This window comes from Rhipicephalus microplus, chromosome 4, assembly GCF_043290135.1.
Source record: "Rhipicephalus microplus isolate Deutch F79 chromosome 4, USDA_Rmic, whole genome shotgun sequence".
Lineage (NCBI taxonomy): Eukaryota > Metazoa > Arthropoda > Arachnida > Ixodida > Ixodidae > Rhipicephalus > Rhipicephalus microplus.
In genome coordinates this window covers 50937074-51081252 of record NC_134703.1, presented here as the reverse complement: position 1 = coordinate 51081252, position 144179 = coordinate 50937074, and the positions used below count along the sequence as shown (strand labels likewise).

General features: G+C 45.2%; 2 protein-coding genes across 4 annotated transcripts; both read left to right on the top strand.

Annotated features, from left to right (window-relative positions):
- The first annotated feature begins 48944 nt into the window (after positions 1-48944).
- Positions 48945-109473, top strand: LOC119185818 (uncharacterized). Of its 2 annotated transcripts, XM_075892749.1 has the most exons (7): positions 48945-49153; positions 94399-94488; positions 102207-102309; positions 103028-103148; positions 104376-104469; positions 107702-107773; positions 109240-109473. In XM_075892749.1, exons 4-7 carry the CDS (start codon positions 103090-103092, stop codon positions 109366-109368), a joined length of 354 nt encoding a protein of 117 aa, XP_075748864.1. In that variant the 5' UTR covers positions 48945-49153; positions 94399-94488; positions 102207-102309; positions 103028-103089; the 3' UTR covers positions 109369-109473. The 2 variants fall into 2 exon arrangements, with proteins under 2 accessions (XP_075748864.1, XP_075748865.1); XM_075892750.1 differs by lacking the exon at positions 103028-103148 and having other exon boundaries at positions 49025-49153.
- Positions 53782-58490, top strand: LOC142814267 (uncharacterized). 2 transcript variants are annotated; one of them, XM_075892746.1, is made up of 4 exons: positions 53782-55234; positions 55890-55976; positions 56035-56437; positions 57869-58490. In XM_075892746.1, exons 1-2 carry the CDS (start codon positions 54965-54967, stop codon positions 55941-55943), a joined length of 324 nt encoding a protein of 107 aa, XP_075748861.1. In that variant the 5' UTR covers positions 53782-54964; the 3' UTR covers positions 55944-55976; positions 56035-56437; positions 57869-58490. The 2 variants fall into 2 exon arrangements, with proteins under 2 accessions (XP_075748861.1, XP_075748859.1); XM_075892744.1 differs by having other exon boundaries at positions 53784-55234; positions 55890-56437.
- Positions 109474-144179: the final 34706 nt, after the last annotated feature.

Genomic DNA, 144179 nt, shown 5'->3' with positions numbered 1-144179 from the left:
CTTCTTGACAAGGTGCACGGCGGGTTACACTTCACCCCAACGGCTTTGACCCTCCGCCCCCCCCTCCCAACCCATTTTCCTCTTTCACGACTGCCACATCACTGCAGACTTAGGCTCGAGGAACATAGATGCGGTTATTAAGCTGAAGCGAAGTGATATCGTTCCGGTTGTTGTTTAGGTTGACAGCCTTAATGCGGGCTCCTGATCGGCTTCCTTCTCCCTCCTGCGCACTGAATGTGGCCATTATTCTGCGACATTTACGGGAGCTGCGTCATAATAAAACCTACTTTCTCTCTTTGTTTTTCTCGTAATGCTTCCTGGCTCATGAAGAAACCGTGCCGAATGAAACATTTTTACAAAGCCTGGCCTCTGTGGTACGTGTAGAGAGGCTATAAAGACTCAGATGAAACTGGTTCTTAGATCATCAGTACGCGCGACGCGCTGGGAAGTACGTCGTATATTAAATGAACGAGGGCGACAGCGTTCCAGTTGGTAAAGAGGTGACAGCACGCGCCTGCACTTTCAAGGCATTGGTGGAGTATAGCATGACCATTCTGAGAAAAAAAAACAATAAAGACACTAGAGAAACACAGGTACCACGTACGGCATCCCACGAAGGGATACCACATGAAGTGGTAACGCTGGAACTGTGTAAAACAGGTTAATATCCGTATTGTGAGTGTAGCCGTGCTTACAAAATTTAATCTATTGATTTTCTAAAAGAATGAAATCAACCATTGAGCTACTTTATCGATCTCCAACAAAGTGCGTTGTACATTGCGCTTGCGTATGGCTACAGTTACTTTCGTGGGGCAGTAGCAATGGCACGCACAGCTGTGAGCTACAGTGACCATATAATATTGGCAAGACGACTTACTACTCACCGACAAAAAGAAAAAAAAATTGCGTTTCACCGCAGGGGCGAATAAATGGGATAACAACAAATTGCGATTTCATATAAAGTAAGGGTGGCAGGAACTTCTTTGTATTTGATCTCACATAACTCTTCAAAATACTGGTATAAGCGACTACGGCCGCTCAAAGGTGGCTGCCATATTGAGAGCTGTTAGGAATTTGCTGTGTCGCGATGGTAGCGGTGGCGAAGAGCGGTGAGCCGTCGAGCGGACTTCGCTGAAGCCTTTGCCGGAAGGCGAAGCAGGGAGGCAATCCGTTTTGAAAACAGCAACAAGAAGGAGCGTTTACTGTAGCAGGTTGTCGTTGGTACAGAGCCGGCCAGCACGACAACGTCGGCTCGGGCAAAATCCTCTAACATGGGGCCGGCACGGCCTTAAATAGCGTTTTGGGACTCTTCTGCGAGACCGGTTCCCCGGAACGGCACAGTGGCTCGGCTGAGGAGACGCAGCCATACCCGGAACTGCAAGGTGGTTCGGCGGAGGAAGCGACGTTATCCCCGGAACTGCACGGTTCTTCTGCACGGAAGACGGCGCTGGGAGGGGGGGAGACAGTTCGTCGGAACAGGGCTTGATCTCGTGAGACGTGCTCCCGAACGAGGAACATGTCTGTGGCACAACAGAGCACAGTACGTGGAAGGGTGTGCGAACCACGTGCTGATGCCTGCCGAGAAAGTGCGCGCCAGTAATCGCGACGCAACCTTTACGATCTAAGTTCACAGTGGCTTCTACAGCAACATCCCCCCCCCCCTCCACTCATTCCTTCATGCCCTTCGAAGACGGATAGGGCGTTTCATCTCTGCATTAGAAGTAATACGTGCAACAGATATGCGCCGGCTTGTACCATATTGCTCAAGCCGCGTACATTGCGCCACAAACTTTTGTCTGCAGTTAGAACATACGACGTGCGGGAAGATACTATCAATGTGGACTTTATGCAGAACATGACAGAGGCGCAAAAGCCCGTCGAGAGCGACCATGTAATCGCTATCATAACTGAAAAAAGGCTTGCTTAAAAGTACGCATTAAGCTGCGCCCGTGTTACATCGGAAGTGTATGTATGATACCTACTTAATTTCTACGTGTCACTGTCCATATGCAAAAATAAAGCTCCCACGCTCTCCAAGGAGCAGTGGAAATACTAATAAATTCGTTCTTCCACAGCTCCTCATAGACAATATCATAGTTTTTTCACTTTGGGCCACAAATACATGCTCAAATGTGTATTTGAAGGACGAGGAATGAACTGTTCTATGTCAACTTGCATGCCAAATAATATCCTCAGCAGAGGCGTAAAATACGTCCTTTTTTGCAATTGGAGCATTAAGCTAATAAAACCTTTGGTGTGGTCTGGGGAGTGGTGGAAGAACTAATTCAATAAATTGATAAAAACTGGTGAGTGCGTACTTTGAAACGTGAGCTGAGTTTGGGAGCTGCGTTGGGGTGGTAGTCCGTAGAAAGTATGAGGCCACCACGCATTGCGAGAACACCCGAGGCGAAGTGCGCTCATGAATGGCGACGACAGCAGGTGAGTTTGTACAACCGTCAGCTTCACTGAAAACTGAATAATATAATAGTCTCGCACATAGGAATTGTCTCGCGTTTGCCTTGTCTCTGTTTTGAGCCCAGCTCACGTTGAAATGACTGCACCATGTCAACTCAACAAATCGTTTCCGGCAACGGGTGCCCTGCACAGCTTCCAGTTGCGAGAGCCTGCACATGTATTTACTGCAGTGTGGTTTTAGATAAGAAAAAAACGGCAGCATATTCACGGGGTGAATGATGGAGAGTGGGGCAAAGCATGCGTCCGTCCATGCGTGCGTCTGTGTGACCGTCCGTGCGTCCATCCGCCCATCCGATCGTGTGTCTGTTCATGCGTCCTCACGTCCATCCATGCGTCCGTCCACGCATTCGCCCCTGCGTCCGTCCACACGTCCATCCGTCCGTGCATCCGTTCATGCGTCCATCCATGCATCTGTCTGTGTGTTTGTTCGTCCATCTATCCAACACCCCAAGTACCACCATCTCGTATTTTTTCATCATATATATATATGCACCGCCATCCAGCGGACATTCCAAGGACTAAACGAGAGGTGGCACACGCACACTTTCTTACGACTTGCGCTTCGGAACTACTTCCCACCTTTAACCACCTCGAGTTCATGGTATATACTAGTTCACTGTATTCATGGCACTGCGGCCCAACGCTCGCTAAACCTTTCTAAAACCAAGGAGGTTACGCCCAGCGAGTATAACGTAGCAACCTTTTCCTGTCAGATAGTGCTTAATGTACATGCCAATGGCTGCTAATAGACCTCTCCCTGTTTGTAAACATTGTGACGTCACTGCGGGCCCCCCGCCCCCTACACCCTCTCTCGGAGCAAGCTGCGGGTGCTGGTTGGAAAGAAAGTTCCTCCGGAGGCATCTTTATGCATAGCACAGCTGCGTGTCTGCATTCTTTCGACAGAAATTTCTACATTGCTATGTTCTAAAGTCAGATCTTTTGAAAGAAGGGGGTCGCAGAAGGGTTACTGCTCATAGTGTGGGAATTTGCTCGTCGTAGTTGGATGGATGGCGAAACTGTTTAGAGTACTGAGAGACACGACTAGCACGCAGTGGGCTTCACCCACGTAGATGGCATCAATTAAAAAAATCTGATCATTTTCGAAAGCGAACGTTTTGAATGTGCACAATTACTGGCGGTTTGAGAAATATTTGCATGGCATAGATGCAAACTTACTCAAGTTCCATCGTGGCATGTGCAATGCAGTTTTAAACGAGGTAGACCATTGGCGGCAGCATGGTTATGAGCTGCTGTGCGCGACGTCAAAGATAAGATTCTCACTCATTGCCCAAAAGTCTCATCGGTGATGAATGAAAAAAAAAACACTTCTTGCCTTGGGTTATAGGCTGAGGTTAACATATCGTCGTCAAAATCAAAGTGAAGTTCTGCCGCGTCGTTTTTTAATAACCCAGTGAAAATTCATGTGATTTAAAACCCAACATCTTAATAATATATAATATTATATGGCAGTTATATACCTTGCTGCATTTGACACCTATAACGTGTTTTCGTACCTATCGCTCCTTTTGGGCCTGATGCACAAACTTCTAACGCGCATTGTCACTTCATAAGGATCGAACCGTAAAAGTACAAAGTAGATGAGAAACCAAAATCTCCGCTGTTTCCATTAATACGTAACAGGTATCCGATATTACGAGTTATAGCCGTGGTGGAGCATATAAGCAGATTCGACAACGCTACAACATGCTTATAGCTAATGCGTAGTCGTATATATCACCAGGAGATCACGCACTTTTATTTTTCTGCAAGCCGAGCATACGTTGAGATGTACCCACTCGCAGATAATCGCGTCAAATGCATTTTTACCTTGACTAAAATGTGACATCGTAAAGTTCCATCGACAATCAGTTACTGAAACCGGCCCACAACGAATACCAGTGTTTTCGCAAACAGGACGCATCGCATTATTCACTCTGCACACACCACGCACAACATTCCCAATTTCACCGTCTGTAAAGATGAACCAATATTGTCGATGCCTTTTAACGCACACTACACGCCACCGTCAACACTGCACATTTTCAAAGAAGATGCCGCTGTTCCTCGCACAGGCTGCCACGTGTGTTCACTTCTCGTAGATAATCAGCCAGCCAGCGTGGCGAACAGTATTATATTATCATGCACTTTATCACACACCTAGATGTTCTCTGACACATGCCATAGCTAATGTTGCCACTGTAAGATGAAGATTACGCTTTCAAAAAGAAAAAAAAAGCGCCCCAAGCACCAAGTGACTGCACCCCACTCAGGCACCGGCGGGAATGTTTTGCCAACCACCACCTTGCACGTGCACCGATGACGTCACCCTGTGACGCACACCGGGAGAGGTCTATTGGGAATGAGATACGGGAGAATTCTACTTTTAGTTAACGTGCACGCTGCGAATTTTCTATTGTTCAACAACGCACAGGAGAAATCTCTCACCGGCACCACCTTGGAGGTCAAAATGTAAGACTAGTTACACACTACGACTACTACTACGACCACGAGGGACGAACGGGTGCCGCTGTAAGAAGCTTCGCCCCTAAAAAGGGTCGAAGTGCACTCTTCCCAGCACAACACATGATTATCGCCATGTTGCCACGGCGAATTCAACTTATATCTTTATGACAAAATGAAAGGTTCTAGAACTTATCATCCGTTAAGCGCAGAAGATTTAGACGAAAGGATGAAAACCCATTGACAGGTGCTAGTCCAAACTTTTCGAGCTTAATGGTGGTCTAGTATGGAGTACCAACTAGCTTCAACTCGCAATAGGCTCCAGCACGTAACGGCGCGAGCGCAATAAGACGTGCTAAAACCCTTCTCTTTATCGTCATGTACAAACTGGACCAGAAAATGGCGCTACTCAATAAACAATGCGACACCACGCGTTTGATACGGCACGTCATTTTCCTGTACCAAAACGCCGGCAAGTCTCTCATGAAAAAGCATTGGGCATAGGAACCACAAAATGATGAGCCAGCTGGTAGTCCTTCCAGACGCGTGAAATCCCCGGGCACAAGAAGAGGTAACCAAACGAAAAACACAACAGCGTTGATGTCGTTAAGAAAGGTGCGGAAAGAAGAACACCTGAGACGAGAAAGAGGCATTGCATGCGCCAGATATTGTGTTCAGTTCTCTGGCCATCAGCGTGTGTTTGCAGGAATTTCTTTATTTCAGGATGCATCAATTCAATCTTGAGAGCTGCTAAAGTGTAGAGGAATTTGTCAATGTGTTTGCAATGCTGTATAGTTTGAAGTGACATTAAAAACAAGTAAACACATCTTCGAAAAAGTTACCACTGACTGACGCGTGTGGTTTATATCAATCACACAAAACCCGCCAAGGCTATTTCATAGGTTAAAGAACAATAAGTCCTATAATGTATATAGTATTGTACATATTGCCTCTGATTAGTTTTTCTTCTTATTTTATTCTTAACTTACCTCTTTTGTGTTTATATATTGCAATACTATTATGATGTTGGGATAGCCGGCTCTAACGTAGCGTACCTTCCCATGTTCTGCCAAATATAAACAAAAAAAAACACGGCAGCCACCAGGGGAGAACAACTCCAGAAAGAGACGGCAAATATCTCTGTACTCTCACTTTACGAAAATATCACTATTTAGTTAGGTACTCTACCGCTGACTTGAAGGTCGTGGTTCGAATGCCGGCCGTCGTGGTCGCGCTTCGGTGGAGGCGCAACGGTAGAGGCCCGTGTACTTTGATATGTCAGTACACAATAAAGAACACCGGATCGCCGAAATTTCCGGAGCCCTCCACTACGGCATCCTTCATTATCATATTATAGTTGGGGTTGTAAAACTTCACATGTGTTTGTCGTCATTGTCATTGTTGTTGTTGTTGTTGTTTTGATATGTGGGGCTTAACGTCCCAAAACCACCATATGATTATGAGAAACGCCGTAGTGGAGGGCTTCGGAAATTTCGACCACCTGGGGTTCGTTAACGTGCACCCAAATCTGAGCACACGGGCCTACAAGATTTCCGCTTCCATCGGAAATGCAGCCACTGCAGCCGGGATTCGATCCCGCGACCTGCGGTTCAGCAGCCTAGTAGTAGCCACTAGACCACCGTGGCGGGGTATTGTTGTTGTTGTTGTTGTTGTTGGCGGCACAATCTGTACTTCATCGCTGATGCACTATTAATCTCAACTAGCCGTGTAAATTCGCTGCACTGATGTACTTCATATCGTGGTTAAGACACACGACGTTAAAGGTCTAGGTAAAATAAGAATGCTTATTGAATGTAAGTTCTTCTAAATCAAGCTTAATCTCCTGCCCCAATGCCATCAATCAAAAATCTCACCCCTTCCTTTTTTTCCAGTGCTAATTTACATATGCACTCACAAATCAAGCTTCGCTTTCGCTACGAGCAACCTGAGAGCGTTTTCAGTCATTGTGAGCGTTTTGCAACGAATACCTACGTGATTAGGCTTCCGTTGCCTAACGAGTACGCAGATCTCCATCGCTTCTGCTTCTGTTACAATTAAAAATGGCATTGCAATTCCACCTTGATTATTATGTGATAGAAACAGGTCACAGCCTGACTTTTTAAGTGTGAATACACTTTATAAGCGACCCCAAACCATCCACCGCCGTCGGCGGCGTCCGCAGTCTTCTCTCTATCTTTAAAAGAAAGAGGACTTGGCGGGCCGCAGCGCGACGCTCTACCGAATAAGCCACGGACGCGACGCTGATATCGGTGTCAGTAACGCACCTTATACCCCCTCCCCCTTCGCTCGCTCCTCAGCTCTCCTCGCTCGCTGCAGCTGCGCGCGCACCCCTCTCTCTCTTGCGCGCCCGCCTTCTCTCTCAGTCTCCTGTCGAGAGCGGGTCGTGAGGGGGAGTAAAGTTAAAATCCGTTGGCATTCGCCAGTGAGTTAACGTAAACTCCCCCGTGTGATCAAATTGCGATTCCCAGGAACCATTACACCATAAAGGCACCATAGTGTGATTAATAAATATAATAGTGCGAATTAATAAATACCCCTCATAGCATCACCCCGTGTATTCGCACTTAACCATGTTCACCCTCGGGAAAATGCTTGGGAGTTTTTTTCTTAATGACTCGTTTTGTTATCGATTTCCGATGGAGGCGGAAATGTCGTAGGCCCGTGTGCTCAGATTTGGGTGCACGTTAAAGAACCCCAGGTGGTCGAAATTTCCGGAGCCCTCCACTACGGCGTCTCTCATAATCATATGGTGATTTTGGGACGTTAAACCCCACAAATCAATCAATCGTTTTGTTATCGAGTATGTAAGTATTGTATTGGAAACTTACATGTAATGACGTTAGTACAGGCCACTAAGATAGGTGGACCTTTACGTCCTACTTATCTCGTTCGTTTCAAGTAGCTTCTTTAAAAAATACTTCTCAAAGCTAATTCAGCAGGGTACTGCTCTTGCGCAGGAAACAGAAGCGGTTGCTTTGTGAGTTGGCAGCCGTGAAAGGAACTTGCGCCGTGTTAGCACCATTTTTATGACGCGAGGACCCTTCACTCCCCCACCACCACGCGCCGTCTGCAGAAGGGAGGCGCATTTCTTACACGCGCGCAAGTGTTATTGATGCATATAACGTACGCTCGGCGTGTCATCGGCACGACAATGGCACGAGAGAAGACGCCTTAAAATGGCACCGACGTGTTCGCCCGCATTCGTCTCATCCTTTTCGACACTTTCAGTCAGCGCCTTCCATTTTGTACTCCTTTTCTTTTTTTTTTGTTCGCAAAAACTTTCTTTATGTGTGTGTACTTTTTTTTTTTTTGTTTCTTACGCCTTCTGGGGCCAAGACATTGCCAAAAGGAGGAGGTGCTCGGAAAAGAAAACGCAAACGCCAGCCTCAGTCTTGTCGCTTTTCGCGGCGAACCGCCCTTCTTTCGCGAAAACTGCAGCCAGGCCTGAGCGCATTGCTCCGAGAAGCAGGCGACGACGCGTCAATTGCTTAGAGACGCGCAGCAAAAAAAAAAAAAGACCCTGGTGTGTGTTGTGTGGGAGGAGAAGGGAGGCTAGGAGGAGGAGGAGGAGTTAAGGTGGTATGAGAAGTGTCGGAACGTGCCGGTGAACCCTGAATGTGTAATTCGGTGAGGCTAAGCGAACTTACGTGCGGCGTTTAAGCAAGAACGTGAGATGCGTCACCTCAAGGAGCAGGCAAGGCGAGGGTGACGAAAGCTTGGCTCTTTATCTTTCCCAGACAAAAAAAAAAAAAGGAAAATAAGGTACAAGAGAAGTTGGACGTGCGGTAATCAGCCAAGTGTCTCGGTTTTTCCTTTCGTGCGCGTACTGTGGCTAGGTTTTTTCTTTATTTCTCTTCGACATTGTTTTCATCTTCTGCTCCTGCATCTTAGCCGAATACAGCTTGTCGCGTCGTACGTCGTTTGGCGCGTTTGGTAGTTCGGAAATGATACGCCCCACTTTCGCCATGTCTTGAAACAAAACTGTTTCATGCGTGAGTTACGGCTGGCTGTGTTGCACTTTAGTGCTTTCTAAAGCATGAAATTTCGAAGAAAACAAAACAATACGCGAGCCGAGACGGCTGTAAAAAACAACTTCCGTGATTGTTGACTCTTGTGCGGCGAAGGACAGAACAGAAAAGAAATGTCGTCCTTGGCTTAAAAGCACAGGCGTTGAAATTGAAGCAACTTTTGTCTTGTTACGTGGGAATGAACGGGTTTTCGTGCACAGCATCTGTTCGTGACACTTGTTGCGAATTCTGAGAAGCGATAATACGAGCACAAAAGAAACCTACATTAAAATATGCCCAACGTGTTTTGCAGAGTTTACTCTATTTAAGATAATTGCATTCAGTGAACGTAACGTAGAGTGAGCAATTTTTTCGGAAGTAAATTTAACTTAGTTCATGGAGTGATTGTACCAAGTTATGAGAAATTCAATACTATATATAATCTGTCGCACACCATGGACAGGTCTCTGTCGTGGCGTGGCCGCCATGGCTATATTCATTGTAGGTATTTATTCGTTTCTTTTTGTACATTTTTTTCTGTTCACCTTGTATAACATGCTACACAAATATAGAATGCTAAGAGCACCAATGTACCTCAGCTTGTCCATAACAATCCATACACAAAATAAATAAAGAGATTGACAATAACTAACCTCGACAAAACCCAGAGCAATTCGCATCGGCAAAGGCAAGTGCTGCCCCAGCTACAAGCGCGATGGAACAAGACAGCTTACAGCATCAGTGTGTGAGAACGCGCTGTGTCATTAGCGCAGGTGATGTCGGCCTACTTACGCCCGCTTCACGTAGAGCCCCGCGTCCCTCTCAACATTTCCCGCAAGCACTCGGCAAAATGATGGCGTTTCATTGTTTTTAGGGGCGAAGCTCCTTATAGCGGCACCCGTTCGTCCTCCGTAGTATGTAACGAGTATAACATTTTGACCTCCAAGGTGGTGCCGGTGAGAGACTTCTTCTGTGCGTTGTTGAACAATAAAAAATAGTGCTCAATGTACATGCCAATGGCTGCTAATAGGGAATGAGAGACAGGAGCATTCGGCTTTTAGTTAACGCGCAGGCTGCGATCACCATTAGCAGCCATTGGCATGTACATTGAGCACTATCTGAGAAGAAAGGGTTGCTACGTTATACTCGCTGGGTGTAACCTCCTTAGCTTTAGAAAGGTTTAGCGAGCGTTGAGCCGCAGTGCCATGAATACAATGAACTTGTATATACCATGAATGAACTCGAGGTGGTTAAAAATGGGAAGTAGATACGAAGCGCAAGCCGTAAGAAAGTAAAAGCCGAATTCTCCGCCTCTCATTTCCCATTAGCAGCCATTGGCATGTACATTGAGCACTATCTGACTGAAAAAGTTTGCTACGTCATACTCGCTGGGCGTAACCTCCTTGGTTTTCGAAAGGTTTAGCGAGCGCTCGGCCGCAGTGCCATGAATACAGTGAACTAGTGTATACCATGAACTCGAGGTGGTTAAAGGTGGGAAGTGGACCCAAAGCGCAAGCCGTAAGAAAGTGTGCGTGTGCCACCTCTCGTTTAGTGCTTGGAATGTCCTCTGGATGGCGGTGCTTCTATATGGGGAATATATGATGAAAAGATGCGAGTTGGTGGTACTTGGAGTGTTGAATAGATGGACGAACGGACACACAGACAGATGCATGGATGGACGCATGAACGGACGCAGGGGCGGCTGCATGGACGAACGCAGGGACAGACACACGAACAGACGCACGCACGGACGGGCTGATGGACGCATGGACGGTCACACTGACGGACGCATGGACGGACGGAAGCAAGAACGAATGGACGGATGAATTCTTCGCCCCACTCTCCATCATTCACTCCGTGGATATGCTGCAATTTTTTTTTATCGGCCTGTTCCCAGTTCGCCATCACGGTTAATTTCCAATACTTGATCGAAGGCAACCATTTCGTTGATTCAGAAAACTGCACTAGGTTCATCACATTGAATATTGCCGTCGGAAATGTCGGGCTGAAGCAGATCTGTATTATGAAGCTCCGAAAAATTAATCTTTCCTGGTCTGCCCACGCATTAAGTTTTTGCATCTTCTCACTTCGAAACCAGCTTGGTGTCTTCCTGTATATAAGTAATATGCAAAATGTTACCAATAACGTTAGCAATACGTGCAATGCTGCTTTTTCGTCTCAAACTGCGCCCTGTTTTATAGCGATTGCAACAATTAGGATTACTGAAAGAGTTTTGACCACGAAGGATTTTTTTAAAGTTGATCACTGCACATCAGGGGAGCGTTTATTATTATTTTTTATTTTGCCCCGCTTTAGATGAGGCCACTGGGACTGCGATTACTACTGCGACTTGGACTTTAGCAAAAAAAAAAATACGCAAAAAGCACTGAATTAGTGCAGCAGATCATTTGTATAAAGTTGCGGCAATGACACCGGTTACACAAGAAAAAAAATTGCGAGAAATGGCCTCAGAAAGGTTGTACGAGAACTACCTTGGTCACATTAGTCCTTATGGTAGAGATACTGCTATTATTTTGTAAGTGAGTAGTACGTACGATTCCCCGGCATATTTTAACGCTGGTTAATGACCCAGAAACCATGAGTGGCTGCATTGCAGATGGACGTTGTAGCGAGTTTTTCGTGCTTAATGCTTCGTTACTTCCACGAACAGTCTGTTGCAATAGATAATATCAAGTTTGAGCAATGACGACTATATAGTACACGATCATGAGCTGTTGCTAATAAAAAATCAACAAATCTGTCCTCCTGAAGCCCTGCGTGCTTGGTAAATTGGTTACAGACCAGACACTCTGTGACAGTAAAAAATTGGGCATAGAACGGTGCATAGCCTTTATGTACTTATATGCCCCTGCGGAGAATTGCAACCACATACCACAGCCCTCGTTAGCTAATATGATGCATCTCAACTCAGCGCAACGCGAACAAGCACATTCGCCTTGTACAGCGTCATGGCGTTGTAAATGTACGAACAGCGAAGCTTTACTAGAAGCACTAAAGCTGAAATTGCTGAGAAAAACGTGAGCTATTCGTGGCAGCTGCGTGACGCAACACAGAGCGGGCTGCGAAGTGAGGACATCTTATGTCGTGACTCATTGCATTCTTTACCACACACACACAAAAATTAAGCTAGCAAGATTCTTTGATGGTAGCTTAAATACGCTTGGTACAAAAATGACGTCATATTGGCGAATTGCTATCTTTGACGTCTTTGTTTTACTTGAGCATCACGTTGCCGTAATATAAATGTGGAACACAACAACCTAAATGAAAACCAGACTTTGCTAACTTATCCAACCTGATCTTGTTTTATTTTGTGCGTTTGTATTACATCATTCATTTTCTGAATCTGCAGTATTGATAGATTGATATGTGGGGTTTAACGACCTAAAACCATCATATGATTATGACAGACGCCGTAGTGGAGGGCTCCGGAAATTTCGACCACCTGGGTAGGCACGTGTGCTCAGATTGCGCACCCAAAATCTGAGCACACGAGCCTACAGCATTTCCGCCTTCATCTGAAATGCAGCCGCCGCATCCGGGATTCGATCGCGCGACCTGCGGGTCAGCAGCCGAGTACCTTAGCCACTAGACCACCGTGGAGGGGTTCTGTAGTATTCGATTGAGGTTCAAATTCTGATTTAGGTCAAGTTTAGTTGAATTCTCCTAATTATGTAAAATGGGCGCATTAGGCTGTGTGCAGTGGTGTATTTGCTAGAGAAGTGCAAGTTGGCGAAAGAGTTCCCCTTCTACACAGGGCGTGGACTTCAGAGCTTGCTACAAAAGAGACAATGCCACTTGCTCTAAACTAAGGTTCTTGAACAATCGTGCTCGCGTTGCTCCTTGCTGAACGTCTCAAATTTGCACAATTTCAACCCACCAAAAAACGGTAACTGAAAGTTATAGTGAGTAGCTGCACTAAAGACCAGTGTGCTCGAATTTCACTGAGAAAGATGTCAGAATAATTGTTCTGTTCGTTAACCTGTCTACTCTAGATTTTATTTTTCCTTCGTGTATTGTGGCTGAATCGTTCGGGCTATTTCTTTCGTGTGACAAACCAGACGTGCTTCTTATTACCATCCCTGCCGTTACCTGCTTCCCTCTCTCTCTTCCTCGTGGTACGCAAGAGTCAGTGCAAAAAAAAGGCTTACGCCTGATATGAAAGGTCGTGCATCATAAACTCTTCTTCATTGTTTTTGTCATCTGTCTTCGAGTGTATGACCGAAAAAAAAACAGTGCTCTAAATAGTTAACAGCGTGCATAATGTGACTCTGATACGCAGTCCTCGTTAGCAGGATTGAACTACTCGCCCAATTACTCGCCAACAGAAAATTCAACAGCACCTATAAAACAGCTGAAACCAACCAGCATTTCTTGCCACCGTTATAAAATGACAGGTTTGAACCTCCATTATATAGATATATCTGTCTCATTTAGCAAGACCTATGTTCATAGCGTTGGAACGGCTTCAACGTGTAGACTCTCACTTAATTCAATTTCTTTGTTCGATATGGGTATGTCAACGATTATTCATGACAGAGTCAATGCAAATCCAACACTGTGTAACATGATAAGGTTAGACTTATAGTGATTAGGCGTAATGCACTCGTAAAACTTCTCGCATTCCACCTCCTTTGTGAGTTTTGTGAGTTTGAATATACTGCACAACACAGCATGCCTCATCCTTGCCAATATGTGATTATCGTAGCAACGGGACCACACGAGCTACAATTGCACCCCCTGTTGAGCAAAAAAAAAATTGCCCGCAGCTTCCCTCGGGGGAACACTGAGGAGGATGCGGACCATATAATTGGTTAACGGGGTGTTAAAGTGCGACTTACTTGGGTCGATGGCTAAATTGGTTAACGTGGTTGTGAAATGGGGTGTTAAATTGCGGCTTACTTGGGTCGATGGCTAAATTGGTTAACGTGGTTGTAGGAGGGGGTGTTAAATGAGTGAACACGTACACACGTATGCGAAAGGGCGGCGCTGGTCGAAGGGACGTCGATCATTGTGTTTGTGGATTCGTTGGAATTCATTTCACCGCGACCTTGGACGTCGACGCGCCGTACAAACCAACCGACGAGCGGCAACTGAGCGAGCGAGCGCCGACCTTGAGTATATATACAGTACGACGGCGCATGCACTGTCAGCTGTTGAATGTTCTCGAAGCGCGACGCCACATGCGCGTCCACTGGAGAATCAGGAGAATTGTAGATGTCGAACGCGGTGTGTAGAGGAGGAAGGGTGCACAGATGGTGGAGGAGTGAAGCGCGCGCGGTGTGTAGAGGAGGAAGGGATGCACAGATGGTGGAAGAGTGGGCGACGGCGCGACGGCGCATGCGCGCGCGTCAGCTGTCGAATGTTCGAGAAGCGGTGCGGACGGCGCGGACGGCGCGGACGGCGCACTACAAGGCGCGAGTATAAGATGCTCCGCATCTAAAAAAGCACGCGACAGAGTAGATCGCATTCAGGACTCGCACGATACCGCTTAGGCGCCTGCGGCACGGTCGCAAAGGTTACTGCGGGAAGCCGGACAACCCCGCGGGATTACTTTTGGCTGGAATACTATGCTTTCGTCTGAGCAAAAGCAATGAGCTGCCGGGGGACGCGCGGAGCTGAGGCTATCCGGCGTGGCCGGCAACACGTCGCCGTCGTAATTGGTCGAGGTTCTGGACATCACTAAAGCTGTTTCTGGACGCAGCGCAAGGGCAGAAGTGTTCAGAGGTCACGGAGTACGTTGTTATGAGGTGCGAAGAAGAACGAGAACCAGATGGGATAAAGTTCCAGGGTGCTTTATGCTTTCGCCTAAAACCACAGAATGAAGAAGGCCATCTTGGCCTTCGCTTTCTTCAAAGTCGATTGTATTGATCACCCTCCCTCCTGACTCCCTCAACCCGAAAGTTTTCTGCCCCTCACGTAGATATGCACTGCTTCCGATCCTAGAAGAAACGCAAATCTATCTATCTATCTATCTATCTATCTATCTATCTATCTATCTGTCTATCTATCTATCTATCTATCTATCTATCTATCTATCTATCTATCTATCTATCTATCTATCTATCTATCTATCTATCTATCTATCTATCTATCTATCTATCTATCTATCTATCTATCTATCTATCTATCTATCTATCTATCTATCTATCTATCTATCTATCTATCTATCCATCTATCTATCTATCTATCTATCTATCTATCTATTTCATTATTTATGAATAGTACGGTCTAACTCTGGCATTGGATAGTGGTGCGTGAAAATAATAAAGGTACTTTTGTGGGGAAAAAAAGAAAAACAAACCATGGCAGGTCACTGTGAACAGGCTACAAAACACTTCAGATTATATGTTATTCGAGATATAACAGACACTTCTTGGTACAGTTACGTTAGACAGGTAATTTCAAGTATTTACTTGTTGGGCAAAAATATTCGAAAGAACTTACTGTTTGCATTATAGGGTTGCCTATAATGTCGCATTCTAGTTGCGTAACCTGTACAAGAATCAAGATATGTGAGGTGTTAGTTTTGTAATGACCATTTACTACGTGATAAAAAAAATCAGTCTCTACACACGGTTTATTTCAGAAACACGTCCTAATTTACTAGTTTTTTATTAATTCGTTAATGAAGTTGCAACCATGGCAATTGCGAATTAATTTTGAGGCTATTCCTATAATGATGTTTGATGATGCATATTTACCGGCTGATGATTGATTAGCGCAATATATAATTTAGTTCAGACTAAATTTTCCACTGACTACCAGATACGCTTTCTAAAGCACAGAACCTAACGCACCTGAAGCCGCTTTTTAATGTTTATCATAGCTTTGTCTGTTTTTCTAAAGCATAAGAGAGACCCAGTGCAGATTATTTATTTTCTTGCAAATATTTGCAATCGCATCTCGGTTCTGCACATGAAACCTGCCAGATGAAGGAAATGCAGGAAGCTTTGAAGTTGTAATAAAGTTTATTTTAAGCATACCCAAAAAATGTAAATTCCTCGCTCCAAGAGATAAACTGCCAGCCTTCTTGTTGTATTAAAAAAAAGAGTTTTAAAAGAAAACTTTTTGTCAAGTAAGTAGCTAAAGCCACAGAGGATTTAATTCAACTACGTAAATATTTATACTGTCTCTGGGGCTGTTTTCATCTCGAGCTCAGACAACCCATTTTCCTGAAAGAAGGGTGTTCGCTAGCTGATACAGCGAAATGAAGTGAAATACTTAAGGGACCTTCTTCCTTGCAACATTTCGACTGACTTGATTCTAAAAGTTTCATCGGAAGATATTGCCGAAGGCCACGTTCTAAAAGATTGAGCCTGGCTGTAAAGGACACTGTTTTCATAAGCACTTCCAAGTGTTGTTTCAAGGAACGAAAGCAGTTACAAACCTTTATTTTCTTTATTTTCTATGCAGGCATGAGAAAAAGAAGGCTAGGAACGAGAAACAATCCTTTGAATGTATGTGCTGTGTTATATTTCTAGCGGTGTAATTATTGCAAGCAAGTTGTCGTATTGAATATTTTTTCTCCATTTCCCCATCAGAATCCCTCTTTTTGGCTACGTACTCATTATTTCAATCCCGTTTTCGTCTTCATTCCAGAAATTTGCAACAGGTTTAGGTAATGTTCAGTCTGTAACTGGTGTTGCTGAAATTCTCGACAGAGTGAATACAACCTTTACTATCCTCCCAATCAAAGGTTTTCCGCGAAATTGCAAAACGTTGGTGGCCAGCAACATCTTCTAGCGCTCAATAAGTGGCAAAACGACTGATGTATTGCCGAGCTAAATAACATTTTGATGAGCTTACTTTGAGCCCATTCACATGTCTTGAAAGAAAATATATTTTACTTGACTTGCTCCACGAGATTTCTATTTGAATCATCTAGTTTTTCATAGAAAAATGAGAACCTACAAGGTACCTTATTCAAGAAGCACGTGACAGAAGCTGCTGCGCTTTTCGCTCCCCAATGTAGCACATTTATCATTTTCATTTGTCGTGCAAAAGAACCGTCATTTTTTCTCTTTTGCAAAAAGTAATATCAGCACTGTAAAAGCCTGAAATCAAAAGGATTTCCCGCAAAAACAATACACTTCTTTCAACCAAACGCAACGAGAACCATAGTTTCATTTACCCAGAGATAACATTCGCAAGTTATCTCTAACCTATTGTTGAGTCGACTGGTGTATACAGATGCACACATCAAAAAGATCAACACGTGTTAACTAATCACAGGTAAAAGATTATTGCCTTTTCAAGAAGAAAATGCTTTCCGGGTATTCATTTCCAGCTTTAAATTTGCATATCATTTTTGTTCTGTGTTTTCATTCTCTGTTCTCATGTCAGGCTTTTTCCTTTATTTTATTTTTAGGGTTATTCTATTTATTTGAATTTATCGCAAAGTGTATAACCTCAAAACGTAATTCAATAAGTTCTAACGCCTCGGACAGAAACCAGAAGAAGATGAGAAGCTACAGTGAAAGCATGGGAACCTTATTCAGATTCCCTCGCTGAGTGTTGTACAAAAAATCACAATAAAGGGGGCACGGAAACCCGCGCTCACTCATGCTCAATCACTGCGAAGCACAGTCACGCCAGTGCAGTTTTCGGATGGTTTTTTCCCTCATACCTATAAAATATAAACGTGAACGTAAAGAGCTCAGTCACCTGATTCATTGATTGATATGTGGGGTTTAACGTCCCAAATTCACCATATGGTTATGATATGATACCATATTATATAATTAGCACTATATGATATGACTAGCACCATATGATATGATTAGCAGAAGAGCTGTCCCGTGTTCTCCTGCATTTGTTATTTATAGCGGAATTTTATTAAAGAAAAAATGCACCCACGGCGTTCTATCTAAAACGAGACGTCCAGTAGAACGTTCTCGGTCAATAAATGCTTCTTTAACAATAGAACTTCATTGAACGTATAGAAGTGACAGACCTTAGCCTTCAAAAGTCTGAACTAGGCATCTGTACACATAAGCAACAAAAAATGATTGTCGAGTATATTTGCTGTCTGAAAGAAATAAAAATATGAATTTTTCTTAAGTATTCGAAGTTCACTCCACGGACTTTGCTAGCAACTTACCAGGTGTAGTAAATGTTTCATGGGGTAGTTCTTTTCGTTGAAACAATGTCTTAGTAGACAAAGAAAAGGACGAACACAGCGCAGAACAGCGAATGTAAAAAAAATGTATTCAGAGTGTTTGGCAGACCTCACTAAAACTTGCCATCAGATCAATGCGAATGATATATATATATATATATATATATATATATATATATATATATATATATATATATATATATATATATATATATATATATGCCTTGCATTTGCCACTTGGAATTTCTTCTTACTGAAACGACTGAAGACAGACTGAACCGAGATGATGGAATCATCTCCCATAGATGTACCCGTCACCCACGTAACATTTTTAAGCATTCACGAATATCTTCTCGCACGTCTTCGTTTTTATTGGGAACAACTCTCCCGTCAGCAAAGATGAAACTTATTTTTCTCATTCTTTTTGAAGGTTCATGTTCCCCTTTTTTTCTTATAGGAAGAAAAAGAGGTAAACTTTACCATGTGGGCTTTAGCGGTGAGCTTTGGCTTCAGAGCCTTTCTTTTTTTTATTCGCCATAATCGGTAAACAAATTTGACACTTCTAAGTTAGTTCGACGGTGATGCATGTAGTAGCGTGCCATGCAGAACAAGTGTCACAAAGCCATTCTGTTCAATGACTTGTAGACGGCACTGAGATGTGGCTCGGAGTTTTCATGTAAGCTACGAGTAAGAAGCAGTGAACCTAAATTGTTTTTTGCCTCACTCAATACTATCATTTTCTCTCTCCATACGCTATTATCTATACGACTTTGGTTCGCGCGTGTGATCACTATGACTACAGGTGTTGGGAAAAACGAAAACGTGAAAGTTTTGTTTCCTCGCAAGTTTCTTCATTCTTTAGTCATATACAAAAGAGCAGCCTTCGATCATGATTCTCTTTGTTTCACCTGCAATTATTAAATAAATCTTTGGCGAAGACTATGGACGTCGGTATGATATTGTTCTGCAGGTGCAAACCTGTCTTGCATCGCTGCTGCGGGATGGGCGGAACATTGGTTTTGTCTCAAGGGGGGAGGGGTGGGTATGGCTTTAGGGTGCCAGGTCCCTCTTCGCACCCCTTGCCGATGCTAATAGCGGTTACTGTATACGACAATCTCGAGTTGTAAAAGCAAGTTCCTTTCAAATGTTATGCTAACGCTATAGCATGCTCCTATTCTTCCCGGTATAATGTGGAACGTCGTGCAGACGGTTCGTTTTGCACTTGATTCACTGCACTAAAACGTTTCACTCTCGTTCTTCTAGATAACTTGCCAGACACAAAAAGTTACCAGTTTCCGCCGTTTGCTGCTGATTGTGCGCAGCCGAAACGCTGCGCTCAAGCAGCTGCCTCTAACATCACCTTATCAATTTGCAGCTGCCTTCTCCGCATAACGATTGTGCTAATGGCAATGCACGCTTTACAGAAACAAATATTGGGAATTCTTTTCCCTCACCTTCGTTTTTTTTTTTTGCGTTAACAGAGCGTTTTCGTCTCAGAAATCATATGGCGGTGAATTAACAACAATGCACGCACAATTTATCTTACTGGGGCTTTATATCTCTCACTTCTTTTTTCGCGTACATTTTGTGCCCAAATGCACACTTTTATGCACAGCTTTTGCACAGCACCAAATGCACAGCTTTTATGCATACTGAAAAATGTCAAATGATTTTCGAGAAAACCACACTGATTGATTGATTTGTGGGGTTTAACGTCCGAAAACCACGCTATGATTATAAGAGACGCCGTAGTGGAGGGCTCCGGAAATTTCGACCACCTGGGGTTCTTTAACGTGCGCCCAAATCTGAGCACACTGGTCTACAACATTTCCGCCTCCATCGGAAATGCAGCCGCCGCAGCCGGGATTCGAACCCGCGACCTGTGGGTCAGCAGCCGAGTACCTTAGCCACTAGACCACCGCGGCGGGGCGAAAACCACACTGGTATTGAACTTACTACAGATGTAGACTACTTTTTGTACGTACCATAGCTATTTTAGAAAGACTTTCTTGATGTGTAACAAGTAAAGGTACTTGTGACGTTCGAAACTAATTTTGCACAGGTAAAGTGTAAAATGCCGAAAAGTCTGAAGCTGCTTTCAAAAATTTTATAGAAGCTCTCAGAACTACTTGTAATAACACCACGCTTGATAGCATACGTACTCAGCTGTAGCTCTCGAATGGCGTAAAAGTACGATTTCAGATTTGTAAGCATTTTATTCCGCAATATATTTCTGGCTCGAGGCATGTGATGCCTCTATTTGAATAACCATGTTTGTACATTTTTTAAAGCTGTTGAGTGAGAATGATGTCCCTCTCTCTGTATGTTACCTTCATTCTTCTATCCCATGGAAGGTAGCGAACTAGTAATTGCTATTTAGTTAACCTTCTTGGCACTTCTCCATCACCGAACTCCTCAATGTCCCATTTCTCTCGTATCACAGCGACCACGCCATTTTGGAAGTTCGCAAAGAGGTCGTCTGACAGTGCTCATGAGTTATTCCGCCGAAATGGGATGGAATTTAATAATTTGCTTTGCGCGTGTGTATGTATGTATGTATGTATGTATGTATGTATGTATGTATGTATGTATGTATGTATGTATGTATGTATGTATGTATGTACGTGCGTACGTATGTGGTGCATGTGTGTGTGTGTGTGTGTGCGCGTGTGTGTGTGCGCGTGTGTGTGTGCGTGTGTGTGTGTGCGCGCGTGTGTGTGTGTGTGTGTGTGTGTGTGTGTGCGTGTGTGTGTGTGTGTGTGTGTGCGCGTGTGTGCGTGTGTGCGTGTGTGTGTGTGTGTGTGTGTGTGTGTGTGTGTGTGTGTGTGTGTGTGCGTGTGTGTGTGTGTGTGTGTGTGTGTGTGTGTGTGTTCATGTAACGAAACATATTAATAAGTATGAACTTAGCGGTTTAAGGGCGCGCTAGGGGCCGCATTTCACTCTCGCGTTCAACTCTTTAAGGCGAAGTTTAAGGGTCCCCAATTTTTTTTTCATATTTTGCTCCCTTCTCTACACATTCTACTTTTACCTGCAACGAATCTCTCAGGCGGAAGACTGACAGAGATGGGAAAGCTGACGCAAGCTTCGTGAAAAAAAAAAGGAAGAGGAGGCCCAGTACTCGGCGCTTGACTACCTACTCAGATGCGCTGAGCCTTCTGGGCCTCTTTTTCTGCGGTCTCTCATTACGGTCATAATTCACCGGATACTACTCAAGGAAGAAAGTGGCGCACAAGTCATTCGCTCCAAATGAGCTCCGACAGAATGTTTTCCACCAATTTCTTTCGTTCCATCGTTCAGTGCAGTCGGCTCAAGATCTTGCGAAAGAAACCAACGAGGTTATTCGCAATGAGTTTCATGCTAAACTAGCCCTTCTTTCATAACGTTTCATAATTTTTATAACTTCTCTCATCTTTCCTAAAAGCTTCTTTTCAAGCAGGGGTTGATGTCTAAGCAGGGACGAAGATTTTTGTTTTTCTAGACCTTTCTCGTCTCATCACAGGTTGTTTGTGCTGTCTTTTTCCGCTTCTTTGGGATAAATTGGCAGCGGCGATAAGGCACCATTTCGAGGTTAGGACGCAGAATGCATCCTCTCTACCCGCAACCATGCTCAGCGCTCTTATTTGCTCAGCCCTGCTCTTCTTTCGATCGTAGTTCTTGTATCAGCAGCTTCTCCATTTTGACTCCTTTTTCTCGCAGGATGATAATCCGGGGCTTTTCCGTGAGCAGCAGCAGAAAATGTTTCGCGAATGCAAGAACAAGTGGCGCCGACTAGAGTGACTTCACTTCACAATGGCTTCAACTGTTGTATGGAGTAGAATGGTTTCACTCCACTCCATACCACAATGAACTGACCATCCATTTAGGTATTCTGGCGGCATCCTTTGCTCTCGATTGCACAATGGAAATTAGAAATTTAATGGCAGATTTACTCCGACAGGACTAAAAGAACATTAGGTGGGAGTAAATAAAATTAAGAATAGAAGTGGACCAAGTTTTGAAACCCGAGAAAATTGTGTCCCGCAAGAAAGCTGCTAAATGTAGCCAAAATACAATGGTTATTTGTCGTTGTGAGTTTATCAAAAAAGTAGTAGTTAGTTTTTGTTCCCTGTTAAACTATTTATTACGAATGACCGAAAATAAGAGAAAAATAAAAAAGAGTGCTTTTGCAAGGGACTCGTTGCTTAGAGCAGTATAAGAGACAGAAATGGGTCATCGAGGGGACTTACATGATAGGTGTAGCTGACAGTGAATATGGCCTGTATAAGGGAGCGCACAATTGCCTTGAAAGAAACGGACACTTGGCTTTCAATTTACCGCGGAACAGATACCAGGGAAGTTTAATTCGCATCTCTATTGTCTATGCATTCTTACACAAATAGCGAACGAGATGTCTCAAATTGTGTGGCACCTCGAAGCATTCAGGACGAGCTTCTCGAAAGAGCGGTAACAGTTCACCAAGTGCAATCACGCATAGAATACGCACGACATATCCACTGTCACCATGTAATGCGGCCACAGATTACCAATATATTCGCAAACCTGTAGAGCAGTATAATACCGTATTGTTATAGCGCAGCTCAGTTTGAGCGTATAGAAAAAAAGACAACAGAAAAGAAGAGAAACACAAGCAACAGGATAAGCTCCTCTGTTTTCTATCTTCGCTGTCGCCCTTTTTTTATGCTCAAACTGAGCATATAATATCGTTTAGTAATGACATATTATAATGCCCTGACTTGCCTTGTCTGCAGTACTGCTACCATATAGCAGACATTCACGTATTGAGGAACGTGCCGCGCACATGTACGATTTGTCCGGACTTTATTGGCTTATATGTTTATGTCAGACTGCTTCCAAACAAATCATGCTGTAACACTAACAGCTGGGTTCTGCACTATATCTAGACGTCTATTTGCTGAGATATAGACATCGTCATGCTGTAAGAGAACTACGTAAGCGACTTTCTTATACTTTTAAGTGATATGGCACAGTATACTAACAACATTTACTATGCAAGACATTTTTTTCCCATGCGGACCATAATGAGTACGATAAAGAAAAGCACGCATAGTTTAGAGACTCTCAAAGCTCGGCTACGCAGAGAAAAAAATTGCGAGGCTTCCTACTATTTGCAATCGAGTGCTTACATGCACACAAGGAGCAGGTGCACGCATGCACAGCCGCTTGTATATATTTCGACAAGAGGAAAAGTACGGATAGCTGCCGTGGCTGTCCTCTGAGAACCATGGCTAGAACGTGCCTTCTCTCTTAACGACAGGACTGTAAGAGAAAAAGAGAAGTCCAGTGGCTTCGCTTTTACATGCTTCTTCGTGCTTCTTTTGGCTTTTCAGTTCTCCCATGCTTTCTCGCTTCCTTTTAATTTTTATTTTTTTTTACTTCAGCCTACATGAGACCTTCAACGTCTTCTTGTTGCCTTCCCATACTTCGTGTGGTGCACGTACCGACGAGTTGCTCCATTTGTAGCATCGCCACGGAAAACGCGACACTCGCATAAAAAGAAGCAGGCCCCCGTGTCCCGGGAAACGACACGCCGCTTGTCAGCGGAGGAACAGCAGCCGTGATCCCTTTTTATTGCGGGTTCAGGGTTTCGCAGTGCCACCGGAGACAGCGCCGCGTTGTCTAAGCCCCCACGAGACACCAGTGAACTGTCTCCTTTTCGTCAGTGTGGGTTGGCAGCGGTGTGGAGTATAAAACGAAAGTGGGGCTAAACGAGAATGCGAGTGATACGTGAGGAAGGAATAAAAACTGCACAAAGTTGAAGGTTCGCATCGGTAAGCAAGGAAAATTGCAGAACGAGTTGGCTGCGCGGATTTGTGCCCAGGGACGCTGAAAACACACGCAGAACGATTGGCGGCTGGACCCCGTGGTTGCGCGCGTACCCCGTTAAGCAGGATCTCGTGAACGAGGGGAGGGGAAGGGTGAAAGTAACGGCAGGTCATGGGGAAAACTCCTGAATGCATTCCCCCGAGAAATAGGGAGGCTTTGTGCGAAAACGAAGGTTTTTTCGAGACACTCCGTCCTCGCTTGTGCTGTGTGTTTTAACTGCGGTTCTTTTCTTGCTCATTAGTTCGAGGGCGTCTCGTTTTGAGAAACAGCAGGAGATACGCGCTCAAGACGTACGGACGGACGGATTTCGTTCTTCTGCTTCTGCGAGCTTTTTTTTGAGTTGTTTTGCAAGCTAAGTAAGAAAAAAGAGGCAATAAGCCACGTCTTTTTCATGCGCCAATAGAAAAGGATTGAGCTCCGTGTCGTATCCCCGTTGTGTGCGCTGTGGCTGCCCGAGGAAGATTGCATGCAATCACGTGGATTGCGCGCACCGGCCGTCTTTGTTTGTCTTCTCCCGCTTCATGCCTCAATATGGCTTCCGCCCGCTTGCGGCCCATGAAACTCCCTTAGCGATCTCAGCCGCTTTCTTGCCTTTCTAGCTGCCGTCCAGGCGGGAACGCGCGCTACCGGATCGTTCAATCATTCGTCGAGTCTGCGCGACGGCTCATATTGTCCTCAGAAATCGCCCACCCTTATACTATGCATCTACTTTTATTTAGTTGCTTTTCCAGTCAAAACGGTATATCCTGTTTCGAGAGGTCGCCTTCGGGATACTTGCTGTCCAACAACGGCGAGCTTTTCGTGGACACTAAGCTTTCATTCGGAGTTTGTTTCCGAGTGCTGTTACTTTCTTTTTTTGTCAAATATCCTGTCTATGCTGGAATAGAGGGGAGTGTGGAAATACGCGCAGGTCAAAAATACTGAAATGGAATCGTTGTCGAAAAACTTCCATTTCCGTTTCGCTGGCCAGGAGCGTAGCTGTATTTGTAATACTGCCGTCCAGTCGGCAATGTCCGTAAAGAAGTACATCTGTGGTAGTCTCATTGATTGAACTTCAAAACAACAAGGTTCACAGAAAACAGTCCAGAAGCGAAGTGTCTGTCAGTTGGTGAGTACAATAAAAAACAGACGAAATACAGAAAATTGCAGTTAATATAAAGGTTTGACATTACGTACGCGCTTTTCGTAATTCACAAAATTTCACTCTTTGGAGTTTAGCAATCTTTGGAAGCTTGTATTATGCCAAGGCTGGTTCACTCTTGCAACTGAATAATCATGACATTGTCGGCAAGCTTTATTGTATGCAGAAAAGTATTGTTATCAAAGTCCGCGTATTTAAGTACAATCAGTTTACTAACACTGGTCTGCCGCTTGAAGTCACACCTGCGTTACAACCGCGGCTAGAACCAATATAATAGAGAACATAAAAAGGAGGACACAAGTGCCTGATCTTTTCAAGCTACACATGTTCTCTTGTTTTCCTAACTAGGGGATGTTACCTACTCGCTTGGTCTTTCTTTTCAATTTGGACTAATAGAACTGACGTTGTAAGAAATTGTATAAGCTCAGTTCAGCACGACCATCTTAAAGTGTGCTAAGTGCCAACGACAACATACTGAGGTGCGTCCCTTTTCAATTCCACCAATAAATTGCCCTATGCATTGCCTTCTCTAGCCCTATCAAAACATAACAGCTTCATGCACATGTTATCGTGCCAGCTCGCTTTTCCACACCCAAGCAACGTCCCTCGAATCAATTACTTGGGATAACAATTATTCACCAAACTAGCTCGAGAAAATAGTTATAAAGAGAGCTATTTTAGAAAGAGCTTCAGAAAGAGCTTTAGAAAGAACACAAGGAATGAGAGACCCCCGGAGAGAAATAAGTTTAAAGGCCATGGTAGCACTGCTTTTTGTCCGATAAATGCTGCCCAGTTGAAATACTGAGTAATAGTCGCTCGTTAATATTGGCTACTGTTGGCCCAGTATTTGCTAGCAATGGTCACCACACAGTTCGTTGTAGAGTTAACTAGAGCTCCAATGAATGGCGTGAGCGGCTAACGCTTCGCACAAACGACCACTTTCCTTCGGGATATTCACCGCAGCGTTTTAATGTATCTTTCACTCTGACATCGCAGGGGAGCACTATGTATGCTGATGTCATGCACGTTCGCAATACTGAATGTGACGAGCCTCGGGGCTGCCCACGGCGCTTCATAGAAATGCGTAATGTTAAAGTTCCATTTCGTTTATTGTATATCGCGCACTCGCTACTTTCTTTTATGTTTTCGAATCATTTTTTTTCCTTCGTGGAGATGTTGAGATGTCAGACAGCGGCAATATGAAGAATGCTTACAAGACAATACAATGCAAATGTCTTATTTCTTTGCGAACTACGTGTCACTCCCACACAATTCCGTATGTCTGCGTTCAGTAAATTACTCCAACTTTTGGTGGCACGACGAAAAATGTAGGAAACAGAAAGCGCATAAGCAGAAGATTTCAACTGAGTTCTTACATATTTTTAGCGTGAACTGACAGAGAGAGAGAGGGAGAGAGAGAGAGAGGTTTATTTACGGAAAGGCAGAGAGGTTGGCCTGAGCCATAGCTTGCTCTAGCCTGCTACTCTACATTGGGGGAGGGGAAATGGGAAAAGAAAGATTACTGGATGACGATGGTGAGACAGAGAGGTACGTAGTATTCTTTCTTGCTGAGAGAAACGTTATAGCTGCGCATATAGTCCAGTTGCTTTCAAAAAGATTATAACCACTCTTATGACCACAATTGCTCTGTTGGTGTCTGGCCAAGGGCCCAACACGGTCTCATCAGTTAATGACCTACTGCGATATTGTTCAGTAGAAGAAATCAGTGTTTGTCGTTCAGGTGCGTATGATGGGCAGACACAAAATATGTGCTCAAGTGTTTGTGCACATCACAGTGTTCACAATTGGGACTGGTGTCACTGCGACCGATGATATGTGCATAACGTCTGGTGTACGCCACACCAAGACAAATGCGGTGGAGCATACTTGTGAGTTGCCGTTTCAATTTAGGGGGCATGCGGAACCTCATTTCCGGGTCCCATTTGTCAAGTCGCCAGTGTCGCCGTTCCGGTTTGGTCCAGTGCTGAAGTGGGTAGCTGCGCATCACGCGGCGAAGCAGGGTGTTCGTGTCAGCTCGTGAAAACGCAATGCGTACTTCAGGGGCACTGCTTAAGGCATTTTTAGCTTCAGCATCTGTCTCTTCGTTTCCCATCACGCCGCACTGCGCGGGAACCCATTGGAAAATGATAAGATGGCCATTTGTTGAAGCAACCTGAATAAGTTCTGCGACTTCTATTGCCAAGCTGTAATGCGGACCTTGCTTCATGATGCAATTAATGGTTTGCAAAGCGGATTTGCCTTCACAGAAAATCGTCCAGGCACGAGGTCGTTCTCCGGAAATAAATCTTATTGCCTTCCGGATAGCGACAAGCTCTGCGGCAGTTGATGTGGTTTTATGGTCTACTTTGAATCGTCGAGCGATATCCATGTCTGGGATGACAAAGGCTGCGGCGGAGGTGTTTAGAGTGGTGGACCCGTCGGTGTACATGTGCAGAAAATCACCATGCGTTGTATAAATGTGAAATAGGGTCAGTTGTCTGAGGCCAACAGAAGAAACGAGTGACTTCTTCGTAATTCCAGGTATCGTAAAACAAACAGATGGTTTAGGCAAGAACCATGGAGGCACTGCAGGGATATTTGGCGGGAAAAACCTTGATGGTATAATATTCTCATGCCGCGATATTACTCTTGAGAAACTGCACTCTGGGTGAGTGGCGGGTAGTACTGATAGTGGGTGCTGTCTGTGTCGGCTCAGCAATCGAAGGTGAACTCTAAGTGGCTCGCAGAGCATGTCTACACTGATGGGGCAAGTCCGAGCCTCTGCGATTGTCCCATTTGTTGAAGTACAGCGCGGTACACCAAAGGATCTTCGTAAGCATTGAGCTTGAACACTCTCTAGCGTCTTCACACAACTAGGTCTCATATTGGAGAGCACCGGCATGCTGTATTGAATGTATCCCACAAATAGAGCATTGTACAATTGAAGTAGCGATGATTCTGATGGGCCCCATCTTGCTCCTGCCACGTGGCAGAGAACGAGATGAAGACTCTTCAATTTAGATTTAAGTACTGCGACATGTCTCGTCCACGATAGATCTCTGTGTACGACAACCCCAAGAAACTTGTGTGTTACAGCAGGTATCGCTGTCCCATTATTAAATATCGGGTATTGCGACATATGCTTGCGCTCGAATGCAAGCACTGCGCATTTGTCAATTGAAAGAGTGAGCTCCTGACGTCGTAGAGATTTGCATGTGATCGTCACTGCACGCTGTAGTCGAGCTCGCAATTGCGGACGAGTAGTTCCGGATGCCCATATGCATATGTCGTCAGCGTATGCACTGATCTTCACCGTGCTGGGAAGCGTGAACTGACGTGTACCGAATATGGTAATAAACGTATCTCAAACACTTGACAATGTGTTTTTTCTTTGGTCTGGTCAATAAAGCAGCTTTAGTACAATGTTAACTACGTTGTCCTAAAGATAAAATATGCATAGTAAAGTGTAAGGAACTACATGTAAGGCAGGAGTCACTACATACTGAGATATCGTAACTAAATGTTTGTCAATAGAGCCACTCCCAACAATAGAATGAGAGAATATGAATAGAAGGAAGCAAGGGACAAAATTTTGAAAGGCCCTATTGCTCAGATCATTTAATAAATGCAAGAATAGAATTCACCTAATCTCTAAAAGCTTCTAAATTGACTACGTAGAATAATATCTTAAGCTCGAGCCCCAATCGTTGCAAGAATTGTAGTAAGCCACTATCAAAAATCGCTGAAATGAAATACTTTTTCAAAAAACAGCTCATATTAAGACTTAAGGAAGAGAACATGAACTTGTCGTCAAAGAAAAAACGAAACAGTTCCTTCGTGACATGTTCACCAGAGCGTCGTCTTATATTGGACAGAAGTCCATGTATGAGTCCTATAGATCCGTCAACGTTTACAAGAGAAAGTGAAAAAGATAAAAGGGTTTCTCTTATTTTGAATTGTCAAGTACTTTTTCAATACACGAAACTTAAACTCCTTGTGAACGCTTACCCGCTGTACAGAAAAGAGAGTGCACTGTCCAGTACTTTCCGTGTACACCACACACAAAAAATAGATAAGAAATATAATACTCGAAACCGGCCCGCAGATTCTTCCTCCGAAGAAACTATTTGGTTCAGCAATGAGGAGAAAGGAAATCGGTTAAGCGAGCTTTCGGACGTATATGGCCGTCTATAGACTCGATTTTTCGCTTTCTGTTCAGCTAAACGGTCCGAGATTCGCTTCTTGCTTTTGTAAAGAGCCGCCGCATTACTACAAAAGAGTCCTTTTCGCTTCACTCGATTTCTTTCCAAATGGCCAATGTGCCTTTAGCGCAAGGGTCTTGTTCCTATTGAATTTCGATCGAGTGCGGTGCCACTAGACATCAAAAAAGAAACAATGTGAAGCAGCATTCACGTGCACAGGAGACACGAAAAGAATTTAGTGCTGCACAAATAGCGATAAGAGAAGTTCTGACGCATCTTTACTTGAATTGGCAGTTATTACCTGGGAGGTGCTTATGAGAATGAAACACAGGAGAATTTCGAAACATGTTTTGAAGACTATATCGAAAAGAGAAAGTCAGGAGCTAATATGAAATAGACCAAATTTGATTTCATCTTGAGATAAAAGACAGTGAGAATGTACGCATGATGGCAACAAGGGGACAGAAACGAAAACACGAGTGGAAGAAGTCATATTCAATTGCTTCTTTAACAAGCCGGAAATGAAGACTGACGTCTTCATTTGCACAGAGAACTATGTCGCTCATGGCTAGCCCGCCAAAGCATTGACTTGGAGATGACTTCTGGAAGTGGCACTACTCTTATTTGTCTATTTCCCTAGGCAATACGTAGAGCGACGACGCCACATGCCCTTCACCGTGAATGCAATTTCGTCTCGGCTATTGGTTCTCGCCTGACTTCAAAGGCATGTTTCCACGTTGTGCTGGCTACCTAACCGTTCTTCGAGACTGAGTTACGCACATCAGTTGCCGCTGGTAATGCATAATTTCTAGCTAGGCATAAGTTGTTTATACGAGCTGTCTGATTATGACGAATTCAAGCGAATGTACGGGAAAAATGAAGGTGTAAGTAATGGGCATGCTGCTGACTAAAAAAAAAAAACTGGAGAAGATTGAAGCATGTAAAGAAGGTGTTTCAGCTTCACTGACGTGAAACCTTGAGAGCAACGAAGCATGCATTCTTCTTCTTCTTCTTCTTCTTCTTCTTCTTTTTCTTCTTCTTCTTCTTCTTCTTCTTCTTCTTCTTCTTCTTCTTCTTCTTCTTCTTCTTCTTCTTCTTCTTCTTCTTCTTCTTCTTCTTCTTCTTCTTCTTCTTCTTCTTCTTCTTCTTCTTCTTCTTTTCTTTTCTTTTCTTTTCTTTTTCTTTTCCTTTTTCTTCTTCTTCTTTTTCTTTTCCTTTTTCTTTCTCTTTTTCTTCTTCTTCTTCTTCTTCTGCAATCCCGGTTTCAGTTTCCTACGGTATGTAGGGAAGAGTTTCACCTCGACTAACACCAACGACTACTTGTTGAACTATATAGCTGTTGCCTTCTTCCGTTTTAGTGGACTGGTGGCGAGTAGTCGGATTCACAATATTTTCGGGAGGCAGACCTTTATTTTTATGATGCACCATGACAACATGACAGACCGTGACGACCATAGGTCGGCGGGCTCACTCAGACACAGATCGAGCCGCGAGTCTGAGTGAGTCCGGGTGACTAATATTGTTGAGAGTATAAGTCCGGGTAAGTCCAGTTGTAGATACTTGTCGTGAGTGTGAGTGCGAGTGAGACCAACGTGAAATATTCATTTGGGGGGGGGGGGCGACTCTGAGTGAATTCCACTTTTTTTGCCCACCTAAGGTGCCATCTAGTCATCTTCAGCATTACTATCAACCTTATTCTGATACACGTTTATTCTCATGGCCACCGACCGGTATTCCAAAGCCATGTCGTTCATACGCCATTTCCAGATTTGTCGATTGCAAGCGTGAATTACGTAAAGGGGGAGGGGGTGTCCTGACCTCCCCACCAACTCATCCAGGAAAATTATTGATAAATATCCTTATGCTGTTATCTTTTTCACTAAAATGACCTTGCTGGTTTCCAAGCACTCAGAACATGTATTCGAAGATACAATGTCAGACAGCACCTAGAAGATCACCGATTACTTGACATATTGGTGTCAAAAAGCATTCGCACCATGGTCGAAAAAGCCATATTTAGACTAACAAATTCACTCAGACATAGATCGAGCTGTGAGGCTGAATTTAAGTGAGTCTAGGTGAGTAGTGTTTTGGTGAGCTTGAGTCTGAATGAGTATGGTTGAGGAAACGTCTCGTGAGTGTTAGTCCGAGTGAGTCCGGCTCAGGTAAATTGTCGTGATTCTGAGTCCGAGTGAGTCCGAAGCCCGAAACATATTTTATGAGTGACTCTGGGTGAGCTTCACATGTTTTGCCGACCTTGGGAGCCGACAAGCCCGTCAAGATTGCGTCACAAGTTCAGTTGACCTTGCGTCATCATGATGTCACTATAGAACAATGTTTTCGCGTGAAGGAAACTTTATGATTAACCATGACTACATCACACACCATAAAGACAGGAGATGCCGAGAAGCCGGTTTCTTGTGGTGCTCCGAGCCTAGAAAGATCTCTAACAAGCAGCTTCCGCTTGGTTGTAAAATAAGCGATTCTATCAGGCATAACATTACCGAGAGATTCCAGAAGTACTGTTATTCAAAATGTTGCGTGCACATCATGCCTCGTTTCCCTCGTGCAATCATGTATACTTAGGTTTCGCTGCACGAAAGTTCTTACGGAGGATGTCGTGACATGACTGTCCATTCACCCTAGAAGCAGGTCGCGGGTTCAAATCCCGGCTGCGGCGGCTGCATTTCCGATGGAGGCGGAAATGTCGTAGGCCCGTGTGCTCAGATTTGGGTGCACGTTAAAGAACCCCAGGTGGTCGAAATTTCCGGAGCCCTCCGCTACGGCGTCTCTCATAATCATATAGTGGTTTTGGACGTTACACCCCACATATCACTCAATCAATCAGGAGCGTAAGCGATAGAGAAGAGGGCTGCATGTGCACCACATGATTTATCGTAATGATCATTCCAAGCATCATTGCTGCGGCGCTTCTGAGTAACTTACAGCATTATACAGAAACAACTACAGCAGATGTTTTTAACCGTTAAAAATATGAAATTTCTAGAAATACTATAGCGCGGGAATGTATAAACGATATAACCTGTCAAGCACACCAACATACTTATAATCGATTCTTCAGAAACACTTAGAGCACGCCTTACGAGAACAATTTTTTCTAAATCACAATTTCTATTTTAGTATCGCCCAATAGAAAATCGCTAAGAGAGAGAAAAAAGTGACAAAGTTGTCGCAACTGCACAAGAAATGAGATATTACAAGTACCATTTTGTGTAATTTTCTGCTCGCCAAGGCAGCTACACGACTCAAGGACTACGGCAACACATGAAGCAAAATTAAGTCATCCATTTCCCAGACAGCGGTGAAGTAAATGGGTAGCAGCGTCGGTGTTCCGACGGACGCCTACGTGAAAGGAGTGCCCCTGGGAGTAGGGTTGAGCTTTTAAGACGATTCAGTGATTAGAGAGAGCCTGCCGAGCAAGAACCACAGGCTGACAGGCGTTCGCACGAGCCCGATGGAACGGAACGGTGCCCGATCTTTCGACCCTCGTTCCCGGAGGCAAGTTCTCGTGGGAACGTGCCTCCCTCCCCGTCGCTCGTGATCGCTTTTGTTTCTCTTCCAGTCCCTTGAATTATTCCCATCTTCCTGCCCTGCCTTTCCAACATCACTTTAACTTCTTTTTGTTTTTTTCTCTTTATTCTTTAACCTCTCTTTTTATCCCTTCGTACCTGTCCTTTTGTGGTTGTGCTATCATTCCTGATGTTCCTACAACGTGCGTGTTTCACATTCTGGCCATTACTTGTCCTTATTGATTTCAGTTCGGCTGCTCAGTTGTTACTAAGTTTATCTTATATCTCTTTCTACTTCGTTCAGACATGGAGAGAAGCCGTTGGTGGCATTCTGCGCAGGCCAGAACTCAGTATAGAAAACAACGCATACGTCAGTATCACTGGAGTGGCACGACGTATAAAAATGTTACATTTGTTATTCGCAGCATCATATACTATAGTTAACCGAAAATTGCGCGTATTTTTCTTAGCAACCCCATATATATAGAAAGATAGCTTCTAGTTGACCCAGTGCTTGTTAAGGCTACTAAAACTGCTTTAGAGGTACATGTGGTGGAACAGTATTTATAAAAGATGCTTGTGTACAGGCTACCCAACACCTGGGTGAACTCTCGTCGTGCGTTGCAGGGCGCTCCTAGTAGTTGTGAAATGCACTCTACGTCCCATCCAGCTGCAGTCAACCACGGCGTCCCCAAGCCTCGTCGTACCTTGTGCACTGCATCTCACGCAACCATAGGGACCGGCTGGTTCGGCCGCTCATCTTATGCTGTTGCTGCGTGTATTCCTGTGCCTTTGGCCGTCCATCGACGTACATTTGCACTACGAAGGGAACTCAGCACGGCCCAGCGCCACAGGGGCCGCAGCCATTGCGTGGCGACATTGATGGATGCCTTCTCATGCTTGCTATTTCTTTTTTTGTAGCTGCTGCCAACCTGCTGTGGTTCCTGCCTTTGCAAATGGGGTTCGCTATGCAGCCAGAGGCTGTGTCCCGGGTCTGACCTTACTTTGCGATGTGTCTTTGCTAGCTGCCTCTGGCGGCATGTTAAGCGTCCTGTGAGCCAGCACACTCACGCACAGCCCGGAACTGAATTCGGAGCGGCGGGCTAACTTGTAGCGCCGCGGGGTAAAAGTCAAAGATGCATAAGCAAGGGACCTATCTCATTACCCAGCTACACCGCGAGTCACAAATGTGCGATTATCAAAGTGTCCGCAACGTCAGCGGAAGTGATTTTTTCTGCAGCCGTGGAGCGTTGTACACGTTTTCCTCAGGGTCTATGCCATTTTGTGAGTGTATTGTTGTTATTGTCACTGTGCTCTTTCGTAGTCTGGGTTTGACGCTCAACAACACACGGACAAAATGAAAATAAACAAGCACGTGTGGAAACTCTATTCAAGGCCTATCCCAGCCTCGATCACATTCCTTTATTTTTGTTACCTCTCATCATTTATTTATGGCAGTGAGGAGTTCTGCTAGGTGAGCTTCTGGCGAGCAACAATGTTATTCGTCGTGCTGCTAAAAAACAAAAAACTAAAACAACTTTCAGTATATGAGCGGGCTGACTGACTCCCTTAGTATCATCTGCAAGCGCGAATTATGATGCAGTGTATATGTATGGGTTAAATTCAGATACCAAGATTTTAAAGCACTAAATATCATAAATCAAGAAAGAAAATGACGTATGTTTTTTTGTGGGTTGAAAGTAATTACTGTATATAGCACGCAATTAAATGCTTCATTATTTTGAAGTCAGCCATATTCCATTTTGCCATAAAGAAATGAAATCCTGGCGCACAAATCTGTGCGCAATGAATTTTTTTTTTCTGTAGCGATTTCGAGAAGAACAAAAGAAATACTTTTGACGTTAGTGCTGGAATGCATGACGTAGAGCGAACTATTAAATATAGTACTTTCTCCAAAGTGATCGCCAGCTGTGACGTGGCACACATTGAAGTTTAATCCAGACGTATTCACTAGGCCGCGTTTTCAATTCGTCTGGCGAGCAATGTACATTGCTCTCTTTTGGCCACAATTTGTAACAAGTTGCATAAAAAATGTTACTTATCCAAACGTAGGCATAACCGCAGAAGGGGAAATTATGAACATCGGCAGCGTTCATTTTAAGCGTTTTTTGAGAGGGCAGCCGCAAGCGGTGCCATTAACTCATCAGTAAAATATTTACCTTTCTTGGACAAGCTTAAGTGGAACACACTTTCATTTACACATGGTTTATGAGGCTAATGATAATACTGTTTTCTCTTTTTTTTGGGGTTTAGGCATCGGAAACCAGAACATGATTATGGGTCACACCATAGCGGAGTTTTTCGAATAATTTTGCCTATCTGGGGCTCTTTAACATACACTGAGATCGTCCAGCATGCGGGCCCCTTGCTCCTTGCCTCAAACAAAATGCGACTGCCACAGCCGGGGTCGAGCACGCTGCTTTCGGCTGAGCAGCCCAGCACTATAACAGTTGCGCTATACTGCGGTGGCTGTACGGCCAACGAGCAACTCTCTCAGTGAATGCACCCTGAGCCCAGACATTCAATTATTCTAGTAATCTAAGCGCGAGAGCCAATCCCTTAGCGTCGTTTCACCTCGTTCGAGACTCTATGAAAGTGACTGTTAAGCGTAATACAAACTGTACTTTCCGTCATAGACAAGCCTCGGTCTAGTAAAAAGTGCACCGTATGACACGTTCTATGTATTATTATTATTACTATTATCATTATTATTATTAATATTATTATTATTATTATTAATTGGTGATATTGGAGGGGAAAGGTAGGTAGACGGGTGTATTGATTTGTACGTGCGCATCGCTCCGCAGCCCCGTTGCTATATCCAGTCATAGACCCTTTCAACCACTTTTTGTGGTCGCTCTGGTCTCAACCGTTATATACTGTGAAGATATCCTCATGTAACAAAATAATCCGCTACTGAAACGTAACGTGGTCGACGGGGGGCGTTCCGTTCAGAGACGACGTGGTGTTGCTCGTGTGTGGAGTCCGAGGCGAGGAATAGGCGGTTAAGGATGGGAAGGAGGGGATGAGAAGGAAGGCTTCCTTGCCAGCACAGTGCGATCACAATACGCCCACTTAGACACGAAGTCGATGCCAGGAGGAAACAGGCTTTGGTGTGAGTCACGCGGGATTGTATACTCGGCACTCAGAATGCCTACGCCACCGTCCCCTTTACGCATTCACTTTGCCGAGCGCAAATCTATTCGTCTTCCAGCCTCGTCACTCTTGCTGCATCTCAGTCAGCTGTCCCTCAACGAAGTATTCATATTCAAAGCAACGCAGCACCTTTTTTGGTTGTTGTTAGCTTAATTTAAGCACAAGAAAGGAACCGTGACAGGCCTGGCGATATTTTGAAAGCTGAGCCATGGATAGTAATTAATATTTATAGTGAAATTGACGCACCGCATTGGAGAAGTCATTTTGGCGCCTCCCAAGTAATCGAGGTTGATAATACGACTGCGTTTTACCGTTAGTGGTATCAGAGAAAAACGTAAGTGTTTGCTTTACGACTGTATGCTGTATCTGTCTTTCCAATTTTTATTTATCACCAACTACGTTTGAAGTGAAACTCAGCAGGCATGCAGTCACGTAAGACTGCACAGCTTTCGCATAAAAAAAATTCTCTGTTTCCTTTTCTTTTCATGTCCTCATGTCGTATTGCAACACAACCATCGATCGATCCCGTAGTTACTCAAAAATATCAGTCGAATAACAGCACTATAACGTCTCGACTCTGATGTTCTGAAGATGAGGTTATGACGCTGCCAAGGAGAAAATAATGACTAAATAAGTTATTTCATAAGTTCAAGGAGGAGGAGAAATAAATGAGGAAGGACAGGGAGGTGAGCCAGTTCTCAGACCGGCTGGCTACCCTGTACTGGGGAAGGGGGTAAGGGGGATAAAGGATAAGAAAAAGAGACGTTGTAAAAAAAAAGAGAGAGAAGGTCATTAGACGATCTACGACGCTGTTTACAGTCTGTCTCTAAGACCACTTGCCCGCAGAAAACGCAACAACGCTCTCAATGCCTTGCGTGCAGAGGACGGTCTCGGCCAGTGTCCTAATACCCTTTCTACCGACAATTGGCGATTGTCTATTCTATCTAAAGCTTTTGACACTTCTTTTCTTGGCACGTTGAAGCGGGGACACTCGCAGAGAAGATGGGAGAAAATCTCTGCGCAGCCACAGTTGTCACATGTCGGGCTTCTGGCCATTCCGATTCGAAACGAATAAGCATTCGTAAAGGCCACCCCAATCCACAGACGGCACAAAAGTGTCTCCTCTGCTCTGGTTATTCCTGATGGAAGACGGAGCTGTAGGTGTGGGTCCAAATTATGAAGGCGGACGTTGGTGAATGCCGGTGAATTCCACTGAGCGAGTGTCAGTTCTCGTGCAAGTGATCGAAGCCTTGCAGCGGCGTCCGTTCTTGATAATGGTATAGCTACACAAGGGGCATCATCATGAGCAGTTCGGGCTGCTTCATCTGCACGGTCGTTTCCATCAATGCTGCATTGGCCTGGTATCCATTGATACGCTATGTCATGTTGTTTCTCTATAGCCCGGTGATGAAGTAGTCGTATTTCAGCAATTAGCTGTTCGTTTAGTCCATGACGATATGGCGAGGCAATGCCCTGGAGAGCTGCTTTGGAGTCGGAGAATATTGACCATGTCTGTTGCGGCTCTTCAACTAGGAACTCTAGAGCGGCACGAATGGCGGCGAGTGCTGCCGCCGTGGATGATGTCAGATGCGAGGTCCTGAACTTTATCGTGATGGATTTCTCCTGAATTACCACTGCGCCTTTTGAACTTGTTGTAGTGACCGACTCATCCGTGTAAATGTGAATGCGTCCACTGTGTTTCTCATGCAGAAACAGTAATGTTGTTTGTTTTAGGGCCAAATTTGACAAATTTTTCTTCTTTCGCATTCCAGGGATGGTTATCAGGGCTTCCAGTGGATGTAGTTACCACAATGGTAACGACGGTCTTGCTGTGGGCGTGAAGTTCGTGGGAATCACCGTGCGATGTGGGGCAATAATAGAGCAGAACGCAGAGCATGGCCTGGAAGTTGGAAGGAAGGCGAGGTGATGCGATTGAATCCGGGTGGCATGTCTTATGTGCGTTCTTAAAGCATCGACACGAATGTAGGCTGTGATAGGGTGTTCATGAGCGATTGCGACAGTCGCTGCTGAGTATGCGCATCTCGGCAGCCCGAGGCATATTCTCAGTGCTTGAGCTTGTAATGACTGGAGGACGTGTACGTTTGTTATGCGGGCCTTGCCAAGCACAGGTAGGCTGTAGCGCATGAAGCCAAGAAAAAGTGCAGCATACCGTTGAAGCATGGCTCGTACCGATGCACCCCATGATTTTCCCGCAAGAAACCTTAGGACGTGGGTGATCATAGTCAGTTTCTTCTTCATGTAAGCGATATGAGGGCTCCAAGACAAATCACGATCTATTATTACTCCCAGGAAACGGTGAGTCTTTTAATAGCTGATTGTGTGTCCATTAATTCTGATGCGGTATGGCGTCATTGTCTTGCGCGTAAACGCAACTAGTGAGCATTTCTCATATGACAGCTCCAGTCCTCGTCCTTGACGGTAGTTTCACGTCAGTGTAGCCACTGTCTGGAGCCTGGCTCATACGTGTAGACGCGTGACCCCTGATGCCCAGATGCAGATGTCGTCCGCGTATATCGACAGATGTACGGAGTGTGGCAGGACGTCAACGAGGCCGATGAACACAAGGTTGAAAAGTATGGGGCTTAGGACCCCACCTTGAGGTACGCCGTGATAAGTATGATGTTGCCTTGTTGCGCCATCTTCTGTCTGAACGAAGAAGGTTCTGTCCTTCAAATAGCTGTAGATCCATTGGTAAACGCGGCCTCCCTTTGCAATGCTGCCCAAGGCGTCCAGGATAGTTTCATGTAATACATTGTCGTATGCAGCCTTAATATCCAAGAAAAGTGCCGTTGATAATCTCTTTAGACTCTTCTGCTGTTGTACAGACGTGACAAGATCAACAACATCGTCTATGGAAGACCATCCACGTCGAAAGCCGGTCAAAGCATCGGAGTATACATTGTTATGTTCCAAGTACCACTCCAGGCGAGTCAGCACCATTCTTTCCATCACCTTTCCAAAACAGCTGGCAAGCGCGATGGGGCGATAGGAGGCCATCTCCAGAGGCGATTTGCCTGGTTTGAGCAGGGGCACAAGGCGGCTGCACTTCCACGAAGGAGGAATCAAACCGTTGCTCCACGAGTCATTGTATACAGCTAGAAGGGCACGCCGAGCTGTTCGTCCTAGGTTAGCAAGGGCCATGTAAGTGACTCCATCGGGTCCAGGCGATGACGAGCGCTTGCATGCTGCCAATGCTGCCAATGCTGCCTGAAGCTCCTCTAGAGAAAACATATTGTCCATTTGAGTGTCTCTGGACACCGGCGCGTTTCGTAGGTTACTCATGTTGATCCCAGACCCCTTGTTTGCAACCTTGGCACAGAAGTCTTCCGCTACATCGATTTCACGCCGGCCTTGGTGGAGAGCAAGGCATTTGAACGGACGATTCTGTTGTGGCAATGTTCGTAGGCCGCGGATTATTCTCCATATTTGCGAAAGAGGTTTGTGGGGATCGAGCGACTCGCATAGTGACTTCCATCGTTGCGACTGTAGTGCATTGATTCGACGTTGAATCTTCTTTTGTAGACGTCTCGCTTCCCTCAAATCGTAGATGGATTTCGTGCGCCTATAACGTCGTTCGGCGCGACGACGGATTGCGCGAAGGCGCTCCAACTCCACCTCATATTTGCAAAAATCTGGCAAAGGTCCACAATTAAACGTTGCTTCTTGAATAGCGGCCTTCATTATACCTTCTAGGCTTTCAAGAGAACTTTCTTGGTTTCTCTCGCATTGCTTCTCTGTGGATGATCTGTACTTTGACCAGTCTATCCGTGAAGTGGGCGGATTTCCGACTTGCTTAGCCCCTTGATTTTTATATAGGTGGGGATGTGGTCACTGCCATGCGTTTCATTGTCCGCAAACCACTGCACCTTGGTGTTTAGGCTACTTGACACAAAAGTTAGGTCGAGACAGCTACTATATGTCACACCCCGTAAAAACGTGGGAGCGCCGTCATTTAAACAATATAGTTGGTGGTCAGATGCAAAGGAGGACACATCTCTTCCCCGACAGTCCATCTTCTGGCTTCTCCACAGGGGGTGATGAGCGTTAAAATCACCGGTAATAATCCATGGCCCAGGTGTCGCTGATATAACGGCGCTTAATCTTGCTGGGTCGAAGCGGCCTGAAGGCGAAATATATACTGCCACTAGCGTGAAGTTCACGTTCTTACGCTTAACTGCCAGGCACATGTATTGGTTGCTGTCCTCCGGTGTTAATGGATGCTCAATATATGTGAGTTCACATATATTGGTCTTGGCAGAGGATGTCCCAGGAGTTTTCCTATGGCGCGAACGCCGACGTCGCACTTTGGTAGCAGCCTCCCTGTGGGTAGAACCGTCTCTGGCCATTTGCCTCAGCACTTGCATCTCCTTCTTCACATTTGGGCACTGCTTTGATGACGCCTCGTGAGGACCTTGGCAATTGCCGCATTTGCGATGTTCTGCCTGGCAGGCATCCGTGTTGTGCGACTCCGAGCCTCGGGAACTTGTGCAAACAGCACTCACGTGTCCTATTTTACAGCACTTCCGACACTGAAGAGGTTTCGGCACGAACGGCCGTACTGTGTGCCGAAAATGACCAACTCTTACTTGAGTTGGGAGGCTGTCACCCTTAAAAACTAGTTTCACGCATCGTGAGTTCCCGAGACGGCGGGCTTGCAAGATTATAGTAGCTTCCGTCACTGGTTTGATTAGAGTGGAAAAATCAATATCGCTGATAGAAGTGTCGACGTCGTAGATAGTGCCTGCCCTAGAGTCCTTGCCATCTGGTATGAAAGAACGTACGTTGATGTTCTCGAGCACATTCACCTTGGTCAATACGTCGAGAGCAGTACGTTGCGTAACGTCTATCGCCAGAACGTTCTTGCGGCCATTGATTCTCACGTCTGTTATTTGTCCCGGAACGAGTGCCTTAAGTGACATAGACGTGACCTGGCGATTAAGTCGGTTCATGCTGTCAGCGGCATTCAGCGGCATTCAGCGGGACAAACAAAATAGTGTGAACCGGTGGCTCTTGAATATTCGTGGTGGCCTTACTTTGGGAAGGAGATGTCGTAAGCAGCCTCCTACTCCCCCGGTGTCTTGCAACGGGCACAAAGTCACTTTCATCGGAGCTCTCATGACTGGCCGTAGAGTACATGAGCGTGTCCTCGCTGTCGACGTCACTTGGGTGGCCGGAGCGCTTTCTTAGAGTGGCCACAGACGACGCGGAACGTATGGGTGGAGGCCCTGGTGATTCTACGTCCATTTCCGCAGGCAGAAGAGCAGCGTCTTTGACTAGCACCAAAGAAAATGAGAAAAAATAACAGAGACTGAAACCAGCATTCCACTCAGGAAAAACTTCGTCTTCCTTCCTCATAAGTTCAAGAGTGACCGAATGGAAAGGGGGGGGGGTGAAAACTTGAGACGTGAAACCTGCATTGTAATATCAAAGCCCACAACTCGAAGGCGGTCATACGTACGCCCGCTTGAGGGCGCTCCTGATCGTCCGCCGTCGTCGTGTAGCACTTTCTATACTCGGCTGCCGACCCGATAGTCGCGGGTTCGATCCCGGCTGTGGCGGCGGATGGATGGATGATGGAGGTGAAATGCTAGAGACTTGTGTGCTAGGCCTTGTCAGGGCACGTCAACGAACACCAGATGGCCTGACCTTCAGAAGCGCTCCACTACGGCATGGCTCGTCATCATATCATGCTTATAGCACCCAAAGCCCCAGATAATATTATTATATCTGATTAGCTCGATATAGATTGAATGATGGGCAAGGCGCAAGAGACAAACAGGACATTCACATACGTACTCGTGTGACTGTTCTCGCCTGCGTGGGATGTTCGAACTGTTGGAGCGCAGATTGTTGTGTTGATTACGGTTCAAGCCTTATTTGTGAACGTACAGTACGGAACATACACTGTGGCTCAGGATGTAACACAAGATAGGAAATAAAATATCGACAAGGCGTGGCGAAATTCGGGAAATATAAGAAACAGTCTGAAATACGTGGCGCAAGGTTGACAAAGAGAAAAAAAGACGAGACAGAAAGAGCGCCAACTCACAACTAAGTTTATTTTCATGAAGCATTCACAGTATCTAGGCTCTTGGAAGACATGCGCAGACCATTTCATGCCTGCACGTGCAGTGATTGAAATGGTCTGCGCATGTCCTCCAAGAGCCTATATATTGTGAATGCTTCATAAAAATAAACTTAGTTGTGAATTGGCACTCTTTTTGTCTCGTCTTTTTTTCTCTTCGTCAACCTTGCGCCACGTATTTCAGCCTAATATGTACCAACTAGCCCAACATAACGTACTTGTACGCTTCATTTCTTCTACAAGGGGCTCTTTCCAGTCTGTTTTACCTTCTACTCAGGGACAGAATTACGTGCACTTGATCGCTTCTGCTTCTTGCCATGCTAGGTTTATTGGTTATTGCTTAAGAAAAGGTCTAATACCCAACGACGTCACATTGCTTTTTGGTCCTGTTCAACCCTCGTTTGGCCACGCTAAACGCATCTGCGAAATTTCTAAGTCGGAACTTTGGAGGCAGGTACGCCTATACCATGACCTGCTACGACTGTGGTGTTTCTCGAGTTTCCCGGGAATAATAGCTGAAGAACAACTGCGGTTCTTTCGTCGCTCAGCAAAAGACACAACAGAGTACTGGTGGCAGTGCGTCTTGGTTCGACTTCCCAAGCTCGAGACCAAGCAACCAATGCCGGACAATTGAAGAGTTTTTGGGAACGTGGTTCTTCCTGGGAAGGTTGCTTTGGTGCTCAAGAATGGACCAAAGTTCAGCGTTGTTCCTAAGGTATCAGCCCACGAATTGCTTGCCCTGAACCGAGGCATTTCCCGCAGTGTTGACGAGGAAAATCGCGAGTGCTGCCTGCTTGAGGGTGCGGACTCACTTTTGCGGAACTGTAGAAATGACCGTCCCATGTTGACCACAGGTGGAGTCGTCTCGTACTTCAAGGAGCATGAACTTTCCCTTCTTCAGGCAGACAAGGAAAGCAGATTTGTGGTGATGTCTACTTCCAGTTTCCAGGACAAAGCCAGTTCTGCTATTATGAAGAATTTTGAGTCTACAACTGTAAAAGCGTCAAAGGTTAGACATCGTGCTGTGGAATTATGCAAGAGTTTTAATTTAGCCAATCGGGCTAAATCAGTTTTTGAATGCAAGAAAACTTCCTTGGAAGTGTTTTTCAATGTAAAAAACGCACAAAGATGACATGTCGTTTAGGTCAATTGTGACAGAAAATGGTACTTGGCAGCTTTAAGTGAGTCGCTATCTGTTGAAAAATTTAAATACGTTAGCGTTTGTAGATACTTTTGCAACAAAAAGCTCTCATGACAGCATAGATTTCTTGAAAAGCACAAGTGACATGAGTTATCTTTTTTCAATTGACGTTGAGGATCTTTTTATTCAGTGCCTCATAATGAACTTTTATCTTGTGTAAGGGACTGTATCGAGGAACATGGGGGCACAACTTTTATCAATACCTCTGGCGTATCTGTTTCCGACTTCATGTCACTTTTAAAATTTTACCTTCGTAGCACCTTTGTCTCATTTAATAATGGGTTGTTTATTCCACGAAAGGGCATTTGTATTGGTTCCTGCGTTGCACCTGTCCTTTGTAGCATTTTTTGGCGTCTATTGATTGTGCTTTAGAAAATGCCGTTGATTCAAGAAAAGTCCCTAAGATTTTTAGATATGTGGATGATTTCCTCGTGGTGTTAACTTCTACTAACCCTGTAACGCACTGCAGCGAGGTAGATTTGGTTTTGAACCTGTTCCGACAACATGGAAAAGGCTTGATTTTTACGTATGAACTGCCCATGACAAAAGCTGCTAGTTTTTAGATATTAACCTGACTCTGGGCGAGGGTCATGTCTGTTGGAAGCTCAGCCCTAGAACGAGAAAAGGACTTCTTTCTTATGATTCTCTACATTCTAAGGTGGTGAAGAGGTCTATAGCTGCTATGCGTTTTCATTCTGCGCTGTCCAAGTCATGCCAGCGCACAGTGTTTGATAGTTTTTCCATTCAGGTATCGCGGCTTACTGCAGCCGGGTTTCCTTATTCGGTCTTTGTCAGTGTGTCTGAAACATTGCTGCAGAGGCTGAAGGGGGAACGCAAGAGGCCAGAGCCATTGCAAGGACAGAGGAAAAGACCGCATGTTGTACCATACATGCACAAATTCTCCCACAACCTGAAAAAGGTTGCAAATCGGCACCATGTGCCAGTGATTTTCTCTGCTCCAAATAAGCTTTCAAGGCTCTGTACCCGTATTTCTTCAAGAGGTGCCAAGGTGGTGTGCGATAAGAAGCACGTAAAGCTGTTCCTGCGTTGTGCTGTGGGCACTGTTTATGAAATTCCCCTTAGCTGTGCCAAGGTCTATATAGGCCAGACAGGGCGCTGTACAAATGTCCGTCTAAGGGAGCATTCCCTATCAATTAGGAGTGAAACAGGGTCTCATTTGCCTTTTCACTGTGCTTCGTGTGGCTGCACGCCGCAGTTTGATCGCACGCGAGTACTTGGAAGGTGCCGGAATGCGCTGGTGCGGGAGTTACTTGAAGCCTTTCACATAATGAAGAAAGGTGACTCGTGCGTCAGCTTGCCTTCAGTTGTGTTGCATAACAGTGAATTCCAACTGTTGGATCTAGATGTACTTTAGTTGGGTGCTACGAAGTGTCTGTCAGTCCTTTTTGGCTGGTTTTTCGTCGCATTTTTTTTTGCGCAGGCTTTGGTGTGATTGCTTTTTTTCGACGTCTAATACATTAGGCATATCGGTTTGTTACTGGTTTCCAGATATCATGATTACATTTATCGGTTATTACATCATAAAAATGTCATGCCTGCAAGTGCGGTGAATGAAATGGTCTACGCATGTCCTCCAAGAGCCTATATATTGTGAATGCTTCATGAAAATAAACGTAGTTGTGAGTTGGCGCTCTTTCTGTCTCGTCTTTTTTTCTCCTTGTCAACCTTGCGCCACGTATTTCAGCCGAATATGTACCAACTAGCCCAACACAACGTAATGATAAGAAACAGTGTCAGCGACTTTCTCTGTAGCAACTGACGGCCGTCGACAAGACTTCTTTCAACACATAAAGAGTTGAGTCAAGCCATGGTAAATGAGAGCTCAAACTCGGGAAGTGCTTCCGTTACTTTAAGCGTCCCATTTATTTTCTCCTATCGTGCAGGAAGTTTTTTAGTTCCTGGAAGTGTCTTCGATAATCAAACCATGCCGGACAGACTGCACTTCTGACCTGCGGTGCATCCTGCCTGCATTATGTGAATAATGAAGTTTTTCTATTACTACTACTACTACTACTTGAGAGAACTGTTTTTATTTTAATGCCTTCAATACTTTCGCTGAATTGTTTATAGATAAGTCCACATTTCACTTCATTGTTTGTACATGCCAGCGTTTTCCAGTGTCTAATATCGGTTTTAGGATGCGCATGTTTTCTTTAAAATATAGAGGAAAGGCTCAGATGTCTCTCCGCTCCTATTAAACTGGAAATCAGTTTAGACTTGTTATAAGAGTTCGAGCTTCTGAAATGTTTACTGTGGTGAAAGTTGGTGAAATGTTACTGTGGTGAAAAGTTGTGATAGGCTTTGACACTTACCAAAAGTATTCATAAGCTATAGATAAATAACGTAGCCGGCCAGAGTTTTTAAGCTTGTTTGTCACTAGAATTTAAGCTCTTTACTTCTAAGCGCATGCGCAAGCCTGTTTCCACATTAAATAAGGTAGGTGTGTGACCGTTGCACTTTAGTTTTTATCTTTTCTTCGCTTAAACAACACGAAAAGTACCACGATGTTGTTTTCTGCAAAAGAGACGTCAGTTCTTTTTTTTCTTCAAGTTTACTTAAGAGCTGCACACCGTGGTAGAGTCGTCAGTGTAAGATGTTTGCTCTAGCACATTATACCTCTTGAATAATGCATTCTGTGGCGACAAATTTGTAAGCGTCTGACTGATCGCGCCATCGCGTCAGATGTTTCGAAAGAATAAAAACACTGCGCAGTAGTAAAAGAATGATTTTGCAAGACACTTTAAAAAAAAAAAACGCTGATCTTGAATAGAAGCCAGAAACGCGTATTCGAGAGCTGAATCTTGAGAATGAATGGCAGTGCATATTACTATCAAGGCTCTGTCGGTGCTATATAGCTTTTCTCTGCAAAGTCAACACCCCTCAGTTCTCAGGTATTGATAACTGCACAGTCTTTGTTCGTTTGTTTGTTTGTTTGTTTTTCGTTTGCTTCATCCTTCATTCTGAATGGCCACGTGCTGTCCGAGCTTGGCGACGGGACAGTACCAACACGAAAGACTATGCAGCAACCACCCAGACGCTTTTGTTATTCAAATTCTCAGCAGTCAGCGATGCAAATCTTCAGCTCCTTCCATTTTATGAGTGACTGGTGCGCAGGAGTAGCGAAAAATAAACACACACATATAGAAAAAAAGCACATAATAACGAGCGAAAGAAAACCGCGTATTAATTTTTCGTTCCTCTTCTGCCGACCTTCTTTGTGCTAGGGCGTTGATCTTCCACTATTTTTTATTATTTCTACTTTACACATGCTTCCGGAGCTTCAACTCGAAATCTCTTAGTTCGGTCATGTTATTGCGAATCACTCCGGGCACACGATGCTGTCTTGTCCACGCGTCAGTGCATCCGTCACGACGTCCGCACTACTAATCCAAACCATTCTGAGGTTGCGTGTGGACGAGAGCACATTCCTACAGGGAAATAATGCCGCCCTGGGGACATCATACTTCGTAGCACCGGGAAAACAAATAACACATGCAAGGCACAAACTGTCACCGGGGTGCAGACTGAGGCAGGGCTACTCAATCGCCCTCGAGAGAATGACAATCCATCTTATTATTCCACGACTATGTTCAATAGCGATCACTTTCGTAGGGCCGGTGAATTATTTCTTTCTATACGTGTTCGAATAGTTCGTTATTGCTACACTAAACTAATGTTTCTTTCACGGTGCTCCGATCAGACACGCAGGACAGTACAGAAAAGTTTTTGGGTGCTTTTAGGGAGAGCTGATTTCAGTTTTAATCATTTTTCCGAAGTACGGCGTGGGATTGCGTGGTCACTGCCTTGGGGTCTGCGAAAGGTATTCCGTTCAAGCCATGCGATTGCAGTGATGGCAAGAAAGAGAACATTAATGAGTGCTCTGTGAAACAGCGCAGTCATGTACGTTCGATATGAAGTCCAGCTGCTCGGATACACCTTTGACCGCGCGTATTTTTTCTGATCAAGGCAAAACTTGTAAACAAGAAAAGATTCGTATACCTTTAAATTGTGTTGTGAATCTTGTTCAGCATAAACACCCGTTACGTGTTCGACATTTCCTTCTGAACCTGTTCATACGTTTTCCAGCGTGAGTAGCATACCATTCGTAACCTGGGTAAAGTCCTTGTCCCAAGGTTTTAAATGTTTCTCTCTGTCTTTGCATCACACAAGAAATAAAATAAAGTAAACGCGTCTTGCACATTGGACACGTGTAAAAAAATATACAGCCAAGAAGCCAAAATGTACCAGTGACTCGTCGCAGTCTACATATGTTTTAAACATCTAGCGCTGAATCGCCACAAGAACTATAATTGCAGTGCAAGCAACTGAGGCAAACGAACAGAAAAAAAAGCATCGCATTCTGTCTGATTTTTGTGATCAAACCCTTTGAGCTCAATAAAGTTTATCATACAATGACAAGAAATTATTCTTACCAATACTCTTTGCCGATCCGCTTTTACCGATGTCATGTGTTACTTGTACACGAAGAGAGACACGCGGTTTTGTAGTTCTAAACCGAGAAACTGTTGTGCCTTTGACCGTATGCACTCTGTCGTCTCCGCAAATCCTCGGGGTTCATTTTATGCATTTGTGCTTCTAGGCCATCTACCATGTTCACCGCTTTTTAAATATGATTAACAAAGCAAGTTAAGGCGATAATCTACAATCTCTAATTTTATAGAAGGCCCGTAAAATGCTTCACGCACAACGTTCTGAGCAGAATCGAACACGGCGCTGCTTCAGACAGTATCAGCCAAGCGAAGAACACGTGGGACTTTCTTCGTCAATAGAGAGACAGAAGGGGGTGAGAGAAAAGGCAAGTGATTGAAAACGAGAAGGAAAAGGAGCGAGACGGGAGGAGAGAAGGAAGGGAAAGAGAGGAGCGAGTGTCCAGACACTTCCTTCGTGGTTTAGATTCGTGAGCGTTGGCTGGCCGTTTGCGCCAACCCGTAGGTGAAGGAAGCAATGGGAAGGGGAAAACGCGGAGAGGCACAGGATGTGACGTCACTCAGCGGAAATAGAAAGGAGAAAACTCCCCCACCAGCCAGAGAAGAAAAATGAGAGCGTAAGACAAAAAGAGGCGTCGATAGAAATAGTGAGAGACATGTCAGTGTTGGGACAAGCGAGTAGGAAGAGAAGGTAAGAGAAATAGAGAATGCATCGAACTGCCATAAAAAAAAAGGGGAGGGGGGCAAGCACAGCTCCGAAGCAGGGAATAGAATCAGACTGAGGCCCCACCGTTGGCCGTGGGGAGAAAGAGGAAGGTTCGGAAGAAGTGCCTCCGCGGCTCGGACTCCGCACGCCCGGGGCATTGGCACACGCGCTGCCGCTCAGCGCAGACGCTCGCATCGCACCGACGACGCGCTCCCGGCGCCCGTGTTGCCGACGTGTGGGGGAAAAGCGCTGCTGCTGCTGCTTGTCTGCAATGACGAAGTAAAAGAGTGTGCGGAGAGGCAAGGAGGGCGCTAATCTCTTTGACCGGTCCCTGAGGCAACGAGGCTGCGCGATCTGCCCATCAAACACCACCGTTCGCTCCGCATGTTTGATCGGTGAATTAGCGAGCCGCTCGCTACACACGGCTGCGTTTTGTCTCCATTGCTCGGAACTCGCTGACGTGGACGGACTTCAACATGGGTTAGACTGCCGTGTGAAGATAGGAACTTCCCTTGATCCCGAAAATTCTTGAACTCACCGCCGCCGATGTTCGATAAACTGTTGATTCCTCTTTCCGTGGTCGTCCTCATTCTGCTGAGCGCCGTCGCTTCTGCCAAGTTCGAATGACTCTAAACAAGTAGTTCCGTGTCAGTCAGCCCTTTTCGATTTGTGGTAAGCACCTGCACAATTTTTCATACTGTCTGGTCTTTAGAATACACACCCGTATGACAGAATGCAATGATGAAAGTAAAATAAATGAGCTACTGAGCAAGCGCATATGCTGTGACATTCAATTTAAACACTTATTGTATTTTCTCTTTACCAAAATATGTATCAATTGCTGACAGGACCAGCCTTTTTTTATGGACAAGCTAGTGCACACTCAGATGCCTTATTTTTTTTAAACACACACATAAAAGGAAGACTAGCCGATGAATAACTATGCTTCTCGCGCAACGATTAGGTGTGAATAAAAAATAACTACCTACTAGAACGGATGTTAAGGTGATCGATTTCAATGCAGCTTCAGGATTTCAAGCTACAACGAGAGCCACCCCTTTGGAAAACGTGGTTAAAGAAGTGAAAGCACGTTCTGTGTAGAAAAAAAAAAACGAAACTTGTAATTTCGTGTCGTGTGCGTCTTTTGTTACGTCCAGTCTTCGCACTCTCATGCAGTGTACAGTATCATGTACTAACAGGCCATTCAACAAAGTTTACAGCTATCGCGATTACACTTGATTTGTTTTGCTTTTCTTAATGGGCGGCTATCTTACAGTGAGTTGAGATTTTATCGAAAACGCTGGCTCCTCTTACAAGAGCAACGACCCGTGTTTTTCGTGGGCGTTAAATATTTTAAGCTATGCAAGCATCGATATCCGCGGCCATTAGAGCTCATAATTTATAAGTACCTCATGCCCGCGTTCTCCAGCCTCAGAGATTCAACGAGGCGCTGAATGTGCGTAAAGGCTTGTATTTTCTTTACTCGTTATAGTTTCTCAACAACAGGTGATCTGAAGTGGTCAAAGCAGACCCGAGTATGAACACAAATTATATCGAAGTGGCTTGGGTTTTGTTTCTTTTTTTTGGGGGGGGGGGAAGGGAGGAAGAAGAGGGTGTTAGAAACCAGCCCCACTTTAAGCACTAATTCTGTTTACAGTGAAACCCACAACTCCACCTAGGGTTCAAAAATATTTTGCTGTGACAAGTAGAGTAAAGCATTTTGCGAGATAAAACTTTTATTTATAAATATAGTAAAGCAAAAGCAATTATTTTCGGTCAACAGTGTTCGTTTAGAAAAAGAGAGAGACGATAAAGACGAAAACGAGGACGGTCAACCAGGCTAGCTTTTGGCTTGGTGCCGTACGCTGGATGAGAGGGAATAAAAAGAGAACATTGAACAGACAGATTACGGCTTCATCACGATATTATTGATATCACGCTTACTCATTGGGGACTCGGCTGCAGATGCGCGATTGTGCGCTTGATCCATGTTTAACTCCTTCAGGTGCGAATTATGATCGGCTGTTTGGAAATGTGTCTAAGTTCCAAACGTAATCCTCGGGCAATCGACATTGCATTCAGAAAATCGAGATCACTATGTGATTATTAGGGACGCCGTAGTAAAGGGCTCTGGAAATTTCGACAGTTTAGTATTCTTCAATGTGAACTGGCATCGTAAACTACATGGACGCCCACCGCGTTTCGCCTCCCCCGAAATTCGACAGCGGTGGCAGTTATAAAGCCCGCGACGTGCGGGTCAGCATCCGAACACCATGACCACTGGTCCACCGCGGCGGTCCCTCAAGGTCTCACTGAACAAGAAGGGTAGGGAAATAAAGCTCAGTTAAGACAAAAGCGGACAGCATGTTCTGAGCGATAACTTCATTATTCTGTAGTACATGGGCCGTGCTTCGATGAAGTCTGTATTCCTTCGAGAACAATACCGCAAAATGACATGAACATTGAATTCATTAAGGCTTACGCCGAGTGACCTGTGCATGTCTAAAAGCGGATGGCGGCAATCGATCTTGTTGGGCATCATTAGGAAGCCGACCGGGCACCCGTGCATAACGAGGTTACGTGGAAATCAATAAACGGTTCGAGAGATAGAGCAGGAAAAGTACCGTGTTATTCGTTTTGAAACAGGATAATCGATAAATTGTTTGTTGTTTCGCTTTTTTTTTGTGCGCACGCAATCTGATTCAAGTCGTGGCAGAAAGAGTATATTCAAGTCATGGCGGAAGAGTAGAAAATCTATATATATATATTTTTTTTCATTTTGTACAAACAAACGCGTAATATTACATTTATTATCGAGAAAAGACCATTGCAGTTTCACATTCAAGTAACAAGATTACAGACAACATAGGCGTGGGCTCCCCCCTTCAGCCCCCCCCCCTAGTCGCAGCACTCCCTCCCTGCTATGCCAATGTGGGGGACTGACATTACGCCTCTTTTTAGGTGACTAGGGGGGAGAGTCACCCCCCTCCCCGTACGCACACGTATAACAGACAAAGAAGGTAACCAGGAAAACGTCTACTTGACAACCAAACGCCTTTGGGGAGGAGACGGTAAGAGCGAAAGAGGGCAATATATACATGGGTGTGCCGAATACGTGCATTCGATGCTTTTCTGTTTCTTTTTTTTAGCTAGAGCAATTAGTTTGGCAATAACCGCTCCAAAGCTTGTTTTTCATGTTGCTGTTACTGTGTGATGCTGAGCAGGTACCACCAAAAGCTTAATTTTACTCGAACGAAGGTTTGATTTCTTACTTCTATAAAATTGCGTTTAAAGTTTATATGGGAATCGCAAAGCTTTGCCGTTGTTCTCTTGGGTCACGGGTATAGCCTCTTGATACCTGGTATCAAAGCTCTTCGTGGTGTTTGGTGCATTGTGGTGCGCTTTTCTCCACAGTTCTTTTCTTTTTCTTTGTTTCTTTCTATCGTCTTTTGTTTGCATAACTTTGATGCTAAGCCTGGTAAATTTTTTAAGAGGCAATAGCTGGAACTTGTCTCATTCTTTTTTCTTTTTTTCTCGCCGAGTTTGAATCTTCAGAGTAATTTACACCCCATTCTGATATAAGGAACGAAATGAACATTTGCTAGAAAGGACAGTTTCATCTATCAATTCATAAAGTCGTGCACCCATGCTCAACCGTAGGTCATATGATTTAGGAGTAGAAAACCTGATAATGCCATCCCGTTTCACTTTTAAAGAAGTGTTTTCTGTTTTTTTAACGCAATACTATAACATATCGGCAAAAATATACCAGATTCCCGCATCTTCACGCCTTTTTCGATAGCGTTTCTACGTGGCATGATCAACAGAGCAGCGTTTATCACGCACACTCCGTATGCTGCAAGCACTGCATCCATTCTTTTTCTTCTCGAATATTGATGACAACGGAGTGAAGTTAGCATCACCAACATATGAGCATAACTGTATTTATTCCAATAACCAGCCTAAAAGAGTGCGAGAGTATCATAGCCCGTAGTTTACGACGTTCACTTCGTGCGGTTTTGTCATAACAGCAAAACGAAACAATGACCACCATCACAATACACAAGTCATCTCGAAAGATGGCTACTCTCAATAAAGTAACAGAATATTCGCAAGATACTTCGAAAGTTAGGTTCGGATATGCAATTTTAGGCAGCAATAGAGAGAAAAATAGAGAGAAACTAAGAGGAAAGGCAGTGAGATTAAGCTTTAGTACTGCACTTAAAAGGGGGAGGGGGAATAATGGAACGAGAACTGTTCATCCAGCAAAAGACAGTTCTACGTAAAGCATGTGGGTGCCAACACCTTGCGCTGGTAAACGAATTTTTTTTTTCTTACGTTGTGCATCCCAACGCGAACATATAAGGTAACATATAAGGTCAGGAACCATCGAATGCAATAAACCAACTATTTCCACACGTACCGTAGCACTGTTCGCTTAGTTGTTCTGCATACAAAATGGCAAAGTTTCTAATCATAAAACATTATTCGCAGTTTTATATCTCAAACTGATGACCTAATTATGAGGCACGCTGTAGGATAATGCTCTGCAAGTTTCGACTCTCCGGTGCTTTTTAACGAGCAATAACATCGTACAGTGCATGGACCTCTCGCATTTCGCCTGTATCGAAATGCGACTGCCACGGCCGGATTCGAACCTGTGACTTGTGGCGCTGTAGCCGAGCCCCATAACGGTACACCACGGCAGATCACAAGGCGGCCACGTTAGCACTCCAACACGGCGATCCTAAAACCAATTCGTAAACAATACGTTGTGCTTAGTGCGTACGAACGCCTACATCGCACCCATCCCTCCCTTTTTTGTTGCTAAACATGAGACTATACGTCAAAGCTCGGCACTACGAACATACATGCATTCTCTAATGAGTTCGGAGCTTTGCTTCTTTTACACTAGTGTTGAGGGCGGGAGAATCCACTTAACGGGAGTGAGCAGCAGGCTGCGCCGTTAGGCAAGGCCGCATAAAAGTGGAGTCTGCTTGGGGGATAACGGGATAGCAGCAAAGCAGAAACGTTGGCTGGCCCTGCCATCAACGCTCCTCTCACCCGGAGCGCGAGCGTTCATGCTTGCCTGGCTCATCAACCTGGCTCGGCCGGCTTAATGAGCACTTCGCACATGGGATTGCAGATCAGGAAAAGTGGTTGTGATGCGCGCCGTCGCTTCCACTTGCGCGCCGCAACCACCACCAACCAGCCCGTGCGCCCGCTGTTCGCATTGAACTTCAGTTAAAGATGATGGGTGAACAGGGGAAACACCACAGAGCAGACAGTTCCTGCGCAGACACACTCATTAGACGACACTTGTATACAACTTAAAGTTTGCGCAGTCCTCATTAGCTCACAAAATTGCGGCTCGTTCCAAGAGGGTTGCAAGAAACTTTCTTTTTAGAATGGGTGGAGGTAGCACACTTAGAATTATCGTTTTTCGCTTTGTATGCCACGACGAATAAAAATTTGGGGGAGAGAGGGTAGTTCGGGGCCCAGACCTGGTGTGCGACCCCCTGGCTACGGGCCTGGCTTGTTTGGCTCGTTGGCCATGAGTTTGAAGTTGGGGCAAAACGGCACAAAACCAGAAGGAACACATAGGACAGCGCTCGTCCTCTGCGATCACTCCTGTCTTGTGCATTCATTCCTTTGTACTGTGTTCACGCCTGTCCTTTGGGTTCATGTTGGGGCTGTGCGTTCCGTCGCTTGTGCTGCATCTCGTGTTGTGCTGTTTTTTTTTTTTTGTCATCGGTGGCGTTAAGGCATTGCTCAACACTCAAATATGCACGACTTGAGACAGTGCGGGTACACAAGCATAAAAAGTTTTCAACTGTACAGATAACGAAACACGTGGAAAAGTTATTTAAGTTGTGGAGATATCGAAACGTCTGGTATAGTGCCGTTTAGTGGCGCAATTATGTAAAAGTTCCAAATCCGGACAAAGGCGGTCTCTTCCATTGAGTCGCACGCGATTGGCCCATACAAGCTGTGACGAATGCTGTGACGTTATGAGTGACGTGAACTGGGGGTGTCACGTGACTTTTTTTTTCGGTTTTCGGAGAAAGGCGAAGGAACGGTCGGAGAGACTGTCCGAAAGCAACCGGATGGATTGAAATGGCTGCAAGGTGGCCTGGATTGGATTGAAATGGAAAAAATGCGCGACTTTCTGGCACCGGGGCACTTAGACAACATGGCGTTTCCCACTGACACGGTACATCGCCTTGCCTGTGCGGTAGCTTTAACCGAGCAGAGGCGACGACGCGAGGTAAAAGATGCATTTGAAGAGTTCAGCGAAGAAGAGTTCCGGCAATGTTTTCGTCTGTCCAAACGAACAGTGCGTAGCTTGTGCGACGAACTGACCCTATCATCGGATGCCAGCGAGCCAGTGGCCTTTCCACAGAGAGAAATGTGTTGTGCGCGTTGCGATTTTTTGCCACCGGTAGCTTCCAGAAGAGTATTGGTCGCGAGGAACACATCGGCATGTCTCAGCCGGCGGTGAGCAACACCATCCACGAGGTGACGGAGGCGATCATTACCGTGGCTGCTAGAAAAAGGGTGGCGGACTTCTTACTGACAACAGCTGCTAAGGATGAGGCAAAGGTGGAGTTTGTGCTACGCGGTTGCATCCCAGGGGTGCTGGCGTGTGCCGATGGCACGTTGGTCACCATTCGCAAGCCAGAGGGATTCAGACTGGTTGACACGGCGAGCTTCATGTCCAGAAGGGGCTATTATGTCCAGAACGTCATGATCGTAAGTACTGTTAGGATCGTTTATTACTCGCCCTTCGGAGCAATTGTTCAGTTGCGACGCCAAAGCTGGAAAAAGTAATAATGCAACGAATGACAAAGAACCTGCAGGGAATTGGGTGCGAGCTAGATGGTGGCTCGCAAGGCCTCGGTAATAATAAGTGGCAAGTGTTTTGTGCGTGAGCCAGTTGCCGTTTTTGTACTGGCATGCATACGCAATTGAATTGTGCATTTTAGAGGTAATCGGTAATGTGGGCAGCAGACGTAGCAGAAGTATATACACGACAGGGAAGTATTTCCAACACGAAAGTGCTTACAATCACAATTACACGAGCTGGCTTTGGTATTTACGAATTTTCTTTCCCAAGGGCAACGCCTAGCTTTTCACTTATCGATCATTCAGTGGAAGTCGTAGCCATGTGTACAGCAGAGGTGGGGTCGTTTCCCCCCCTCCCCCCTCCTTAGTGTACTACACCCTGTGTTTCCTTCTAAGTGAAGCTCCTTGTACCAATGACTGTACTAGTACGCATTGTTTCCTGCATATGCGAAGAAAAAAGGAATTTATTCTGAGTATAAATGCAGTACTATTTTATATCGCTCCTCATCGCAAATGTGCAAAGCATGGCTGCGCATAATTGTCATAGACCCATGATTCCCAGGTTCGTGCCACGACTCCTGGGTGTGGGAACACAACCCACTGCGTGCACGCCTAGCTGCACATCTGCAGCCTGGCGAATATCTGCTTGGTAAGTATTAATGTGTACTATCTGGGCAGAGCACTCAGCTTTTATGCTTACATTGCAGGAGACGCAGGCTATCCCCTCAAGCCATGGCTCCTAATTCCAGTCCTTGGCAGTCAACCGTGCAACACTTCTGAAGGCCGATACAACAAGGAGCACGCATCCATGCACAATGTTGTGTAAAGGTGTATCGCCGTGTTGAAAAGCAAGTTCCGCTGCTTGCAGCACTTTCGAACGATGCTCTACAACCCTGATCGGGCAGCGCAAATCATCTATGCTTGCTTTGCTCTCCACAACTTTGCTTTGCATGCAGGCGACTGGACCTTGGACGAGTATGTCGTGGACATGCCACCAGCTGAGGATGACGATGGAGAGCCAAGAGGGAGCCATATGCTCACACCACGCAACGTGCTGCTCAGAGACGGCAGCAGCGCTGTCTTGGACCTTTTTTGAAGTACACAGGAACGGTGAGTTTTCATGTTTTCATATCTCACACATAATTTATTTACACTGATTCTAGTGCATCTAGACATGAAAGGGCTGTGTTTGCCACATTTGAATACACAAAGTACTTACTTTTGCTTCAATATGAAGCAAGGTGGCAATGTCAAAATGCACCATTTTTTTTAAATGGCACATGAAATATGCAACAGAAACACCCTTTTCCATATTAGCGATCACAGTCACAACAGACTAGATTGGAGCAAGCATATATGAGCGGCACTCTGTGCTGAATGTTGCTATCACAAAATTGTGCGAACAATGCAGCAACGTCTCAAAATTCTTTTCACAAGAACGAATAAAAATCGAGATTCCATTAGTGACATGTTGTATGAACACATGATACATAAGTCCATATCTTCTCATAGTGACTGACTACAAGCATTCAATTGTGCATGCCAGGCTTGACGAGCAATTGTGCTCATCAAGTTGTGCTGTTTTTTTTGCTCATTGTCCTAAACATTGTGTGAATGTTAAAATAACATTTAATTTGAATTCACGACTGCAGTCATGCTGCAATGCTAAAAAATACGCAAATCAAGACGGCAAACAACAGGCGAGTTGTTTTGATAACATACAGCATGAATAATTCGCTCAGCCATCTCGCGGCTCCCAAACCATACCACGTTCGAAATTTATTCCCGCAAAGAGTCGTTTACAATGAAAACTAGATGAAATCAATCGCTGGCATGTTGCTGTGATGACCATTTTCCTTTGTGAAACTGTGCGAGATGACCACTTACTAGCTTAGCGCTCCCAAACAAGATTCAGAATGTAGTTGTTGCATCTTAGCCTCATTGTGCTGAAATGAAAATATCACAGTGAACTGCAAAACAGTGTGATGCAAAAAGATATCACATTACTACACTATGTGGTAATGCTGAATAAAAATCACAGTGAGCTAGAAAACACAGTGGGACAATACAAATATCAGAGAAACATTAACAGAAAATGTCAACTATACACTTGTGGTCTCCGTGTGAATGACTAGACACCTTTGAAATGTGGGTAAAAAACACTGCCACTAGAACAGCTCGAACATACATTTAGAAATGCATATATCGAACATAAAAAATGCTGCACTCCTTGTACAAAGTAAATGCTAACCTAAATCTAGTAATATGTACTAAATGCAAACAAAAAACGAATAAAATAGAACATGAACAGCAACACGTAAACATATCAAAAACACTAAACCAATTATGAATGATAAAAAGTTGAAAACATGGCAAAAAACAAACTAAACTATGTATATGTCTCCCGAAGCATATAAAATTGAACATGAACAGCAGCACCTAAACACATTGAAACCGACAAATCATTAATGAATGATGACAAGAAAAAACATTGAACACATGACGAAAAATTAAAATAAACTACGTATCCCTTTCTCGCAGAAAGCCCTCAGCCATGGCCAGTGCCCTCCTGTGCCGCTGCCGCCTTCTCCTGTGCCGCTGCCACACGCCGTGCTGCAGAAGCGATGCGGGTGTTTGATTTTTCATCTCCCACAGCACCTGCGATGAATCGTCATGGTGTAAATGTTTAAGTGAGCTGCCGGCAAACCCTTAACCATCTCGTGGCTGGAAGCTGCTCCTGCTGCCAAGAATTGCAATGGGCACAACAATTTCCCCTCAGTTGAAGATCAACTGGCCTGATGGCATACTTTGAAAGTGGGAAGCTTTGTGTACAAGCTATGCCCTCCTCGTGCGGACCTACAAACATTTGTTGAAACTGCTCTTTATTAATGTCCTCAAATGCATCTCTCACCATGAAAGAGCCCCAGGGCTAACCAACCTTTTGCCCGGCAGTTAATCATTGCAGATACCCGATACCATGCCCTCAATACAATGCATGGTTCTTGTTTACAGCCCAAGTTGGTTTCAGTCATCATAATAGAACATGGAGAATGCTTATGCCCCTTATGTAAAATGTAAACAAAGGGTCTACTCACCTTGAGCACCTTGTCGCCCTGCTCAAGGTTCCAGTCCTGCACTCAATAAAGCACTAAGTTCTCAGATGCTTGCGTGTTACTGTGTCACTGCCATCTACAGCCGCTTCAGTGGCCTCCACATTCATTTCCACTGCAGCAGTGGGGACATTCGCCTGCTGGAAAGTGTAGTAAGCATGATCTTTCAAAAAGTGGGTATTCGTTAGTCTGGCTATTCTGCAACCTTAAGTACTAAACATCTGCGGCAATGTTCTGCAGCTATTCAGTGGTCATTGATGTCATGTATTACCATTTTAGTGCATGCACTTGCCCGCAGTCATTGCGTGTTTTATGATAAATTAATACCCCTTGTACTGCAAGGGCTGCAAACTGAGATTTTAGTTAAACCTACCCACTTTTGATTATTTTCTCGTGCGCTTTATTCCCGTTTAACAAGGTTCCGCTAAAGGCACCCCTTCAGATATCAAACTCTGTCATGGTACCGCTCAGGAACCCGTGATACTGCGGCGGCAGAGTGCTTACCTATTGATAGGTGAGACCAAAAACGCCACTGAAGCGTGTCATTCCAGTCAACTGTAGAACCCGGCCGTGGAAGCCAGGCAGCCAACCCCCTCCAGTGCCCCTGAAAATATACACTAATGTCACAGAACAAATTGCCCGTGCCATTCGACGGTCACTCACGTTTGTGCGTCTCTGATGGCGGCGGTGTCACGGCGGGCCTCGTGCACCGGCCTGCGCCACCAAGCCTGCCATTTCTGCGCAGGCACTTCATGGTTCAGCGCGTCGCTGAGCTCTTGCCACAGCCGCCGCCGTTCGGCGACGGTGACGCCGTGCCGCAGCTCGATGGCATTCGCCACGAGCTGGGGATGTTCGTCCATAAAGGTGAGCACCAGCGCGCGCTGAGCCTCGGATAACGCCGATGAGCCGCCGTTGCTGTTGACTACTGGTACAGTTGACCTCCGCCACGATTGCGCTCGACTGAGCCAACAACTTCGAAAGTTGCGCCGTTTAGGTTTGTATAGTGAGGGAGATATGAAAACAGTAACTGCTTGAAACAATGTTGTACTTAGCGCCATCACGTACCGTCCCGCTAAATTTAGCGTTACTTCAAAACAATAATGAGAAAAATACGTTTATATTGTGCCGTATTCCTTAATAAACGTTTGAAAACTTGTGCCAACACAATTTGATAATGATCAATAGTAGTTAAACATTTTTCAACACGTTACAAACACTTTTCACTTTGCTATACGGTCCCCAAGGCCACGTCAAAATGATGACGCGAGGTTTCATTTCGCTCATTGGCTGTTCACTTCCCTTCGTCCTCGCGACCGCTGCGGACCGCCCATTTTTTGACGTCACCGACAGACCGCCTCCGTCCGGATTTGGAATTTGTATATAATTGCACCACTGAAGCGCATCCTTCACATACACCATAATAATAATAATTATAGTTGGGATATTCCGTCCGAAAACCACGTATACATATGAAGGACGCTGCAGTAGAGGACTTCGGGAGTTTTAACTACTTGGAGGTATTAAACGTCCGCCTAAATCTAAGTACACGCACCTCTACCATTTTCGTTTCCGAAAATGTGACCGCCATGGAGAGGATTTACTTCCACGACTTTCCAGTTATCAGCCTAGGTGCTATAAACACTATACCACCGAGGTGAGTCTGCGTGCATGATAGGTGGCGCGGGTTAATCAGGTTACGCTCAAAAAATTACTTATTATACACGGCCCTAACGTTGTTGATTAGCAAGAGCTCGTCTTCAAGTGGAAGTCAGCAAAACGTCGGTAGCCATTTATGTACGATCGCGCTCAGTAAATGTTTCTTCATTCTTCACTGAAACAGCATGAACTTCACTCTTACCGATTTTGTTCCCTTGCGGAAAGTATCCCCTGGAGAAGTTGAACAATTTGTTCTAGCATTACATTAATCCCGACGGGTTATAGTTAGAAGAAAATCAAAGGAGCAATCAACGTGTGTTTGTGATAAACGACTTCGAATTTGTTCCTAAATAGAGCTGTCATGAACCTTAGAAAGTATCTCAATAGATTTCTCGAAGACATGTGAAATCCTCGCAAGTCAAACTGCTAGAAGGTGCAAGGAGAAAGACGCTCTCACAGACACTAAAACAACTGCTCTAATATCAATAGCTAAACAGTTATAGTATAACAAGTTCTCCTTACTTATTTCTTTTATGTCACTTTAGCTGCGACAAATATTTCCATCTCGATACAAAGTTAGTGCGAAGAGGAAAGGAGCTTGACAGTCATCGCATTTTCAATGACAAGTCTGTATGTCTAAAGCACACACACGCGCCCTCTTATAGCTCATTATCTATTAATTCCAGTGCTTGTTCGTACATTTACTTTATTCCTCGGCCGTTCAGTGTGCGCTGAAATCATGCCAGAACTCACTTCTACAAACTCGCCCAGTAATCACCGCCCTTACTGTATATGCCTGTTTAACAACACAACTCTTATCGTTTGTGGATTACATTCACCTGCATGATTTTGCTACTTTACCACTATAAACAATCGGCGAAATAGTGCAAAATATGGGCATTCAGAACCGATGCTTGTTTCCTCACGACCGTCATCAGTAATGCTATTTGATTCTCTGTTACATGCTTGCACACCTTGACATTTTCTCGGCCGGTGTACATCAATACAACAAAGGCAACTGTCTCAGCCCTGAAAATTTTGACCAACGTTTACTGAATCGTCGTCGAGCCAAGAATCCGTAATTGGGACGTCAATTGAATATATACGCGACTACGCTGTGTCAGCGAAAGCCATAGCCCCTCGACTGTTCGTGGCATCTGTATATACAGAGCCAGGGCACGTGCTCTCTGCAGCACCGCAGCACTGCTCATTGAGGCTGCGACACGTGCACAGACACTGTGTGCAGTAAGTCTAGAGCTCACAAAACGCACACACTGACATCCACTTTAGAGCAACGCAAGAGTACTCATCTTACCGCTTGTGCATGCGTGGATGATTTCAGCTGTAATCTCCCTGTCTGTGTGTGTGTGTGTGTGTGTGTGTGTGTGTGTGTGTGTGTTTGTGTGTGTGTGTGTGTGTGTGTGTGAGAGAGAGAGAGGGAGAAGAGGAGCTCAGGCAGAGGCTCGAAATTGTTGTATTCAATCTTCTTACAGCTGTCCAAATAAAATATGGTTCTGGCATTACAATAAAAATTCGCTCCAACCGTTAATCGCAGTCAATAATATACAGGTACTCGAACAATAAGTATACAGACAGTGCTGATGAGAAATTAAGGCGTATAGCGTTGAATTTCCGAAATTTTTGTTTTCAGCCACAAAATTCAGCTCTGCACTTCACAAACTAACTGAGAAAAAGATAAAATGAATAGTGGCGTTGGCGGAGAGCAGAAAAGCCGTATAAAAAGCTAATATCAAGGCATAACATGCACAGGGACGCTCACATCTTCTCTACTCGCATGACGACCAATTAATTTTTTTTCGTGCCCTGAAACCACGCGTTCAAATGCGAACACTGCCTTCACCTCCCGGTCAATGTGTCAGAAAGGTACGGCACGTTTGCTCCGCGAGTGTTCCGGACAGCATCGCTTGTGCGGTAGCGTCGTATAATACCGCGACGGGTTTCTCTTATGCACAATTTACGACCCGCTGGGGATAGTGTGGCTCCCGGTTCTGCCTTTTCACAATAAGACGTGGGCGTGCGCAACCGGCTAGTTTTCATGCCGTGACAGCCGACTCTCCTAATGCTGGAATACCGACGTTCGGAAGCGGGTAGAGGGATGAAATGAATGTACAAGAAGCAAAGGAGAAGAATCGATTGAGAGATGAGACCGGCTTTGTTAGCGCGGGAAATGAATAGGCGCTGCCGGCAGGGACACGGAGGGCCGGTTCATGACTGCTCCCGAGCGTCGATTTACAGCTCCCCTGGGCGCACTCGATGCTACAAGGCGCTGTTCGCACGCGCTCCGCTCGCAGGGACGCTCTATCCCGGCTGAGCCATGGCGCGTGTCCAGGACCTACGGGCCCGCGGGCGCCTGTCCGGGGTTCCCCGCACTTTCAGTGACGGAAACGAAGAAACCACCCACTTTGGGAGACGGCAGACCGACCCGCCCGCAATACGTGTTCACTTTCAGAGTCGGTTATCGAACTCCTGTACCACGCTAGGGAGGGTAAGGAAATTATCGCTCACGCTGTCTGTAAAGATTACTTTTTTTTTTCAACGAGGATGTGTTCAATTTGGGATTCGTCTATTGAACCCGGGTGCCTTCTTTCCAGCATTAGTTTGAAAGTGACCATTCAATCACTCTCTATATATTTTTTCGCAAACGTGCAACCAGCTAGCGGTAACCCGTTTGCGAGAGTTACCGAAAATTTGAACCCTGCACTGAAATCCCCCGGTCAAGGATATGGACCCATTCGTAGGGCGTCGTTTGAAACAATCAGGTCATCTTATCGAGGAATTAAGTGGGATATTTAGTGCTCTGCATTCTGGCAAACAGGGGTAACTCGGTCCTTTGTTTGTTTGTGTGTTTTTTTGTTTGTTTGTTTGTTTCTCTCACTTCTTTAATAATATGGAGGGTTTGACGTCTCATAACCACCACATGATTGTGACAGACGCCGTAGTGGAGGGCTTTGGAAATTTCGACCACCTGAGGTTCCTAAAAGTGCACCCAAATCTGAGCACACGGGCCTCCAGCATTTTCGCCTCCACCGAAAATTCAGCCGCCACAGCCGGGATTCGATCCCGCAACCTGTGGCCCAGGGACTCAGGAGCCGAGTATCTTAGCCACTAGACCACCGCGGCAGCGTCTCGTTTCTTCAAGGCCATCGTCTAAACGCGGAACCGCAAATGCAGAACGGCACTTTCTTTCTTTTGATGCTTCCGTGCTTTGCACGTCACCTCCAACCGGTTCACGTCACCTACCATCGCTTTCCCTCGCCCCGCTTCAACTTTTGCTTACTATCTTTACTATTATAACTTCCAAGCTCACCCATCCTGTTACCCAGAGTAAAGTAACGTGCAGGATTTTCTAAACATGTAATCATCCTCACCTATCCTCTCTCCCTCTTCTTGTTTTACTTTCATCCTATTACTTTACCTGTGCCCTGCGCACACTTTTACCCATGCAACTATTATTCGATTCGGCAACCACAGTCCACGCCCTATGCCACACAGTGAGTTTCCAGGGTGCAGCTGCATCTGCTTGCGGCTATATCTGTACTGCCGTTAGGGATTTAGGCGCGCTACTTTAATTAACCCGGAAGCAATTACGTACAATTTAGTTTATCTCTCTTTCTGCCTCCATATACGATGTAAGTTTTGTCTTGGTTGATTCTTTATATTCCTTTGCAAAGCTACGCGCACTTATGCAAAGGGAGGGAATTGCGAATTCGTGTGGAAGATTTTTGTGACTTGCAGTGATCATGAGCCTATCTAAGGCATCGGTCTACCCTATAACAAAAAAAGACAACTATAAGCTATGACCTGCTACAACGTTGTGAAACCTGTATTCGCATGACAATGTATATTCAATGTGACGCATGACCTGAAAGGGCTTTTGAGACGGATGAGAAAAAAAAACAACTACAGAGAAACAGAGACACCAAAGCTTTAGAAAGGTAAGGCAGTTTAACTAGAAAAGCTGGTTTGCAATCATTCAACCATTGCGGTAAAAGGAAGATATACATGCATGGAGAAAAAAGAAAGAGTTCACACAATTTGTGGTCGCGTCCAGGCACTGCGTTGAACACTGTGCATGCACGAGATCTCAGCCATTTGTATCCTGCAATTATATGCAGTACTTTTATTTCTGCAAAGTCACAAGACGAAGGAGGTTACTATACAAACGCCTATTAAAACGTCATTATGTCCTTGCGTATACAGAGTGGCTGCAGTAGCGTCTTCTCCGACTTCCGTATGTTTCCTAATTTGTCGATATAAAACCACAAATCGAACTCACTACTCTTTTCTCGTCCTACAGTTTCGCTTCGGTAAAGCAATGTCGTTCACGATAGAGGCTTTGCAACTCATGGCGTTTTTTTTTTGTTTACAAGAATGGGCCTGGGCTGAAATGGTCCAATGCGTATTCACAAAGGTAATGCTGAATTCCAGGACAGCAAATACGACGAGTGAACCAGCGAGCGAGAAAATGCGGCTCGTGGAAGCCTGTTGGTGTCTTTAGTTACACGTTGTACTTAGCCATAGAAACTAAATCCAACCTTGCTTTGAATAAAGTTCAGTTTAGTGGCGACACCATACAAATAGGAACCGAAAGTATAGGAGAGAAAAGAAACTTGGTGCCTCTTGTCATCGCGACTACGTCTCGTCTCGCCAGAGAAAATGGGACGGCGAGTCTGAAGGGTGTTTACGAAGGACGGACTAATAAATAAATAGATAAATAAATAAATAAAGATGATGCATGTGTGGGGAGCGAAGTAAAATAAAAAGAAAAGAATGGAAGTTAGAAGAGAAAGAAGCTTGGAGGAAGGAGTCGAATAAAAGTAGCCCAAGCGACGAAAACAAATGGAACGGTGCGTTTCGCATGTCGCTGTGAACTCGGAACTAGGGCGAAGAAATACGGAACAGTGACATAGAAAGGAAAGAAGAGAGAGCATGGACGAATTAGAAAGCAAACATATATGGAAGATGACGTAGAACGAAGAAGTAAATGGGAGGAACCTAGCACAACACAGAAACGAAGAAAAAGAAGGGCGGTGCTTCGCTCGGTCTTATCTCTACCGCTGCCGACGACTATATTTCATTGCTAGCCTAGCAAGGATATTCCGCGGGCTCGCGCACTCGTACAGGAGCATTCGCGCTTTGAAAAAGACGCTTTTTTCGATTCCTTTCGTGCCTTATATATGAGGCACGCATTTCTGCTCTCTCTTTTTTTTGTGCTCTCTTTCACTCTCCTTTTACTTCCCTCGCATTTGTGTTATTCTCACTCCCCTTACACTACCCTTTTTTTACATGTCTTCGCCATGCATCGTCGCATATTTCCTATTTCCTTCGCATTCGTAGGTTCTCGCAGTCGCAAGAATACCACGCATTCATGGAGGCCCTGTGGTCTGTCATTTATAGCAGCCTGACGGGGTGTTTCCTGCGCCAAGATCGTGTCGACCTCCTTGTGGGCAAACAACTACGCATTTTCTCGCAGTGCTCGCATTTTTGTCTCTGTCTCGAAATTCTACGCTACCATTTTCTTCCTACTTTTGTTCCCTTCTTTTATGAGGGTCCCTTTCGGATTCCACGTCATCGAGGCAGCTCAGGAAACGGCCCTGCATGAAGGTTTTCGGCACAATGACTTATCGTTTTCGGCAGTACAAGACAAGTAACACTATGGATGAATATGTGAGAAAACCTCGATACGTTGGTTAATTGATTGGTATGTGAGGATTAACGTCCCAAAACCACCATATGATTATGAGAGACACCGTAGTGGAGGGCTCCAGAAATTTCGACCACCTGGGGTTCTTTAACGTGCATCCAAATCTGAACACACGGGCCTACAGCATTTTCGCCTCCATCGAAAATGCAGCCGCCGCAGCCGGAATTCAATCCCACGACCTGCAGGTCAGCAGCCGAATACCTTAGCCACTAGAACACCGCGGTGGTGCACCAGTAGCACTTTGGCAATAAGTTACCGTGTTGCACTGGCTGCGGCGGCTGCATTTTCGATGGAGGCGAAAGTGCTGTATGCCCGTGTGGTCAGATTTGGGTGCACGTTAAAGAACTACAGTGGTCCAAATTTCCGGAGCCTTCCACTACGGCGTCTCTCATAATCATTTGGTGGTTTTCGGACAGTAAACCCCACATATTAATCATAATTAACCATGCACCAACATTTCCCTAACAACCTCGACCGAGAGTCTTTTTTGTCCTATACTTCACCCGAGTCTCTGACTTCATTTCTTTTATGTTTATGGAACATCTATATTGATCCAATGGCATATCTCCAATGGTTCGCAACATGCAATTGTGACCAATCGAAATGTAAAAATGCTAGGCCTAAGTTGTCACACAGGTCCCGTTAATTCGGGAGGCAATCGCCGGGCTAATTCCAAGGGCCGAAGTATCGGCCCCCTGAACCGCACCACGAAAGCGTGGACAATTTAGAAGTGGTCCTTTTTGGCGCACCAGCGGACGCCGGCTGTGGCCCAAAGAACAAGTCAGAGCCGAGAGTTGATAAATAAACAAATTATATTCTCAATAATGGCAGATCGAAAACAATACACAAGAATGCACACTCCACAATAGTTGCATACAATATGTCACCAATCAAACCAATCAAACAACGTACTACACAGTACAATCAGCCACTCTCGAAACAACGGACACAGACAACAATACACACTGCAATGCAGTCGCATGCATTGAACAACCAATACACTTAAAGACTAAAGAGATAAAAAACCCATCCAGTCCAAAGTTCTTGGAACACAAGTCTGAATGATACTCTTCTGAGAATCACTCACTCAAACTCCAGCGTTGTTGTCGTTCCGCTGCCCCTTGAAGTTTCTCTTCCAGGAAACCTCGCCGAAGTTTCTCTTGCAGGAAACCTCGCGTATTCAATAGGCCACTCTCCAAGCTTCAAACTTCTTCGCCGGAAACACGTCGGCTTCCCACATGCAGCCGTTGCCACGCGTCTTCGCTCGATAGCGGTAAACACACGCTCTTGCCTGTAGCTCGAGTCGTCACCCCTCAGGTGGAAATGCTCTTCATCTCCTGCTTTGTCCCTACAGACAAAACCTTCGCCGACTACACGGCGGTATACCCTACGCGCACTGGCGCTAACTTCCGTCTTCTCCTGATCTCTCATCTCCGCTGCTCGGTTAAATAACTTCCGCGCGACATTCCAGAAAGTTCTCATCATTTCGTCGGCGCGATGCGCAGCGGAGGTTGGGGGAAGGTGCGAGACTGTACAAGGGCCGTCCCCGACAGATGACTCAACCCGGCATAACACGCCTCTTTCGTTCTAGAAATTTCGCGGGCTTGCTCGGCTGCCGATGTTGGGTGAGGAGGTTCGTAGGCGAAGCCACGCTTCCGAGGGGAAAGCGCGCGCGCCTTGGATGTTTGTTTTCTTTTTTTTCTTTTGACCTCCCGGCGTCTTTTCCGCGCGTTATCACAAGAATGTGGCGGCGCGCCCATCTTTAGCGCTCGTTCTGTGACACTGCCCTCCACTTTCAGAATATTATCTCATAATAATCAAAACCCCACAAACAAGCGTGAACAGTCACCACACACTCTGAAAGACTGTAACACAAACCGTCGCTCATGACACTTCACATTCGCAATAGATCGCTCAATACAATCGTACATTGAAGTTCAATACCACAACACATGAAATATAGCCACAGGTACATGACTACAACACTTCATCACACATTCCAAACAATACAAACGTACAAAGTTCTCTCATTTCAACAATTATACAACACTATACATCACATCACAGCACAGACACTTCGACACTTGTGACACAGGATAACACAACATTAACACAACATATGGCACTCAGCACTGCCAAACACATTCTGATTCAACTTCAGCACTTATCCTGTGTACTTTGAGCGGCGCTTGCGCCCTTTCTTGCGGTGCTCGCTCGATCTCTCCTTGTGTTTCCATGTTCTTTTTCGGCGAGCCCTTTCCAACGACGATATCTGAGGCGGCGTCTCAGCCATCGTTGTCACTTCCGACACCGTTAACGGGTCATAACGTTCAACGGGTCCTATCTGTTTATTTACCAGCTCGTTCATGTCATGGCATTGGGCTTGGCTGGCCAACTCCGTCACCATTACACTGTCGGTCGGTTGGGGTCGTGCCGGCGTACGTCCAGCTGCCCAGCACGTGAACTTATTCGACATGATCGTCTTCTCCTTCGCTGTCTCTTGCGCTGCGGCTTCACCTTGGGCTTTAGTGAGATCCGTCACGGGATGCTCCTCCACTGTATCTCGCGGTCGCTGGGTTGGCGATGGCTCTATCTTAGGGTCTTCTCCCAAACCTTCCGGATCATTCGGTCCTCGCGCCCCGGCGATGTTTTCGATGACAAGGTCGTAAAGAGGGGACGTCATGCATAAAGCAGTAACCTTCCCGCTGAAGTACCGGGTGTCAACCTCAATCTCTGCTTCGGGAAGCATTCGAACCGTACGGTCAATTAGGCAAACCGGTTTCGTTCTGCCTGTCAACTCACTTTCCCGTACCAAATTTCTCCGCACGATAACCGTGGAGCTACCAGTATCTCTTAGAACCGTAATCTTCTTGCCCGCAACCTTTCCAGGCAGCGTTGGCATTCCCTTCGTAACACCGGTTGGCTGTTTTAACATTACAGCTCCCACAATAGGAATTTTCTCCCCATTTTTTAACTCTACAAATCCGTCGGTAACGGCATTATCATCGGATTTCGGTGCTGCTAGCACACAGGATACCTGGTGAGTTTGACTCGCTCCGTTTCGACATGCGTCTGCTTTGTGCCCAGTCTGACCACAATTGAAACATTTTACAACCGTGGGGCTCGTGAAGTGAGTTCGGCAGTGGTTAGCACGGTGACCCACTCGGTTACACAGAAAACATCGCGGAATGCTCTCCGATGCACGCTTCTTTTGTTCGGGTGCCGAATTTTTAGAATCTTCGGGACACTCCTTCTTGACCTTGGCCAAATTAGTTCCACCTTGTGCTTCCAAGAATTGATCAGCCAATTCAAGCATGTCTTCAAGTGACTTAGCTCTCCTCTCTCCCAAGTACAGCGACAGGCTTGGGTGGCAACTAGTAAGAAACTGTTCTCTAATTAGGAGCTCTCTAAGCTCATCGTACTCCTGCGCTGTCCCTGAAAGTTCAATCCATCTGTCGAAATAGTGGCAAAGTCGGGCGGCATACTGCGTAGCCGTCTCACCATCAGCTGGTTTTCCTGTCCGAAATCTGTCCCGGAATCCTTCCACAGTAAATCTAAATCGCTTCAGCAAAGCAGCTTTCACCTTTGCATAGTTGGCTGCATCGGTCGGCGTCAGCCTACCGTACACACTGAGCGCTTCACCACTCAAGCAAGTACTCAAAGCAGTTGCCCATTGGTGTTCCGGCCAATTCTGGCTCCTCGCAATCGTCTCAAATCGGTGAAGGTACGCGTCGAGGTCGTCCTTCTTTTCATCAAACGCTACGAGCAGCTTGCTTGGGTTCAAGCGGAAGCCGTGGTCCTCCCGTTCGCTGCTTTCAACTCTAGCTTGGACGGGAGTTTCACTTCGCTGTTGCAAACGGAGCCGCTCGAGTTCCATCTCGTGCTGTCGCTGCCGTTCCCTTTCCTCTCTTTTTTCTTTCGCCCTCTCAGCTGCCAGTCTTTCTTTCTCCAGCTCCAACTTCAATTGCAGCTTTCTTTGTTCTTTCAGCTGTCGCTCCTTTGCCTCTCTTTCTTCTCTCGCCCTTTCGGCTGCCAACTTTTCTCTTTCCAACTCAGCTGCTTTTTCTTCCTTGGCTCTCTCAGCTGCCAACCTCTCTCGTTCCAACTCAGAATCTTTTTCCGCTTTGGCTCTTTCGACCGCCAGCCTTTCTTTTTCCAGCTCCGCTGCCTTTTCTTCTTTCGCCCTCTCAGCTGCCAGCCTCTCTCTCCACCGCCTCTTTCTCCTTCTGGCTTACCCACTTCCGTAGTTCGGCGCCAGAAAGACCTATCTTCTCACCAAGAGCTACTAACTTTTCGAGATCCATGGTGTCTCGCAAATAAAACCTTGCCGCGTGCAAAAAGTATCTGCCTAATCAGTCTATCGGAACACTCCCCTGCACTCGTTAACGAGAACACTGAACAACACACAAAATCGTTCCGATAGCACTCTCAACAACTCGAGGCTCTTTCTCACTACTTTGGACACACTGTGCACCAAAAGGTCCTGTCGCTGACGCCAGATGAATTGTCACACAGGTCCCGTTAATTCGGGAGGCAATCGCCGGGCTAATTCCAAGGGCCGAAGTATCGGCCACCCGAACCGCACCACGAAAGCGTGGACAATTTAGAAGTGGTCCTTTTTGGCGCACCAGCGGACGCCGGCTGTAGCCCAAAGAACAAGTCAGAGCCGAGAGTTGATAAACAAACAAATTATATTCTCAATAATGGCAGATCGAAAACAATACACAAGAATGCACACTCCACAATAGTTGCATACAATATGTCACCAATCAAACCAATCAAACAACGTACTACACAGTACAATCAGCCACTCTTGAAACAACGGACACAGGCAACAATACACACTACAATGCAGTCACATGCATTGAACAAGCAATACACTTAAAGACTAAAAAGATAGAAAACCTATCCAGTCCAAAGTTTTCGGAACACAAGTCTGAATGATACTCTTCTGAGAATCACTCACTCAAACTCCAGCGTTGTTGTTGTTCCCCTGCCCCTTGAAGTTTCTCTTCCAGGAAACCTCGCCGAAGTTTCTCTTCCAGGAAACCTCGCGTTTTCAATAGGCCACTCTCCAAGCTTCAAACTTCTTCGCCGGAAACACGTCGGCTTCACACACGCAGCCGTTGCCACGCGTCTTCGCTCGATATCGGTAAACACACACTCTTGCCTGTAGCTCGAGTCGTCACCCCTCAGGTGGAAATCCTCTTCATCTCCTGCTTTGTCCCTACAGACAAAACCTTCGCCGACTACACGGCGGTATACCCTACGCGCACTGGCGCTAACTTCCGTCTTCTCCTGATCTCTCATCTCCGCTGCTCGGTTAAATACCTTCCGCGCGACATTCCAGAAAGTTCTCATCATTTCGTCGGCGCGATGCGCAGCGGAGGCTGGGGGAAGGTGCGAGACTGTACGAGGGCCGTCCCCGACAGATGACTCAACTCGGCATAACACGCCTCTTTCGTTCTAAAAATTTTGCGGGCTTGCTCGGCCGCCGATGTGGGGTTAGGAGGTTCGTAGGCGAAGCCACGCTTCCGAGGGGAGAGCGCGCGCGCCTTGGATGTTTGTTTTCTTTTTTTTCTTTTGACCTCCTGGCGTCTCTTCCGCGCGTTATCACAAGAATTTGGCGGCGCGCCCATTTTTAGCGCTCGTTCTGTGACATAAGTATATATAACACGTTCTTTAGTGATATTTTCGTCGGTATGCTTAAAATAGCCATGATTTGCACCTAGACCCTCCACCTTAGCGCAAGCAATTTTTTGCAAGTGCATAAGATATGCAAGATTGTACGTTCGAGTTATCGCTTGAGGAAACTTTTGCATTTTATTCCTCATTGTGAACAAAGCCTCCACGAGTGCCGAAACGTGTTTTCATTTTATTAACGTTCTTTTTTTCTTTTTGGTCAGTGTCTTACTTCTACGTTTGACTACGAGCATTCACGAACAGGAGAGTTTTCTGTGAACGATTGATTTTATTTCTGTTTTACGTTTTTTTTGCTTTCGTGACTATAAATGACTATAGATTTTCATGCCTACAGAAGAAAAAAGTATGCAGAATGTGCCTTCTTTCGTTCGCTCTGCGTCTGATTTACTAGGTGTAGGATGCATACTAACTGGCCTATCACAAGTTTTACGTGTTACCTTAGAATGGGATGGGGAAAGAGGGAAGCAGAAAGAAAAGGGTTCAAAGAATGCTGGGCAAAATAACATAAAGTGACGAGGAACGTTGGGGATAATGAGCGTCACTGTGAAGCTACAGCCATTTCATATGACTATGCGACGTACTATGCCTTACTTAAATGGCGAGAAGGGCTTCGCACTCGTGTGCAAAGTTACATCATGCTATTGACATCACAGTGTCTTCCTAAAACAGCGTTCTTATCCATAGTTCTCTTACCACTTCGTACTTTTACCCTGATCCCGTCGCAACGCGATTCCTAAAGGTTTATTTTACGAAGGTGTGCTCATTTCTTATCGGAATGACCTATAGTCTTCGATAAGAAGGGTTCGAAGCAAAGGAACTATTGCGTTTCTTTTACACGAGCGTTGTAGTTTTGCAGAGCTAAGAACAGCGTTATTTGCAACGCTTGCAATATTGTACACAGCCTTCGTAAGTTAAACGAAACTCTCGGACCTTGTCCCCAACCAATATCTACACGAGTGGCTTTAAAGCTTGTGTTTTGCTGTTGTACTTGTTGTCGTTGTTCTTTGTTGTGTTTTTCTGCAGCAATACGGTTCTTTTTTTTCTTTTTTCTATTGCGTAGACTTTCTTTCCATTGTAAAACATACAAACCACTTATTTACTTCAGTTAAACAACTATCTTCGCTCTCTTCCTATACGGTCGGACAGGAAGATTTATTTTTGCCATGCATTTTTACGCTTTGTGAAAATCCGCGATATAATGCGCTGGCAAGCAGCGAGTGTCGCTTTTATTACACTCCCGAGGGCCACTGGAGAAAGCGCCCCGTGATGTGCCTCCAACAAATGCTTAGCTCAGGCTGTGGGTTCGCAGGAACAAAAACTCAGACGCAGCAGTGCGTGCCGGCAAAGACGCCTCCGTGCAACGTCAGGAATTTTTCGGCCTGTGTTGCACATGTGTGTATTTTTCGAGGTCTACTTTGCTTTGGCCCGTGGCGAGTGTTGTGCCCGAGAACGCCTAGGGTCTCTTGCGTCGTAGCGGGAGGCTGGGCATAACTTTCTATTGGTGTAGACTATTGAGTTTCTATATATTGTAGGTTTAAATGTATATTCTTTACTGCCCCCTCCTTTTTATTTACTATTTTGCACCTGAGGCACCAAATAGAAAATAGAAGTATTAAAGTTCAAAATTTTTTGACAAGTTCGCTGTCTTTTTATATATTTGTCTATTTAAGATATTGCTGCGTAGATTCTAGCTGTGCTAAGTAACTTTTGCCGAATTAAATGTTACGTTGAACGTGTTAAGCATTAAAACATATAAGTAAGCTGTTTCAGAGTTACAATGCACAAAGACGAAGTTACATTCGTCTCTTCCCATACTTACAAACTATATAATAATGTCGTTACATACATGCACTATATAGACTCAAACCTGACGCATAGGAAACAAGTTGTAACGAAAAATAGTTTTTTAGCCAAGTCAGGGTCTACTAAAGCGCATCGCTTAAAATAAATGGCCACATAGCACAATGTAGATCTTTGTGGTTATAATTTTTATATACTTCCCTTTTTCTCATTTGCCTTCTCTCAATGTCAAATGGTGCAGTGCTTATTATATCTTTATGGCATGCTGTTTTATTTGGCATGTTCATAGGGTCACTGTTATCCGAAACCATTCAGGTGCACTCAGGGGAATAAAAGTGAGACATGCAATGGTCGACACATTCTTTCCTTCATTTTACAGTCTATAAAGTCTTACTCTAACAGCCCGGGTCGATTGAAGCCGGGTTCTGCGAAACAGGACCCATAAACTTACAAAGCGACAAAAAAGAGCACAGGTGGAGCCTCAAAGTCTGAATCATGGCTGCGCCTGTGTACTGATTCCTGCGCAAACGCTATGCATTATCAATGAGCTTTCTTCTTTACGGCATCGTTAGAGAGTGATGAGCGTCTTAGCCGACGCGACAAGCGCCGAGGTGCCTTCGCCTTCTTATAGCAATACGCCTCCCTTTTTCCAGCATGTTGTGTTCTTTTCAGTGCGGGGCATTCCCCCTTGATAGCGTGAGTCGGTGTATTCTTTTTCCTCGCCAAAGTCACCCAAGAGCGAAGAAAAAAAAAACGCACGCGGTCGCGTTATTTTTCACGCACTCCATTTTTGTCTCTTGCTGTTAACACCGCCGAGCCTCGTTGAAACCAGGCTGTTACAGCACGAGAGGTCCGATCCAGCGGGCGTCCTCGGGCACGGAGAACAGCACGTCCGACGTGTAACCTTAGACGTGCTTCGTTAGCCCCGGTCTTGGAAGCTCGCGCCTCGGCAGTGGCCCGAACCCCTTGGTCGTACGTACGTATGTATGTATACTACGTGCTCCAGCAAATGCGCGCCCCGGGACACGGCCATGAGCGAGCGTTCTCTAAGCCATTGATAAAACATGCGGCACCGGACAAACGCGGAGGGTCGAGCAAAAGAACACATCGCCGAAGAAGCAGAAAGCGGAGAGCTATCGGCTCTGCTTTCTTAAGCTCCCAGTTCCTGAGTCTGTCCCCTTGTACTCCATTACTGCCCACTGTGGCTGGCCCGCCCAACAGTGACACGCTGTTAGAGAGACCTGCCCTTAGAGAGAAAGATACAGTGAAAGAGAGAATGAGAGAGAGAAAGTTGCGTAAGGTTGAGTTGTTCCTAAAGGACATGGACAGAAAAGGGTAGAGTGAAAGATGTTGGATATACGAACGACGTTAAAAAAATTCCTTTTAATTCTATAAGCGAACCCTTAGCGACGCGGAAATAGAAAAAGAAATGTGCTGAATGGCAAAAATGAGACAAGTGCGAAGGAGAGATACGAAGGTGGCGAAGCATGCGAAGAAAGTATATGCAGACGCTGCCAATGGTTAAAAGTAAAGAGGTAGGAAAGAGGAGGGGAGTTCTGGTTAGTTCAGGCACGCAATAAGCAAATAACATGAAGCTCTTCGCACTGACAAACAAAAAAAAAAGATTAATGAAAGCGGGCGGGGTTTCTCAGTTCGCTCACTGCGCTCGGCCATTTGCCACGAGATAATGCCGTCGACCAGACACGACTGACGTGCCTAAAGAAGATAGAGGGATCCGGCCGGGTCACTCGCTTCAATTTTTGCGTCTCGGTGCTTCGTTGCATCGTGTTTTCTAAGAAACCACGCCCACCACGGCTACCTATTTTTCTTTGCTCCTCTCGCGAACTCATGGGTGCGGTGATGAATATTTTCTTTTTCTCCTTCGCAGTTGCACAAAAGGAATTTAGTTTTTAGCTTACGCGTGTGCATGGGTAGGCGTTTTAGCCGTGCGCACAGAGGCATGAACGCGATTGTTTGATGGCTGTCCAGCCGCTACGTGCGAGAACATCTGTTCGCTGTCCGTTCCGCTTACCTATTAGCTTACTTTTTGGGAACTGACTGCGCTGTGACCTGCAGAAAAGAAGAAAGAAATACAGAAAAATAAAGGAAGTTGGCGGAGTAGTCATTTTTATATATACAGTGATGAAGAAGAAGGGATAAATTAACTATTGCAAACTTCACTCGATAATACAAACCTTACCAAATAAAGAAGCCTCAGTAACTAGTGTAAAGGTACAACAAAAAATCTTGTAATATTTCTGCTCGAAAGCAAGACTTCGATTCCTGCTGCACGTGAAGCTCAAAATATTTTCCTGTAGAAACAATTTGACGAGCAGTCGCCTGTAAGTTTTTTTCGACCTCTGCGACAAAAGAAATGTATATTCAAAAATTATTATTGTAACCACTGCGATGTCGCAGTCCTTTCCACTAATAATTCACATTTTTATAACGTATCCCCACCCCATCAACAGTAGGGCGCGGGAGTGACCTGACGGGAGATCTATCCGTCTATCCGTCTATCCGTCCATGCGTCCGTCTGTCCGTCCATCCATCCATCCATCCATCCATCCATCCATCCATCTATCCATCCACCCATCCGTCCGTCCGTCCGTCCGTCCGTCCATCCATCTACCCACCCACCCACCCACCCACCCACCCATCCATCCATCCATCCACCCACCCACCCACCCATCCATCCACCCATCCACCCATCCACCCATCCATCCATCCATCCATCCATCCATCCATCCATCCATCCATCCATCCATCCATCCATCCATCCATCCATCCGCCTCCTAGAACTCGTTCCACACTGCCAGTAGAGCGAGTAGTCATCGGGCGTTAAATGAGTGACACAAATGAAGGTAGTTAATTATCCTGGTCATTTTATGTGGCCCTAATATTTTTCCCCGGGGTCTCACAATGCGTTTTTTGTTGAATGCCGTGCAAGCGCTACGGGGCTTCTTGCGAACTACTGGCCTGTCTGAACGACTCGAAGTGGATCGTTTTCATGTGGGCTGTGTGTGTCCATGTTTTGTTCTTATACATTTTTTTACATCTCCTGGTCTCTCTTTCAACCTCCTATTCTGCAACCTCAGTGCAGGATAACATACCGGATCCTAGCATCTGGTTAACCTACCTGCCTTCCTCTTTTCTCATTTCTCTCTCTCTTTCATGTGGATGGGACGCATGGTGGAAGAAACGCAACACGGGCATCCAGTCCATTTGAGCATTGTAAATTTTCAACAAAAATGTACTATAAGCTGGCCTAACTATCAATATTGCTCACAGCATACCCCTCGTTAGACATTGGTGGTATTGGGATCACTTTCCATAAGCAGGCTCGTTGATTCGGAATACTCGGTTGGTCTATGCTCCTCTGGCCCACATACCACAACATCCCTCTCTTTACGCAGTCTGTTCGAAACCTATAAAGGAAAGCATTCATACTTTATTGCTAACCATGAATGATTCCCATAGGGAAAACGGCTACCTGCTCTTGAAAGTACTAGCGCATAGTGGTGGTGTTTGGGATTTACACATATTTCATCAATGTGCATGAACAAAAAGCAGTGTTATGTTCCGGCATCATCGCTCACGTATTACATGGGGGGAGTTTCCAGTGATTGTGTTTTTATGATATCCTCTCATTTTTACACAGCGTTAACTACCTGCTGGTTGAAGAACTTTCGCTTTGTGAAATTGGTGAGTGAGTAGAAAAATAAAGACAAATCAATTTTCAACATAAGGTGTTTTTATAGGATAGGACAAAAAGTGTTGCGCAGTAATATTACGCGACTTTTCCAGAAAAAAATAATACAGCAGCACTGCTTCTGTGGGGCCTTTTACTTTCAGGTTTGTAGGTTCATTTCCAAGCTCTCAAAGACAATCACGTACTACTGGCCTGTCTGAACTATTCTCCTTCAACATTTTCTCTTTTACGTTTCTGTTGGGCGAATCAGTAAAACGGCCCTGTCCTGTCTGACTAACTAAAATCGAACCCGTTCTCACGTACTTATCCCCCTTCCTTTTAACTACCTGCTTTTTTTACATGAAAACATCATCGAGCGTGCTTTCCGGAAAAATTATACAACTAGCTTTACTGCACACAAATAGTAAAAGAGGGGCAGTACATACAGAACGTAGAGATTCCGTGCGGTCTGTGGATGTCAGTACGTGAGTGAATGTCCACGTGACATCAAGCATGGAAAAGTTGTTCGCGTTATCACACGTTCGGGATACAGCTACGCTGATTGCTTAGCAGTACTAAAAGTAAAACAAGTCCATTTCCCTCCATTTCACTTCGGTTGCAGCGATCAATCTTCCGATGTCAGTGAAAAAAAAACAAAAACAAACAGAAACAAACTTGCTACATTTTTTTTACTTTTGTTTCGTTCCATATGCTAGGCACCATGATGTCCACACACGCTACGCGGCAGAAGTGACTACCGAGTTCTCCCGACTGTAACGAAGCTAGGTCGAGCCAAACACATAGCGCTCCGCGTGGATTGCAGAGAAACGTGCAGAGTGCTGGACGTTCAAGCGGATCGAGAAACGCCGAGAACGACGTGGTTGCAGTGCCATTATTTACGCTGACGCTGACGTCCACGTCAGCCCTGCTTCCATTTGTCACGACCCGGATTTTACTATGCGTCGGATTGCGTTCGCCGATAGCAGCCAAACATGATGAATGCACAAAGGCAAGTTATTGCTTCCGCTTTGCCGATATTCAGCTCTTTCGTTTTTTTTGTCATTTTGTTCCCAGCACAAAAGAGCGATATGCTATAACGAAACGCAATTCTGTTACGTGAGCAAGCTTTATAGTGCCAATAAAAGAAAAAGATAATCATGGGCGCCGACGCGGAAACGTTAACAATACCTTTGTTGAAACACAGATTCAAGAGCTCTTTTAATTTCAGTGGAGAAAGTGATTAATGATTTTGATTTGAAAAGGTGACAGCTGTACGACGTAAGTTGGGAAAAAAACTTCGAAGTTATCACTATGCGAGTGGTATAGCATTAAAAGAGCTTTCATGTGCTCCGCCATGCCTGTATTTCGTGCGCAGGAACACGTTTTTGACAAAGTGCAGATTGCTGAAAATCCGGACTCTGGTGATTGAGAAAGAGGACACCGTTGACATATTGCTTCGGAGGTGACTCAAGGAATGGAGAGAGTGAAGGCAGCTTGCAGACGAGGAAATGTTTCGTCTTGAAATGTGGATGTAACTAGGATGATAATAATTGTTTGGGTTTAACGTCCCCAAACCGCCATATGATTAGGAGAGGTGCCGTAGTAGAGGGACTCCGGAAATTCTGACCAACTGGGGTTATTTCACTCGCACATAAATCTAAGCGCTCGGGCCTGAAGCATTTTCGCCTTCATCGAAAAGGCTGCCGCTGCGGCCGGGATTCGACCCCGCGACATGCCGGACAGCAGCCGAGTGCCTTAGCCACTAGACCACCATGGCAGGCGATGTGTAAGCAGAACCATAACAAGGTTGAACAAAAGTACGTATACGACGTGCATACATGTATATTTCAGAACATAGGAAATGTGGCTTGTGCGTTGCACATACAGACACAAGTGGATGGGATCGCACTGCAACAGAAATGAATGTAGATGCGTAAATTACTGTATGCGTGTATCAATATTTGTCTATATTGCTTTTACACACAATTTAACATACTACTGAATGAGAGCCTTGGCGCATCATCATCATAATAATAATAACAATAATAATCACCATCATCATCAGCGTGACTACGCCCACTGCATGGCAAAGGCCTCTCTCATGATCCGCCAATCAACCCGGTCTTGTACTTTCCGTTACCACGTTATACCTGCAAACGTTTTGATGTCATCGGTCCACCTAATTTTAAATGTGAAGCATTTCTTAGCAAACTTCAGTGACTTCGGGCGTATCTATCTATCTATCTACCTATCTATCTATCTATCTATCTATCTATCTATCTATCTATCTATCTATCTATCTATCTATCTATCTATCTATCTATCTATCTATCTATCTATCTCGCCGCCTACAACCTTTAGCTCTCCTGGCCGTTTCAGTAATGGTATCAATACCAAACATGGTATGGCATAACATGACTCCATGAAGAACATTTTTTGACTAGTCAAAACATGAAAATCATGACATGTATGTCATGAATATCAAGATTTACATTTCATGGTTCTGCAGCTTTTGCGGTGGTTTCGAACACATTGCATGTTGCAAAACTGGTATGGTATGGCATGATTGCATGGTGAAGACAAGCGACAGACCCTAACATGAAAATTATGACATGCGTGTCATGTAACAGCATGACTACGTGCCATGCTCATCATTCACTCGTGGCCGTTTCGCTAGCTTCACATGTACCAAACTTGCTATTACACGACACGAACGGACGACATAGGTAAATGATACATCCAAACATGATAATCACGACATGCGTGTAATGTAACAACATGACTACATGCCACACTGATGATGCGCTCGCTGCCGTTTTGCGCTAGCTTGACATATGCCAAATTTGGTTTTACGTGACGCCAATGGATGACGAAGGTATGTGACTAGTGCAAATATGATAATCATGAGATGCGTGTCATGTGAGAACATGACTACATGCCACAGTCAAGAGAGATAGACTTTATTAATTTCCGGCAGATTTCTGGGATGGGCTCCCACCTAGGGGCCAACGGAGAGACCGTGTCTCCCGGCAGCTTCCTTGGCCTGCTGGATTGCCCAAAGTTGCTTGTCCAGACCCGAACTGAGCAGCGCAGTCCGCCAACGCGCCCGAAGGTCTTCATTGGAGGCCGCGACCCCAGAATTTCTGACTAATGCTGGACATTCGCATAGGATATATTCGAGAGTGGCTCTGGTGGTACAGTACTGGCATAGATTAGAACAATAGACGTCAGGATATATGTGGTGCATGATGACAGGGTTCGTGTATGTGCGTGTTTGTAGCTGTCGCCACTGAACGGACTGGCCCCGATTTAGCTTGGAGTGAGGCGGAGGGTACTCCCGCCTTTGCAGTCGATAGTGTTGAATTATGTCATTAAATTTAGTGAGCCGATCGTCCCATTCCCACACCGGCGCAGAAAGGTCCGTTTGGGTGGCCGCTTCGTCTGACGTGACTCGGAACGTAAGACCTCGAGCCACGTTGTGTGCCACTTCATTCGGATTGGCCTCCGCGTTACCTAGTGGTGTGTGGGCAGGGAACCACAAGATGTGTACGTATTTGTCCACCTCGTGAATTTTGCCTGTATTAAGAATCCGCAATGCCTCGGGGGAGATTCTGCCGCTGGCGTAGTTCCGAACGGCTGTCTGCGAGTCGCTGATTACGCATGAGGCGTTAGTGTGGGCTATGGCCATCGCGATAGCCACTTCCTCTGCCGTTTCTACGTTGCGTGTGATGATTGACGCGCTGCTTTTGCATTGTTGTGTGTGGTCTACGACAGCAGCCATGAAGTGGTGACGTTCCTGGTAGCGTGCTGCGTCGACAAAGACTGCCTCATGGTTGCGCCCAAACATCTTTGACATGGTCCTGGCTCTACTGACACGTCTGCCCTTGTTGTGTTCAGGGTGCATGTTTCTTGGTATGGGTGGTACTGTTAGCTTAGCACGGATAGTGCGTGGTATGTCGTGTTTGTCTCCGTGTTGAGTGTGGTAAGTAATACCGAGATTACATAGAATCTGGCGGCCTGGCTTAGTCTTGGCTAAACGCTCGAATTGGGAGATTTGTTGCGCCTCAATAAGTTCCTCAAGGGTATTGTGTAAACCAAGTTGAAGGAGTAGTTCGGTGATGGTGTTTTGAGGCTAACCAAGCGCTTGTTTGTAAATTTTCCTAATTAGCCTGTTGAGTTTTGACTTTTCCGTGGTGAACCATCGGTGGTACGCCGCCGTATAGGTGATGTGAGTTAGAACAAACGCTTGGATCAAACGGATGATGCTGGCCTCTTTCATGCCTTTGTGTTTATTGGTAATGCGCCTAATGAGGCGCATCGTGTTAGACACTCTGGCTTCAACGTTGCGAACTGTCTCTCCGTTGGTACCCTTACTTTCTATGATCAAACCTAGCACTCTGATTTTGTCCACGATTGGTATGGCGTGACCATCGCTTGTAGTGAGTTTTATATCAGCGTGTGCCTGCGCTTGGGGATGTTGTTTGGGTGGCTGACCTCTAAGTGTAGGGCGATATAGCAGTAGCTGAGATTTCTCCACCGAGCAGGATAGTCCAGTTCCTTGTAAATACCGTTCGACTGTGTCAATCCCCTCCTGTAATCTCTGTTCAATGAAACCGTCACTGCCATCACACACCCAGAGGGTGATGTCGTCGGCGTAAATGGTGTGATGAAGTCCTTGGATGGTTTGAAGTTTTGAAGGAAGACCAATGAGGGTGAGGTTAAACAACATGGGAGATATCACAGAACCCTGCGGGGTGCCCGCACTTCCTATGGTTATTTCGGACGACCTGAGTGCTCCCACAGTGATCGTGGCCATTCTGCCCGTAAGAAATGCCCTAATATAGTTGTACGTGCGAAGCCCCAAGTTTAGGGTATTGACCTGATTTAGAATGGTGCTATGCGTGACAGAGTCAAAAGCCTTCTTCAGATGAAGACCAAGTATGCCCTTAGTGGAGCGTCCCGTACTGTTTATGATGTGATGCTTAAGCTGCAACATGGCATCCTGCGTTGAAAGATGCCTGCGGAAGCTAATCATGGTGTGTGGGAAAAAATCATTGTCTTCGAGGTAATTTGTCAGTCTAGCCAGGAAAGCGTGTTCCATCAATTTGCCTATACAAGATGTTAACGAGATGGGCCTAAGATTGTCAGTATTCAGTGGTTTGCCTGGTTTCGGAATCAGAATCACCTTGGCCGTTTTTCAATGCGGGGGCGAGATTCCGGTCTTCCAGCAGTTATTAATATAGTCTGTGATTTGCGTGATCGACTCATCGTCTAAATTGCGTATCATCTTATTCGTGATGTTATCCGGACCTGGTGCAGATTTGGTGTTAAGTTTTTGTAGGGCGGCACGGATATCCGCTTCGGTGAATTCTTCGTCTAGAGTAGTGTTGATCTGGCCCGTATAATCTGGATGCTGCTGAGTAGGAGCCTGAGAGATATATTTGAGCTCTACCTCCCTAAGAAACTCCTCCTCGGTGCCCTTGTAAGCATGTATTAGTTTGTTGATGGTTTGTTGTTGGGCGGTTTTGCTGTCTTCTGGGTCGAGCAGAAACCGTAGAAAATGCCAAGTTTTACTAAGACTTAGTTGCCTGTCCATCGCATCGCAGGTTTCATCCCAGTGTTGCCGGCTTAGCTGTGTTGCATACATCTCTATCTCTGTGTTGAGGAGTGCTATGCGTTTCCTGAGGTTTCTGTTGTGTTTCTGTGTCTTCCACCTCTTTTGGAGTGATTGCTTTGCCTCCCACATGTGGAGGAGCCGGCTATCGATCTCTTCGAGGTGTGCCTCGGGAGGTACGATTCGGGTAGCATTATTAATATCCTGTTTAGGCGTGTGTATCCAGTCCTCTATGTCGCTGATGGGTTGGACCTGGTTCTCACGTGATTTGCGGAACTGGGTCCAGTTTACCAACTTTAGCTCTTTTCCCGTGGGTTTACGTGGGCCACCTTGAACATGTACCTCGATGATGTAGTGGTCGCTACCCAGGTCCTCTAGGGTATTTTTCCAGGTGGCTGCTGATGTGTTTCTCGTGAGCGTCAGATCAGGCGTTGTGTCTTTACTGGAGCTAGTGCCCGCACGTGTGGGTGTGCTAGGGTTGGTGATGAGAGTTAATCCCTCTTGCTGCGAGTCACACCAGAGGGCCCTACCTTTAGAAAACACATAAGAGTATCCCCAGGCAGTGTGTGGTGCGTTGAAGTCCCCCGCTATTAAGATGGGATTTTGGCCAGCGATGTTGAGGGCGCGTTTAAAGAGTGTGAGAAATCTGTGCTTCTTTTGTTTAGGGTTGCTGCATATGTTTAGTATAAAAAGACTTTCCTGTGTCTTGCGTTGCGAAACGAGTTCAATATATATAGTGTCTATATTGGTAATTTCCGTGTCGTGCTGTGTGAACGTAAGGTTTCGTCTAACTAGGGTGGTAAGGACAATCGTCTCCCCGTTGGCATGTCCGATCTAGCGGTAGCCTGCCAATTTAGCGAGACAATGTGTCTCCTGCAATAAAATGATATCGGGCTTAACTTTCCCCTTTAGGTATTGGTTAAGATTTGCTTGCTTATTCGCGTAGCTTCTACAATTCCATTGCCAAATTGTGTAGGCGTGATTTCTAGCTACGATGAGATGCAGGGCGTAGGAATGTCGCCGGCTGTATCACACTGAATGCCGACGAGGAAGGTTGCATTACATTCGCTGTGGGGTCCAGTCCGCTAGGTGGCAGAAGGGTGATTCTAGCCTCCACAGCGATGAGTCGCTGTTGTAGGTGTTCGTTTTGTTGCTGGGTAATTTTAGCTATAGTCTCTACGCAGTCAGTAAGGGCTGAGATCAGTCGGGATGCGTTGCTCATCCACTCATTTAATTCCTTGACTGATTGCTGAACTTCCTTCAGGACTTTATTCTCGGGCATCACGCGTGCGGGTTTGTATTCATTGGCCTGGGTTTCGGCTCTGCGCTTGGGAGGTGGTGGTGTTGTACCTTCCTCCATTTTTTCACTGGGTTTAACAGCTGAGAGCGGCGGTACTACTGGTGGAGCATGTTTTGTTGTTTTATAATGGTGTAACTCCTCCTTGAGGGTCCTGTTTTCCTCTCCTAAAGCTGTCATTTTCTGGTTACATTGTGCTAACATCTGCTTTAGCTGTGCTATTTCAGCCTCTAATTTATCAAGTTTGCCTTGAGAAGCGGCCTCCTCAGACCCCGAGCGCGCCCCCTTGACTACGTCTACCCAGCCTACCTTGAAGGTTGCGCCAGGTCCAGGTGTACGGCTCCGAGATGTTGACTGCGACCGGGAGCGGCGCCGGGAGCGGGGCCGGGAGCGGGGCCGGGGGCGAGACCGCGACCGAGATCTCGACCAGGCTTTCTTTCCGGGCTTCCGGGTAGGGGTAGTGTCCCGCTGCTCGAGGCTGTTGTCGACAGGCGTTGGCTTCGTCGGGTAGTCTTCATATTGTTGTTGTTGTCGCTCCCATCGCCGGCGTTTCACTAGGTACGGCGTCTTGTAACGTGCCCTGCACGCCTTCTCGGCCGTCTGGTGGTCGCCGCCGCATAGTTGACAAGTGAGCTGGCATTGATGATCTTGCGGGGGGTTGGTCGTACCACAGCCACGGCACACGTGGTCTTTCGGGTTTGGGCATACATCTGCGCTGTGCCCCAGGCGACCGCATTGGTAACACGTCTCTATCTGTTTGCGCTAAAGGGAGCACTTCAACATTGCCCCACCGTATCGAACGTATGTTGGCACGCGAAGACCAGCGAACAGTACGATCACCGTCGTTGTGTTGCTGAGGCATTTTGCAGCGATGGCTGTAGGGTTATTTGTTGTAATCACATTAGCTGTAATATCTCGGGCAGTATCTTCCAACGGGATATCACGTATCACGCCTTTTGACGTACCGTCCGGTGCTGCTTCATATGCGCTGGTATCGTACGTCTTGTTGCCGACCACAATGCGAGAGATTTTCTGGTATCTATCAGCATGCGCCTCGATGGGTGTGCTCACAACGATGATATTTTGCTGGAAATTTGGGCATATTGTGTCCTCATCTTGGGCATCTCTCGGAATTTCAGCGGCGTGGTAAATGCTAGTCGCCAGTCGGGCGGCTCCATGATCGGTGAGTCGAAGGCCGCCTTTAGGTCGGATAATGATCTTGTAGTCACCTCGGGTCAGTGGAGGCATCCGGCTTAATCTTGTTATTTGACTCAGGCTTTGTTCACGCCGTTTCCTGCTGTTATTCCCTCGTTGAGAATCCGCACCGGGTTCTAGTGATTGCCCGCGGGTCGACTTCTTTGATCCTACGGTGCTCCAGCCTGTACTTTCTTCGAATTCTTCACGAGAAATGGGTTCTCTCTCCACTGTGACCTCTATTTCTTCTCAAAAAGTCGGACGCGTCAAACGCGCCGACCGGCGTTTCTTGGGGCCCGCAGAGCTAGGCCGGCCTAGGTAGCAGCGTCTCTGGCAGCTGCGCTGCCGGTGGCTTGGCAGGCATTAGGCCTATCTCTCTCGCTAGCGTGGTTGACAAAAATGCGTCGGTAAAGGTGTCAAAATTCAAGTCCCCACCTGGAACTTGGTGCCGGGCGATTCCTGATGACAAGCTGAATACGCGGGTACCAAAGTCTTGTGGGCTTCTAGGTGACTTCCACTGCAAAACATTCGTTGAAACCGGAGCCGACACGACGCGCGTCCACTCGCTCCGACGAGACTGCCACAGTCAAGGTGCAAATACATTTCGACGTGACGCGGTGCGCGTGCTCGCCGGCGTTTATTTCGTCGCGTCACGCCGGCGTTGTCACGCCAGGCACCGGTCCTGCCATACACTAGCAGGAGCGTGCCGCGCTGCGTTGCTTTGACGCATGCGCGTTTCAGCGCGTCCTGCGTCCCTCTGTCACGACATAAGGGAGACGCAGTGTTCTCTGGGTAACGCATCAGCGTGAAATGCAGCATGTCGCATTTCGCGTCGGTTGGCGTCGGGCTGTGCCGACGGACGCTGGTTGCGCATGGCGTCAGACTGTAGAGTGCTCGCGTTTTGCTAACGTAGCGTCGCTGTGCCCAACGTGCGCGCACGTGAACGCTACATTGTAGTATATTGGGTCTTTCATGATGCACTCACGGCCATTTTGCTAGCTCCACATATACCAAATTCAGAGTTACGTGATGTCAATAGATGACTAAATATATGACTCGTGCAAACATGATAATGCTGACACGCGTGTCATGTAAGAACATGAGAACCTACCATGCGCATAGCGTGCTCGCGGCCGTTTCGCTAGCTCTACGTATACTAAATATGTTATCGCGTGACGCGAATAGACGACGAAGGTAAAGGACACATCCAAACATGATAATCATGACATGGAAGTCATGTATGGCATCATTTACATCCATCTCGTAACTTTGTGCTGATTTTAAAGTGACATATAAACATTCCTCATTCGTGCTTCGCATATCATCGATTCCCAGTGTACATGCGATCTGTCTTTTCTTTTGTCTCCTCTTCATGCGTTTGCCTTTTCTGGGAATCCAGTCAGTTACCTTTCATGACCAGTGGTTATCCTTCCTATGTGCAAAGTACCCGGCCCATGTTCATTTCTTTTTCTTGATTTCAACTATCATATCCTTGAACGCGGTTTGCTACCTGACCCACTCTGATCTCTTCTTGTTTCTTAAAGTTACACCAATCTTTTTGCTTTCCTTCACTGGCTGCGTCTTCCTCAATTTGAGCTGAACCTTCTTTTTAAGCCACCGGGTATGTGCTCCGGAGGTAACTACTGGCAAGGTGCAGCTGTACTAAACATAAAAAAGGCAGGTATTTTATATCTCAGATTCATTTAAATGTGACCTATATCAATCAGCAGTTGTTTAGTTACAAATAATCTGATTTCAATGTGATTTGCGGCCAAAAAATTCAGGGAAGAGAAAAGTTTATTGACTTGTCCCGTTTTATAGGTGTGGAATGTAAAGAAAAAGTGAAAAATGACGAAAACCACGAAATGATATATAAAAAAGGAACGGCTAGCACCTGCTTGTAGACCTTGTTAAATAATATTGTCATGCACCATACTAAACGCGACTAGTAGGCATTCATAGAGGTTATCAAATTTTTTCACCACTTACCCTATAGCAGGTCTCCTCACCGGCTTTATGCAGTCTCTCAGATTGAATTTATTCAAACATCGCCATTTCATAACAAAAGTGTTTTACGACAGGACCACCACGGCTCCGCTGACGTACTTTCGTCACACAAGTGACGTTGAAAATATATGCTAAGAAAATTCACACACAAGAAAAAGGCAAGCATCTATCGTGCGGAATCGAACCAGCAGCCTCTAGATTCTCAGCGCGTAGTGCTAACCACACTATTCTGTTTGCTACCTCGGTGTGTAGTGTTTATGCACTGTATTATTATTGTATGATGTGCAAAAGTGAGCTACACCACAGAGCATACGTTTTGCTAAATGCGAACGCCAAGCCATTTTTACGCACCTTACACGGTATCAAAGTCCTCAGAGCTTTAACACTTTCGCGCGTTTTTATTATCAGTGGGGAGGTGGCGCGACAGACTCGCGTTGAGCGTGCTCTGAAGGTCATCGCCTCCACGAAGCGCCGCCTCCACAGAGCGTGGTCTCTTCTGTGCGCACGCTTATCAGACACGTAGTTCGGGAGAGGACGAAGCTCACTTCGCACGCTGCCGCGTTTACGAAAGGAGCGCGCTGCTGACACACCACACAGGAAGAATTTTGATAGTTACTCGCGCTTGTACTGTGCATACTTGTGCGTTCCTTTCGTGCGTCTTTCTTTCTGTTAGCCCAGCACGCACTAGTTGTCGAGCTGTGACAGATGTTAATCCGCGCTTGTCCAGTGTATGCTGATTTCATGTTTGCTTTCTGCTTAAGGTGTGCGCTGCAAATTTCAAGCTGCTTGCGGTCTCTAGCATGGCTTTGCGATTTGTCGCTGTTGCTGAATCAATACACAATGTACCTCTGTAAAGACACATTTGAATTTCGTATTATACCAATCCCTCTATAGCAAGATTAGCCACGCCTTTTTATAATTTTCATTTATTCTGTTTTGCAACATTACTCATTAAAAAAAACAGGATTGTGAATTACACTTTCTTGCTTTCTCTGTTCTTTTTCGCTCATACCACATTAAAATCGAATATTCTGTAAGAAAACTACAGCCCAATGAAATAAATCAGTTCTGTGTGTTTGTATGTGTGTCTGTATTCCAGGGAACTTGGCCTCGCACTGCAAAGAGTGCGGATGCAGGGCCCTATTTGTTCATACCAAGGCCGTGTATCGCGCGATTAAACAGGAAAAAAGGGAAATAGTTGAGGCCTAGGACATGGCGTCCGGAGAATTCGGCGTATGCGTTAGCATTCATTTTTATCGCTAAGCAAAATAGAAACTAAATACATAAGCGACACGTTCCGGCTCTTGCAAACACTTGCCTGAGGAGCGCTGCGCAAAATCCACATGCACATGTTTGATTGCTGTTCCACTCGTCTAACCTCTTTTACATATTTTTATATTTCCTCTTTTAGCCCTTCACTTGTTTCCTTTACTTCTCTCTTGGGGCGGCCCGAAGTTGTTCCCCACGAAAGGTTTACTGTTCAAATTTTGCCGCCCCCCTGTTCTGGTAGTGTGTCTTTTCTCCGTGCCTGATTGAGTGTCCCCATTGTTATAACTATGCAGCCCAAAATTCTACAACATATATGACGCTTGTACCAATTAGCCTAAAGAAGTTTTTTAATGAGCCGATGTCAATTCGCTTACCAATGCGCCTATACGAGGTTGTTCAACCAAACGTGTTCTTAAGGTGAAGACACCATTAAGCGGCATGTTTATAGCCAGTGTCCGCGAAATAGCGTAAAATCGTACAGTTTTCTCCTAGCAAGCGCTGTTGTGTATTCAAAGGTCTTCACTGTGCTACAGAACAGAGATGATGCGTAAATCCCAGCAAGTGTTAGTGGTGTATGTTGAGTGCTAAGTAGTCTCAGTACGCTTTGAAAAAAAGTACATACAAAAAATGTTTAGTCCTCATCAGCAGTGCTCAGCGAAGCTTTATTATCAAAAACATGGTCCCTGAACGTTGAAGGTTCGGGGCTTGCACGACGCCTAAGAAAATGTTCGCTTAACAATTGATTCTAGCTTTGTTGTACGTATAAATAAATGTCTTCTTATCAATAAAACAATAAGTTTATTTTTCAGAAGGCTACTCCGATTCGCATTATTGCATAACATTTACGAAAAAAAAACGCTTGTCGGCGGTTTAACAAGCTCTGCAATTTAATGTATAATGAAGCACCTGCGCTATTTTCAACCTTTTCTTCTCAGCTCGCCGTAACGAGAATTGAATGGTGTAGCACGCGTACCTTGATAAAGGCTTCGGAAGGGAACCGGGCCGAGTATAATCTTAATCACTTGGATCCTTAACGATTTGTTAATATCTATTAGTAGTTAGGAATAATGCGTTTTCAGACGTAAATGAATGAAAAGAAACTGTGGAATACTTTACTTGAGAACCACTTCTATTACAATTGTCAGTTACGACCAGCACTGCGATGTCCTAGCTTGAAATTAATTATGCAAGCATGGAATAAATTGAGCAAGCTTCAGGTAACTAATGGCGCTAGTTCGTAATGGGTTTCCTAGGTTGACGTAGAAGCTCCCGAAGTTAAAAAAAAAACGCGTTACGCATACGCGTATTCAAGGAATTATTTTCATTATATATATATATACTTATTCATTTTTCCAACGGCTTGATCGAGCGGCTAGCGCCATTGTGATGCCTTCTGCCATGAGTTCAAGTGAAATTTCCTGGCATTGCAAGCCGAAGGCATTTTACAAGCTCTTTAACGAGCAGGTGTCCCTGCTGTTTTATTATGTCTCGTGCTGAGACTTGGTAATGGGTTTCGATTTCCCGGTTTTTGAGGGAGGAGAGAGAAGGAGGGGGATAGTGTGTTTTCTTTCTTTCTTTCTTTTTTTCTTTGTTTCTTTCTGTGCCAGTACAGAAAATGGAGCGAAAGCAAAAGGCTGAAGACCCGACAAAGGGCCTTTGCTCCAAATACAGTGAGGCAGACAGGCTGACATAGGAATTTTGCAGGATACAGAAAAAATTCAAAATATGCAAAATATACATAAGGTACATGCGCAAATACTGTAACACAAACAACAGTAACAGTAATAAAGTGTTATTTATAGTAAACAAATATATACATAACCATCTTAATGTTTTAAATACCAATAGATATAAATTGCGATTTCTCATCGCTATTGCAAGAGATATACAAAAATAACAACATACACAGGGAAGCATAGGAAAAAAACACACACATAAAAAGCATCAGATACTACTTAGGCAAAGAGGACACATAGAACGACAGTCGAGAAAATTCAATGTTGTTCTCGATCAGTACCATCCTGATCGTATGCTTCGAAACTGTACAATTTATATCTAGGAGGCTGTCGATTTTGTTTAAAAACGTGGGTATCTGAAAAGATGAGTGTTGTCGTCCGTAAATCGCCCGAGTCTTCGGAGTCCTCCTAGCGTAAGTACGAAAATCGTACAGAGAACCACGAGAATCCAGTGAATGATAGAGTCTATTGCGTTTTATGTACTGAAATAACTTAAAATAGTAAATCCGGCTTGCTTTGAGCATGCGATATTTCGAAAACAGCGGTTCTGTCCGCAAGTCACGTATAGGGCTACGAAAGTCTTCAAAGATTCTCAGAACCCTCTTTTGTAGAATAACCAATTTAGAATAGTTCGTTAGTGTTGTAGTTCCCCACACAAGAGCGCAGTACGAAAGTCGTGAGTAGAAGAGAGTATAATAAAGGATGTTTTTTAGCCACAGTGGTATGAGAGAATTTAACCTGTATAAGCAGCCAATACTTTTACTTAGTTCTGACTTTAACTTTGCTATGTGCTCATTCCAAGATAGGTCTTCTTGAAACCAGACACCTAAGAATTTTTCGCTGTTAACATGTTCTAATATGTGGCCCTGGTAGGTAATAGTCATATTAAAATTTCTTGCTCCCATACGCTTGTGTACATTAGTTATGCAGTCCTTTTTGGCCACCTTTATGAAGCCATACACCTCTTTTTCTGTGAGTGCATGGAATGTCCTTCTGTCGCCGTCCGACAGCATTGTCGTATAACGAAGCTTGTGCGGCACTCAAACAAGCGTAGTGCTGCCTCCACTTCCATCTGGCCAGCATTACAATCAACATTCTTCTGGCACAGATGGGCATGTTGAATGAGCCAGGCAGAATGTCCTGCATATCCTTCCTTGGGTCCTGTGGTGCAAGCCAGGCAAAAGTTCGATAGCACGATATGGTCTATCACGAGGCCACTATACATCTCAACAATGCAGCCAACACATATATGCGAGCTATGTCCACGCGTAAGCCAGGTGCCGTCATAAATGACGTCGACATTTCCGGGCGCGTTGCCGAACTCCGCATAGAGCTCCTTGACGCGAGCAACGCTCGCCGCTTCGCATTCGGCAGCAGTCGCACAGCAGGCTTTTTTCATTATATTCATGTGGCTTTGGTAACTCTTGTGGTGAAGCCCTCGATGCGAAATATTCATCCCGGCAAAGAAGTCCGACAAAGCCGTTGCCCCCTTGCCGATACTGTTGATGGCCTTCATGGCACGCATATTAACTTCAAACGGCCTTATTTTGGCGTCGGTCTCGTCGGCTACGCGTGGGGACGAAAAACGCTCTTCGCGAGTCACAACTGCCGCACGTGACTATGAGCTTCGTACACAGCCCGTATTCTTTCTTGGCCTTTTGAAATAGTGACGCTTCTTTCACCGCATTCTGGGCACGCGACAAGTCCAAATAACAAGTGTATCGCCGCCAGATCAACAATAACAAATTCTGTCCCGTTTTCTTTGCCACCATCCTCCAGATCAATATCTAGTAACTCGAACTTACGTTCAGTCGCGCACTGCGATGCGAGTGATTCCTTCAAGCGCGCTGCATTTCTCGCGCACTCAGCAAACTCGTCCCCCGAATAAAACGCCGTGTCAATGCGGTCTGGGATGCTGCTGGAAGTGCAAGATGACGATCCGACAACGACACAATCCGATGAGGTGCTGCTGCAAGGCACAGGAGAGTGCACCGCTTCGGACACAAGCGGCCGCGGCTGCGCGCCGTCGTCGGAATGCGCCACTTCGGCGGCATCAGGCGAAATTGGCTGCACGTTGTCGGCTGCTTTCTTCTGGCGGGCGTTCCACGGGCGCCTCCGTTTCTTGCCGTACGCTTGGCGCGTCTCCTTCTTTAGACGAGCGTCTCCAATCATGCCGGCAAAAGACGGAAAGTCGATGAGTCGGTCGTGTAGCACAAGCAGGCACGTGCAGGAAGCAGACGAACAACGTGCGCGAACGGGAACCGGCGGCCGACGAACAATATACAAAAAAAAGTGCGGGCAACTTTGGCTGCATGAGCCAATGGGAAGCGAGGAACAGGGGGGCTCGCCTGGTGCGCGTGCGCTCCGGCCACTCAGCGGCCTGGAAGGGGGCTCCGGAAAAGGGGCGAGGGCAGCCGTTCTGTTTAAGAGAAGCCATTTTGAAGGGTGGCAAAATGTGCACAAAGGAATCAGCTTCAAAACAAGCTCAAGATGGCGGCGATTGGCCGACTGCCTCGCCTGCGGCACGCGCGGGAAGTTTGAACGAATTTGACCTGCCGTGGGTTGTTTTGCGGATCTCGTGGCAACTTCATAATCAATTTTAATCCATTTACTGATGCGTTCACAATTTGAGGACACGTGCTTATAGGTCTAAAAACTTCAAATATCGCATTTTTTCAAAATCGACTTTTTGGACATTTTTCACCATTTTAAGACCAGTGTCCCCCCTAATTAAAAGTTGACTTACGAGTGCACTAGTGCACATATATTTCTGTTATGATGTCAGAGCTTTTTAACACCAATACCTCGTATAATCTGCTCTATGATGCACCTTTTGATGTCATGCTACCTTAAAATAAGAGTTAGCAGTAGTAGCAATCCAGTAAGAAATTTTTATAAAAGGCGCGCGACTCACGAAGGGCATCTACATTAAGAAATTCATGAGCTAAGGTCGAGGCACTCCCACCTTTTGATCTGTAAATATTGAGGTATCATATGAACCCTAGTGTGATTAAGCACGTCCGACTATATGCAACTGTAACAATGAGCCGACATGGGGCCGATAGTAATGCTGAAGATGAGTACAAAGGACCACAGGTCAGCAAGAAAAACGGAACCCACTCAGACTCACTCAAAAAATATATCTTCTACTTAGGCCTCAGTCTGACTCAGACTCATGTATATTTTCACCAACTGTACTCGCTAAAATTTTTCTGTACCTGACTTGCTCAAACTAAACTTCACCGAATATTGCTCACTTGGACTCCCTCAGATAACTACCCGATCTGAGTCTAACGACGCATGTGTAAGTTTTCCGACCTACAATTGCGACTGCTCTTATAGCGTACTTGCTGTCAGAAAAGTGGCAGAGTCAGGCACATAAAATATGGAAGAGCATGCACATACAGGCCAGTATGCAATTGCCGCATCAGATGATCCTACCAGGAGAAAAGGATCATTAGGCAGACAGCCATCAGTCGAGACCGGGTGAGCAAAAATGAAATAATTCCAGCGTTATGAGATCGCAAACACGCAAACTTTTCATGTTTACTTTCATAATGCAAAAATAGGGTAACATTTTTGCTAAGGATGTTCTCTTGATCATGGAGTCCACGGGTGCTAATTGAACCCCCTTGTTCCAGCTCACTACACAGCTTCTAGGGACAATGCGAAGGAAAAAGCGAGAAATTTTTCACTCTTCTAAGCATGAAACTGGGATTCGCCTTATATGCATCAAGTCAATAATATTTGGTTCACAAGATTTTTTGGGAAGATTCTGGCACATAGTGTATGAAAGAGCACACATAGTAGTGTGCGATTGCCATGTCAGATGATTGTTGAAAGAGGAAGGAATCATTAGGCAGACAATCATCGATTTAGTTGGGAAAGCAAGAACGGGATACTTCGATCATTATGAGATGGCAAACGTGCAAATTCATTATGCAGCTACTTAATGTAGAATTAGTGCAACATTGTCGCTGAGTATGTTCTTGTGATCACGGAGTTCACAAATAGCTGTCGTAACCATTTGCTCCAGCTTGCTACAGAGCTACTTGTGACAGCGTGAAGGGAAAAATGATTTTTGACTCTCCTTCAAATGATATTGTCATTTCCCTTATGCATGTAGTCAATAACATTTGGCTTACATGTTGTATGTGAAACAGATGCAGCATCTGAAGTTTTAAAATCTTTCCTGGTGGGTTTAAAAAGTGTTTTTCTGTGAAAGGTAACTGCCTGCAAATGCTCCGTCTTACTTTTTATTTTCTGTAGAGATCGCAAGAGCTCCTTAACTGGAACAAGCTCCTTCAGCAGAAATGCAGCTCCTTGGAATATGGAGGCCATGGAAATGAAGATGTCAAAGTAAGAGCAATTATGAAGTTGATTCATCAAAATTTCACTGGATGGAACAGAGTTCACAAAGTTCATTGTTTATTTTTGCATTTTTTCAGCTTATTTGTATGCATAAAATTTGGGAGGTATCTCCATATTCTTGCTGTAAAATCGATTCATGGCACTTTAATAGCTATTTTTAGCAGTCAGCCAAAAAGGTGCCATGATTGGAATTTTCTGAAAGCTAGTTACTCCGCGACTTGTACCACCTCTTCTGAAGCGGAGCAGGTTGCTATTGCTTTGGCACTATTGTATAGGCTTGTGCGAATATTCGACTTCTTTGAATATTCCAATTGAAAGTAGAGTGTTTGAATTCAATTTATTGAAAATTTAGAAGTATTTGCAATAAACAAATAAGTGTATATTAGTCTGCGTGTAACGTTTTGTAAAGGTGGTTTTACTGCAGTTTAGAGGTGCTAAGCCGTGAAAGCACAATTTTAGAATAAATGTGCTCTGCCGCGAAGCCCCACTTTAAATTTAAAGGGGCCCCTGCAATACTTTTTGATCATGGTTGGAAAACGCTGCCGATCGGTAGTCGAGGCTACCGGGAACACGCGAGCCAAATATTATAGCGCAGTATGTGGCCTGCGATTCACAATCAATTCTTGAAGTTAGCTAAGAAAATTGTTCTCTTTGCTTGACGAATGATGTCACAAGCTAAATATCGCTTCTCGCAGCCATTTTATCAGCCATTGGCTGATTTGAGCATGGAACGCTCGTTCGTTACTGGGGACACCTTTGGAGACCGTGACATGTCCATACGTACGTGCGCTATTGCACTGAAAAGCCGTGTATTCGAAGAAAAAAGAAAAAAAGTGCGCAAGGTCACAAAGTGTGTGTGACGTATTTTCTTTCTTCGTGCCATCTCTCCCTACTTAGCTTCCAGCAATTTCCTCAAGATGAGAGAAGAGAGAATGAGAGGAGAGAGAGCATCCAACAAACCTTTGCAACTCTGCTTGTACTTTATTCTAAATCTTTTTTTGCGTCAGTGAATTCATAAGGCAATAAGCTTCTTTAGTGGATCCATTCTATGGCTACTTCAAAAAGTGTTGCAAGCCTTTTAAATGAACACATTAACCTCAAATTGAGTCATCATATTTTTCGAGCTTAAAAGCTTGTTGTGCCAGCTTATATACTCTAAGTAAAATGAATTTTAAAATGTTATGTATTTTGCAGGTTATCTTTTGCATCTTATCGGAAGTAAAATCCTGCTACTACTTAAAGTTGTTAAAACTTTATTTGAAAAAAACAACAAGAGCCATCTGCACAGAGGCTTTATTTTCATTTTTAAAATTATTGTGCAGGTTAGGTAGGTCAAGATAAATATGACTGTTTTTCTTTATATGTAATATATACAATCAAATTTGCTTCAAACTTATAATTCACTATTCGCACAAACCTACTCTTGTATGATTATAAAATGAATGCAAATCTACTTCAATTCTAGATTAGTGGTCAGAGTGTTTGCCTTGGGCTCCATAGAAAAAAGAGGCTTTTGAGGTTCTTAGGAACAAGACAATAACTATGCACATGATTAGTTGGTTCTCGGCATGCTTGGGCCAATCTGGACTCACCAACATCAACGACAATGCCCACTGTCAGGTGCATGAATGAACAAGCCTTGGCACAGATTGGGGCCCAAGAGTTTTGGAACACTTCATTACCTTTTAACGAGCTCGCATAACACTTTTACTTGAAAAGGAGAGAATTTCCTCCACCACACGAAAAATCTCACATACTAAGGGCAATGACCCTTAGTATGTTACAGACTAATGCCTAACATAATCTCGCTTGCGCTGCCTATAGGCTTTCCAAGCAACGCTTAATGGCACTGCGACTGAGGACAGACAGTGCCTTCTCCGACAGGAAAATGGAAACCGGGTATATCGGTCACGTGTTTCCCCTTCTCTCTGCTGCGCTGCTGCTTGCTTCCGTGCATGTGCAGAGCTCTTGCCCACTTACAGTGCCTGGCAATGTACTGTTTGAAAAAGATCTCCCAGCTGGACAGACACTCTCGTGTAGCATTGGATGTATTCAATCAATCAATCAATCAATCAATCACTCAATCAATCAATCAATCTGATAGTACACCTTTAGTGGTGAGCAGAAGAGACGTTTACTTTGTGGAAAACGTAGCGGTAGAACCGACCAGCTGTCAAGCGGAGCGAGCGCGAGCAGCAACAACACTCTTCCTTCTCTTCTTCAGCTGGCGTTCCGGCCTGTGCCAAATATCAATGCTACAAATCACTCCCCCCTCAGAAAAGGAGCCATCCTGGCGACCTATGGAACGGGTACGACGGGTGGGTCGTAGTGCGGCTTCAATCGATCTACGTGAACAGTCTCGCGGCCTCGATGCCGTCGGTCTGTTGATGGTTGAACCGGCTCAACAATATAGTTAACCGGTGAGGCCTGACGTAGGACTCGGTAGGGGCCTTCGTACTTCGGCAGTAGCTTGGTGGAAAGACCAGGAACAGATGAGGGAACCCGAAGCCATACCAAGGCGCCAGGCGAGTATGACTGCGAAGACAGGTTTTCGTCGTGACGGTTCTTCTGGTACGCTTGATCTTGGGCGGTTAAGGAACGCGCGAGTTGCCTGCATTCTTCTGCATAGGTGGCGACTTCAGATAGAGTTGTGGATTCCGAAGCGTCTGGATGATACAAGAGAATGGTGTCCATGAATGAGGAAGGTTCGCGCCCGTAAAGGAGGAAGAACGGAGAGAATCCTGTCGTAGACTGAGTGGCGCTGTTGTAAGCGTAAGTTACAAAGGGCAGTATGCGGTCCCAGTTGGTGTGATCAGCGGACACGTACATGGATAGCATGTCGCCCAGTGAGCGGTTAAACCGTTCGGTCATTCCATTCGTTTGCGGATGGTATGCGCTGGTTGTCCGATGCACAACGTTGCATTCGCGAAGAAGGGCTTGTACCGCTTCGGAGAGGAACGTACGGCCGCGGTCACTGAGTAGCTCACGAGGCGCGCCATGGCGTAGAATGAGATTGTGAAGGATAAATAAGCCAACTTCACGTGATGTGGCCTCTGGCAGCGCAGCAGTTTCAGCATAGCGTGTCAAGTGATCAATGGCGACAATCACCCAGCGGTTCCCGTTAGGCGTATAGGGAAGGGGACCGTACAAGTCAATTCCGATGCGGTCGAAAGGGCGGGAGGGGCAAGGCAACGGCTGCAGTTGTCCATTGGCTATGTGTGGTGGGCTTTTTCGGCGTTGACATTTGGAGCACGAACGCACGTACTGTCGGACAAAGCGGTACATTCCGCGCCAATAGTACCGCAGCCGGAGACGTGCATACGTTTTTATCACACCGGCGTGGCCGCATTGAGGATCCGCGTGAAAAGAGTCGCAAATGTCGGCACGTAGGTGGCGAGGAATCACAAGCAACCACTTGCGGCCGTCAGAAAGGTAGTTGCGACGGTACAGGAGTCCATCGCGGATGGTAAAGTGTCGAGCTGTGCGCTGCAGTGAACGATTGGGCGTAACTTGGGACGGCTGAGACAGTAACTGTATCATAGAGGCTATCCAAGCGTCTTGGCGCTGTTCATAGGGCATGTCCGCGTACGAAAGTGCCACAGCATCGAGGCTGGATACAGAAGTACTTCCGTGTTCATGGGGAAGTGGAGAGCGGGAGAGAGCGTCGGCATCTGAATGTTTGCGGCCTGACCTGTAGACGACACGGATATCATAGTCTTGGAGGCGTAACGCCCAACGAGCGAGACGGCCAGATGGGTCTTTTAGTGACGATAACCAGCAGAGGGCGTGGTGATCAGTCACGACGTCAAATGGACGGCCATAGACGTAGGGTCGAAATTTTGTGATTGCCCAGACGATGGCTAGACATTCTTTTTCTGTGACTGAATAATTCTGTTCAGCCCTAGTAAGAGTGCGACTGGCATAAGAAACGACGTACTCGTCGTATCCAGACTTGCGTTGAGCAAGAATAGCGCCAAGTCCGACTCCACTTGCGTCGGTGTGTATTTCTGTAGGGGCATCAGGATCAAAGTGACGGAGAATCGGTGGAGATGTCAGCAATTGACGTAGTTTCGCGAATGCCTTATCGCAATTGGAAGACCACGCCGAAATGCCCTCGGTGTCAGAAAGTAGCCGTGTTAAAGGGGCCATGACAGATGCAAAATTACGGACAAATCGGCGAAAGTATGAACATAAGCCGATAAAGCTCCGGAGTTCCTTAAGTGTCGATGGCTTCGGAAACTGGGCGACAGCACGGAGTTTTCCAGGATCAGGTAGAACGCCGTCCTTACTGACAACATGCCCTAAGATGGTGAGCTTCCGGGCGGCAAAATGGCACTTTTTCAAATTTAGTTGGAGCCCAGCATGTGTAAGGCAATGCAGGACACTTGCGAGGCGCAGAAGATGGGTATCGAAGTCTTTTGAAAAAACGACGACGTCGTCCAAATAGCAAAGACACGTCTGCCATTTAAGGCCTCGAAGTATGTTGTCCATCAGACGCTCGAAGGTGGCTGGGGCGTTACAAAGGCCGAACGGCATCACGTTAAACTCGTACAAGCCGTCCGGAGTTACAAACGCAGTCTTGGCGCGGTCAGCTTCATCCATGGGTACCTGCCAGTATCCCGATCGAAGATCCAGCGAAGAAAAGAATTCTGCACCTTGCAAACAGTCGAGAGCGTCGTCAATTCTGGGGAGCGGATAAACATCTTTGCGCGTGATCTTGTTAAGGCGCCTGTAATCCACACAGAATCGGATGCCCCCGTCCTTCTTTTTGACCAGTACCACCGGGGAGGCCCACGGACTGTTAGACGGCTGTATAACGCCACGATTGAGCATATCAGACACTTGATCGTCTATAACTTGGCGTTCGGCGTGGGAGACCCGGTATGGACGCTGACGCAATGGTGCGTGGGTGCCAGTGTCAATACGATGGACAATTGCAGATGTTCGGCCCAGACTGGTTTGTTTGAAGTCGAACGATGAGCGGAAGTGGTCGAGAAGTGTCAAGAGTTGAGTTCGTTGGTCAACAGGAAGGTCAGGGTCAATCGATGGAAGGAAGACGTCGAGGGAAGAGGTGGCGGATGTGAGAGCGGAAGTAACACTGGCGATCTCAAGGCTTTTTGCTTGATAGGGCAGTTGACTGGTGCAAACACAATCGATGTCCTCAAGGCGGCCGATGCATTCGCCACGGAATAGGGTGACTGGTACAGAAAGGAGATTCGTGGCATAAATGTTTGCGCAAGTGGCTTCGACCGTCAGAAGAGCAAAAGGCAGAAGAACGTTTTTTCGAGAAGTGAAGTCTTCTGACGGCGTGAACATGACGTCCGAAAAAGCGGCATGGTCGCACGAGATCGGCACAATAACAGAAGACATAGGTGGAATATCAGTCTCCGCGGCGACGACAACACGAGAAATAGAAGGCTTATTATAATCGTCGTCGGAGAGCGATGACAATTCTAGTTCGGCCCGGGCACAATCAACAACGGCATGATGTGTGGAAAGGAAGTCCCAGCCTAATATGACGTCGTGTGAGCAGTGCGGAAACACGATAAATTCAACCACGTACAGAACGCCCTGGATGATTAACCGAGCCGTGCACGTCATAGAAGGGTTCACGTGATGCGCTGTTGCCGTACGAAGGGAGAGACCAGAAAGCGGAATCGTAACTTTTCTTAACTTGCGACACAATGCTTCACTCAATACAGACACGGCAGCTCCGGTATCTATTAATGCTTGAACGGGGATACCTTCAATCAAGACAGTTATTTCATTATTCGGTAGAGAACGAGGCCTTGTGGAGTTCGACGGTGGCGCAGTTCTTGCCTCCGGAACTGCGATGGTCAGTTTTCCGTTTGGGCAGGTGGTGCACGCCGAAGCATTGGTGAAGGCGAACGTCGGCGCGGGGAAGGCGATCGGCGTGGGTTGAAGGCGCGGCGGCTCGGCGGAGAAGTGTCCGAAGCTGCATGGAACGGCAGCGTCTGTGGTGGTTCTGTGGGGGCGTAGCCGTAGGTGCCATCAATAATGCCTGAGTGAGGGACGCGCCGGCGACAGAACCGCTCAACATGGCCAGGCTGACGACAGTAATAACAGATAGGTCTGTTATCCGATGTACGCCAAGGGTTGTTGGGAAGCGTTGAAGGACGGCGGTAAATGGGAACATGCGAGCCTGCCGGTACGTGTGTTGCGTAGAAGGCGTTCGCTTGGTGGGCAGGGTCGACGACGTTTGACGGCGCATGTACCTGCCTTCGCGCGACGTCAGCGTAAGTCAGGGGAGCGGACACAGGTGGTGGCTGGTACGTGGGGGGAAGTGCCTCGCAGACTTGCTCTTCGATGGTTTGGCGCAGTGACGAGGTCAGCCCATGCGTATTGCTGGGAAGCAAGGGGGCAAGGGACAACTGGCGTGCCACTTCCTCTCGGATAAATTGCTGGATTTGCGGGGTCAATACAGTCTGTTCTGGAGATATTGCACCAACGGTCAATGCTGGCGTGCTGGTCATGTCGAAAGTAGGCCGTCGCGTTGAAATGCGCTGTTTTCGCAACTCATCGAAACTTTGGCAGTGTTGGATGACTTCCGAAACTGTTTGCGGGTCTTTAGCCACCAGCATGTGGAAGGCATCGTCCTCGATGCCCTTCATAATGTGTTTTACCTTGGCGGTTTCCGACATGTCAGGATCAAAGCGACGGCAGAGGCCTACGACGTCCTCAATGTAGGACGTGAAACCCTCTCCCGACAGTTGGGCGCGATCCCGCAAGCGCTGTTCTGCACGGAGCTTGCGCACTGTCGGTCGGCCAAACACGTCCGCGAAGGTGGTCTTGAAAGTGGCCCAGTCGGTAAGCTCGGCTTCGTGGTTGTTGAGCCAGAGCTCTGCTACTCCTCTGAGGTAAAAGTGGACGCGGCCCAGTTTGTCGTTTTCGTCCCACCTGTTGTTGACGCTTACTCGTTCGAACGAAGAGAGCCAGTCCTCGACGTCCTGCTCATCGGTGCCGTTGAAGATGTCTGGATCTCGCTCTCTCGGGACGCCGGGACAGTGGACAGGTGGAGATGTAGGAGCCGTCTGCTGTGCAGCGTCGATGGACATTGTTGATGGCGAAGGTAGAGTTCGGTTGCGGAGTTCCAGGATGGAAAAAGGTACCCAGCACTCTCCACCACTTGATAGTACACCTTTAGTGGTGAGCAGAAGAGACGTTTACTTTGTGGAAAACGTAGCGGTAGAACCGACCAGCTGTCAAGCGGAGCGAGCGCGAGCAGCAACAACACTCTTCCTTCTCTTCTTCAGCTGGCGTTCCGGCCTGTGCCAAATATCAATGCTACAAATCAAATAATCATCAAATTAATCAATCAATCAACAAATCAAACAATCAACAAATCAATCAATATTTATTCTTTTTTATTCACAATATTGGCACCAATACACTTATTCACAATATTGGCACCAATAAACTTATTCACAATATTGGCATCAATACACAGTACTATCTTTGATTGTTATGTGGTTAAAAAGCATTCTAAATAATCTCTCTACAATTGAGAGTCTCCAAGAGGACTACAGAGTTGTGATCACGTGTTTGACCATGACTTAGTAGCTCATATACAGAACTAACGTTTGTGAGATGGAGTGCGCAGTTCATTCTGCTTATTTTCTTTTCTCATGGATGGTCAGTGTGATGCGTCTCGTAGCACCTGCTGACGACAGGGCTCATCATCGCAGGTTGACACTACACTGTCCTTTTTGGACGGCTATGTGTGCAAAGCTCTTGAGGCAGGTGCAGTGCCTTACAAGCCTCGAGTTTTCGCTGCGGTGACCTTAGAAGGTGAGCGGCACTTTTTTGTGTGCAGCATAGTATTTGGTAAATTCTGTTATTTAATCAGTTAAATAAGCAATATGAACTTTCTTAGCTTCAAAGTACCTATGTGTGCCCTAAGTTTCAGTGCAAGGAAGCATTACTCAGGGCGAGCAAGTTGTTCAACTTTTTCAGTAGCTGTTTAAAGTGTGAAGCCAGAGATTTGTGCCGTAGGTGAATACCAAAAATTGCTAGTAGCATAGGTGGGCGAACACACTCACGAGCCGACTAACTCGGACTCGTTCAGACTCAGATCGAGCCGTGAGTACGAGTGAGTCCGGCTGAGTAATATTTTGGTGAGATTGAGTCTGAGTGAGTTCAACCGAAAAAAAAATTAGCGAGTGCGAGTATGAGCGAGTCCGTTTCGGGAAAATCTTGGCGAGTCTGACTCCGAGTGAGTTCAAAGCGCAAGATATATTTCTTGAGTGAGTCTTAGTGAGTTCCACTCATGTTTGTCGAGATATGGCTTGTAGAGAGAAGTTCATATGGCGGTTGCTTGGTTCTTGTGACGTTCAGGATTGAAATTCATCCTCCTGCAACAAAGTTGAAAAAAAAGAGAGAAAAGGCTGAAACACAGGGGTGATAAGTGAGCATAGTGAAAATTTTCATTTTCTTTTTGTACTAGTCTCAACCGACCACCAGTGCTTTTTACTTGCATGTTGACAGAAGCCTATGCTTTGCTTTTCAGATGTAAGGGCGGCAGCTACCACTGTGTTCACTTTGTATGTTAGTGGCTGTTCAGTATCAGACATGGATATTTTGTCTCCAGATTACCTTTCATTCACATCTGATGTACCTATGGCTGAGAGGTAAAACAAGGTCGTTCTTGTTTATCCAAAACCAATATATTAGTGTAATTTTGAGGATCAGTAGCTATGGCATAATTCGATTGCAGAAAAACAATGAATCTATACATTCACAATGTCTTTTTCTCTAGCAACATTCTTGGCCTGCTAAAACTGAGTTATGCTCTCAAGAACTGCAGTATATCTGCCTTGTGTTTAGAAGTTGAAAAAGAATCATGCTCTTAAAGCCTATCATAACCTAAGCAGGCAATTTTTTTGTGTGGATAATACTGTGTTAAGCACATTGTCCAACCTTGTAACGAAACTTGCTTTGGAAACTTTTTTCATGGCATTACATAATTGATATTTTACACAGATTTGACGCTCCATTGAAGGGCCCCTTACCAGACCACATAGCAAATTTTAGTTTCGCACGGGAAGTTATAACGTGTTCAACAGAAAGCATTCTACTGAAAGAATTTTCAAAAGTAGTTCATTACAAGCAGGAATGAAAAATATATTGAAGTGGCGTGCTACCACTATGTGAGGAGGCAAGCTTCACATCCTTGCCACATGCACTGTCTAGCCTTCGCAAGCCACACTTCCTCCACTGCGTTCTCTCGCGTGGGAGCCAGGGGATCACACGACGCACTGGCATCATAACATCACGGGCACGTCTCGATGCATGGGCGAAATGCGGCCTTCTCATTTCTCTGTCGTTTATGCTGCTCCGTGCTTGTTGCATGGAACAGCAAGTGAGGAGGACATGAAGGTTTTATGGTGCAGCATCTTTACATACATAACGCTACCTTTACCTGCATCATTGCCTGATCGTGGAGCCCAGCAACAGTGAGGAGAAGAGTAGAGGACGTTAAGCTCGAAACTTTATCTTTTCCGCGGCACATAGCAATGTAACTCTTGACACGATCATCAGTGTAAACATTGCACTTTTCTTCAAATCGGCAGACCTGATGAGGGGCCCTTCAAGTAGACTTGTAGGAGGTTGAAATAAAAGAAATGGTGCGATCTTTCGTACGGAATAATTTTAAGCCAGTCTCTTGTCATCAAGTAACTGTACTACCAAAATCTGTAAGTGGGCTGCTTCCAGCTACATTTAAAATATTACTCTAAAAAATACCTTCTAACTACATGAATATGCTATCATTCCATACATTTAGCTCTGAAACCAGGTGCTAATATCTAAATAGCCTGCCAGCCTTTCTCCTCATCTCTCTCTCTCTATACATTTAGCTCTGCAAAGACAAGCCCATGGTCAGCAATGGGCCGGAGAAAAAGTGACAGCATAGAGCAGAATTATGCCACACTTGAAAGCAGAAGCATTGATGTAAGTAGCTTTTTATTGAACCTTACATACATTCCGCCGGCACTGACAGCACTGATATATTTTTAGTAGTATCGAATTGTGGCAATGAAATTGGTGCCATTCAGCACGAGTTGATGTAAGCACCAGAAAAAAAGGTTCACATATACCAGTTGCCATAATGCATGGGTCCTTCTTATTTCTTTAAAGCGGTTGTCTGTCTTGTATACACAATGCTCACAGCATGTAATGATTGTGCACTAAAAAAAAGCAGTTTTTTCAGGTTCTGTTGATTCAACTGTTATTGAAAGGATAGTGAGGCCACAAGAGATTCGATCAATCCATTACACCCGATAGAAAAAGGGCAGATATTGCGAAGACACAAAAAGTCGCGCTTTTTTCATCATTGACCTTCACCAACATGCCCATTTTGTAGTTATCCTAAATGACAACTCATTTATTTTTTCTTCTAATGACTGTATGGTGCGGTATGCTTCACAACAAATGTGCTACTATTTAAAATTTTACTGTGATAAATTATGTGAACTTTCAAGGAGCATTTTCACCATTACCGTCAGGTTTCATGTGAAGTCCAAGGGTGGTAACATCACTGTTCACATCATGTGTTCTATGTGCTAGTGAAAGAGTGTGAAGGCAGCCAACCATTGTTGCTCAAGCGGCGAGAAAACACACTCGCTGTTTTCCATCATGCAAAAGATAACGGTTGTTCTAGGAGAGGAGCTGCGCTGCTCTCGCAGGAGCTATATACTTTGAGCAGCGGGGTGCAGTTGTGTGTGCCCTGTCTTGCCAAGAATCAGCAGATAGCTATTCCTTCGTATAGTCTGTGTTATGACACAGCATATGCGCAACTCAGTTTGTGTTGAAGTGATAGACAGCATTAAGGTCACGTCACTCGCTGCAGTGATTCCCAGGTTTCCCGATTCCCAAGTTTTCTTACGCCAGCGTTTTGTTCAGTTGCACCAGGTCAGAGGCTAAAGGAGTTAGCTGCTTGCCTTACTTCATAGAACACTGCATTTTGTGGCTATGGAATTCATTGCTTCACGCTTGCGGTGAAACTGCAACATTTTTGAAAACAGCACACTCCCTACCCTATGAGTTGTTATTGGTATCACACTATGATATTAATGTGTAGTTAATATAGTGGGCTCTAGGCTGGTGGTCAGCTGGAGCCCTTGAAGAGGACATGCAAGGCGGCCAGCAAAACATACATCTTTACTGCTGCAAGGTTCGGGTCAGACAGGTATGTGTCTCACAGCTGCTTCGAGCCACGCGCCACAGGCCGCTCGCTCTCTGTTTTTCTAGCAAGGCCTTGCAACACTCCCTACAACATACAAACATATGCCACCTATGAATTCCTTGTATATAGGGTGTTCTGCTGCAAAGGCCAAATACTGTTTACCAAGGTATTCTAGTGAGGGGTGAATCCACAGACAGACATAAATGGCTCTATTATAATAGGGAGCAATTACCACGAGTTTGGAAAGCCTTCTCTTGTCAACCTGATTACAAAGTTTCTTGACAAGTGATTGTCACCTGCGCATTGCTCTGAGATGTCAAACACCCCTGGCTGCCTCCATGGTATTGTCGGATTAGTTCGTGGTTGTTGCTTAATGCAGCGTAGATATGTGCTGATAATATGTTGTGAAGAATGTGCGCTCCGCTATCAATACGGCTGTTGGTTGCTAGGCCTGTCATTAAAAACTTAAGGGGGCCCTGCAACATTTCTTGAGCATGGTAATAGCACTCTGCTGAGCGGTAGTCAAGGCTCACGAGAACAAGCGAGTGAAATGTTACAGTGCAGCGTGCAGCTTGAAATTTACAATTCTCAAAGTCCGCTAAAGATCGCTCCCTCTTCTCTGTACGAGCGATGGTGCGTACGCAAGTTTCTGCACCATAGTATACCTAAAGTCACCACCGTTGGCCGATTTGCACGTCGTAAGCTGCACAGTTTCTGTGGCCACCGCAAGCTGCCGCCATGTGCCTGCGTGCATGTTTGCAATCACACTGAACGTGCTCGGGGGAAAAAAAAAGAAAAGAGATGGCTCGAGATTACGGCACGTGCTGCCAAAGGGACACATATTCTTGCCCCTTTTCATACAACCTCTTTGTGCAGTTTTCAGTGCGCTCGCTGGTATGAGAGAACAGAGAAAGCACTTGAAGTGTGCGAAAAATTCTGGAACTCGGCTCGTACTTGGCGTATTCTTAACATTTTTGTGGCCTGTGGTTCTTAAAGCATCATGTACTAAAGTGAAGGCGTTTCATCATGATTCAGAAAGGTGTTGCATGGCTTCTTTAATGAAAGAGCCATTGTTGCTGGTGCATCCAAATCTGAGAAGAACGGAAAGAGAAACTTGAGTCATGTTGTGGATTCGAGCCCAGCTTATTATCTAGCATCAATAAGCATTACATGTTAGTGTTGGACGTGTGTGAAGACTACAAACGAGAGTATATTTCCGAAATGTCGCTTTTGGCTAGTGTGATGCATCGTGCATCACTGCATGGAACTTGTGAAATATCAACTGTCTCAATACTATTTAACTGTCGTAAGATATAATAATAATAATAATAATAATAATAATAATAATAATAATAATAATAATAATAATAATAATAATAATAATAATAATAATAATAATAATAATGTAGTTTATTTTTCATCAATAGTTTGATGAAGGACAGCTGCAGGTAAAAGCTGCTCTCCAAAAGAGATATGAAGTATTGATTTGCCAAGATATTGAGTACAAAGAACAGTACTGAAACTTGCCCAAGGCTCATGGAATTTGGTTGTTACTGATTATTCTGCAACTACGCATAGAATTGTAAGTATTGAAAAGCAACTTCTACAGGCACCTGGGCTACGTTTGCAATTGTTGCTAGCTTTTCGAACCTTTCTCTACAGTCAAAAATGAATGTATGGCACCAAGGTACTATATATATAATTCTTGTTTTCATTGAGCTATTCTAACATCCACATGGAAATTCCTTGGTGTTGCTATGTGAAGCACCAGAATTTAAGTTTTGAAGTTTATCTCAACGATCTTGATTGTCTATATTATTTCAAGAGAAAGTGGACCCGTTGTAATGACTTTACGTAACCTCGTATGACGAGTTCTAGAATTTGTCGCGTCTGCAGGCAAATCTTAATGGTTCAATACTTTGCACAATACTTAGCGGTATAAGAACGTTGTCATGGGGACATCAGCATGTGATCCTCTCGCGTAACATTTTTTTTCAGCCTACCAAACAGGAGGATGTGGAACTAATGAAAGCACTTTTCTCACCTGCATCTAGTACAAAAACAGTAAAAGTAAGTATTTGCTTCGCTCACCTTTATATATATATATACTGCATTTCTTATGCTTATAAGCTGCTTTTTTATACCCTCTTATTTGATTGAATTTTTCTGTGAGAATGCATGCATTTTGCCTAATGCCGTACGACTACATAATTTAATGAATGCATACTCGTAGCAGTGTATCAAATTGAGCAGGTTGAAAGATACTCATGATGGCTACTGCAAACAAGGCAAGAGACATCAGAAAGTACTTTACACATATGCTGCATAATTATAATATTATTAAGCTGGAACAAAAATAATTTAGTATTGTTCAGTATATTGGAAACACAAAGGAAAAGGCTGCAGTACAGAAAAAAAACACAGCATTGGGGTTGCATCTTTCGTCCAGCTGTTCAGGGTCAAGTATTTTTGGCAACAAACTCATTAGGTTATGTCAACTAAAAACGAAAGGTGACATAAATATGAAAGAGGGATATCCAGTTTTGTGTTTTGTTTTTGTCCCATGCATGCAAAATGTGAAGCAATGCTAATGCATGAAATTGTACTAATGGATCTCTTGCTCGGTAGTGCATGGTAGTAGACTACTATATATATTCCGCAGCAGTCCTTGTGAAAGATCTATTTAAAAACATTTCAGGTAATTTAATTGTCTAGAAGATCTTATTTTTTTATGATGTCCTCCATCAAATCACTCTGTGAAAGAGTCACGTATACAGAAAATGGCTATGTAGCTTCATTTGCAGTTGCTTCCGTATAGTCGTCTGACAACCACAGTGTTTGTAATGCATGAAATTTTCCAGTTGCTGGGAGTTACCTACTGGCATCTGCCTTTCAAATTTGTTTTTATTTTTGTCATATAAGAAGGCAACATTGTTCTCTGTTGTGCTCTGTTCTCTATTGTACCCTTTAAAACTCGGAATTGCTGACTGTTGGCATTGTTATACAATTGATAGAATAATCCTTAATTATCTTTTCTAATAGAGTAATGTGTTAACTTGTGTGAGCCAAGCGATTTAAGGGCATTCCCTTAACACACATTATTGCTGCAAGAAGTTCTGGTTCCGATTGGTTTAAAACGTGATCGCTTAAATTTGCACGGCATACGCATGGCAATACACTTAGTGTAACGACATTGTCACTTATTATCTGGCCATTCGAATATGAGTAATTTACAGATGACTGGTCGGAAATTGACAAAACCTAGAAGAGATGCTTGAGCTGAAACTAAAAAAATAATTATCAATATATACAACTGGGCCTGGTTATGAGCCCTGCAATAAAAAGTGCAGAATTATGACTGAGGGGCACACTTTTGCAAAAAAAGCTTTTATGAGGGTTTTTTCACTTCAACTTTACCATTTGATAGCATTCCGACTGGAATGTTTAACATTTTCACTTGCTTAAAAATGTAACAACTTTGTTTCTTGTACAACTATTGCTAGTGTTAATTGATAATATTCATTTCATTTTTTCAGGCTGATTTAGTAATTTCACCAGACTCTGAAAATGTTGAAGTGGCACCATCCTCGCCTCCGCAACAACAAAAGGCAACTGTGTCTAAAAGTGCAGAGCTCTGGGGAATTGAGCTGAAACGGCACAGCTGATGCGCAACAAAAACTGTGTAAAAATCTGCTGTGACCTTGTAATATAACACAATGCCTCAAGTAGTATGTAGATCGTGTTTTATAAATACTACTGTGCTGCATTTATCAAGATATTTTACTCGAGAAAGTCCCACAAAGACCACACAGGAGTGAAAAATTGCTCACAGATTCAATCAGGAAATTATTATTTTTTTGATAATACATGCTTAAACAGAAAATAAAATTAGGCTAGGCGGTGAGTATTCATTGTGGCTGTAGCGCGACAAACCTAGACGGAAGAAAGGAGAACCTCGTTTTCATCTGCCCCGTCATGGTGATCTCGTGGCTAAGGTACTCGGCTGCTGACCCGCAGGTTGTGGGATCGAATCCCCGCTGCGGCGGCTGCATTTCCGATGGAGGCGGAAATGTAGGCCCGTGTGCTCAGTTTGGATGCACGTTAAAGAACCCTAGGTGGTCGAAATCTTGGAGACCTCCACTACGGCGTCTGTCATAATAATATGGTGGTTTTGGGATATTAAACCTCACATATCATCATCAGCTCTTTTTCATCTACGCTTCTCGCGCTGCACCCACAACGAATTATTTGCTAATGCTAAATCGCGTTATGATGTAATCTTCAATTTATTACTAGGACGACAATGAGTGGAATTGAAGCTTTAAGCTCAAGTAAGGTAAAATAAATATGACAGGGTATCCCCAGACGGAACAAAGATGCACGAGATTGCAAGAACGACAACCACAACACAATAACAGAAAAGGAAGCACCATTTGACTCCTAAACATGATGAGAAATTATCAGTACCTCTTCTGGTTGATTGAATATTGCAAAAAAAAAGGGAGCAGCCTAAAGCGCCGTGAAAAGTATTGGCTGAAATTTTTCTGACATTTATTTCACGAACGAAAAACCTGAGATCAGAGAAATGAGAAAATAACTAGTATATGACACTCTGTGTCAGAGCGATGTACTCAGAAAGAGCAGCAACCAAGCCTCTGAGAAAAAAAGATTGTATAAATGTGCAAATTGTTTTACAGGACAACGAATATTTGGGGAAGATATGTTTGATAAGTACATAAATTCCTACAAGTGTGCCTGGTAGCTTAGTGCAGTCTTAACATTGTCTGATGAACAACTCACTGGACTGTGCCAAGAAACATGCAACCGTCTCTTAGATTTACTGCTTATCCCCTTACATTGTTACGTGGTCATGACATTGACTATAGCAGCAGTCGACATGTTGTAGAGTAAACATTCAATTTTTTCTTTGGGGAAGCTTGTGCCTGGAAAATGGAAATGCAAGGTGCAAGTGATCTGCTCTGTAGACTGATAGCGACGTGAACAGTAGCCGTCCACTGGGTAGTCTGATCTATGGTAGCATGTATGGTGTGATCTCTTCCAGCCCCATCACTGGTGCTTGCATAAGCTATCCAGTAAGCTTGCTTATTCACGTCCTGTGCATGATCTTAGCTGAATGATCTTGAACAATCACGAAGCTTCTCAAGCGTGAGAGCGCAGTCTGTGTTCAGTATTATTAATAGTTTTTGCGCGTGTAACCATAGAACATCAAAATAAAGCGCTAAACATGCGTACCAATATACTGTAGTCCTAGCTTACCTTGATGAGTGCCCTGCTGATTCCAATGACACTTCTGATTATTGTTTAATGATTCTACAGTAGCATTTTATCATATGATGCTATTTTAATTTGGCCGTTATTGATGGATAGAAAGAAGCAAGAGTATGTACTTAAAGCTTTATTTTAACTGATGATGAAGCGATGCAGAAAAGAATGCTCTAAAAAATGTTCGGGGATCAAACCATGGTCAGATGAACAATGCTCGAATCAATCCGACTATGACTGCTTTGTGTATAGGATAAATTTTCTGAGCACTTTTCAACTGGAATATTCAGCGTAGGAGTTTTAGAAAAGATACAGCTGAGCCAATGATGAGCTTTACCACTGTTGCTGCACACTCATTTGGCAACTTAGCTTGGATAGCGCCTTATCAATGCAAAAGTTGTACTCCAACCTCCACACAATCATAAAACGAGAGCATAGAGAATGCACAGATAAGATAAATTGGTCTACACGAGAATACACTAGTCGCACGGACGTGCGTGGAAATTCACGTGTGCAGAGACCCTCATACAAACGTACATGCAATGCATTTCACTACAATCAAAACGAAGCAACAGCAACACACCGCGTTTTTTGCCCTTTTGAACAGGAAATAGTAAAATGTCTCACGATGACATGATTTCCTTAAAAAAAAGATGGAATCAAAAGTCACGCTGCTTTTTTGTTCCGTTCTGGTTTGTCTATATTTGAAGGCATTCTTTGAAAGAAGCTAGGTAGAAATGGTAACAAAGAACATTTCGCTTAATCAGGTTTTATATCTGGTTCATCTTTACTGCCCTGATATGAAAATACTTGGTGCACGATGCAGCAGCTGAGCATTAACTTGCCTGTGTTGCTTCTGGTTGAAAATTTTTGAAGCACCCCTCATGCGAAAAGAAATGAGAAACTTTGACATTTAGAGGCGACAATTTCTGGTTTACGTTGCTGAAATACACTGGTATGACATGATACCACTAACCCTACTATAGTAGGAACTAGAATAAGTTGGTCGCGTATTCAACCATTGCCTACTTACTCTAATCCAATCCAACAGACACTTTAGTGCTGCTTTATAAACTTATATCGCTTATATCACAAAGTATTGCTTCATCTTGGAGCCTCATTATAGTGTGTCATCGTGTACTTAGCAATATTGTTTAATTTAAAGTATGACAGGTAAGTCTGAATAAAGAAACGTGTGACATTGACGTGTCCAAGATGCTCATTTCATTCTCTTGGGCGAGTCCGGGTATTAGGATAACGCCAGCAGCTCTGTTGAAGACAAGTGATGGTTTCATGTCATGCATCTACCTCATTTCTGAGTACAGGGTTTAGTCACATGTGTGTGTTTTGTGCTGCGATGGACTTCAGTGAAGCAAAAATGTCTTGCACACCATGCAAATACCTGGTTTTGTTACTGCAGTTGAAGCCCAATATATCGAATTTCAATGAGCTCTCAAAGCAGTAGTTTGAAATATTGCAAATGTATATAAGGTATTGATGCCGGGTGTTATGCTTCACTGCATGGCGAGTAACTTTTCCAGCATTTAGTAGTCTTCACCACAAGGACTCTGACCACAGGAAGCACCCGTAATGCAGTGAAACGTACTAAAGCAAATATTTCGATATACGGTAGTGGAAATGTATAATTACGTTGCATCAGGCGCCAGAGCGTATAAGCAAAACACACACACACACACACACACACGCACACACATACACACACACACACACACACACACACTATACATATATATATATATATATATATATATATTATATATATATATATATATATATATATATATATATATATATATATATATATATATATATATATATATATGTAAGCAAAACACACACACACACACACACATACACACACACACACTATACATATATATATATATATTTATATATATATATATATATATATATATATATATGATTCAAAAAAGAAATTCTGTGGGTCCGGTGCAAATATAATTAAGAATAAAGGAGCACACTTACGAAAATTTGATAATTGTTTACTCTACGTTTCGGCCGTGGCACGGCCTTTGTCAGGATATATATATATATATATATATATTCTTAAAGATCCTACCGGGAGATTAGCGCGTTGGAGTCTCAGGCTGCAGGAGTACGACATGACTGTCGTGCACAAGTCAGGAAAGCGCCACATGGAATCGGCAACTCTATCCGATGAGGAGGACACAGCATTTCTCGGTGTGCTTGACTCAACCGCTATTGCACAGCAACAACGTGGCGACCCGGAGTTACTTGCCTTAATTAATCACCTGGAGGGAAGATCTCAGAAGGCACCAACTGTTTTCGTAAGAGCGCTGTCATCATTTTGCTTACGGAGCGGAGTACTACACAAAAGAAACTTCTCTTCGACAGGATCTGCGTATTTGCTCGTCATCCCAGCAGCCCTTCGCTCCGAAGTACTCGAAGCATGCCACAACGAGGTGACTTCAGGCCACTTAGGTTACACAAGAACGTTGGCCAGAGTACGGCAGCGCTACTTCTGGCCAAGACTGACCATAGCCGTAAAACACCATGTTCGTACTTGCCTCGACTGCCAGCGACGGAAGTCACCGCCGACTAAACCAGCTGGCCTCCTGCAGCCCGTGCAGGTCCCAAGAACACCATTCGACCAGATCGGCATGGACATTTTGGGCCGACTTCCTACTTCTACTGCTGGGAACCGCTGGGTTATTGTCGCGACTGATTACCTTACCCGTTATGCTGAAACAAAGGCTATCCAGAGAGCTACAGCAGCGGAGGTGGCACAATTTTTTATCGAGAACGTTGTCCTGCGGCATGGTGCACCAAGCGTCGTAATCACAGACAGAGGAACCGCATTTACGGCAGCTCTTTTGGAACAAGTCCTCATGCTGAGTGGAACAACCCATCGTAAGACCACCGCCTACTACCCGCAAACGAACGGGCTTACAGAGCGTCTAAACAAAACAATTGAAGACATGCTTTCAATGTACGTAGACGTTGAACAAAAAAATTGGGACGCAATCTTGCCATATATCACGTTTGCATACAACACTGCCAAGCAAGAAACAACCCAGATGACCCCGTTCAGCCTAATTCACGGAAGGGAAGTACGAACCATGTTAGATGAGATGCTAGCGCACGAATGCGACGACATCGAACCGGACGCCGAGATGTTTACAGAACGAGCGGAAGAAGCAAGGCAACTAGAACGCCTGCGAATCCAGCAACAACAAGAGTACGACGCGAGCCGCTACGATTCTCGCCGCAGAACAGTCGTTTACCAGACCGGCGACAGAGTATGCGTTTGGACACCCATACGGAAACGAGGACTCTCTGAAAGCTCTTGAGGAGATACTTTGGGCCATATCTAGTACTGCGACGACTGAGTGATGTTACTTATGAGGTCGTCCCCGACAGTTCATATAGTACGAGGCTTCGCCAGCACCGTCCTGAACTAGTTCACGTTGTGCGCATGAAGCCTTATGAAAGGTAGTGACTGCGCAAGACACTTCCTAAAGAACAGACAAAAAAAAACTGCACTACTCGTTTAGCATCGGGGCGATGCTCATTAAGAAGGGGGGGGGGGGGGCAAATGACGCGTGTGTACTGGTGGACCAAAACGACGATAAGGGGATTTGGCGAACACAAGGTAGTGGAGCTCTGGCTGATAAAAGATAAAGAAGGCGATCTTGCTGTTCGGCTGCTGAGAGTCGCTGTGTCAACGTTTATCTGCCTTTGGTTGGCACTGTACCGCGACAATATATATATATATATATATATATATATATATATATATATATATATATATATATATATATATATATATAGAGAGAGAGAGAGAGAGAGAGAGAGAGAGAGAGATACGGTGGTGCTGGGGGGGGGGCGTGTGTTGGTACATGTGTTAGTATGTGTGCGTGTATATATCAGATATGAAACTTCACAATGCTGGGGAGTGCGTTGTACCCTCCCCCTTTCCTTCCACACCGGGCTGCGCCAGTGATCACAAATGTTGACCTGGTCACGAAGCAGTGTCGCCGAAATTACGTCCATCAATTTAATTTCTGGTGGAAGTACGTCGGCTCTGCCCACAAGGAAAAGGCAGTTTATCTTCCATCTTGGGAGCGCAGGTGCCGATGCCGCCTTTCATCTTCCGCAGAGCTGCGCGGTCATTTAGTCCGGGACTGCTCAGGGCTGGCCGTGCGCGTTTTGTTTGGCAGTGGAGAGCGGGGAGAGGAAGGAAGGGGCGTTGGAAGCACGCTGCGACGCTCAATGCAGGCGATGGATATCGGTTTATTAATTAAGCGCCGAGAAAGTCGCTTAGTTGTTGCGCTTGCCCTTGGCAGCAGCGGTGGGTCACTGTCGCGTGCGTTGAATGCACGCCCAGCGACCGGCGAGGCTTTCGTGACCGGGGATTTAATTAACTCCAGTCTTCTCGGTAGCGGCCGCCAAAATGGCCGGTGTAAACGGAAACGTCGCCACAAAAGTTCAAGAGCATGGGCGCGCGCGTTTGCGAGGACAATGGACCAGAAGCCTCGTTTCACGTCTTATTTTATCTGCGGCTCGTACGTGATCTGTGGTACATGTGCATTGTGATGCAACGGCGTTCATTGGCTGCTTGTTTGGGTCGCCGCTCTCCTGGCTCCTGCAACTTGGGTGCTCAGTTGGGAATGGGGCATTTTATAAGCAGTTAATTTTAGGGGTTAGTTCTAGGTGTAATTTGTTTTTGCTTTTTCTTATTGCACTTTCGCGTTAACCCGCTCACGCAAATTAGGCCATCGCCTTTATATTGTTCTCAAGGAACTCTAAAGGGAATGAGATCAGTTTAAACAGATTAGGGGCTGAGGACTGCATTGACATTAATTTAGTCATCATAGTTTAATCATTATAAGACGAAATGAAGACCAAAACTCTCATCTGAATTTAACGCTGAGACTATCACGTGAATGTTTTTGTAACGTCAAGAATTATTATTTTTGGATATTTTAAAATAGATGTAAGGATGTTTCTCGACATCCACTAGATGTCGAGAAACACGCCAGAATTCTCGCACTTTTAGAACGGGCACTCGTCGACAGGCCCGTAACTAGGAGGGGGGTAATTGAGGGGGTTCTGACCCCCCCCCCCCCCCCGAAATTTTTTTGATGCTTTAACTTTTCGGGTGATACTAAAATATTTACACGCCTTCACAGCGACCAGCAGCTGCCAAAGTTACACTGCAACTTTCCTGGCATTGCTTCCCTCTTCTTCCTTTCTTCAAACCTACCCTTTTACCAGAACACCTCAGCGCTCCCTCCACCGCACGCGCACCTGCCCTATTCGTACAGCTTTGCACTTCGCCCTCGCGTTCCTTCGAGTCTTTTTTTTTTTTTCGTCTTTCACACCGTAGCAGCTCCTTTGTTGATTCCAGATGCTTTCCTTGTGAATTGCCGCTGGAGAAGTTATCCGTCTGTGCGGACCGCACGTGTCGGCTTTGGGTTCCTACGAAAAGCGCGTCTACTTCTGTGAAGGTAAACAGTTTGACAGCAACGGCAACACCAACACGACGTGCGCAAATTTGCCAGGGAACGAAACCCCTAAGCGGAAAAACTCGGCGGCGCATTCCGAGGACGCAGGCTGCAGGGCAAACTTTTCTCAAACTGTAGTCCTCGCCACCGAAACGAATCATCGAAGATGACATCTACTGAAAGACTGGCATATCCGAGCAACTTCGAACAACCTTAACCACACGCAAGGAAATCTACCTCTTCTGTACACAGAAGGTATATGCGCCTCCCTACAAAGCGCACAAAGCGAGGATACAGCCGGCACACGATCCGGCACCAGTGGTCAACTTTCACAGGAGAAAAAAAAAACGCTTCCAAGCTGGGCTGCGCGCGGGAGTACAGAGGCTGACGTCACAGCCTACAAAGTGCATTTTTGGGGGGTCACGGCTATTTAATTAGCGCAGCCCAGAGAGAATTATGCAGGCGCCCAGGGAGCCGTCTGTGAAAAGGTGACTTTTTCACAGGAACGGAGCAACACCTCCTTTCTGGACTGTACCACGGGAGTGCAAATGTCTCGGCAGTGCATTCTTGGGGGTTCACGTATATTAAGGGGAGTATGCAGTGCCCATGGAGTCTTCTGTGAAAAGGTATTTAAGTAGCGTTAATCCAGTTTGCTGCAGCTGGAGTACAATAATGGGCCTGCATGCACACCAGCTGTAGCGGCGTTCAGAAAACACATGCGCCACGCGGGAGGCGGCGCGTTCATCACACTTCTACATTCTAGCCACTGTAAAGTGGATAAGAGAGGAAGAAAACATCGCCCGCTGTTCACGCCAGGCAGTCGAAGCAGTCGCAAAGGTCTTTTTGGAGCCACTGGCAACTTCTGTGTGCGTGCACAGGATTGCGGCAGCAAAATGAAAAGACACTCTGCAACAACGAAACAAAGGAGTCTTGCGTCTTACTTCAAGAAAGTTCGAACCGATGAAGCGGACGGAGAAGAACCGCCTCCTTCGAAGGATAAAACTTCGCCCTCCTCAGCACTGGTGGAAAGCCAAGCGCGTCCGAACTTCTGTAGCGACTGAGGAGAATGCACCGGTTTATATGAATCACCTTAGAACGAACACAAGCAGGACACCCATGCGCCGCCGGGAAATGATGGTGGCCGCAGTGCAACTCCAAGTGATCTTTGTTCTACAGTCAACGCTGGACAAAGTGACGCCTTTACCACTGGGCAATGCCCAAGGAAGGTGAGTGGCATGACACCTACACATTCTGGTTCGCCTCCCCTCTGTGCGAAGCGTGCGAATATTTTCGACTTGGGACTGTTTGTCTCGAAAAGCAATAATGTAAATGATCCAGAGACGATGGAGAAGCTGCTGCTCAATCCGTGGACCTCTCCGGCTAACTATGATTATCCAGCCACAGGGAAAAGGAATCTGAAGTTCCAACCTCACTGGGTAGATCGTTACCCATGGCTTGTTTATTCAGAGAAGCTTCAAGGAGCATTATGCAAATATTGCGTAGTCTTCGCAAGTGAGTGTGCAGGGAAAGGGGAGCACCAGCGCTTGGGCTGTTTTGTAACTAACGAGTTCACCAATTACAAGAAAGCCATGGACGCCTTTAAGAGCCACGCATCCAGCAGTTATCACGCCATGTCAACAACGCTATCGGAGAACTTTTTAGCAGTCCGGTCCCGCTCACAGCATGACATCTTAACACAACTTGACCACGGCCTTAAAAAGCAGGCGGAAGAAAACCGCAAGAACTTGCTGCCAATAATAGAAACAATCCTTTCCTGCGGCAGGCAAGAAGTACCGCTTCGCGGCACAGACGACTCTGGGCCGATAAATATGTCTAAAGTGCTGCCATTCAAAAATGATGGAAATTTCCGCGCACTGCTTAGGATGAGAGCAAAATGTGGAGATGCCGCCTTGAGAGCTCACATGGAAACATCTCCGGCGAATGCGCTGTACACGAGCCCGAAAATTCAAAATGAGTTGATCACCCTCTGTGGTAAAATCATACAAAGAAAGATAGTGGAAAACGTCAACTCAGGTTCGTGTTTTTCAGTTCTAGCTGACGAGGCCACTGATATATCTCGCACCGCCCACATTTCCCTATGTGTAAGGTACGTTGGACACGACACGTCGGGAGTGCCCATTCTTAAAGATGATTTTGTAGATTTCGTTCCCGTGTACAATCTCACTGGCAAGGCGCTGGCGAGCACAATCCTGAACAGCCTTAGAGATCATGGCTTTGACCTGAACCTACTTTGCGGGCAAGGATACGACGGCGCGGCATCAATGAGCGGCCACCTTAACGGTGTTCAAGCCTTCATTCGTCAAACAGTACCCAAAGCGTTGTACGTGCATTGTAGCGCCCACTCGTTGAACCTTGCTCTGCTTCACGCATGCAAACTCCCCAGCATCCGCAACTATTTGGGAACTGTATCCTCAACCTGTACGTTTGTGAGAGTTCGCCACAGAGGACGAACCAACTGCGAGACAAAGTAGATTTAACACAAGAAAAAAGAAAATCAGTTCCCTCCTTTTGCCAAACAAGGTGGGTAGAGAGTCACGATGCACTTCAGCGTTTCCTTGAACTGTACGTGCCTATTGTACAATTCCTCGAATATTTGGAAGAAGAGACCGCGTCATCTGATACTTCATCAAAAGCTTCGCAACTGCTCAATGCCATTACGAAGCCCGAGTTTGTCGTTTCGCTTCAGATCTGTAGCGACCTCTTCTTTTTGACACTGCCACTTTGCAAGTTTCTTCAAAAAATTGACTGTGACTTGGCTCAAGCGTGCGATCACGTAAAGAATGTTATAAACGTTCTTTCCACAAAAAATGCTAGTGGGGAAACGGAATTTAATAAGATTTTTCTGAAGTCGCTCTCTTTGCTGAAGATCACAAATGTTGAGATGGCCCTACCACGCATCACTGGAAGGCAGATGCAAAGAAGCAACGTACCTTCTGCTACTCCCGAAGAGTACTACCGGAGGAAAGTGTATTTGCCTTTGCTGGCTGACTTCGAAAATCAATTAAGAGACTGGTTCGATGCCCATAAAAAGGTCGTGGTTGGCCTTAACATGCTGCTGCCGAAATTCTGCGCATCGGCTAGCCTTTCTGATATTGATGAAGCAGTGCAGTTTTACCTTGGCGACATTCCTTCGGCTAATGTCATCGAAGCAGAGTTCACACTGTGGGTGAACAAATGCTGCCAGATCGAAGAAAAGAATGGCCCAGCTTGTGCTTTACAGGCCTTAGAGATGTGCAACCGCGACTTTTTTCCGAACATCCACAGCCTACTTTCTATCCTGGCGACTTTACCCGGGTCGACGTCGACCCCGGAACGGACTTTTTCCACGCTGAGAAGGCTGAAGAGCTACCTTCTAAATCATATGAACAACGACAGATTGACCGGACTAGCACTGCTCAGCATCCATCGAGAACTTCAAGTGACCCCAGAACAAGTCCTCACAGAATTTTTCAAGTTGCCGAGAAGGAAAAACTTCCTCGTTTAAACTTCCCTCTAAGTTTCAAGAGTCGATTAAAAGCTAAACCCAGCTAGCCTAAGCTTTAACCCTTCTATCCTTTCGCAATTACGAGGAAACTATCCAGCAAGCAGAATGTGCGAACGGTAACAAGAAGATCGGAATGTCGGGCGACTTGTTTGTTTGCTTGCATACATGCTGTCACGGATGCCATTTTTGCGACCAGGCGTAACGGCAATGGATGGAAAAACTTTATTTCGTCAGAAAGCAACTGAGGATGATTCCGTGTTAGATGGCCATCAACCCAAGGTTGGCGGCGACCTGTGTGGCCCACTCCACGACCCTTAACTGGACGACTGGGTCTGAGCTGGTCAACACGGCCTCCCAGTGCTCAAGAGAGGGATCACGCATAATATCCACCGGCGGCGGCACTATGCTACATTCCCAAAGTATGTGATTGTGACGTATGAAGGTAGCGATGGTTTGTAGAGGCAGAGAAGGAAGAAGTGCAGAACGGAATAAACATGGGGTATGAGCCAGGCTACGTCTCTCATTCATCATAGCGTCACATGATCATATGTTGCCACAGCCTGACACCATTTGCATTGCGGCTTAATCTCTTCCGGGTACATTTTGTTCAACACGTAAGGGTTGGGAAAAGATCGCGTCTGCAGTTTTCTCCAGACGCATTCCTGCGTCTTAGTCAACCGCTTGTGCGGGGGCGGATAAAACCTCCGCTCTAGTTTATAATGATTCGTTATGTCATGAAAGGACACCAGCCCATCTCTCGCGGACCTCTCCGGAACTGGCGGCTCACCTACCCGGCTGACGAAACCTCGAGCATTCAGGTGAGCCGCCTCGTTCCCAGGGTTCCCAGAGTGTGCTGGTACCCAGACAATTTCTATTTCTCTCATTTCTCGTCCCGTGGGTCCAAATTAACGGGCGCCGACCTCCCCCGCTGACCGGTGGAACCGTTCGCTCATGAAAAGACTGACCTTTAGTGCAGGGAAGTACTGAATGGGGTGTTCTTCTTCAAATGTTAGTCGCCGATGTTTGATCCTTTGTACCTACGGCGGCGTCGGCAGGGTCGTCAAAGGCCGCGATGCACCCCGAACTAGCTGTAGACTGCAAGACGCACCGGCTGAAACCAAGGAAACTGACCATTCCCACGGGCAAAACTGCTTGTGGACAAGCCGTATGAGAGAACCCCAACAGGTTGTCACTCTCGCTCAGTTGAGGACCCTCTCCTAATTAAAAAGGGACGTGGTCAATATACTTTTCGGGTGGAGTTTATAACAATGAAACGTGCATGATTGGACCCATGTAGAGGTCTCTTTTCCCCCAGGACGAGAATCAGGGGACACGGAGGTCGATTTAAGAACAGGATTTCGCCTTGCTAAGCAGTCTAGTTGCTGACCAACATGGTGTAGAAGGAGATCAAGAAGTATCCCTTAAGTGGTTGTGGCTCCGTGGCGGCTGGCCACCTAAACTTAGCCATTCGTCTAGTTGTGACGCGAATTTAACGTCTGTAACGTAGGCATCGGTACTTTAATTTCGAATAAGGTCAACCTGCCTGAGATCGGCTTCAAGCACTAGCCTCCCGGAAACACCAGCGCTGCAACACCGCCGACATCGCAGTTGTGCCAGAACTCTCTCTGACTTCTCGCATCCGATCGTCGTGGACTCAACGCTGCCGGTCATCAAAGGTATCCCTTCACCTGTTTATACCTTCGGACTTTCTCATCTGTAGTTTTATTGTTGGTTAGTTTTGTGCAGTTTGTAATACTTCTCTCTTGTAAGCTGATTTATTGATTTTATATGTATTTTGTTAGTTGGTATTAAGTGTTGTACTAGATTCCTCTGCAATATTCCTAGATTCCTCTGCAGTGCTGCAATATCACTAGAGTTTTGTTTTTCCCCACATACGTCTCTGATCTCTTCACTGTCTCTGCTTACGTACGGAACGACCTAACCTGCTGCCATTCCCGTCGCCGACTTCGCGCTGGCGACGCTAGAGTGGCAGCTTGTAACACATACCGTTTTTGTACCGCGGTTACATTGTGTTACTTCATCAGGAGCCGTTGGTCGCGGTGTCCCCGGCTTTGGTGGTGCTATTGTCCAAACTTATTTCTTGCTTTAACCAGAATTTGAGGTTGACATACCAATTTCTTTGTTTGGGTACAAATAATTGAAAAGTACCATCGAATTATTACAAGTAAGCGATGTACTTGTTTTATTCACGAAAATAAGCCACTATATATCTTAAAAAATGGCAGCCGTTCTACATGCAACCCCCCCCCCCCGAAAAAAATTCCTGGGTACGGCCCTGCTCGTCGGGAAAGGCGGCTCACTTGTTCCACCTCAGCCTCGGTGATGAGGTCGAGCGTCCGCCGGTAATGTATACTGGTTGCTGCGCGAGTACACTCGAAACCCGCAAACTCATACTGTAACCAATACGCAGTTTTAACCCATAAAGTAATGGTTACAACGAAAGTTTTTTTTTTACTTTTAATGTTTTCTAGTACGCGATGGGCCGGTATCTGTGTCGCCGCTACCGGCACAATAGGTAGAGACACCCTGGTAGAGGCTTGCTTATGGACCAGTGCACGGCGGAAGGAAGATTCAAGTCGATTGAAAGGTGGGAAAGCGGCCGTGAAATGTTAGGTTGCCGGTTTATTTTACTGCTATAGCAATGATATGGACACTCTCGGCTGGATTTTGCCGCCGGAGCGTCCGCCGTCATTCAGCTTATATGTATCTATGAATTTTAAAATGCAATTATGAAAAATGATCCTGAAAAAAAAAAGTTAGCCCGAATTTACATGTTACACTGTAAATGTCGTCGAAATACGATATTCTTGCGTCTGGAGAGAGTTAACAAAACGTTTAATTGATGTTCTGCGCAAGAAAATTGGTGAATGGTATTCTGCAGGCGCTGCTTTAGAGTGCCTCGAGCGTGTGGCGCAGGCGAACAAGCGCATCTAGGTCCGTTAGACACAAGTGCCATCTGGTGGTTATCTTCGAAAACGAAGGCGTGCAGCCCGCGGAGAAAGATGTGCGCCAGTCTCGGAGGTGATAAGGTGTAGAACGCAAAGCGACGGGCAGTTGCCACCACCGCGACGTCGTACCAAAGCATTGGAAACACCTTTTTGAGCATCGCATTTCACTGTCAGCGCAGCGCGATTAAACGCTACATTCCTTAGAGTTACTTGTGTGTGCCTCTTCTAGTGTAAAGGCAGACATGGAAAACATCGAAGCACTGTTGTGGGACCTCAGATATGAGCAATAATTGCTTTTTAATTGACAATCGCACAACCATGAATGCTAAACCTTGAGCAATATTGGTGGGCGCTGCAGAGGGGTTGGCCGTTTGATGCCGTTTGAGGTATCGTTAGGGCGGACAAACAGACAAATGTGCAGACAGACCGACCAAAATTTCTTTGTCGAAGCTCCCCAAGAAAGACGATCGTCTTAAAAAAAAACTCCGGCGCGTGGAATCGAACGTCCGACCTCTTGTGTGCGGTTGCGTGGCGTTAGCCACTGAACCAGGACGGAGTCCCTCCTTACATGTGTATTTTGCCCCGTGGAGGGGTGGAGGTAGACGCTCATGCGTGTGCGCGCTTATCTCGCGGTGGGAAGAAACGTACGCATTGGGCTTTGACCGGAACGATTCGGTTGTAGTTACCGGGTGCACAAAGGTCAGTGCACTCGTCGCACAGCCTCCGTTTGCGAAAAAGGGCGTGCTTTTCAGACCACAGCGAAGTAACAACCGAGACACTTTTTCGGGTTTATCTGTACCTATGAACACGTTTCGTGCGTTTTTGTGCGTGAGCAACGTGGAGCACGTTTCGATCTGCTCGCCATTCTTCGCGCGACATTCCAATTTGTTGCTATCGCATTCATTGATTCGCCATTGCGACAAAGCTGTGACTTTTTTGTGATTGGAAGGTTGGTTCTAAATGGCATGCATTCATACCCAATTTCTTTCTTTCCAACACAAAGTGCGTCTAGCAATATCATTTTTAGCAACTATATTGTAAATGAATGTACGGTGGCCAGAAGAGAAACGCCAAGAGAAACAAGTGTCATCAGAAGTGACGGTAGGTAGGCGTGCATTATAGGCGTTAAAGTTGCTTACCGGGAACGTGGGAAAGCTCAGTGTCGTCTAGATCATCATAAGTTTATCTCCGGCAGCATAACGGTGGTTGCTAGGCGGACTTCAAGACGGCATACTAACGTCATCAACGCATCCTAAACGTTCTAACACGTTAACGTGACATGAAGTCTGGGAACACGTCTGCGTTATATGACCACCTGACGCAATTGCTCTTCGGCAAATATTATGTTACACTGTATCCCGTCAGCAGACGTGTCTGTAGCCATTCCTCGTTGTCTTCTAGACCTCTCCACAAATGCGATCGCCTGGGGAATTATTTTCTCGACTCGGAATCATTAGGAGCGTAAACGATTGCGGTCCTTACGTGGGCTCGTGTCAGTCCCTTCGCAACTTGTGTTACGAAACTACCCAATCGGTTTTTTCCCCTCTTTCTTTAATGACGTAGACGCCATGTCTGTCGTGTGGCAAACCGGTCCATCTCTCCTTCCGTCACCGCGCTGGGCTTGTTTTCATGGAGGTGCCAACTGAACTTGTTCCGTTCGTGCACATGACCGAAGACCGGCTGTTTCTATCTGAAAGCCACGTTTCGTCGGGCAATCAGCTCCTCGAACCTGATGAAACCCTCGCTTTGATGGTTATCACGTAATGAAAGGAATCATAGTTGCGAATAGTGTAACACTCTGTTATACTCGTTTCGCGTTATTTTATTTACCTCTTTCTTTTTTATTCTTTTTTATTTTTTGTAGCGTCATTACCAGACGGATCTTGTAAAGCGTAATGCCGTAAAGGTGACACGGAACGCTCCTTTCTCCTACGTAGTCTACGTGTAGTCCTACTTAGGCCGACTATTGCGACAGTCGTAGCGAACACGAACGACAAGGGCTCCAGATTAAATGGGCAACATTCATTAGACATTTCCGGACGCGGATCATTAAACCGTTACGAGCAAGATTAGAAGCTTGTGCCCTATGAGCTCTCTCACAACTTTTTGATGGCACGCCGTGTTTCCACCTCTTAACGAGTCACTTAGGCAGACTTGCAAAAGTTACTTTACTTTCACGAGGTTGTCTTCTAATACAGAAGAATATGTCGGCAACTGTTGTCATGGATACGGCTAGTTTGTGAAATTGTTTTGTTCTGAACGGTGAATTAAAGAGAAATACGGACGTTTCATGATTTGACGAGCGGTTTACTTCAAATTTACGTATATAGGTAATCTCGCGGTATGATTTTCATAGTCGAGGAAATACTTACACATGTAACTACTACTACTACTACTACTACTACTACTACTACTACTACTACTACTACCACTACTACTACTACTACTACTACAACTTCTTCTTCTTCTTCTTCTTCTTCTAGAAAAAGAAGAAAAAAAACTTACCATGATGTATACGTATACAAACTAGCTCGTCTTTCTGTATCAATATGGTAAGTTTAGAGTGCATTCCATGCAGTGATGTTCTACGGCAGATAAGTAGTTCGAACGCGGGTCGCGGGTTTGATTCCAGCAGCGGCAGTCGCCAGTCGATAAAGGCAACATGATAGAAGCCCGCGTCCTGTGCAATGTTGTCGCATGTCAAAACGCCTGTTCGTCGAAATTTACGGAGTTCTCCGCTACGGCGTCCTTCTTAATCATATCGTGGTTTTGGGACGTCAAACCCCAGACATTATTCACGAAAAAAAATTTCCATTCCCCGGCATGTACTCATAGAGTTTCAATATAGTCGTCAGTTTGAAGTGAACAAACCATCATGGCACCAAACTCCGCATATCAATGAGCAGAAAACGCGATGATTCTTTTGTTGTAATTTTGACACACGCGGGTCTTTCGCCTGCCGTGTACATCAACGCTGCTGTGTGAAAACCATGACCTGCTTTTGTTTTTTTGCGATGTTAATGTACGTTAAACTACACCTTATGGTCGAAATTCCTGGAGCCCTCGACTATGGCGTCCCTCATAATCATATAGCGGTTTTGGTACGTTAAGCCCCGGATTTTAATACTTACACTTGCTTAGGAGAGCGCGGATTTGGTTAGGAAAGGAACACATGACAGAAAGGACGCTCCTTCCGCTAAATTGGTGATCTTCGTAAAATGCAGAAAACGATTTTTTGGTCGTTCAAGTCTTCAAACTGCAACGTGGCAACACCCAGAAAGCTACTGTGGCATTGAATTAGCCGACAACCTGCGCCTGCGCGTGTGAAAAGTCCTTTCCATTGTGTGTTCTTTTCCTAACCAAATCCGCACTCTCCTATAAGAGTGATGTCGAAACGACTATAGCCCAACAGCTGGCCATATTGAAGCATAATAATAATTATAGCTTATACGGCATGTCGTACTTCGCAACTTTCGTGTTTGATCTCTGCATTCGTGATCTCTGCTTCGTGATCACATGATCACGTGATCTCTGCATTCGCTGTTCCAACACTTTCATATCGGTAACCTGCCATATATTCACGCGATCGTGTATCGCCCCGCCGCGGTAGTCTAAGGCTAAGGTACTCGGCTGCTGACCCGCAGGTCGCGGGATCGAATCCCGGCCGCGGCGTCTACATTCCCGATGGAGGCGGGAATGTTGTAGGCCCGTGTGCTCAGATTTGGGTGCATGTTAAAGAACCCCAGGTGGTCGTAATTTCCGGAGCCCTCCACTACGTCGCCTTTCATAATCTTATGGTGGTTTTGGGACGTTAAACCCCACGTATCAATCAATCAATCGTGATCATGTATACCTGCCCTGCATATTCCGAACATGGGACGCTGCATGTACGAACCGGCCTTGCAGACTTTTCACACGCGCAGACGCAGCTTACCGGTGAATTCAATGCCATGGTAGATTTCTGGGTGTTGCTACGTTGCAGTTTGAAAAATTAGGATTACCGAAAAGTTTTCTCTCTTCATTTTACGAAGATCGCCAATTAGCGAAAAAATTCGAGTGCCGTCGTGGCTTCGTTAAATCGAGTATCAAATATATTTCTGTTACATTTTGGCTGCTTTCGCGCTGCTGTAATTATTCTATAAACTTGTCAAGTTTGGCTTTTTTCTTTCGTTAGTTTAAAATACGATTGTGTCCATCTAGCAATAACTAACGGCGTATATCTCTATACCGCGGTGATCGCATTTCGATAGAGGCAATGCGTTAAGAGGCCCGTGCATTGTGTGATGTCAGTGTGTGTTAAAGAACTCCAGGTGGTGGACATCGCCCGGAGCTCTCCTTTATACGTTATCTCTCATAGGCTGAGCCACTTTGGGACATGAAACCCCGTTAGCCAAACCAAACTTAACCGACAAGAAAGCCGACCATACGCCGTAAAATTTTAATTGTGTCAAGGCGAGCTCTTTCGCACCAGGCAATGTCGCCAGGTGTCCTTCAGGAGAGTTACTGTACCTAAAGGTGGCATATAATGTAACTTTATCCTTCATTGTTGTATTTTTTTTTGCTTTTGCGACTTTATTTCCATAGCAAGATTAGCTTTTTTTCTGGGTTAGAAAGGTAATTTATCTATAGCTGCAGTGAATAGCTGCGCTAGAAAAAAAAGTTACTATGATGTATACGTATACAAACTAGCTCGTCTTTCTGTATCAATATGGTAAGTTTAGAGTGCATTCCATGCAGTGATGTTCCGTGCAGGGAATTTTCCCCCTTTCGGGGAATTATCGATTGTTATTTTGAACCAAAGGGAAAAAGGAAATCTTCGTGATATTGCACGGAATTTCAAGAATGGGTAAATTCTTCTATGACGACCGATAATTAGCGGTTACAGTTGCGCCTTCATCTGCTGTAATCGGCTGTGGCGCATGCATCACGCAAGCATAGCCTTTGAGATTTGTTTCTGATATTTACACGGAGCGATTTCCAGTTCACTATTGGTGTTAAACTTAAAGCCCACAATGTGCAGTGTACTAACAGTATATGAATTAATAAAGTCATCCTTTTGTTGTGCGGCTGTGGAGGGGCTAGTCATGATTACAAATATCGCCAATATACGTGAGACACTTGTAATTATAGTATGTGTGTACGTGGATGCGGGCGTAAATTAGTACTGTTGTGCAGGGAAATATGCTGAGAATTTCGTCAAAGTTTGCAGGGGAAAATCCCTAAAATAGGGCATTTTTATGTCTCTGAATGGGGATTAATCGGCGTACTATATGGGGAACATCACTGATTGCATCATGCATGCAACACCACGTAACTACTGGTGCAGCACCTGCCTTTCTTTGTTTTCTTCTTCTATTTTCTTTTTCATTTTCGAGTTCTGCGCATCTGCGATATATTTAGCAAAACCTGGCCTCGGCGGCCGCATTTTCGATCGTGGCGTAAATGCTGGAGGGCTGTGTGCTTAGATTTAGGTGCGCGTTGAAGAACCCCAGGTGGTCGAAATTTCCGGAGTCCTTCCTCTCATAATCCATATGGTGGTTTTGGGATGTTAAAGCCCAACAGACAGACAGACAGAAAACTGTTTTAAAACCTCAACAACATTATTATTATTATTATTATTATTATTATTATTATTATTATTATTATTATTATTATTATTATTATTATTATTATTATTATTATTATTATTATTATTATAAACTATAGCTTACCCAAGAAGTTACCTTCATCAGATCTCCATTTCTCCCCTCTCTTAGATCAGTGGATACGAAAACACAGTATTCCCTTGGCCGCTGTCCGAATCGACGAGTTTGCCTGCCAGCTATTTTCTTTCGGGCGTCGATGGAACCGGAGGCGGCTGTTGGAAAACAAATGCCGAACGTTTTCACCTACACCGCTCTTTGCGTTGGCGCGTGTTTACTCATAGGCGCGTGCACGAACCTCCAAGGGTAAACGTATAACCAGGGCCACACGCTGGGGAGGGTCTCCTGTCGCGGCTCGCCGAATCATCAGTGGACGTGTGGAACAACACCCAAGTAATACACATGAAAAATACAAAAAAAAAGAAGAAGCAAGATGGGAGCGCGCCTGTATCCGCTCTTTTTGCCCGGCACGTGGGAGAGCAATCGGATATGGCTTCCGTGAAGCCGGTTCCTTTCAGTGCACGCGGGCATGTAGACCTTTTCCGGGTCCGTTCTTCCTCCTGGAAGCAACGACCGAACCGGAGAGGGTGCTCCCATATTTCCCCAGACATGAGCTTTCTTCCATTAGAGATGGCGATGTGTTTTCATTAGTAACAATGCTGATATAGAAAAAAACACATTAGAAGACTTACTCGCCTTCCTCCCCCCTTTTCCCTCTTTTTTTTTTCATTCGCCAAATAAGAAAAAGACCGGATGGCAACACGGAAGTGGGTGCAGTGTAGATTTCTTGAGCAACTGTAGGAAACGAGGGCCGACAAGCGGTAAACATGCTTCGGGGTTGGAGTTTCAGTGTTGCTCTACATCCTCCGACGACAGCTCGCTGGTGGTAGAAGAGTGCATTAGGGAGTACATTTGGATGGCGTATAATGTGAACTTTGGATAAATACGCAGAACAAGGGGGAGGGGGCCCTCCCGAAATGTGTTTTTCCCTTCGTGCGCAGGCCGGTATATACGTGGTTTGTGCTGTATAGGATTACAGTCGCACTTTCCGTTCTTTCTTATCGCGCATCGTGCTCTTTTGCTCCGCTCGCAGCCATTCTTTGTTTACACATCAGTCATTCTTCCCTCAGAACATCGCGAACGAGTGGGGAACGGCTCTGTAACGCCTCTCTCTTTGAAATGTAAGTTTGTAAGCTCTGATGCTCGCGTTCGCCATGTTCCGGGAACCTCCATGCATGGATGTAGTTCGAATCAGTCACACGCTTATTTAGCGTGCGCTGCCAAATCTGCCCGTACCCGAATATTTTCCTTATCGGCCCGCTGCGGGTGCAGCCGTAGCTATCCGTCACATGGTTCTTAGTTAGTTCTGAAGACGCGCAAATAACCTAACAAATCGGTGCAAGCTTCGCCTCAACCTTAAGCTTAAGATGCGACCAATGTGACAGTAAAAAAAAAAAAAAAAGATCACACCATATCTACGAGGTGAATGATGGCGAGTGAAGCAAAGCTCTCCGCAGCCCGTCCTCGTGGTAATACGAGTGCGCGTGCGTAAGACCAACGAGGAATTGGCAAACGTCAGTGCCTTGTCCACCGACGTCTGCAAGCTCAACATCGTTCTGAACTACGAGGCCAGACCGCCCGAAATGGACGCACGGACTGACGGATAGACGTACAGACGGACGCACGGATGGACGGACAGACGTAAGGAAGCACAGACGGACTGATGGACGCTTCGCCCCGCTCATCATCATTCACTCCGTGGATATGCTTTGACATAGTTTTTATTGACATCCGAGGCAATGCAACTGGCTTCTACGACAACTACGATGACACGGGACGATCGACCCACGGTGTCAGGAGCTTCGCCTCTAAAATATAGCTGCTCACTCGCCGTCGCTGACTCACTTTCGCAGAATAGATGCGGCATTCAAACACTTTCATGATACAGCACTGGATCGATAATCTATGTTGCATCACAAAGCGTTCCACACATCTCATTCGCAGGAGGCATATTGCTGCCAAGATCTCATTGATTTTCTTACACTTCTGAGTAAACGACGGAAGAGAACAGAGTTTAAAAATGCGCCGTAGCCATCCTATCCGGTCTATGCTGTCTTCCTGCTGCACTTTTGAATATTTTTCTCGGTGTGCTAGCACAGGAAAATGTACTGACTTCGTTTTACAATTTGTCGCTTCTTTATAGTATTTATAGTATGTTGAGAACATATGCGACTCTTTTGGGAGACCGAGAAGCTACGCGGAGACCGAGAAGCTACGCGGAGACTGAGAAAGAGAAAGGTAATGGTCACTGATCTTGGAAAGACATCCCCTGCGGCCATGATGTCGCATATACAGGTGGACAAAATATGAGTTTGTTGTGTGTTGATTAACATAGGAGAAAAACCATTGTCGGGGATTGAATCGATGTAGTGCCACAAGGACGAAGTTACAGTGCAGCCCTGTTTCTTGGTCCATCATCGTTTATTTGTTTTTTCAGTTGATTTATTCACATGATTGATTGATAACATTTGAAACAAAAGATAAGTGCAACCCTCGAGAGGCTCCGCAATGGCCGAGGCCCTATTAAGGGACCCCATTGGCAACAGCCCCCATAGATTATAGCCTCCTTACCAAGGCCGTTTGGGCCTCAAGGTCCGAGCAACTGAGCAGGGCCGCCTTCCATTCCTCTCGGGTTGGGTTAGGAGCTGCTACTTGGTTCTGGTTATTTTAGACGATATTGATTTCATTGATTGATTGGTATGTGGAGTGTAACGTCTCAAAATCACAATTTGAATATGAGAGACGCCGTAGGGAACGGCTCCGGAAATTTCGACCACCTGGAGTTCTCTAACGTGCACCAAAATATGAGCACACGGGCCTACAGCATTTTCACCTCCATCGAAAATGCAGCCGCCGCAGCCGGGATTCAACCTCGCGACTTGCGGGTCAGCAGCCAAGTACCTTCCACTACAACATCGCGGTGGGGCTGGTTACCTCAGTCCTCCACTACGGAGTCTCTCATAATCATATGGTGCTTTTGGGACGTTAAACCCCACATATCAATCATCAATGGTTACCTCAGTAACTTACAGATAAAAGAACAAGAGAGATAGCTGATTAGATAAGCACCGAACAGCAATTCCTACACTAAGACGCAGGCAGTGCATCTCCCACCGCATTGCTACGCGCGTACTGCTGCCATAATCTGTTTTGAACGACAGAGAAGCGTCAAGTGTGTCAGCTGCGGAGGAATCGTAGTCATTGGTTGTAACAGGTCAAAAGAATACAGTGATTCGTCGTGCTTAGTGTATCGTGATGCATTATGCATGCAACCTAATGACTCTGTGGCTCGGGGTTTGATACAGTTAACTATACGTCATCAAAGCTCTACATTTGCTCAGTTTGTCTCTTGGTTTTCGCGGATATTCGTTGCCAGTTTGATTTTCTTATCGCTCAACCATGATAACCAAAGTTCATGCAGAGCTATATTTATGACGCATTTTTTGGTGATCGTGGTTACGCAAAATTGATCTCTCGAGAGTTAGGTAAGTCTCAGTGTCTTTGTGTCTGTCTTTCCTGCCCTGCTTTACTTCAAGGAACCCCAAACGCTTCTTGTATCGTGTTCTTTGGTCAAAGGTTGGCGAGAAAACAACAGCCTTACACGACAAATATAAGAAAACCCCGCAGACGGACCCCGTGGGCCGCTGTTACGTTGCTGTCTTTACGGCCTCCCAATTTATGTGATGGCATGTGAGCGTGCGTAGACAGCTGGGGCTTTCGCTGGCCTTCGGTAACCATGGTAACTGCTTCTTCCATCGTTGTCTTGGCGTCGTTTCCATCGCCTGTTCTTGTAGTCCTTTCGCGTCGAACGACCATATACAAACCAGGAAGTATCGCGATCTCCGATGAGCTCTGGTAGTTCGTTGAAATTCAGTACCATATACCGGGTGACGAATAAACGTCTGCTTCGCTGAAATAAGCAGCTGCAAAGGCGGTCAAGACGAGCTTTGTTCACGGTCCTTTCATGAAGCTCTAGAATTTTTATACGCAGACATTCCTCTTTCTTTTCACAAATAATTCGTGATGCGAAGTCTAGAAAAAAAAAGAAACGACTAAATGTGCGCGATCATATAAATCCAAACCTCTAAATCCCACTTCAATATTGAAGTAGGCCGTGCTGGCTGCTCGGTCAACTTTTTTCTCTCGTACTGGCGTCGCCTATCGCCGTATTTTCTCAGCCATTCTGGCCCTGATGCGTCACGTCGCGGGCGGCGACAGACTGACCTTTAAGAGCCAGCTAAACTGAAACTTCCACTTCCCGCTCGTCTCCATTTTGAAACCTTTTTGTAGTGTCTGCAAGCTCTCGCAACATCTCGCTAAGTCAGTTAGAATGCACGACTAGAGCGTTTTTTCAAAGGGTTAAAGGATGACGCTCGCGCCGGCCACATGCCGCAACTATAATCTACTGCGGCGCACATGCTTCACGATCAACAAAAGACGCTTTCACACGTGAGCTATAGAGAGCGAAGAAGCGGGTAAGTAAGTCCTTTGCCACAAAGCGACGCTCGAGTGAGGTTTAAGCGGCTGCGGACAGAAAGTCAAGAGCTGCATATGAGGTGAAAGAGGAAGAGCTATTTCTTTCGGAACTCGCCTTTGAAACTGTTTTCACAAAAGCCGCCCCCCTCGTTTGCCGAGGCTTAAGACGACGCGCTCGAGTTCAAGTATCTATTATAGGAAGTCTTCTGTCGCGGAACACTAGTCAGGCCGTCGAGGCGTACTATAGACCGTTGTAATTAAAGGTTTGCCGCAGCGTCTCTTTCATCTCGTTCTACTGCATCACCTCGTCGCTCTAAACAAAAAAAAAAGAAGGAAGAAAAGTTGATTTTAAGGATGACCAGGTTCTTCCCGGAACATACCGCTTTTCAGTAAAACGATCGTTCATTTTTCACAATTCTGTTGAGTACTTGTTTCTTGTATTATGAATTGCCAGCTCGCACGCGTGGAGGTGCATCCTTCTTCAATTTAAGACTTCTGAAAAGTTTAGGCAACTTGAAAATGCAGTTACCGCATAGGAAGTCAAATATTCAAGTTGGAAAAGCACAGTCCCAATAAGAGGTAGACGCGTGCTTATATATAGTGACCTTTATGATGTGGATAATTAAGAAGAAATATACAGTTGAATGGAAAGCTCTACAAATGGCAAGTGAATTTTATGATACCACATACATATATACCACAGTATAAAACGTCGTAGCTTCTGTAGACAAAGCCACCTGTTTGTATGTGTTCTAAAATTGTTTTAATTGCACGCGGACGCATTCATACATCGCGTTCTCAGCAAAATTTTTTGCTTCGTGCCAGTTACATGCATGGCAATGGCGACTGCGAAAATCAGCCGAGAGTGCCCATATAATTGCTATCGTAATATAGAAAAAAAAACTATTTACGGCAGAGTCTCATGCCATTTCTATACACACGTATAGGTTCGCAATATCTGGGCATGAATCAGAAGCTTACCACTGCAGAAGAGTGCATTCCAGCTTATTCGAGAGGACAGACTGATGGACTAGTTGGTAGTGCAAATAACAGTAGCGCGAATAAACACGCGGGTGTTGACAGGTCAAGACTGGACGCAGCGCTTCTTGAATCCGGCTTATTGCTTGCGCATAAAAGAACAAATATGGGACGCATATTGACAGAAAATTTCCATCTGTTTATATTCAGTGAAATAAATTGTTTCTGAGCAGATATTTGTGCGATATTTAAGGCACTGTCTCCGCGCAAACATACTTTTGTACTTTATAAACAAAAGAGCTGCAGTAGTATGCTGCGCGCAAACGCATGCTCTGTTGAGTTGCATGTTTTTTAGAGCACTTATTATACCATCAAACTGCATAATCTGATTGGGAAATTCAAACAATATTGGTGAAAATCATAAAGCGCCACGCATTCTGGGGGCATTCAATTCAGATGCCTGTGCGTCTCCAAGTATTTTCAGACTTAACATACTTGAGCAAATAACGTCTGCCGTCTTTGGGCGTTTCAAATGACAACGGTGCTGTGAATATCCCTGTCAGTTTACCCGCAATTGCAGGTGCACCGTAGAAGCGTTGAACGAAGTTGATATGTTCTGCCTGCTTTCAGTTGAAAGTGAATTCGCAGAAATATGCATTTTCGTTATAACACTCGCCTGGCAGTTACACGTTGAAGATGTAAGAAGGAAGGAAGGAAGGAAAATAGGAAGAAAAGAACGGCAGGGAGGTTAACCAGCCTATAGGCAGCCAGTTCGCTACCCTGCGCATGAGAGGGGGATGGGAGAGATGAATTATAGAGATGAGAGAGGGAAAAGACATAAACAGAGCACATTAAGCAGCACACGCGCGCACACTCAGTCACAGTCCAGTCTTGTATTTCGTGCTGTGTATCATTACTGTTACAGCCGCTTGTTCAAGTCCGTGTCGCGTAGCAATTTCAACAGAGCTTTTGCCGCCTTCTATTGCAATGTCTTCTCTCGGGCAATTGACAGAATAGTGTCCACAGACATTTGGCTGTTGTCGACGCGCAAGAACGGACGCCAGTGACTGTCTCTGGATGTCATACAACGGACAGTCGCACAGGATGTGGTGTAGCGTCTCTTCGCAATGACAGGCATCGCAGAAAGCGTTGTCGGTCATTCCTATGACAATTGAATAGGATTTTGTAAATGCCACACCTAGCCATAAGCGATGAAGAAGGGTGGCTTCTCTTCGATCGAGCCCAGTGGGCATGCGGAGAGCCATCAAAAAGAACAGGTGGTGTTGACAATTCGTCTCGTTGCTTGGTGGGCACCATAGTGAAAACGTGATTTCATGCGCAAGTCGTCGAAGATTACTGGCTGAATCGGTTCATGAAAGTGGTATGGCTTCTTCTCGTGTTCCTTCAAGAGTTGCCCGCGCGGAAGTATCGGCATGTTCGTTCCCTATGACGCCGCAGTGACTTGGCAGCCACTGAAACGTCACATGATGCCCTTTCTCGTGTGAAGTGTGGAGAAGGCATCAAATTTCAAAAACAAGCTGTCCGAACGGCCCGCGGTGCAGTGCTGAAAGCACAGCTTGTAGGACAGCCCTTGAGTAGCTGAAAATCGACCATTGTTCGACCAATGTTGCGGTGGTTCCCGATTGACCACACGAAGTGCAGCTCGCAAAGCAGTTAGTTCCGTTGCTGTAGATGCCGTGGAGTGGTCAGTCTTAAAGCTGATGGTAACACCTCTTGCTGGGACATCTACTGCACCTGACGAACACTGGCGGTTCGTGGAGCCATCAGTATATATATGTACACTGTCTGAATATTTCTCGTCCAAAAGAGGAAGAGACAGTTGCTTCAGCATGGGTGATGAAAGCTCAGATTTCCTCCGGATCCCTGGTACACTAAGATGCACTGTGGGTCAAATAAGACACCAAAAGGGTATCGATGGTTTAGATGAAGGAGTGAAGCCCGAGGGAAGTTTGTCGTTGTACTTCACAATCATTTTGGCGAACGATGCTTGGCGCCTCTCTGAAGGCAACAGTGCAAGGTGATGACAGGGAGCATGTGCGAAGTGTCTGATATGGCTCTCAGGACTTCTACAACAATGTGAGTTTGTCACACACTGTCTTTAATGACCACGACGTCAATTTCATTAAAGACGACACCGTTAAAATATTCGGGTATAACCAGTCCATGTGCTACTCAATGTACTTTTGTATAGTGAGTCTGCAACAGTTCAAGCAGCCTTTCCGCACCTCTTCGTGATGAAGCGTCGAGTTTGAAAAAACTAAAAAAAAATCTGTGATAACCCAGACGATAAGTTATTATACAACTCTTGTGTTTTTGCAATACATTAGCACTGAAGTTAAATGTTGCACTAGGAGCGCTGCGGTGCGGTCATCCGCAACCACGTTAGCAAGCCTCGCGCGCATCCCCAACAGGCGTGGCTAATCGACGCCCAGCCGGTGACTAATTGAGGCACGATGTCGTGGCCCTCGCTCATACAGCTTTCCCAGCAGTTATCCCGCTACACAATTCTTCCTCCCAAAACAACACAGGTGTGGTTTGCAAAGTATGGTAGTTTGCCTGGACTCAGTGCGTGCCTTGGTTGTGCTCTCGCATTTTGCATCTTGGCTTGGTGCCTCTATAAGCTCCTCCCAACCTGCCGGCCACTTCTCAGACAGTGGCAGCAACAAACACATTCGCAAGTGAAACAAGCCTCGTGGCAAAATAAAAAAAAAACCGTGCAGAGAAAATGAAACGGTGGAGTGCGTTGGTTTGTTTTGCGCCTCAGGGAACGCCGTTCTTCTTTTCAGAACAAGGAGGACAGGTTCTCTAAGCAGGGCCCGCACCCCGTGCTCGTAAATAAGCGTGTTTTGTCCGCTACTGAAGAGAAACAATGTAAACAGCTTGCCGCACTAGATTACGTGTGGTTAGAGTTTATAGAGGGGTGAGAGGGGGGAGGTCAACCGTATGCGTTAGAAGTGTAAATAAATTACTCCGTTTATACCTGGCGTGGAACGAGCAATTAACTGCGGCTGATTTCGGTGGAACACGAGTTATTGATTATCTACGCTCGACTTTGCGGCCACTATACAAAAACAGGGTGAGGATATGAGGAAACTGATGAGGTGTTCAGTGCCGCCGTGGTTCCTGGTCGTACATATAGCAGCTTGTTTTAGTGTAACACGCGTGAGGATGAAGTATCGTTTAGGAAGTGTGCGGAGCCGATAGTCACCATGTTAAGTTATTTTTCCTGCTTCTTTTGCTGAAAGACTGAATCAATTGCTTAGCGCTTCAGCTAAGATGGTTGCGATCGGAGGATAAAAATATCGTGTATATTATACTATAGACGCTGTTGTGGGCCCCACTGCATGGCGGTAGTTAATACGATTGTCTTGAAGGTCTGTGTAACATTAGTTAATGGTGTCTCATTACAAGTATTTGCACTGCCTTGCGTTACAAAGAACGGTCTTGTGCCAGTGACATTCTATTTCGGCGGAGAATGGCGTTTTAATCTTGTTTAGCCTTGCTTTTACTTGCAATTCACATGTTAAAGGAGAAAAATTAAAGCGCGGGCTTTTGGGGCATGCATACTCTAGCTGGACAGATACTGGGCTGACAAAAACAAAAGCGTTCGTTCATTTCATAAGCAGCGTGCAGAGCACTCGCTGTGTTCACACTGTTTAGCCTACTCAATGGATGCATTGATCTGATTCTCCCCTGCCCGTCCGAAAGCTCTCAGCGCAGTGGTTTCCCTGTGATCGCCCGCTTTTGACGAAGTGACGAAGTCATATGTTGAAATCGTCATGTCTGTCTCGTCGTAGTGACGACTGGAGGTTTTTGACATCACGGTAACGTCATATGGTGACGTCTCGTGATTGTATTTTTTTGTAATCACTCGTGTTGACGCCTATACTATGGGCGCCAGCGGTCTAGTTTCGCGTTTCATGAAGTATCTAAGACTTTCTTTTTAAGAAGACACATTGGAGTGGACTAGAGGTAGAAGCCGTGTTCGTGGGTATACTAAATAGAAAAGTGCATTGAAAGCATTTGATCTGGTCCCTCACGATGGATAAAAAGGTTCTGCGAACAAATGCGAGAAAAATTCAGGCCGTCATAGAAGGAAGTAGTGTGACGTAGCGCTTACTGTACAACTAGACGCCCTGAAGCACCGGCAAAAGAGATGGCTGCAATCTAAACTCGGCCTTAATGTGGCTGGAGAGAAAGGGATTCCTCAACTCGTTTAGTAGTCAGAAAAAATGAAGAAGTAGAACGTGAAAAGGCACAGGTTTCGTGGATGGTGCTGTCACTCCTGTAAGGGAGGAGTCGTATCCAGAACTAAGGGTTGTGGAGACTATAGCTAAGCCAACCAGGACGTATGGGGGGAAGGGGGCTTGGGGGTGTTTGAACCCCTCGAAAGTTTTTCAGCTTTGCTTGCGTGTGTTTACACGCACACGTACAAACGCACCCACGCACTAACTTACATGATTGAAGTACGAATGAACCCCCCTGCCCCCCTCAAAAAAAAAATTCTGGCTGCACCTCTGAAGCCAGCCTCTTACAAACATTATATATTCTTCACACACAAAAAGAAAAATGCCGTCGCGATGCTATGTTGGGGCGAGCTCTTTCTTCCGTGCCAGGGGGCTGCATCTATCCGTCTACCCGAACGAACGGCTCGAACTCGGTCAAGCTTGCTGTTGAGAAAGGGCCGTATCTTAACGGGATCTTGACGGGAAGAAGCATTGTGCGTCGGTGGTGGTCGGCACTGCAGCTGCGGGAGGTTCGCTCCCTTCCGCGCTGTCAGATAGGGAAAGTTATTTTGAGCGGGGCAGCAGAACCATGTCGGGGCACTCGACCTACGAGAGCATGGTGGAATTTCGAGGAATCAGAAATGACGGCCATGTTATTGTTTGTTTTGCTGTTACCTCCTTTGCGTTCTCTTTGAATGGCTTGTTTTTTTTAGTTTTCATCCTACTCAGTCATACAGTGGTTACGTTGCTTGAACCCGACCCTGGACTCACGGGTTCAATCCTGGTCATGGCGGCTGCGTTTCGGTGGCAGTGAAATGCCAGAGGCCCATGTACTGCGCCATGTGATGGCACGTCAAAGAACACCAGCTGGTCGCAGAGTTCTCTTCACTAAGGTGTGCCTCATAATGGTATCTCGGTTTCGGCAGGTAAAGCCCCTGACAACAACAACAACAACAACAACAACAACAACAACAACAACAACAACAACAACAACAACAACAACAACAGCAACATCATCATCATCAATATTATTATTATTATTATTATTATTATTATTCAATGAAGAGACGAGGACGCCAACCACACGAGAAAAATTCGTTGACGCTCTGGCCCCTAAAACGGGAGCATTTTACATGTTACTACTACTACTACTACTACTACTTCTACTACTACTACTACTACTACTACTACTACTACTACTACTACTACTACTACTACTAACCTTTTGAATGGCTGTAACACATGTACACTTTAATTAATAATAAAAAACACTATAGCCTTTCAATGTTGTCCAGGCTTAAGCTTGCCGTTGGCTCATTAGAGCAATGATAATTTGCTACTTTCAGCTTGTTCACATTTGGATAATAAAATAAAACATGATGTTGGAACAGGATTGTTACGTATAGCCCAGATTCTCATATTTTCGATTAAACAAAAACAAAACAAGACTGTTCGATCAGTTGGACGAAAGTTGCGTGGCTGTCAAGCAATGATTGACAGTGATTTTGTATATACCTGGTGGCGCCAGAATCTAGGAGTGCTTGTAAAGTTCGTTTCAAATATATCACTGAAATTACATAGAGATAAAAGATACACATTGGCCCCATGTGATGCTACGTCTTCATTGCCTCGCCCTGGCACAGGAAAGTTTTATTTGCCAGAGCAATTATTACGAGATGGCCAATTTGTACGCTTGCATGGAAGGAATACGTTTGGCATCAGATGGTAGTATACAAATAAATAATGGATTTTTATACATCGAGTTAGTGATGAGAACCTGCTGGGAAAAATCACGTGCTTGCAATGCTAGGGCTTTACGATTTTAGCAAAGTATTCAAGAAATCAGCTCTTATAAATGGTGGCAATAATTTATGGCAATGTTCTGGCTTCGCCCATAGAATATGATGTTACAGGGAACTTCTTCTGAAACTGTACGAGTAAGAGGTAAAGAAATAAGAGTCTGTGCTGCCGGTGCAATTGTTTTTATTAGGGCTGTTTTTTATTTATTTATTTACAGGTTCTGCAGGCCTATATTTAGGCCCTAGTAGGAGGGAAACAACAACAAAAAATAAAAAGTTGTACATTCTCAAATCACATAATCAGACGGCTTATAGAGCTCTTAGCCAGCAGTGGTATGGCATATAAACAATTAACATACGCATCAAACATCTATAAATATTTCACTCAGCCACTGATAACAAGCCATATGCATACATAATTCAAAACTAAACTAGACAAAAAAAGCTTCAAGTCGTTTTTTACTATCTTTGGATTGAAAATCGCTTATTGGTAAAGAGTTCCAGTCAGCAGTAGTCTCAAGGAAAAAAACTATTTTTTAAAGCAATGGTACAAGAAAAAACTGGCGCCAGTGAATATTTAAGGTTATGTCTCCTTTTCTAGAAGATAGACGTTTCACACAGTTGGGCAAACATATTGTCTCTCTACAGGAAAGAAGTTTGTGTAGAAACGCTAACCGGTTAATTTTGATTCGAGATTCTAGTGCTTGGATGTCATTAGGTTGCATAATTTATGTTGGCGAATCATGTCTTTTATACTTTATAAAAATGAAGCTGACCACCTTTCTGTTGAACGTTTTCAAGCAAGACAACATCTTTTGCTAAATTGAGAGTCCTAAACAACCCAGACGTATTCAAGCTGTCACCTAATACAAACGTTGTATGCCAATAATTTGGTCTCTTTCGTAGAACATTTAAGTTTACTTTTAAGAAACCACATTTTCTTAAGGGCAGCCGTTCACATGCTTGCAGTGGGATCTGACCATTGAAGTGTTTTAGTCAAAGTGACTCCTAAGTATTTGTTTTTTTCTACTTCTTTGAGTGGGTTATAGCGGAGACCATATGTGTAAAGGCTTGGAGTGCGTTTTCTTGTTATCCTCAGGAGAACTGTTTTGTCACTATTAGGTTCATGCCCCAGTTTTGGCACCATCTATACTTGTAAGAGATTGCTGAAGTAACACGTGGTCATTTACACAACACATTTCTTTAAAAACAACACAATCATCTGCGAATAATCGAATAGAAAGTCCTTCTGTACGTCATCAACTCAATCATTAATAAAAATCAAAAATAATAAGGAGCCTAACACACTATCTTGTGGCACACCGGAAGAAACACGAAGAAGAAGCACGACCTCTGACCTCGACAAATCTACTTCGGTTTTTGAATACACATGAATCCACTTGACGATTCCCGAAGGTAGCCGAATATTTTCGAGCTTAAACAAAATTTTTCCACAGAACACCCTGTCAAAAGCCTTACTAAAACCTAAAAAAAAACATCAGTCTGCCCAGATATATCTAAAAACCGTGCGAATTCATGCACTGTAGACACAAGCTGAGTTGGTTACCATAGACATAATTGTTTTCGGAAACCGTGTTGATATAACAACAAAATATTATTTTCCTTGTGTAAGCACGTTCGATCATTATGATCGATCGTTTCATTTCTACTAGAGATTTAAGCAACAACAACCAGCGTCTCTTAGGCAAGATGGAATGGCGCACTGTATGAATGGTGTGCTAGCATTTTCCGCGCTTGAATGAAATATAGCGAAAGGTGCACTTTTAACGGGCGAGCTGGTTTAGTTTTTCATTTGCAGACAGGTCCTGCGGCAATAACGCACGGGTGAACTTGGAGTCTTTTTTTTTTTACTGTGTAACATCCGCAAGTGGACGCACGAAGAAATTTCGAAAAGAGTTAAAGTGACGACATTCAGAAAGCTTTTTTATGAAGTTAGCGTACGTTTTCCGAACGCGTCAAACAAATTTCACGGACAGAGAGAGATAATTTATTTGAACAAGGCACAAGGGTCGGCCTGAGCTAGTGTGCTTTGGCATGCCTTATACTCGCTCGTTTGTGCATGTGTGCAAAGCGCATAGTTTTCGTGATTCAAGAGCTCGCCAGGTGTGGGAGAAAAACTGCCTTAGCTCTCCTGATCTAATTATTTATTATTTTCAAAAATTACTCATTTTGTGTTCCTTATCTCGTTTCTAGAACGAATAACACTACCTTGTGCTCCAAGGTATACCTGAAGCAGGAGTTGGTTCTTGGTAACGTAATCCATGTTTTATAGTATTTTCATTGCCTTTTAAATGATACTTTGAAGGTTATCGTACATTGAAGAAAACTTGTAATAATTTTCAAGTTGACATACTGTTATATGTACTGACAAACGTTACAACAGGAATGCTGTCCTTTAATTAACTCACTTGTTGCGCGGTAGGGAGGAAGCCTACGCGCTAATTTTATGTATGTATGTATGTATGTATGTATGTATGTATGTATGTATGTATGTATGTATGTATGTATGTATGTATGTATGTATGTATGTATGTATGTATGTATGTATGTATGTATGTGTGTATGTATGTATGTATGTATGTATGTATGTATGTGTGTATGTATGTATGTATGTATGTATGTATGTATGTATGTATGTATGTATGTATGTATGTATGCATGTATGTATGTATGTATAATAGAACGAAGTCATTCATCTCGTGCGCACTTCGACCCGTATGTTCCCTTATCAGCAGATTACGAATTCTTCCAATATATCCCGTTTTCTGTTTCTGACAACTCCTATCTTGAGCGCTTTCAAATGTAAGGGCACTTCTCGAGAAAACAAGAACAAGAAAGAAAGAAAGAAAGAAAGAAAGAAAGAAAGAAAGAAAGAAAGAAAAAAAAGAGTTTAAAGCTGAAAAGGGAAATGTCGGCTAGATCGATGTGCATAAGGGACAAATGAGAAGTGCCCTAGTAATATTTCATTGATAAAAATGGAAACATTATAGAAGTAATAAATGATAAAAATACACTAAACGCAAAGCGCGTGAGGAGGCAGACGTTGGACGTTTTGACAGTTGCACATTGGTCCGGAAAATATAGAGGCGTATGAAGGCGTATGAGTATATCCATGCACGCTTTGAGGCCATGACGCTGAAGCAAAAAAAAAAAAAGAAAAAAGAAATACGTGTCGGGACCTTGTGTGTCATGCATGTGATTTCTGTCATTTTTATTTGCAGAGCAGAAATAAAGATAAAGAATAGAATACGCAGCTCTGAACATGCGAAAGTTCGCGAAATTATCAGATTTTGTTTTCATCACCTAAAACACAAAGTAAAGTACTAGGGAAACTGATGTGTAATTATTGAAAACTACGCACTGAAATTTCCGTGTTTTTCCTTATTAAAAGCAGCCTCATTATTACACAATGGCAAAAGGAGAACACTTGGGTCACGTTTCTTGGTCAACTTTTGTACATCTCCAAGACCTGGCAACACTGGCAACAGCTAATATATATATATATATATATATATATATATATATATATATATATATATATATATATATATATATATATACGTTGTTTTGGTGTGAAATAAACTAGATAAGATGGAGGGTCGTTGCATACGATGCCACTATTTGTGACTTGTGCAGAAAAACGAATATTATTTCTTAAGTTTACTTTAGTAGCGGATTGAGTAAAGGGAGGGGGGCATGATGAGTGACATTTAAGTTTAGGGAATGTTTAGTTGGCTTAGCCTTGACATTTATTTATCTATTCATGTATTTATTTGGTATCAATATCTCAAACACACTGACTCGTATGCTTGCATGCAGGGGGAAGGGATAACTTTAAAAAAATGAGCATGAATAGACATACAAATGCAGCACGTATACCACAAATTACCATAATCTAATCGTGGTGTTACTGGGGTGCACGTTCACGTTCTACACTCTGCCCACAAAAATGGTATTTGTACCAAGGTGCTTGTATTTGCATGCAT

Coding starts and splice junctions, on each gene's coding strand:
- LOC142814267 (XM_075892746.1), top strand. CDS start 54,965: ATGTCTCAGCCGGCGGTGAGCAACACCATCCACGAGGTGACGGAGGCG. Junction 55,235..55,889: donor ATGTCCAGAACGTCATGATC/GTAAGTACTGTT, acceptor CATGATTCCCAG/GTTCGTGCCACGACTCCTGG.
- LOC119185818 (XM_075892749.1), top strand. CDS start 103,090: ATGGATATTTTGTCTCCAGATTACCTTTCATTCACATCTGATGTACCT. Junction 103,149..104,375: donor GATGTACCTATGGCTGAGAG/GTAAAACAAGGT, acceptor CTATACATTTAG/CTCTGCAAAGACAAGCCCAT. Junction 104,470..107,701: donor TTGAAAGCAGAAGCATTGAT/GTAAGTAGCTTT, acceptor ATTTTTTTTCAG/CCTACCAAACAGGAGGATGT.